The 119,491-nt window shown below is 43.0% G+C and overlaps 2 protein-coding genes and 2 long non-coding RNA genes across 10 annotated transcripts; 2 read left to right on the top strand and 2 right to left on the bottom strand.

Moving 5' to 3' along the window:
* The first annotated feature begins 2,129 nt into the window (after window positions 1–2,129).
* LOC118855130 lies at window positions 2,130–36,292 on the top strand. Of its 7 annotated transcripts, none has more exons than XR_005010730.1 (6): window positions 2,130–2,342; window positions 14,698–14,897; window positions 16,674–16,793; window positions 21,229–21,463; window positions 26,481–28,410; window positions 28,554–28,653. It is a non-coding gene; the product is annotated as an uncharacterized LOC118855130 (long non-coding RNA). The 7 variants fall into 7 exon arrangements; XR_005010729.1 differs by having other exon boundaries at window positions 26,481–28,449; XR_005010734.1 differs by lacking the exons at window positions 26,481–28,410; window positions 28,554–28,653 and adding an exon at window positions 36,151–36,292.
* Window positions 16,783–30,056, bottom strand: NMRK2 (nicotinamide riboside kinase 2). Its single transcript, XM_036765233.1, has 7 exons — window positions 29,842–30,056; window positions 26,517–26,607; window positions 24,440–24,488; window positions 24,111–24,282; window positions 20,229–20,300; window positions 18,513–18,619; window positions 16,783–17,211 (listed from the first exon to the last, which is right to left on the bottom strand). The coding sequence occupies exons 1-7, from the start codon at window positions 29,865–29,867 to the stop codon at window positions 17,126–17,128; spliced, it is 603 nt and encodes a 200-aa protein (XP_036621128.1). The 5' UTR covers window positions 29,868–30,056; the 3' UTR covers window positions 16,783–17,125.
* Window positions 36,293–47,974: 11,682 nt separating the features above from the next.
* Window positions 47,975–92,221, bottom strand: ATCAY (ATCAY kinesin light chain interacting caytaxin). Its single transcript, XM_036748541.1, has 12 exons — window positions 92,102–92,221; window positions 78,414–78,472; window positions 74,414–74,635; window positions 69,434–69,619; window positions 67,398–67,500; window positions 64,689–64,820; window positions 62,978–63,064; window positions 61,409–61,507; window positions 59,241–59,276; window positions 55,448–55,480; window positions 52,930–52,962; window positions 47,975–49,138 (listed from the first exon to the last, which is right to left on the bottom strand). Exons 1-12 carry the CDS (start codon window positions 92,176–92,178, stop codon window positions 49,129–49,131), a joined length of 1,077 nt encoding a protein of 358 aa, XP_036604436.1. The 5' UTR covers window positions 92,179–92,221; the 3' UTR covers window positions 47,975–49,128.
* LOC118841146 lies at window positions 90,722–111,271 on the top strand. Its single transcript, XR_005009840.1, has 3 exons — window positions 90,722–90,762; window positions 96,665–96,751; window positions 111,246–111,271. It is a non-coding gene; the product is annotated as an uncharacterized LOC118841146 (long non-coding RNA).
* Window positions 111,272–119,491: the final 8,220 nt, after the last annotated feature.

Genomic DNA, 119,491 nt, shown 5'->3' with positions numbered 1-119,491 from the left:
GCATAATAGAGTGGCCAGCCAGTATCGACCTACCTCTAGACAAATATTTACTGATGCTTACAGTGAGCAGCTATCTGGGAAAGATACATCAATGAATGACGTGGATGTTGTGCCTGCCCTCTGGAGCTCACACTCTTGTTGGGAAGATAAGCTACCAGTGCATGAAAAGAGTACTCGCCATACAAGGTTGTTTGTAGGCAGTGCCAAATGAGTAGTATTGACTCATTTTCTATGACAATTCATAGGAGACAGAGGAGAGACTGCTGGGCTGGGGTGGTCAAAGTAGGCTTCATAGAGGAGGGTAGGACGTTGGCTGGCCTTCGATATTAGATGGCATTTGTATTTGGTGGTGTTGGGCTAGGCAGTGTGATCAAAGACAGGGTCCTGGAGAATCCATAGATTTAGAGCTGGAAGGGACCAATGCTTTTATTCTATGGAAGAAGAAACATGCCCAGTAAGATTGTTGCTTGCCCAAGGTCACAAAAGCATTAAGTGATATATATGTTATGACATCCATGAAACAGGGAATCAAGGTGGCTGAGCTGGGGAGTTGTTAGTGATGATGCTGGGGGGATATCTTTGAGTGAGCTCACAGAAACTCTAACTTTTCAGATTGACTCACTCTGCCTCAAGTCCTGAAACTATGGGATTAGCTGGTGGGACCTCTCTTCCTCTCAGGTCCGTTTTCAAGCTGTTCAGTCTGAACACAACCATCAGGTGGCAGACTTGAGTTGCATACATTTGCTACTCCAGAGAATTTGCAGAATTGGAGGTGGGCATCTCTTTGGTATATTCCAGCTGAGAGGCCCTTTAAAGATCATCTGGTCCAATCCCTCCATTTTATAGAGGAGGAAACAGGCCCCAAAGTGTCAGGAGGCTCAGACATGAAAGCATTATACATATGTGAGTGGTTACAAATTCCAACCTCAAGGTCCTATAGAGAGTAATTTCTTAGGGGAAAAAGGGGGTGGTATGTTTTAGCATGTGCCTTCTTCCCCCTCCATACCCAGCCAGGGAGTACCCCATGATGAAATATGAAAGGGGGTAGGAATATCCACCTTTGGAATATCTCTGATTTTTGAATTGTGGGATCACAGATTTCGAGCTGGATCTCAGAGGTTATCTGGTTTAGCCCCCCTCTTTTTACCCTAAGGAATTGAGGCTCAGAGAATGACTTGCCTGACTGCACAGGTGGAGCTGAGATTCAGTCTCAGGTCTTATCATTCTGTCTTCCCACTGTAGCACACTGCCTCTCTGGAGCTCACTCTGAGACCCAAAGCCCTGGCTGTTCTAGCAGGGAATCGAGGGAGTCTAGCCCAGACCACCCATCTGGGGGGCAGCCTCACTGGGATCTCCACCTCCTTGGAGATGGACCAGGCTGCTGCAGTGGGACTGCGCTATTTCCCTTGCTGCAGTGAAGATAGCCTCTTCTACCCAGCTACTAGAAGGGGAGGACCACCCCCTCCAGCATCATCTTGAAAGCCCCAAATCACTGCTCAGTATTATGGTACCTCCTATAATGACTTTTCCTTTTTGCAGAGCCGGGTTTATCTTCCTACATCTTTCCCATTTGCCTTCCTTGAGCACAACCCAGCTGATAGTGGGAGGAGCTGGCCGGCATTTTTAAAACTGGATAGGGATTGGTCATGTACTGTAGGCCCACTGAATATTGATGTTTCTCTCCTTCACTTTCCATGCAAATCCAACAAGACAGGATTGCAGTGAATGTTGTATATTTGGGCAGTGGGAGGAAGATGTGACTTTTCACTGGGCTTCCTGCCGGGTTGCTTTTCAGGCATTTTCCAGAAAGTTTGTGCTGGCTATTTCTTTAGACCATCAGTCAATCAGGGAGGCAGTTCTGTAGTGGAAAGAACAGACCTGGGAGATCTGTGTTGTACCACAAATTCACTGTGTGACTTGGGTAAAGTACTTTTCCTCAGTGGTTTCATTTTCTTTCTCTGTAAAATTGTGGGGCTTGGATTAAGGCCCCTTTTCACCCATGAAAGCCTGAGACTCCAAGTCTTTATAGAGAGGGCTATACAGAGGTCCAAGTCCATGTTGTCTTCCCTTGTAGGGCAGAGGGCAGGGTAGTTGTCTCCTCTGGTATGCAATGCTGGGAGGGAAATAATTCGAGAAGGGACCTGTGGTAAACCGACAGCTGCTTCAGTTTTGCCCAAAGTTGGGCAGGAAGGCTTGTGTCACCAGGTGGTACTATTAATAACTCCGGGTAAGCCTGTCCCCAGGCTGGCTGGCAGCTTCCATAAAGCCTGAGCCGAGGACCCAGAAAGTCTTCTTCAGCCCCTGAGACCTTTAAATCCCATGTTGTGAGACAAAAAAGAAAAGTAAGTACAAGAACCAATCTTCCCCTGTCCCCCTCCCTCAAGGTGTAAAAAACAGTTGGAAGAAGAAAAGTGGAGAAACAAGATACACTATTAAAGGGCCTTTGGACACACAGATCCTTAATGGTATTAAAATGTCCTGGGGCAGCTCAGTGCAGGGGAGTGAGCCCCTGTGACCTCTCACCAGCGCCGTTTAAGATAAGGGGGTGAGAAAGGGGAAAGAGGGGAGGAAATTGGAAGAGGGATCAGGCTTTTTCCCCACGGTCTTGATCATCTGGAGCTGCTCAGATGATATTGTGCATGCCTGGTTTATGTGAGGACCCTTTTGCTGTTCCCCGGTGTTGGCCTGATCACTGGCTGTTCCCCTGGGGGAGGATTAGGATCATTGGTTTTCATGGTGGCAAATGGTGGGGGTTGAGGAGGTCAGGAACATGGTCCTGTCCCAGGTTCCTCAGTCCCTGAGCTTGTCAGCCCTTTTCCTTAGGGCACCATTTCTAGTTGGTCCCATCATGGAGATGGGTGGAAGCTGTTGTCAGTTAGTTCCTTTTGGGGGGGTGGGTCTGGCTATGTTATTTTATGGGGAGGTGGTAATCGAGGGGAAATTCTGTGGCAGATTTAAGGGCAGAACCAGGCAGTTCAGTTACTGGTGGGAGACTCCAAGTTTGATGACTTTGGGAGCCTGAGAAATTCCCCTATCTCCTTCTGCCTACTTATTGAATAATGGCCTTGTCACGAAGCTGGGTCTGTTTGGCTAGATGTTAGATGGATCTGCTTTGGGTTTCTGGGTATTGTGAGTATCCTGGTGTAGTGGAAAAAGCATTGTATTTGGAATCAGTGGACCTGGATTTACATCCAGACTCTGCTACTTGCTATACCTGTGACTTTGGGCAGGTCCCTTCCATTCTCTGAGTCTCGATTTCCTTGTCTCTGAAATGGGAGACTGACCGGCTTCAAGGTCCACTCCACCTCCAAATCCTGAGACATCTAGGTAGTATGGGAGCAGTAAGAAGTGGTTGAGAACCTTTTGGGGCATGGGTAGGATAAATCAAGAATAGCTCTATCCCATGAACAGGAAGGTAGATCCCTTAGGGAGGATGTGAGCTCTGTGGACACTTTGCTTTTCTCCTGGTATGAGTGAAGACATTCATTAATTTTCACGTGCTTAATAGCTATATTCTCCTCCCTGCCCCCCTCCTCTTTCCAGTTAAGAGCAGCCAGGTGGTGCCTGATGATTGGGCTGCCTTTCTGGGTGGGGGAAGGGAGGCCCCTGCAGCCCCTGGGTGGGGGCTGAGGGATTTGGGTGTCACCTTCTTCAGAGTAACTGCTGATCATGGGGAAATGGATTGAGTGGAGCTTGACATGTATAGCAGATGGTCTGCAGAGGGTGTGTTTGGAAATGAGAAAGTGGAAAGAGGTGGGATAAGATGAACATATGTGTGTTTATGTGGGTCTATATTGGAAAATTTTTCCTCTCTCTCCCTATACCCAGTAACTTTCCCAAGAGTTGGATTGGGTCTAGAAAAAGAGGACAAGATGGTATCTTGGATGGGGGTTCATGGAAAAGAGCCTGGTGGGTCTCTTTTGGTTTATTAAAAAAAATCCTTATATTTATATAGTCTCCCAAAGCACCTTCCCCATTTATTCTTCCATTTAGTCTTCATACCACTCCTGTGCGATTGTGGGGTGAGGTAATATTATTTCCATTTCAGAAACGGAGAGACTAGTCTGTAGAGGAAAAGTGCCTTTACCCAAGGGCAGAGAGGGAGTTAGTGACAAAGTCAGAATTAGGGCTTGGGTCTCTTGGATCTTCAATCTGCCAGACCAGTGCTCCTCTCCCTTAGTTTATATTTGATGGAACCTTGGGGCTTTCATGTGTTTTCCCAGACCTTGCTCCAGTTGGACCAATTCAAAAGTCAAAGGTGATAGGGGTCTTGGGACTGGGTTCCTCAAAAAGGAAAAGGGAATGACTGGGATCAAGATGATAAAAGTGAGAGCCTTTCTTCCCCCAAACTGTGTAAGGGAAACCCCATTAACTCCCTAACACACCAGAACTTTGGGCCCAGCTCAGAACCAGGGAGGGAAGCAGGGACCACTCTTGGGGCTTGAGAGCCCTGGGAAAGAGACGGTTAAGTGTTTTTTAGCCCCAGAGCCTAGCCTCTTTGCCTGCCAAGCGCCTGGAATTGGTGCTGACTTGGCACCGAAAAGTGTCAGCCACGGGATGTCACATTTTTTGGGACAAACCACCTGCCTCTTGGGGAGGAGGTCATGAGACATCCAGAAATCTCCTCTGGGTTCACCTTCCCATTCTCTGCCCTTCCCATCTTGTCCTTTTTGCAATGAGTTACTCAGCTAATAAACCACTCATAGGTACTGAGCCCCTCCTGTGTGCCAGGCACTCAGATAATATGACTAAGGCCTGTGGGGCAGCAATGAAATGGCACGAGGGGGAGTGGAGTCATGGCTTCTTCATTCTTCTCTTTACCTTTGACCTATCATGTTGCTCTGCACACATTAGGGGCTTAGTAAATTTTATCTGAATGAATGAATGAGTAAATGGTCCTCTCTCTAAGAACTGAAAGAATTCAGAATGAGGAATAATTGTGGGGCCAAAGGAGCCAGGAAAGAAGTAGCAGGATTTAGTATTACAAGCTTTTAGAGCTCTAGATCATAGTCAAAAGAATACCAGAGTTGTAAGGGATCTTAGAAAAAGTCTGGTACAACCCTTTGATTTTGTTTTTGGAGGCAATCAGGATTAAATGACTTACTCAGGGTCACACAGCTAGTAAGTGTCTGAGGTAAAATTTGAATTCAGGTGTTCCTGACTCCAGGGTCAGTTTTCTCTCCGCTGGGCCACCTACCTGCCCCCAGCTTTCATTTTGCAGAGGAAGAAACTGAAGCCAAGGTCACACAGGTAGTAAATAGCAGAACTGAGACTTGAACTCTTGAGTTTCAAGTTTGTGTGTTAAAATTTTTTTAAGTGATATCTTTTGTTCTTATATCACTCCGATTTCTCTCAGTATCCCTTCCAGTCCCTCCTCCCCAATCTCAATAGCCAGTCAGGTTCTCTTTGGACGCCCCCAACCCCTTGCCATAGGGCTTAAAGAATGTGAAGAGAGCTGAGACCTGGAGATATGAGTTGGGATGTGGAAAGATTGTGACGGGCAGAAATGAGAGGCTGGCACCAATAAAATGAAATCTACAACTTGGCTACATCAAAACCTCCCTGTATAAGGATGCGCTCAGCAGCTAGGTGGTGTACTGGAGAGAGTGCTGGACCTGGAGTCAGGAAGGCCCAAGTTCAAATCTTGTCCTTAAGATACTTAGCTTTGTGAGTCACTTTACCTCTGTCTGCCTTAGTTTCCTCTTCTGTAAAATGGGCATAAGAATAAGGGTTATTGTGAGGATCAAATGAGATAATATTTATAAAGTACTTTGTAAACCACAGTGCTATATATATATACATATATATAGTTATTATTATTAATTTTTTTATTACTGGGATTCAAACCCAAGCCTCTCCATTCTAAATCCAATACACCTTCCGATAGATGTGCCTTGCTGTAGTCCTGCTGTCCTATGTCCTGGCCAGACCACATCTGGAGTGTTATATCTACTTTTAGGGGCTACATTTTGAGAAGGACATTGACAATGAACAAAAGAGTGAAAAAGCATTTATTAGACATTTACTATGTACTAGACATTGTGCTAAGCACCGGGGAGACAAAGGTTAAAAAAGAAACCTTCCCTGACCTCACTCTAATAGGAGAAGACAATGAATACATGAAGGGGAATCGATCAAGTTGCATTTGGCACTTATTACGTGCCAGGCACATGCAGAACCCTGAGGATACAGAGAAAGGCAGAAATGCAGTCCTTGCCTGCATGGAACCCACACTCTAATGGGGGAGACAACATACAAACAATTATGTACATACAAAATCCGTCCATCTGTCCGCTCATCCATCTCCCTGTCCATCTGTCTGTCCATCCCCCTGCCCGCCCGTTCATCCATCTGTCTGCCCGTTTATGCATTTATGCCTGGGGTTAAGAAGACCTGAGTTCAAATACAGCCTCAGACATTTACTAGCTGTGTGACTCTGGGCAAGTCACTTATCCTCTGGTGACTCAGAGGGCATAATAACAGCATCCGCTTTACAGGATGAAATGAGATAAAAAGTGCTTGGTACAGTGTTAGTAGGTGCTTAATAAATGCTTCTTCACTCATTCAGTCACTCACATAATGTAAATGGGAAACAATTTCAGAGGGCAGCACGGCGGGGGGCGGGGTAGGGGCAGAAGGAGGCATGACACCTGGAAAGGTGGCCAGAGGGGGCAGTTTTGATCTGGGGAGGGGGAAGGGAGGGTGGTGATAGGAGTTGGGCACCAGGCATATAGTGACATGGCCTGCATGGATGGCTACGTGGCTGGAGAGGATGTGGAACTGGAGCATGGTCTGGGATTTAGGGCCAGTTAATAGATACAGTGGACTAATTAGATGGGTTTGTATATAGTCACCAATGAACTGAGTTGGGCTCTAGGGTGGGAGCTCCAAGGACGAGTGAGTTAACTTCCCCAGGGCCTGGGGCATGGCTTCAGCAAGATGTGGGCATGGAGATCCAGATCTTGAGTCTAGTGTAAGTTGCTGCCCTGGGCAGAGAGGAGCAGATGCCCAGAGGAGATGCCTAGGATCGTAGAGGGCCTTCAGATCATGCCATTATAAGGGCTTTCTGGAGGAACTGGGGATGTTTGACTTGGTGATAGAGAAGATGCATGGGCTGAGGCAATAAGGAAGACATGATTACATTCTCCAAGTATCTGAAGGGCTGGCTGCAGAAAGAGGGATTAAACTTGCTCCACTTGGCTTCTGGAGGATAAATTAGGAGCCATGGGCAGAGATTTCTGCTCTCTGTAAGCAGAAACTTCTTATCAAGCGGACCTACCTACAGTGTCACGCACTGCTTCTGAAGGTGGTGAGCTCCTCATCCCTAGAGGCTGGATGACCACTCACTTGTTGGAGGTGTTGTAGGAAAGATATGGGGAGGCTAGACTAGATCTTCTTTGAGGTTCCTTCAGGTTTAGAGCTGGGCTTGGAACCCATTGTGTGTGTGTAGGTCCCATTTCTTCCTTTTACAGACAGAGAAACCGAGGCCCCCAAAGAAGAAGTTCATACAGGTAGTAAGTGGTAGAATATGGATTGTGTCTCAGGTCCTCTAACTCCAAATTCAGTAATCTTAACATTTTACCCGGCTTCCTCTCATCCAAGATTTTACAGTTCCTCATTTTCCTTAAAGGTGAAGAGACTGGGGAAACATTAAGTATATTGAATCAGACAGTCATATATAAATCTCATGAAGAGGGATTTCATTCATCGTTTCATTCCATTCATGCTTGTCTATGGCTTTGGGATTCTGTAAGTGAGGTGCACACATATGGTTGACAATGAATTGGCACAGGGTTAGGGCTAAGGGGGTTAGGCTGCCTGAGAATAGAAAATTGGCTCATTGAAAAATGTGGGAGATTGCAAAGCTTTTAAGGCTTGGCCCTTTTTTACTCATTAATTGAATCATAGAGAAGATGATCAGAAACAAGTGGGCAGAGTTTGGGAGGGAGGAGGCTCCTGTAGGGGTTAAGAGGGATAATGGGCAGGGGATGAGATCATTTGGGGCCTTCAGATTAGGAAATGATCCTACCACAAATTACACCCCCCACCCCTGACCATCAGGCGGCATGACCTGGTGGAGATGGCAATGGATTCAGTCAGAAAACCTGCCTTCAAATGCTGGCTCCAGCTTTCATAAGCCTCTCTAAGCCTCAGTTTATTCAGCTGTAAAAAGGGGACAATGATACTTGCACTAACCACTTCACAGGGTTATTAGAGGATTAAGTGAGCTGGACTGGAGAAAGTACTGAGTCTGAAGTTTGAAGACTGGGTTTGCATCCTGGCTCTCCCACTCACTGTAAGCCATCTATCTTTAGGCAAATTGTTTAACCTCTCTGGGCCTCTCTTTCCTTGGCTATAAAATGGAAATAATTTTTGCCTTGCCAGACCTCCCTGGGCCCATATTCAAAGTGCTGTAAACCTTTAATTGCTATAGGAATGTGAATTACTGTAAAAGTATCACCACATTCCAATAACTCTTGGAGGGGCAGGATTGAATCCTGTTAAATTGGTAATAAAACCAAGGATAAGGGAGGGAAAATGATTTCTCCAGGGTCACTTGGACACAATGGTTGATCTCAGGCTACAACTGAGAACCCTCTGATTTCATTCATTTAAGAAGCATTTATTAAACTCTATTATGTGCAGAACATCTTGTAATCAGGTCCTTGTATCAGTGGCTTGCCCTAAACTTGGGGGCTTGAGCCTATCCGTTTTGAGAGTAAATGTGGGTGTAGCGAGGGATGGGAAGGGGGTCCTAACTTTTTCCTATTGGCTTTTTTGGCATTATTGGTATTGGCCCTGTCTTTGTCCCTGTCACTCTCTGGCCTCCCTGTCTCTGCTTTGTTCTATTCTTGGGTCTTGTGGTGGCTCAACTTTACATGTCTCCGTGCCTTGGGCAAAAGGACAGTCCCTGGAAAAGGCAGTGTCAGGAGAGGGGAGGTGGGCCTCCTTGGCCACATCTGACTAGTCCAGGCTGGGTCAGATGACTTCTCCCCAGCTGGCCAGGGAGATTTCTCTGGTGCTAGGTTGGTGGGCACAGCTGTTAAGGGCAGGAACTTCCCAGAATTTATGTTACTGGAGAGTGAAGCTAGGGACAAGGAGAAAGTAGAATTTAACTCTTCCCCTTCCCCCTACCAGTTCCAGGGGATTTGCATCTGAGTCCCCTGGGATTGGGGTCATTCGGGACCATCATTTAACATTTCTAGTCTGAGCTCATGTGAATTCCTTTCAAACAGTCCTATCTCTATTCTTTAACTCTATCTAGGCCCTTTCCCTATACATCTATACCTTTAAAAGCTCAAGCTCCGAATACTGCCCCCTCTGCCTCTGTCCACCTCTTGGCATCATTACTCATCTTTCTCTTTATTTATTTACTCATTCATTTCTATTTAATATTTTTAAATTCCAAGTTCTCTCTCTCCCTCTAGCCTCTTCCCCCATCCCCTGCAAGGGCAAGAATTATGATATCCATTATACATGTGAAGTCATACAAATCATTTCCATATTATGCTTATTGCAAAAAAAGTGAGAAAAATAAAGCAAGTGAAAAAAGTATGCTTCATTCTGCACTCAGATTTTATCGATTTTCTTCCTGGAGGTGGATAGCATTTTTCATCGTGGGTCCTTTTTACTTGTCTTGGATCATCGTATTGTATCAGGGTAGCTGATCATCATACAATATGGCTGTTACTGTGTACAATGGTCTCCTGGTTCTGCTCACTTCACTTTGCATTAGTTCTTATAAGTCTTCCCAGGTTTTTCTGAAACCACCCCCCATGTCATTTAGTATAGCACAATAATATTCCATCACACTCATATACCTCAACTTGTTCAGCCATTCTCCAATTCAAGGGCATCCCCTCGGTTTCCAATTCTTTGCCACCACAAAAGAGCTACTATAAATATTTTTGTATATATAGGTACCTTTCCTTTTTTAAAAAAAATTTCTTTGGGATATAGGCCCAGTGGTATTGTTGGGTCAAAAGGTATGTACAGTTTTATAATCCTTTGGGCAGAATTCCAAATTGTTCTCCTGAATGGTTGGACCAGTTCAGAACACTACTAACAGTGCATTAGTGTCCCTAATTTTCCACATCCCCTCTAGCATTTATCATTTTCCTTTTCTTTTGTGTTAGCTACTGGAAGTTATGTTGACTTATAGTGATCCGTTTTTCTCAGCCCTGTTTGTCAGTCAGTGTTGGGTGAGGCTCTATGGAGAAAGGTGACACCAAGTCTGCAGCTTTTTGTATTACCTGTTCTTTGTCACACTTCCCTACCCGTGACTATGTTGTTCCTCCTACCTGGATATTGTCACGTACTTTGCTACCTTGGGGAGCGACTAAGATGCAAGGGCCCAACCTTTTTTTTTTGCTGACATCTGAATTATCTTTATCTCATTAGGAAAGTTCCGAGTAAAAGCTGGCCCCACCATGAAACCATCTTCAGTGATCGGCTCTTTAACCTAGAATAAACTTTAATTCTGTTTGTCCGTCCTTAATTTTGCTTGTTCGTCAGGGTAAAAGCTCAAAGGAAGAATCTTCCTTTCAACATAGTCAATCAGAAAGGTGTGAGGTTGTTTTAATTTTCATTTCTTTAATCATTAATGATTCAGAGCATGTTTTCATATGATTATTGATAACTTTGATCGTTGCTCATCTTTCAAGGCCCAGGTTCAACGTTCCCTCTTTCAGGAAGTTCTCCTTCTCCCCGTCCCTTCCCCCTTCCCCTCCCCCCTCCATATTTATAGTGATAGCTCATTAGACTTTTTGGGCAAACATTAAAGTTCTCTGTAAATGTGAATTATTTCACAGCACTCTGTACTTCTCATATTCTAACTTGTATAAGATTTTTCAGTATTTCTATTTTATCTTTTCCTACTAGATTGTAAGCTCCTTGAGCTCAGGACTCTCTTACTCATTTTTGTATCTTCCTTAGCAGCAAAGATAGGGCCATGCACACAGTAAATGCTTAATAAATGCTTGGGGAAGGAAGGAATGATAATTTGCATATGTATAGCCTTATAAAGTTTATAAAGCACTTTTCTTTTTTTTGAAGACAGAACAGTGAGAGGAGGGCAATTCCAGGAAAAGGGAATAGTATGAGTAAAGGATTAGAATGGGAGGAAGGAAAGGGCAGGATGAGATTAAGAAATGACAGGCCTGTTGTTTAGTTGTGATGGACAATGGACTAGGTGAGTAATATAAGATACAGCTGAAAATACAGAGTGACACCAGACTGGGGATTCTTAAATGACGGTCGAGAAGTTTGTACTTAATTTGGTAGGCAATGGTGAGTTATTGAGGGCTTCTGGATAGTGTAAACCAACACTATTCCCAGGGCATCTCTTTTTATAGTGACTTCTTTTTAAAAAGAAAAAAGAAACCCAACAAACACTAAATAAAATGAGTATTTCAATATGCATAGTAGAAAAGAAAAAAAAAACCATGAAGCTGAATCTCTGTTATGTAGAGCTTGCTTCTCTTTTTAAGGGTAACACCTTGGCTCCAGTGCCTGAAGGTTAGATTTTACTCTCTTACCTGCTTTCCCCCCTTAAGGGGATTGGAGGTATCTATTCTCTCTGCCTTTGGCTTCAGCCCCCACTGATGGTGGTCCTGCAAGTGTACGGGGACACTAGCCACTTAGCCACTAACAGATTAGTTTTTACACAGAAATATTTTTCTTTTTAAAAAATTTTTAGCATATATTTATTTTTTCCACTTAATAGTATTTTATTTTTTCCACCAGTAACAGATTACCTTTTACACAGAAATATTTTTCTTTTAAAAAAATTTATCGTATATTTATTTTCCATTTAATAGTAATTCATTTTTTCCAATAACTTGTAAAGGTAGGTTTCAGAAATATTTATTTCAAAAGGCATAGTTGCAAAAATGCAAACTTACTCCCTCAACACATGGGAGGCATAATCCTCCCTTTGCATCCCCAGAGACTGCTCTGGGGAGGGAGAGGAATTAGGTTCATAATTTAGTTTGGTTCCCATAGAAGTCAGTACCAGTTTTAAGTCCAAAATCTCTCTCATGCCCAGGCACCCTGGGCTTCTCAGGAGTTTCATTCTGGGCTGTCTCCAAGGTCATTATGGCTCAAACTCCCCGGTCCTGTGGGAATCACCTGTGCACCTGAAACTGAGGAGGACAAATAACACAGAACGCAAACACACACCTCCCAATCCAGTTCTCAGAGTCCTAAGTGAGTAAAAGAGAGGGATCAGGAAAAGAAATGCCTTCCCCTCTCACTGGTTCAGTTCATGGCATCTTCACTGAGGGTGAACTGGGATCTTCACCCTCTGGATGCAGCCATTAAGAGAGCAGCAGGAAGACAGTGTGTTAGGAAAGAAAGCAGCTGAAAAAGATCCCTTGGCTTAGTCTTGCCTGTTTTAAAGCTGCAGGCAGCTGATCAAAAGATGCTACTCCCCACCCATATGGTAGGGGTTACAGGTCTCCGTTGCCCAAACTGGGTGTACCCAGACCAACCTGGGTTACGTAAGTATATAATAAATTCAGTATTGTAAGTTTCAGAGCTATCCTGCTTGTCTGTGATTCTTCCTGACCTTTCTTCTGTTCTCTACGGTGCATTTAAAAAATTGCTTCAATTGACTCTCTTTTCTTTCTTTTTGGCTAACCAATGGCTAATTCTCTTCTCTCCTTACACTAATTGGGATAAAAAAGATCAAACTCTTGTACCAAATATGCACAGTCAAGTCAAACAAATACCCGCTTTGTCATATCCAAAGATACATATACCATTCTGCACCTGAAGTTCTTCTCCCCTCCATCCTTCATAAATGGTTCTCTGGAAGTGTAGTTGGCAATCACATTGGTCAGAGTCCTCAGGTCCTGGCCTTCTCTTACTCCCTCCATCCTCCTTGGCCTTATCTGTAGCAGATCCTTCCTTCTCCATGCTCCACAGTCCCTTTAATTAAGTCCAATTGGCCTACTCACCTTCCGTCTTCCTCGTTTACAACATTCTCCTGTCCTTTGGTTCACATTGTTCACTAAGTCTGAAACACTTTCTCCTTATTCTCTACCTATTGGATTCTAATCAAGGGCTCCCATTGTTAATACTAATACTATTATTATTATTAATAATAATAGCTGACATATGGTGCTGGAAGTTTGCAAACCACTTTACATTATTTCAGCTAGGTTGCTCTGGGCCTGGAGTCAGGAAGACCTGAGTTCAAATCCCATCTCAGACACACACTAGCTGTGTGCCCCTGGGCAAATGGCAAACGACTCTAGTATCTTTGCCAAGAAAACCCCATTCGGGGCCACAACGAGTTGGACATGACTGAATGACTGAAGAACGCTAATAGCAATAGGTGACATCCTGTCTTCTCCCTTTGGGTCTCACACTGGCTCTCCACTGTAGTCTTTCCGCCCTCATCCTTCACTTCTTGGAACTCCCAGCTCCCATCAAGATTCTGCTGAGGCACCAGCTACTTCAAGAGACTTTTCCTGATTCCCCAATTGTTAATGCTCCCTATTTACTTTTGTATATATTATATATTATTGTTCATATACATAATATAGACCTATATAATAATATGTAATATTACATATTACTATTTACTTTGTATATAACCTGTATTTACTCATCTGTGCACTTCTAGGCAACTAGGAGGTGAAGTGGATAAAGTGCTCAATCAGAGTCCAAATCTAGCCTTAGATACTAGCTGGGTGATGCTGAGCAAGCCACTTGACATTTTTTGCCTCAGTTTTCTCATCTGTAAAATGGGATGAAGATAGCACTTACAGCCCAGGATTATTGTGAGGATAAAATATTTGCAAAGGACTTTGTAAATATTAAAATGCTATATAAATACTATTATTCTTAGTGTGTCTTATTATCCCTGCCAATCGCCCCCCCTCCCATCCCCAGGATAAGTTCTTTGAGAACAGAGACTATCTTTTCTATCTGTATCTTTAACACCTAGCACAGTGCTTGCTTGGCACATAATAGGTGCTTAATTAAATCTTGCTGATTGATTTGATATATGAAGAAGTGGAGTCTAAGAGAAGTTAAGGGGCAGCCAGGAAATGTGAAAGGCAGGATCTGAACTAGAGTTGTTCTAATTCCAGGTTCAGCATTTTATTCATTCCCTCCGCATAGCTAGCAGCAACTCCATGCTTTAGTAGATGGCTTTTGTAATTTGTTGTGGGACCAAAAATGTCATCACCTAGGAACCAGTGTGGTGATCCTTTACATTTGACCTTAGACAACTTCAGAGTGATCACTGGGTTACTACTTGGAGCTGGTGGCTGTTATGTGGTGGGAAGGGTGAAGGTCCAACCCCCTTGATTTACAGATGAAAGTCATAAGGGACAGAGCTAGGGTTTCACTCCAGGTCAAACCCAAGTTTTCTGATTCTGGGGTATTTTTTTTCCCTTACACAATGCTACACTGGATTGTAGGTCACAAGACTTGGGTTCAAATCCTGGATGAGCTTGCTATATGACTGGATAAGTTACTGCCCTTCTTCAGACCTCAGTTTTCTCATCTGTAAAAATGAAGAGGTTGTATTTAATCTCTAGGGACCTCTCTAACTTTAAATTTTGTTATCCTCCTTAACCCTCCAATCGGTAACGACATTTCTCTCCTGGGTCGTGGGATCATAGATCTCACATAAGATGCTTTTTGTTGTCGACACTTCAAAGTATTTATAATTTTGTTCTACAGTCATTTGTGTTCTACGCGATGACCTTTCTCCAATATTGTCCCTCGGTGTGGAGGTGACCCTTGGCTCTCGACGGCTGTGCCAGCATGTTCTGCCAAACTGACAAGGGTTGAGGACAGACTGCGTGACCCACTGCTGACAGATGAGAAGTGATGAAAGACGGAAAAGGGAGAGAATACATTAGCTTCTCTCTGGCCAGAAGGTTGGTTACCCAACAAGGCATTTCTTTGGCCTGGACACTTGAAGTGTCAAAGAAAGATACCCGCTATCTCTTTGTGTCTTATCCTTCTACTAGACTGTAAGTTGCATGAGATCAGGGGACCAGGGCTTATCCAATCTTTGTATCTCCCCAGCCTGCCATAATGAAGCATTGTTGTTGTTGGGTCATATCTGACTCTTTGTGAACCCATCTGGGGTTTTCTTGGCAAAGACATCGGAATGCTTTGCCATCTCCTTCTCCAGCTCATTTGACAGATTAGGCAACTGAGGTAAACAGGATTAAGTGACTTGCGCAGGGTCACACATCTGGTAAGTGTTTGAGGCTGGATTTGACCTCAGATCTTCCTTACTCCAGACCCAGCACTCTATCTACTGTGCCCCCTGGCTGCCCTAATGAAGCTTAATAGATGGTTAATAAATTGAAATGAGCTGATGATTACCCACTGTGTGTGAAATCATCGTAACACGTGGTCAGATCCTGGAATTGCAGTAATGTGATCTTATTATGTGGTTTTAGATGATTCCTTCAACAGAGATATCTACTACCCCATGCTTTAATCATTATATTCATAAATTGCTCTGCCAAAAACTTGAATCATGAGGTGGTTGGTCTTCTGGTGATCAAACTCTTCACCCATATTATGTAAGGCTAGTTCTCACACAACAGATAATGCCTTGGTAGGACCTAGTGGGACTGGAGCTCCTCTTGGATTAACCTTCAAGAGCCCATGATCTCCTCCATGCTCTGATGAGATAACAGAGGAGAACTGAAATGGAGAGACATTGTCTTTAATTCAGAATACTCCCTGGTGGCTTTTGGGGCTAGAGAGTATTGGGGAAGTATGGTTACATACTTATCTTCAAACTGCATGGTGTTTTAATAGATTGCAGGTTCAGTGAGTAGGTTACCACACTATGGGATGGTGGCCAAAAGCCATCTTGGGCTTCATTAAGAGAGGTACAGCTTCCTGGAATACGCAGATCAAAGTCCCTCTAGACTTAACCCCAGGTAGACCACATCTGGAGTGCTTTGTTCAGTTCTGGTTGTCATATATTTGGAAGAAAATTGATAAGATGGAAAGCATGGAGAGGAGTTTAACTGGGAAGGTGAAAGACCTAAAGATCATGCTATATGAGGACCGATTGAAGGAACCAATGTTCCTTGGGGTGTTTAATCTAGAAAAGAGAAAGCTGTGGTGTGGGGACAAGGCATGATCACTCTGGCCTCACATAGCTTACAGTCTTCAAGTATTGAATATAATTGAAAGATTTCTGGTGGAAGAGAGATTAGATCTGTTCTGTTTGGTCCCAAAGGGAAGAACTCTGAACACTTGAGGAGGTGGGGGAGTTGCAAAAGAAATAGATTTAGATTTGGTATAAAAAACCCACCTTCTTAACAATTAGAACTATGCTGGGGCAGATAGGTGGTACAGTGAGTAGAGTACCGGCCGTGGAGTCAGGAGGACCTGAGTTCAAATGTGACCTCAGACACTTGACACACTTACTAGCTGTGTGACCTTGGGCAAGTCACTTAACCCCAATTGCCCTGCTTTCCATCCTCCAAAAAGGACAAGGAAGAGCTTCCTAATGATCAGAGCCATCCCACAATGGACTGCATTGCCCAGGCAGGTGTACCTTAGGCTCTGAGGGCCTTTCCAGCTCTGATAGTGGGTGGTTACCTGCATTCTAGGGTGGGGAAGAGGGAAAATAGATTAATGCTATAGACAGAGGTTGAACTGGATGCCTTCTGACATTCCAGGATCATGTGACTCCAAATGCAGAGATGGTGGGTGGACATGGTCTTCCAGCACACAGGAGGCACTTGGTCAAGGTCTATTAAATGGAAATAACTGGCTGGCACCAAAAGATAGAAAAACAGGTATGTATATTTAATGCTTAAGTGGACTGTGGCCATCACAAAATATATCTTTAAACTCTTTGCATTTCCGAGACCCTGGAAAGCATTGCCCTTTCTCCAGCTGAGCCAAGGAAAGAAACGATTGCTTGTTTGCTCTGTCCATCCTTCTCCAGAGGGAGATTCCCAGGTAGTGTCAGATCAGGTTTGGCTCCCCAGGGGTTGAGGGGGCCTCTCTCCAGGGCCTGGACAGTCCTATGGACTTGGTTCCATGTGTTGTTCCTTTGGCATGATGAAGATCTGCCAAACCAGTGAGGGGGCAGGTCCAGCTTCCTTTCTCACCCTCTTCCCAGAAACTAGGAGCAGTTTAAGAGTGTATTCTGGATGTCTTCCAGGACTTGACGGCAAAGCTCATCTCTGGATTTCAACCCGTCCAGATGCACTAGAATCAGAAAGAAGTGCTTTAGAGCATGGAACCTCAGGGGAGCAGTATAATAGAAAGGACACTGGATTTGGAAGCAGAAAGTCCAAGTTTGAATTCAGACTCTGCCAATTATTAACTGTGTGACCTTGGGAAAAATCACTTAATCTCTCTGAATCTTATAAAGTCCAGACATAAAATGTGAGTGCTGGGTTCCATGATTTTTAAGATCTTTTCCACCTCTAAATTGTATTTTTTAAAATTATTTTTTTTCCCAATTATCAAACATTTGTTTATTTTTTCTCCCTTCTACATCTTCCTCCTCAACTTGGGGGAGGGGGGAAGAAAAACAAAACCTTTGGAACAATTAAGCGCAGTCAAGCAAAGCAAATTCCCATAATAGTCATGACTAAAAATGTGTTTCTCACTCTGCACCCTGAGTCTAGCCCTTCCCTGTCAGTGGGTGGGCAGCATTCTTTGTCACTGGTGCCCTAGAATCATGGCTAATCCTTGTGCTCATTTTAAACTTCGTCCCTTCCAGTGAAAGGCTCTCCAGATCTACTAGGTATGTTAAGGTAGCAAGCAGGCTTTAGTGGAATTGGTTGTGGATTTGGAGTCAAGAAGACCTGGGTTCAAATTCCACCTCAGATACTTTCTAGCCCCACGACTCTAGGCAGGTTACAACTCCTCAGTTCCCTTACCTATAAAATGATGTCTAAGGTCTCTTCTAGTCCTAAAACTATGATGAGGCAGGTTGCTGGATTGAGAGGCAACAAACTTGTGGCATGAGTTTGAGAGAACAGGTTAGTAGCTATTGCTGGAACAGGTGGGCTTTGATGTGATGTGGAAAGAAAGATGTTTCTGATGGAGGGTAGTGATGCATCAGCTTTACTCAGTGATAGTGGTGGAGCCTTTGTCCATGGAAGTCCTCAAATAGCCTTTTGGATGGTGGGGACAGGTTATCTGGAGGTTGTGGGGTGAGGCTTGAACCTCAAGGACTTTTTAACTTTCAAGTTTTAGAGAGACATGCTCAAGGGCTGGATTTGGTAAAGATATGCATCATTTATGTTTATCAAAGCCTCCCTGGCTTTATGTGACTTTAAAGTTAGATGAGTCTAAAGCTGATTTGGACCTTCAAGTTAAGAAACCTAGGCCAGCTTTGCCACTTAGTGCCTGTGTACCCTTGGGCAAATCCCAGCCCCAATCTAGTTCTTAGTTTCCTCATCTAAAGGGATTGGGCTAAATGAACTCTAAGGTTTCTTCCAGTTCTAAAGCCTTTGACAAAACAAAGAATGCCCCTGAGGTTTAGTGGTATAACTCACCTACGTCCACACCATTGTTGTCCATCTCCTTCCTGTATTTCTGGTACATGGGCCAAACGTGACCATCGAAGAGACCAGGAGGGTCAGGGACCTTATAGTTTCGGGTACTGTGGAGAGCAATGAGATGGAGAGTGAGGTTGTGGCACCCAGATTTCTCCTGCATGGGGTGATGGAACACTGAGAGGGACCCCAGAGGGGATCTCAGAATGGGCCCTGGCCTGGTTTCAGGAGGCTTGGTTTACAAAATGTTTTCCTGACAACAATGAGTGATGGTAGGGTATGTAAGTATTATCAAGGTAAGAAAGTGAGGTCTAGCGAGGTTAAGGGATGTGATACACCTAGTAAGTGACAGAGAGCTGTGTTCTGAACAGAAGGCTCTTAAGGCTGAATGATTCCTAGCGGGAAGGTATGGGTTGAATAAGATGATGGAAAGCATACTGGATTTGGCATCAGAGGACTCAAATTCAGATCCTGGTTTTGCTACTTACTATTGATGTGACTGGGCAATTCACCTAATCTATCTGGGCCTCATTTTCCTTATCTGTTACGTGAGGGGGGTTAGAGTAGATATCCTATAAGGTTCTTTCTATCTTTAAACCAGATCTTATGACTTCTGACCTTCCTTCCAATGCTGAGATCCTGTGATTCCGAAGCCAAGACTCTTTTATCTTTTTCACAGCGCAGCTGTCACTGTGGGCCTTGGACCCTCCTCCCCTACCCCCCAATCCTCACTCCCTTTCCACACATTCCCCAAAGTGTCAAGTGGGTGAGAATTTGCCCTTGCTTAGTGTTTCCTTCTCTTAGTCTCCAGGCAACACAGGTTAATCCTGGGTTGAGGTTCAAGAATTGTTCTGTAGTTGGGCATAGCATTTTGGCTCATAGACAGAGAAACTTCATCTCAACTAACAAGTCCTTGGCCATACTTTCTGTTTTAAATTTCTCTTTGGTTCTGACCCCAGAGAGCATGGGATAGGGAAGGTGCATCTCATGTCTTGGGGCAAGACAAGGAGAAGGCTGCCATATCTTCTGCCCTCAACTCCTTCTCTCTGGGCTCCTTTGCCCCTCCACCATGGAAAGTTGGTTATATGAGTTGGTGGTGTCTCACTTCACCTGTTAGATTGTGAACATCTTGGCTGCTCTGCACCCAACAGGCCTTGTCCACAGCACCTTCACATATGTTTGCTGTACACATGGTTGGCTTAAAAAGGATCAAAGAATCAACCTGTTCTTGAGTGGGAATCCTCCTTGTACAATATTCTTGACAGATGCCCATTCAACCACCACTTGAAGACCTCAAGAGATGGGGAACTCATTATCTTATCAGGAAGCCCATTTCACTTTTGGACAATTCTGATTCTAACTGAGGCAGTTTTCCCTTATATCAAGCCCAAATACACTTTTTGCTATTTTTCTAGTGCCTTTTTTTTTGGAGGGGGGAAGGCAGGGCAATTCGGGTTAAGTGACTTGCCCAAGATCACACAGCTAGTAAGCGTGTCAAGTGTCTGAGCCCAAATACACTTTGCAACTCTCTGCAACTTCTCTCCATCACTCATAGTTCTGTCTTTTGGGACCCGGCAGAACAAGTCTAATCTTCCCTAGTACTGTCTTTGAGATACTTGAAGACAGCTGTGAATTGATTGCATCACTCCCATCCCTTCTGACCCCAGGTGCCTAAGTCCCCCGGGTGACTGTGGGAGGCATCAGGTCTCAGTTTACCTTCTTCTCCTTTTGCATTCCTCATATGGGACAGCCAAAAAGTAACAGCGACTGTACAAGTCCAGCAAGGGCCTAGGCAGCAGGGAAGACAAAGAGATGGAGGGTTAGTGTTCTTAATGATGATTGTCCATCGCTGGCCCTCAGGCACTCTGGGGGGTTGGGATTTGGGCTGACAGTAGTAACTGGTCTTTATAAAACACTTTTAAGTTTATAAAGTGCTTTGCACGCATCATTTCAAGTAATCCTGGCAACAACTCTGAAACCGGTGCAACAGGGATGATCTCTATTTGACGGATGGAGAAAAGGAGGCTCTTAAAGGTTAAATGATCCATGTAGACTCAGACTTGTCCGAGTCAGGTTTTGACCCCAGACTTCAGATCCAAGATTCTTGTTTACTACGTTGCATTGCCTCTGAATCTCAGCATTTTGTTGCCCATTTAATATTTGGGGTGTTTAGGCGAGTATTTTCAGTGGCCACAGCTTGGTGCTAATGAAGCTGAGGACACCAGCGGGAGCTTCCTGTGGGAGTGCTCACTCTTTTCTGCACTCCTCACCTCTACTATGTGCCAGTGATTGTGATGGGATGTGGGTGAGAGAATGTGAATGGTTCAACCCTGCCCATCCCAGTGATGGGGATACAGCTTAGAACGTGAGTCCTACAGTTAGGGAGTGGATTTCCCTCGTTTTAGATGAAAATGTATAAGCTATGAATCACTTACCAAAAAGGACCATTTTTATTTAAGCCAAATCAACCAATAAAGAAGTTTTTAAAAAAATTAATTTTTTTTCTTTTGTTTTTTTTGGAGGGGGGAAAGCAGGGCAATTGGGGTTAAGTGACTTGCCCAAGGTCACACAGCTAGTACATGTGTCAAGTGTCTGAGGTCGGATTTGAACTCAGGTCTTCCTGACTCCAGGGCTGGTACTCTACTCACTGTGCCACCTAGCTGCCCCCCCCCCAAATTAATTTTTAATCTAAGGCACTTAAAATATTTTTTTTTAGTTACTGGATTATATCTAATAAAACATTAAAAAAAAGCCCAACCTAAAACCCACCAAAGGAAGGCTTCCATCAAATTGAATAAATTCTCTATGGAGGATTTGTGGGAATACATGGATTCACACAGGATGAGAAGATTTGGAAACAGGCTGGATCTGCCTTATGGAGGAGAGCAGACACCTTGATGAGATTACGGTATCCATTCAAGCATTGGAGCAACTTGGTTCTGACTTCCCAGGTGACTTTTGGTACATTGATTTATCTTCTTTGTGTCTCAGTTTCCCACCTTTACAATAGCTTTGGGCCTACCTTCTTCACAGATTTCAGTGACAGTGTCCAAAGCCCTTTAAAAAATTCAAATTCAAACTCAAGGCGTAGCCTTACAAAACTTGAATGAGAGTGTTTGGGGAATCAGATGTTCTTTGTAACTGAAATTTCTGGTTGATTGAGAGTTATTGGGAACCTTTTTTTTTGTTACAATTGCTTAGAAACATATCAATTTACTTCTCTCTTTTGCAAAGGATGGTACAGTGAATATGGCCAAGCTGTCTTTGAAGGTATTGAAGGGTGTCTTGTTCTGAACCTCAATAGTGGTTGTGAGGTTATAGGCATAGGACAGGGGTCGCCTGGAAGATAATTGGGATCTACCAGCAAGTCTTTTTTTTTTTTTTGAGGCAATGGAGGTGGGTAGGTTAAGTGACCTTCCAGGCTCATGCTGCTAGTAAGTGTCTGAGGCTGAATTTGAACTCCTGACTCCAGAGCCAGTGCTCTATGCACTGAGCCACCTAGCTGCCCTTCCTAGAAAGTCTTGAAGTGTTCCCTGAAAGAACTTCACGCAGGTGGCCACCACCAGTCCCCTTCTCTTTGATTGGCTAGGGATTCTCAGTGGGGAGGGAGCATAGCCTCTAGTGGGTCCCCTTCTTCAATTGACCCTGGGATTTTACTGATAGCATCACTTCATCCCCCTGAGGCATTCCTCTCTAGGTCTTGGAGAAATGGGAAATAAATTCATGGAATGTCAGAGATAGAAAGAGAGAAAGATAGATAGAGGCCCTCGGACATAATCAAGTCCAAACCCCTTGTTTTATAGATGAGGAAACTCAGGCCCAGAGTGGGAAGGGACTTGCTTGGCTCCTCTTCAATCGGAGTTTGGGACTATCCTCTAAAGAAAGGATTGGGGTCATATCCATATTATGTCAGGAATCTCCTGGAAATTGTTGAGATGAGGGATTTAGTTTTCAATAAATAAATTGAGTATTTTTTTGTTCTTTTAAAGCGGACATTGTGGTGCTTTTAAAGTTAGTCAAGGTTTTATGGGTTAGTACTTCATGGCATCCTCTGTGTGGGTGTGCCCTTTATGGACACACCCTCATCATCCCTGTCTCAACAGATAGTTCTCTGGGTTGATGAGTCTCTCCTCACTTAGCAAAGCTGGGCCTCAGACAGCAGCCCATCACCAGATCAGGATCCCAAACCTTTCTTGCTTGGTAGGTCCTGTAACAGGAAGCTAGGTGGCACAGTGTGTAGAGCACTGGGCCTGGAATCTGGAAGACCTGAGTTCAAATATGACCATAGACACTGCCTAGCTGTGCAACCTTGGGTAAGTCACCTAACCTTTATTGCCTCAGTTTCCTCATCTGTAAAATAATTTGGAGAAGGAAATGGCAAACCACTCCAAGAAAATCCCAGGTGAGGTCATGAAGAGTTGGGCATGACTGAACAACAACAAAAGGCCGTGCAGTATCTGGACCTCCACTGGCATAACTTCCACTGTCTAGGTGACCTCCATGCTAGGAAAAAGCATCAGAGGTGATCATGGGATGATAGGACCATAGATGTAGAGCGAGAAGGGACCAGAGAGGCCGTTTAGTACAAAATCCTCATTCTACAGAAGAAGGAACTAAGGGTCCAGGGATATTAAGGGACTTGCCCAAGGTCACACAAGTAGCAAGCCTTAGAGGTGATATTTGAGTCCAGCTCCTCTGACTTTACACTGTACTATGTTACCTCATTGAACAGAGAATCATTCAAGTTCTATTCTTAATATAATACTAACAAGAATGTTATATTGTCATCATCATCAGATCATATAGTCACAGTTAGAAGGGAGGTCATCAAGTCCAACCTCCTCATTTTACAAGTGAGGGACTGAGGCCCAGAGAGGATAGGTAACTTGCCCAAGGTCACACAGGCAGGGTGTGAAATTTGCACCCAGGTCCTCTCATTCCAGATCCAGAACTCTTTTCCCTGTACCACATGGCCTCCAGCTTCACTCATGTCCTCTTCATTGCAGACAGGGGTGTGCTAGAGCCAGGTTGAACTGTATCTCTGAGAGCTGATTGTTAATTTTCAGGATGAGCATTTGGACCTCAGAAACCAATAAATTCTACAAATCAGGGCTTGATTTGTTGTTTTGTTGATTGTCAAGACTTAAGAAAAGTGAAGGAGAAAATTAAACTAACAGTTATGTTGTGTGTGCATTTTTTTAAGAGCAGCAGTTGATAAACACTTATCAATATACCCCCGTGTGCAGCTAACTGGGGGTTCTCAAGGCTATGCCAATGAAGGTCTAGCAGGTCCCACCAAGCTGGAATGACTTTGAGTAGGGGCCAGTGGCAGCCTGGGTGCCTGTGTCTGAGTACCAGCCTAGCTGAGCCAAGGGTAGAGTACCCATCACCCAGCTGGAAGACTGGCCATCAGGTATTGGTTTTGGGGGGGTCACAGCACTTCGTGAGTATTATCTGCTAAGGCATTGATGGGTAGTGATCTGAGCTAGCATGCTGGAGGAAGTTCTAGATCCTTGAAGCATGGCTTGGGAAATGGATAGACCCTGGTCAAGAAGGATGGAAAGAGAATGCATTCTGGGAATGGCCCTTGTCTCTTACTTGTAACTGTAGAGCAGGAAGCCTTCCAGGATGAGGATGTGGGTGTCGTCAGAGCCAGACTCCCGGGGGTTGGGTTGTATGTTGACCCCATGTGTGCGGGCAAACTTCATGGGGTTACTTAGCCACGCGAGGACCGTGCTCAGCATGGCCTCCATGTCCAAAGACTCCAGCGCTGGGAGGAGAAAGGGAAGACAGAAGGGGAGGAGATAAGTGAAGGCTGTTGGAGGCATGGACACACAAAAATGTAGAATGTGCCGTTAGCTAGAAACATTTCTACACATTAAAAAAGACAAAAAAAATACACTTCCTAGAGTACACACTGTCCTTACCGTCCCATTGCTTAAAGCCGTCTTCCCCGACTTCTATTTGATCTTGTGGCTGAAATATAGTGAGCAATAAAACATTGCTGCAAGCTCAGAATTATCAGTCCCCTAAGAATCTCGGCATGACCACCATATCATAAGATTTAGAGCTGGAAGGGATTTTAAAGAGCACCTAGTCTAACCCCCTGGTATTTTTAAAATAACAAACATTTATTAAGCACCTGCTGTGTGCTGGGAATTTTGGGCCCTGGGCACACAAACTCAAAAATGAGATAACCCTGCCCCTCAAGGAGCTTACACTCTGTTGGGCAACCCCGGCATTTGACAGTGAAGAAGAAATGGTGACCAGAGAGGGGAAGGCATTTCTCTCTGGTCACACAGCTAGTAAGTAACACAGCTAGAATCTGAACCCAGGTCCTTCAACTCCAGGTCTGTTCTCTTTCCATCACTACATTGCTACTCTGACTGTCATCAAATGGTCCCTTGACAAAACTATTGAGGGCAATAGGACTTCAGGGAAGCTAAAGCACTGACCAGTAGCATTTTTTCCAGGCACCAGACATTATATAAGGGAGACTTTTTTGGTGGGGGGAAAGGGAGAAGAAGATAGATGCTCATGAGGATTACACCTATGGGCGTTTGCCTATTTTATCCACGAGTCTGGCCAGCCCACTTCCATCTCCCTAAAATAGAAGGAGAAAGAGTAGGGTTTGTGGAGAGCCAGACAGGTAGCAATTGAAGGGCAGAGAATACCGATGACGGTAAGTCATCAGACACCTGGTGTCTGGGGCAGGGCAGGGGTGATGGGTAGGACCAAAGGCTAGTGAAGGGCTGGGCAGGACATCGGGACTCTTGGGTTTAATACCTAGGCATCTAGCTTGGGGCCCAGGACACTCTGCCATTTGTTAGTGGAAGTGGCAGAGCTGGGAATCATGGGGAATTCTGGATGCTCTGAGGCCCTTTGGAGAAGCTGGTTAAGCCTGAGCACCGTCTCCTTTCACATCATAGGTATAACTAGGCCCTCAGGTGGAGTGTGTGTGTGTGTGTGTGTGTCTGTGTGTCTGTGTGTGTGTGTCTGTGTGTCTGTGTGTCTGTGTCCGTGTCCGTGTCTGTGTCTGTGTCTGTGTCTGTGTCTGTGTCTGTGTGTACAAGCAGTAAGAGAGGTCATTGCAGAGATAAGAATGGCTTGGTGTTTTGTTTGAAGGAGGGCAAGGTCGGTGTCAAGGGGTGTCTAGCCCTTTTGGGTAGAATGTTACCTTCAAGGGGAACTATGACTGAGAAGTAGTATTTTGTTCACAATTGCCACATATCCCTACTCTCCTCTCCAGCCCCGAAGAAAAAAAAAAGAGGTCTTCTGATGCTGAGTCCTCTGCAAAAAGCCATTTGCATGTGTGTATGTATGTGTGTGTGTGTGTGTGTGTGTGTGTTGGGGGATCAGGGGATAAGGTGGGGATAGGAAGAGGGAGGGAGCCAGACACCATTTTCAAGCTCTAACTCATATTAAAGTCCCAGACTGCTTGGAGTAGCTACAGATGGGAAGCTCTCATCAGATAGGCCTATCAGCTTGACTCCAACCTAGGCTATAATCTAATTCCGATACTTTGGTGTTAGAGAGGAGGTTCCTGTTCAGGTGTAGGGTTGCATTGGATGATGGGAACAGTGTTGGATCTGGAGTTAGAGCTTCTGGATTCTGGGCTGGAACACTGATATACCCAGTTCTAGACCAGCATATGAAGATTTGACATTATTTCTAAGACAGTGAACTATTATCAACTTTATTCTAAGCAGCAAATGAAATGATATAGGCAAAGTGCTCTAGAAACCTTAAAGGGCTGTATAATGCTTGCTATCATATTGCTACTACTACCGATGCTAATGATGTTCTAGGATGGAACGAGGCTGGAATATTAATGACGTTCTAGATTGGAATGCTGATAGTGTTTTAGGCTGGAATGCTCTAACATGACTGCAAATAGCTGAGGTCCCCTGCACTCCCTTTTCCTCCTCTCCTACTCTCCTGGGCTAAAGGATGTACTTTTTTTTTCAGTGAAACGGTGACCCTGTCTAGGCTTGGGATGATTACCTTGTAAAAGTCATCCTGGTGGATCACACAGCAGTTTGGTAATATTTTGATGAGTCTATTGGTCAGTGTGGTTTTTCCTCCATTGGTCATGCTAGGGAAAGAGGATTAAAATCAGGTAATCACGGCATATAGGGCACCCCAGATCTTAAGTTTTAATAGCTTAAGGTGGCTTCAAACTGCACCAAGACTTTCAGTACAGCTGGTATCATTTATCCTTGGATGATAATCATAGGCATCAGCTTCTTTCCAGGAAGTGACCATTCACTACAGCCCCTGATAATAATCTTTCATTCATCCATTCAAGGTCTATTAAGCTACTACCATATGCCAGGCCCTGAGCATAAACAGAAAGAAATGGAATGGTCCCATCCTCAAGGAGCTTATTTTTCTGTTTTCCTTTATTAAGGTTTTCTGGACATCTGGTACATTCAATTTCGGATTGTTCTCTTTCAAAATTATGTTGCATGGTGTTCAGCAGGAATTCAGCCTGGGACCTCAGGAAGGGGAGAGGACATATTGATGCAAGAATATGATGAGATTAAAAGAAAATAAATGAAGAGGGCTTATGGTGCAGTGGGTAGAGATGTGCTAGGTTTAAGTTCTATGTCTGACACATGCTGGCTAGGTGACCCTGAGCAAGTCATCTAACTTTTTAACATCCCCTCCCCCAAGCAACTATATAAGGCTATGAACTGCAGCTCATGAGCCAATCTGCATTGGTAAAAAAAAAATCTATGTTTGTCTTTTGGAACCTCCTTAGACCAATGAAGTCTAATAAGTGAAGTTTATATTAAGTTTAATAAAAAACAGAAAGGAAAATGAAAGGCTAGCTAACACAACAGAATTCCATCTTTTTAGAGCCAAGTGTTTAAGAAAAGCTAAAGGCTTTACATGTTCAGAACAACATTCCCACTTTAAAAAAGCAAACAGTTTCTAATTCTGTTATACAAACTAGATGGAAAAGATGGCCTTTCATATATAAACACCACTGAGTTTTCATTTACTTCTCTCATTTATTTTTTCAATGCAGGCCTTTTTCCAGAAAGGATTTCATGGGATCTAAGAGCTAGAGCAGGAACAGACCTTAGAGGTCATCTATTCCGTACTCCTCATTTTAGGTTATGAGGAAAATGAAGCCCGGGGAGTTGGAATGATTTGCTCACAGTCACCTGGGTAGCAAGTGGAACAGATGGTCCCATAATTCCAAGGCTGGATTTGAACTCAGGTCTTCCTGATGCTTCCCAATGCTATTCTGTGCCATCTAACTGACCCTATATAATAATCATCATCATCGTAATAATGATAATAATGCTAATTGGATGTTGTAGATGCATAGAGGTGATAGGATTCCAGAATTAGAAGCCATGCACCAGTTTACAAATGAGGCCCGGGGAAGTCGGGAGATTTGCCCAAGGTCACACAAGACACATCAGACCCAGGCAGATCTGACTCCAGAGCCAGGGCTCTTTCCACCGTCTTATAATTTTTCAAGTATGGACAAGAAGGAAAGGAGGAAACAAACATCTGTGAAGTGCCTACTATGTGCCAGGCACTGTATGGAATGTTTTACAGTATCATCTCACTTGACCCTCTCAATAATCCTGGGAGGTAAGTGCTACTATTATCTCTGCTTTACCAATGAAGACACTGAGAGTGGGGGAAGTTAAGTGACTTGCTCAAGGTCACACAGCTAGAGTATCTGAGGCAGGATTTGAATTCAGGTCTATTAACTTGAGCTACCTTGCTTGCCTCTGAGCCCCCTTCCCCCTCTTTTTCTGAGATTCTAGAATGCTGCAATAAACTTGAAGACCAGCTCATTTCCATGCCTAGTTCAAGCGCGCTGACTGGGGTGACAACAGTCTAGATGGCGATGTCCTGGACAAAAAGCCTGCAGGTTGTTCTAGGGAGCTCCACAGGGGATTGGGGGAGATAGGTTAGCATCTCTGTAGTCTATTTACCCGTGACAAACTCTTCCCTCCCTGCTCCCACCTCTAGGATCTCACCCTTCTCTGCCTCCCCCCCTTTTCTCTGCTTCAGGGTTTCAGAACACTCCATCTTGATTTCCTGGAGCCCAGATGGAACAAGCCTCAGTGAAGCAGAGAAGGCTGAGAAAGATCCCCATCCTGGGATGGGGGTTGGCAGGCAGGTGGTCCTTTCCTTTTCCCTTTAGGTTCCTTCCCACCCTCTCTGCCCATCTAGTGGCTTGTCTTCCTGCTAGGAAAACATCCCCTGCCCCTAAATCCCTACTCTGAATCCTGTCACCCACAAAGGACAAAGGGACACCTCCTGTAACCCTGTCCCAGGGAGTGGCTCCATCTGGTGACCTCATCAGTCCTTCCTTGTCCCCCAGCACCCTCCCTTCCCCACCTGTTATCTTTCATAGTCTTCCTAGAGCAGCCCCTCCAGAACCTGAGCAGGGCCCCCCACCTCCTGCCCTTTCTTCTCTCCCCCCAGTAGCTCCTCGGATCCCACAGGACCCTCACTCCTCTTCTTACAGACTCTCTCCAGAGTGTCTATCATAAATCCATGGTAGCCTCACTTGTGGGGGAACCCCCCCAATAACAACCCAGGCATACCCCCCATCATGGGATTCATAAATGACCGTGAAATCTCTTTGCAGGGTCCTGATGGACAGCTCTGGCCTCGGCTTGGCAGGTAACCTGAATGCCAGCTCCCAGTTCTACAGCATTGTAAGCTTCCCCAAACACATTCCTTCCTTCCTGTGTCGTTATGAGGTCGTAGTACAGATAATATCATCCTCTTAACGTGATGATGACATTGAGTCTCAGAGAAGTAAAGTGATCAGCCCAAAGACACACAGCTTTTAAGATCATTGGATTTCAGAGCTGGAAGGCACCTTAGATAGCTTCTGGTTAGAGGCAGTGGGGAGATGGGGGGGTGGTCAGTGGAAAGAATTTCAGATCTGAAATCAGAAGAATCTTGCCTTAGCCACTTCCTCTCTGTGTGACCTTGGGAAAGTCACTTTCCTTCTAGGGAAACCTTCTAACTGAAGGGGTTAGACTAGATTATTTCTGGGCTTCTCTTTAGGTCTATGATCTCGGTTCAACCCTTCCATTTTCCAGGCGAGAAAAATGAGACCCAGAGCGTGGAAGGGATTTGCCTGCACTTAGCAAAGGCAGAGCCAGAACTCAGCACCCAGGTGGACTGTGCTACCTCTAGCCGACCCAAACACCTTCCCAACAACGCTCTCTTCTTCTCTCCTTCCCCTCTACCCCCACCCCATGAATTTCACTAAGCCATTGTCATGGACAGCGTGAAGCAGGGCACACCTGAGGTGGCAAACCCAGGTTTTGGCCAAACTCACCCTCCAATGCCAATGATGTACTTCATCTTCTGTTCCCTCTGTGGATGAGGAGTGATGGCAGAGATGGGCTGGGGCGGTGCCAAGGATAGGGGAGTGGGAGGCAATCTGAACAAAAGAAAAGATTCTCAGGGTAAAACCACCACCCTGGTTCAGTTTTAGGCTCCCCTCTTGGCCTTCTCTCTTTCTCTTCGGCTGCTCTGTGGCCCCCCCTTACTACTTCATTGAGAAAACCCTGCTTGATTTTATAGCTCCAGGAATTTCAACTTGCCCCCCTGGGAGGAGGAGATAAGGGGGGGTTCCCCTTCACTCTTGACCAATCGGGAGGGCAGGGCCATTTCTGGGGGCTGGGGAGTGTCTTGTGGCAGCTGCACCTGTTCCTCAGCCACTTCTCTGGTTGGAAATAGCTTCCCTTTGCCTAAATTAGTCACAGGGCATGAGGGAAATGTCACCCTGGCTGACTCCTCAGGGAGAAGGGGTAGGGGAATTAGAGCAGGGGGCAGGGCACAACTCAGTCATCACTTACAGAGTCTCAGGGCTAGAAATAATATTGGCCTTTCTTGTCCCAGGAGCCTATCTGTGACACGATCACAGTTCCCTTTCTGTTGGTCGCTTTAAAGTGTTGACTCTCACACCTCCGAAAATAGAATGTTTGAGTTAGGGGGGAATCTTGGAACACAGAGCACAGACTCTCAGAGGTGGGCCATGGAATGCAGAATGCTAGAGCTAGGGGAATCTTAGAACACAGAACATTGAATATTAGAGCTGGACCTTAGACCAGAGAATATTAGATCTAGGGGAGAATCTTAAGACATAGAACATTGAATATTAGAGCTGGACCTTAGACCATAGAATACTAGATCTAGGGGAGAATCTTAGGACATAGAACATGGAATATTAGAGCTGGACCTTAGAGCACAGAGTGCTAGAGCTGGGGGGGGGAGGGGAAATCTTGGAAAATGAAATGCAGAATCTTAGAGCTGGAAGGGACATTCTAACATAGAGCTTAGAATTTGGGAGCTGACTGGAGGTTTGGAGATTGTTTTGGGGTGCCTCCTCCTCTCATGTCCCAATATTACAGGCAGGAAACGGGGCAGGGGAAAGTGGCTTTCACAAAGTTGGCAACAGGTCAGTGGTAGAAGCTTCTTAGCGGTTTTCCCATTGACCTGTGGCTGCTGCCTTTCATTTCATTTCCATCCTTCGTCTCCACCTTCTCCCCCACCATTTCTTTGAAGGAAGAAGGAGGGGAAGGAGTAGAGAGTGAAGGGAGCTCCTGAAGTGAGGGGTGAGGTGAAGTGTGTGTGTGTGTGGGGTATGGACAGTGAGGAAGAAAGGGGAAGCCAGTTGTCCCCCAAAACCAACTTGACCTCCTTCACCCTTTCTGCCTGACTCAGGCTGGCCATGTAACTGTCCACATCCTAAAGCTTCTTCATTCAGGATCTGTAATCCTGAGAGTGGACATTTATATCGCATTTGAGGAAGTCAATGGCGCAACGCATAGTGTGCTGGGCCAGGAAGACCTGAGTTCAAATCTAGCCGCAGATACTTCTTAGCTGTGTGATCCCAGGCAAGTCTCTTAACTGCTGTCTGCTTCAGTTTTGTCAACTGTCAAATGGGGATAATATTTGTAAAGCATTTAGCACAGAGCCTGGCACATAGCAGGTGCTTAATAAATGCTTGTTCCCTTCCCACTTTAAGGGTGACAAAGCATTAAAACACTGTACAGGGTGTTTCCTAAGTCTCAGGGCAGTTTTAAGTTGTTAGAGGTTAATTATGTCACTTGATCTTGACAACATCCTGCGGGGTAGGCGCTATAGAGAGCGTTATCCTTGACGAGAAAACTGAGGCTTAACCTCAGCTAACCTCTCTTAACCTCAGAGGGATTAGCTAGCTCGCCTATGTTCACTAATCACCTTCTCCCTATTTCCACACTTGGCATTGTAGATGTTGCTCGATTTTTAAAAGTCAGGACACCTGGTTTTGAATCATAGCTCTGACAGTTATTATGAACTATAGGGTTCTGGGCAAGGAACTTCATTTCTTTGTTCCTTAGAGAGATCAAGGGGCTTAATCTCTCTGGTCCTCAGTTTTCTCGTCTGTAAAATGAAGTTCCTCCCAATGCTAACATTCAGTGTTCTGTGTTCTAAAGTCCTTTCCCCGTCCAATTGTCTATAGTCTAAGGACCCTCCCAGCTCTGCCATCCCTGATGTTCCGTGTCCTAAGCTCCCTTGCAGCTTGGATGGCCTATGTTCTGTTTTTTTCAGAATTACTCTAGCTCTGATGTTCTGTGTGGTCTATGAGCCGATCCTTTACACTAAGAGAACGAGCTGGAGACTCCATTTCCTGGCTCTGACCTCTGACACAGTTATGAAGAAGAGAATGGGAAGTTGAGAGGAGTTTTCCCAGCGAGCTTCTTTTCAAGAGCACGGGGCTTGGGCCATGAGAGATTGCTAAAATTCATGGGCAAATGAAGTCACCAGGATTAGTCAGACTGTTGGAAGAGGCTGCCTCTGCCAAATCCACAGGCCTGAGGCCTTGGCTGCCCAGCAGATAGGATCGTCTGGTGAGATACGAATCTCTGTGAAGGCATGTAAAAAACCCCAGAAAGTCCTAAGTGAGTGAGATGGTTGTGGGAATGCCAGGTATCCTAAAGGACTAATTAGATATATGTGTAATATTTTACTGAATTACTATAATTATGTAATAGGTTTCATTCACTGTTATACGAGGACATTGAGTTGTAGTGAAGGAAAAGTAACAAAGGATATGTAATTATACATATTTAATTATGCTGAATTAAAAGTAATTTAATATCGGACAATTAGTTTTCATTTCAAATGTTTTTTTGGTATTTCAATATATCCCTTGAGATCCCTGGGGTGTTATAGAGTCAGGCTTGGGAGTCACTACTCAAAAACTTTCAAAGGAACCCCTTTTCTTTCTTTCTGGCAATTGGGGTTAAGTGACTTGCCCAGGGTCATGCAGCTAGTAAGTGTCTGAGTCTGGATTTGAATTCAGATTTTCCTGACTCCAGGGCTGGTGCTCTGTGCACTGTGCCACCTAACTGCCCCCAAAGGCAGTTTTCTTACAGGATGAAGTCTAAATGTCTTTACCTGGCATCTGAGGCCCTCTTCAATCTATCTGTTCCTCGCCTACTTCTCCAATCTTATTTCCCTCTACTCCTCTAGACAAACCCTCCACTGCATCCAGGCTGGGTGTATATAGGGTTTAATAGTCCCCACAGACATGTGTTGCTCTGTTCTTCGTCGTCATCATCATCATCAGCTCTGCCTATTTTGATTGCACTTCAAGGTTTACAAATAATAATAGCAAATTTTACATAGCACTTTTGTGCCAGGCACTGTGCCAAGCGGTATACAATTATTATCTCATATAATCCTCGCAACAACCCTGAGAGGTAGGTGCTATTATGATCTCCATTTTACAGATTTGGAAACTGAGGCAAAAAGCGGTTAAGTGACTTGACCAAGTGTCTGAGGTCATATTTGACTCAGGTCTTCCTGACCCCAGGCCCAGCACTCTATCCACTGTGCCACTTCACTGCTCTGAATCACCTCCTCACAGTATAAATGGGAACTAGGAAGAGCAAGGGGGTTGTTGTTCTTATTAACAGATGGGAAAACAGGCCCGGGTGGGTGAAAGTGTTTGATCAGGTCTGTGGGTCTGGTGAGCGTCAGAGCCAGGGCACCACCTCATGCTGGTCTTTGCTCAAGACCAGGTTCTCTCCTTGGTCTTGTCTTTTAGCCCTTTTTGTCGGTGACTTGGATGAAAGTGAGGATTGCAGGATCTTGGGGTCACAGACTGAGAGCTAGCTAGCTAGGGACTTTAGAGGTCATTGAATCCAATGTCTTCACTTGACAGGATGCTAAGGATATTGACGTTCGGACAGGCAATAACTGACAAGGCCTGGATTCCAACGCTGGTCCTTTGACTCCAGATCTAGTGCTTTTTCTACTGAGTCAAATGAAGGTGAGGGCAGCTAACATTCGAGGTGACAGAAGCAGGAATTGAGAAGATCTTAACAGGCCAGGATAGGGGTTCTGAGCTTTTTTTGTGTCATAGAACCCTTTAACAAACTGGTCAAGTCTATGGAGCCCTTCTTAAAGTAATGTTTATGAATATATAACATGAAATATTGGGATTGCAAAGAAAATTAATCACATGGAAAACAGTTATCAAAGTATTAGAAAAACAAATTCACAGGCATCCCCCCTCCCTAAAATCTATCCATGGATCCCTTGGAAGGAGAGCAGTCTGTGGGCCTCAAATGAAAAACCCTTGGGTTTAGGACAGGCCAAATCCAACAGATTTTAATTGTTATATATGTAAATTGAACTGAGACAAATGCAAAGTTTTTTTTTTCCTTGGGATCAAAAAAATCAACTGTACACATATTGGGTGAGGGTAGGCATGGCTAGGCAGCAGTTTGTGTGAAAGAAAGCTCTGGGGTTTATAAATAGACCAGGAGCTCAATGTCAATCAATGTGGTGATCTTGGTAGCTAAAAGAGTGATTAGTATTATTGGCTCCATTAGTAGAAGCCTAATACTCAGAAAGTTAAGAAGCCCTCTTCCTTCTTGAGACCACATTGGAAGTGTTGGGTTCCATTATGGGTACACGATATTTAGAAAGGGAATTTTGTATTGCTTTATGGTGTTTGCCTCCAACAGAATCCTCCTCTGATGCCTCCTGGTGGTGGGACCCAACCTGCTAAGACTTGGGAAGTTGACTTGGTGGATTTGATTTATGTGGTTGTTGGGGATAGGAGAGAAATCTCCAAATATATTCTGGAGCTGGCAGGGGTGAGGGGCATTTAATAAAGATAGTGACAGCCCCATTGTCCTCTTCTCTGAACACACTATATCTGGTTGTGTTCAGTTCTATAAATTACATAAATTCTATAAGTTCTATAAATTGGATAAAATTGTCATTTTTATTATATTGGCCGTGCCTACCCATGAACAATTACTATTTCTCCAATTATTTAAATCTGATTTTGTGTTAAATGTTTTTTAAAATAAATTTGTTCATATAGTTCCTGTTCGTTTTATTTTGTCTGCACCATGATCTTCCCTTTCTCATCTTTATTTTTGGTAATTTTAGGTTTTTTTTCTCCTTTTTTGCATTAAGTTTGTTAATCATTTAAGAATTTTTTTGGCATTAAACACTCCCTAAACTTGGTTGTATTTATCACTTTAATTGTTTCTTTTGTTTTCTATTTAAGGGCAAGGCCTAGAAAATAGACAACATGCTTACTTTTAGTGATTGCATCCCCCAGAAACCTATTATGTTAGCTGAACAAATTTTAGCATATCCAGAAATCTTGCTGGGGAGAGCAAATATTGGGTGCTGAGATCTCAGATCAGGCCAGGGTCAGGTGTGATTGACTGATGGCTAGGGGTTCTGCAACTTGAGATAGGACCAAGAGTGGAAGTAACCAGATTCTGGAGAGAAAGCCAGGTGTTCAGCTGGGGAACGGGTCAGGAAGCAGGGCCCGAAGCCATAGGGAATATGCCCAGCTTGCAAGTGAATAGCTAATACACTGCCCTCCTTCTGTGCAGAGGAGCTCAAGGGGTTCCTTGGGAATGAGACCAGCGCCTCTGTGTGGAGTGGTAGATAGAGTGCTGGGCCGGGACTAAGGAAGACCTGACACTTACTAGTTACGAGACACGGTCAAATCACTTAACCTCCCTGAGCCTGTCTCCTCATCTGTAAAATGAGAGGGTTGGACTAGACTAGATAGACTTTAAGGCCTCTTCTAGCTCTAGGAATGATGTAAGATCATAGGTAAGGATGGACAACAACTACTTAAGAATGAGTGGAGGGAGAGTTTAATATCTGATTCAATTTCATGTTATTGCCTGTTAATCTGTTTAAAGAGATGACTCATCCAATAGTGCCAGGGTCCTGAGCAGGTGAGTGATATAGCTGTCAAGGGGCCATGTGGTATAGAGGGTGGGGCCTAGAGCTATTTTTATTAATTTCTCCCCTAATAGTAAAAATTTCCCATCTTCTGCTTTCTTTTGGTTTATTAGTTTATGCCTTTTCTAGTTTCTTTAAATGTAGATTCACTTAATTTAATTTCTCTTTTAAAAAATTTGTTGATCGAGGCCTTTAGTGCTGTAACTTGGCCACTAAGTATTGGTTTGGTTATATGTGTCATGTTGCCATTTAAGTAATTTGTTATTATTTTTATAATTTGTTCATTAACTCATTCCTCGTTGGGCAAATTGTTTAGTAATTCCCGTATAAGCCAATGCCTTTTGTTCAAACTAATATTGTTTCTTTCTAGTGGAATCACAGACAATTGAAGAGGAACCACAACAGCGGGTGATCCAACAGCAATGGAGAGACTTTTCAGTCGTTTTTCAGTTGCGTCTCACTCTTCATGACCCCTTTGGGGGTTTTCTTGGCAAAGATACTGGAATGGTCCATTTCCTTCCCCAGCTCACTTTACAGATGAGGAAACTGAGGCAAACAGGGTTAAGTGACTTGCTCAGGGTCACACAGTTAGTAAGTGTCTGAGGACAGATTTAAACTCAGGAAGATGAGTCTTCCTGACTCCAGACCTGGTGCTCTATCCACTACAGTGCCACCTAACAGCTCTCTCTGGTATGTGAATGCAATAGGATATTGAATTATGAGAAATGGAAGAGTCTGAGGACATTCAGAGAGACTTGATTTGTACAAACTGACATGGAGCAGAGTAAACAGAACAAGGAGAGTGATTTACATTCTGACCACAAGAACGTAAAGAGAAACAACACAGGAAAAGTCCCAAGCTCTGCTCCATGGAAGGCCCAGTGGTGACCCTGGAAGATGGATGCTTCTGGGATCATGCCTCCTGCCTCTCTGGGCTCTACACGTGGAACGACGCTTACATGTTCAGACATGGCCTATTTGTTTTGATTGACTTAACAAAGAAGGATTCTATTAGGGTCAGAGGAGTCATTGGCAATAATTATGTAACAAAAGATACCAATAAAACATTTTTAAAAAGAAAACTGACAGGTGCAATCAGTTTGTGGTCTATTACTAATGATGACTTGTGAGGGAGAAGTGGTATCAGGGACTTGGTGATATCAAGGGCTTGGATGGGCAGAAAAGGAGCTGGGCTGCTTATATAGTGAGAGTGAAGGAAACAGATGAACAGCCTGAGTGCTGTACTGATGTCCACAAAATATTAAAAAAAAACCAACCCCCCAAAACCAGAGAGAATGCCCTGAGCTGGTTAGGTCCTCTATGGATGATTTAGGGGGGTGAATAAATTGAAAAGCATTTATTAAGCACATACTATATGCTTGTACCAGGTATAGGGAATACAAATATAAAAGTGAAAAAGTCCCTGTCCTCAAGGAGCTTATATTCTAATGCCAAGACACATAGAAGAGTGGTGGGCACGGAAGGGATCTTTGGTCTGAGAAGTCACAGAAACAGTTAGGGAGACCATCGGGCAGTTAATTGATATGCCCTTTCCAGAAGCAATTGTAATATTAATTTAATACTCTGCGCAGAGCAATGGGCCTAAGGGGTCCAGAGTAAGAGGTGAGAGGGTATGGCTGGATACAGAGTCTGAGACCAGTTAGATACAGTAGTCTAGGTGAGTTTGTACTCACTCATCAATCACAGCTGCCAAGCCCTAGGGCCAAGTTCCAAAGCTGAATGGATCAACTGGAGGAAGAAAGGGAAGGTATGGAATTTGGAAGTCAGATCCAGAGGGTAGCTGCTCCAGGTGGGGAGAAGGAGTACAGCAGCAGGGCAGATGGAAGACACATGGTGAAGGGGATGGATGAGGATTGCACAGAAAGAGAAAGTGCAGATGGGCGAGATCTGCTCTGGTAGAGGCACTAGCCACCCTAATGAGATCATGGATCCGATGAATGATTGAAGTATTTCTTCTTTGATTTCAGAAGTCCACAACATACCATGTAAGATTTCTTGCTTTCTAAATTAACCTAGGACTTTTTGTGTGCTGAAGAAAATGATTTTTGTGAGCCTTCCAGTGTATATTTGAGAAATGTATATTTCCCTTTTTTTCATTAAGTTCTCTCTCTCTCTCTCTCTCTCTCTCTCTCTCTCTCTCTCTCTCTTTCCTCTTTCCTCTCTCCTCTCTCCCCCCCTCTGTTTTTCAGTCTCTGTCTCTACCCCTCCCTCTCTCTCTATCTCTCTCTTCCTCCCTCTCTCTTTTTTCTCTCTCCTTCCCTCCCTCTCTCCTCTTCCTTCTCTCTTTCTCTCCCATTCTTCTTATCTCTCTTTTTCCTTATCTCTTTTTCCCCTCTCCTTCTTTCTCCCTCCCTCCCCCTTTCTCTTTCTCAAACCTAACTGGAGTTAACGATTTGTTCAGATTTGTAACATTTCTTATTTATCTTTTTGCTTGATTATATTCTTGAAGTTGGCTGCTGGAATCTTCTCAGATTGTCACCTTATCTATCAGTTTCAGCATGTGAAGATGGAAGTTTTTCCTTGACCCGATCCAACAAGCTGGTATGTAACTTGATGCATGTGTATCTATATACATGAGCATTGCATTCAGTTCAGATAGAGTGCTTCACTTGTGCCTCCCAAATATGAAAAGGGGATTGGCTTTATCCTGAACTCTGGAAAGAACATAACACCCCTAGACTGCAAATACCTGACCTGGAGCAGATAGATATAATTCTAAACTAATATGTCTCTTGGAAATAGGAGAGTAGAGGAGTGAGTGCCTAGCCCTCCTGCTCTGCCCAAAGGTGGAAATCAGTTTCCCTGGAGACAAGGTGGGCCAGGTCCCAGATCAGATCATATCTATCTAAATATATCCCTAAACATGGGCCACCCCAGGTCCCTGTGGCTCAGGTCAAACCTATTAAACTATAATTCTATATTATGATTTATGGATTTATGCACTAGTGAATGTCCACACCGATAAAATTCTAGATCTATTAGAATATCTTATTTCCTCAAAAATAGTGATAAGATTCTTGTATTTTTTGGGGTGTGTTCTGCGACACTAGTAATTCTGATGCCTCCCCTTCTGATCCCACCTTCCTGATACGTGACTTTTTTCTCCACTTTTGATTCTTTTCTCATTTTTGTTATTTTCTGAATTTCTTCTGTGCACTATGCTCTTAATGGGCAAGGGTTCACCATTTCTAGGTTGACCCAAATAAAACTTTGGCCATCTTCATGCCGTGAAACTTCAGTCTCATGGAAACTTCCAACCCCCACCCTGGAGACCTGTGCACCTGATGGGTGAGAGCTCACCACATTTAGCTGAAGCCAGATCTTTCATACTGTTTTCCCTCCATCTTCATATTTGCTCCAGATCACACATACTTATCCTTCCTTCCCTGGCTCCCCCTCTCCCCCATAGTTCCTGGCTTCCAGCACCTCTAGCTCTGGGAAGTTTTTAAATGAACACTTCCATTCTTGGAAATATCACATCGATCAATTGCCCTATGACTTCATTCATCATTTTTGTGATTTCCCAGAATACCTCTCCCTGGCCACTACTCACTTATATTTGTGTTGTTTTCTCCATTCAAATGTAAGCACCTTGAGGGCAGGGACTGTTTTGCTTTTTGTATTTGTATCCTCAGTGCTTAGTGCAGTATTTGGCATCTAGTAAGAAGTGCTCAATACATGCTTTTCCCGTTCATTCATTCATTCATTCATTCATTCATTCATCCATTCATTCACTTTCCATTTCAGTTGCATTGCCTATCCATATTTCTCTGCTGAATTATTATTTCAACTTTTTGAAGACAATTAAGTGAAATGTTTTGGTTACAGTACTGCTATACTCTAAGATCATAATATTTAGAAGAACTTTTTAGAAGATCATCACTCCTGTATTTTACAGACAAGGAAACTGAGGGCCAGAGGGAGGTTACTTGTCCAACTTCACCCATACAGTAGATGGCAGAGCAGTGATTTGAACCCAGGTCTTCTGACATCAAGTCCGGTGCTTTCCTCTCCCCGTTATCCCACACTCTCTCTTTATTGTACTGTGTTGTCCTTGGTGCTATTTTCCATTTCTGTCAGGCTTTTTTCATTCTCATTTGAGGTTTCTTAACTACATTTAGTTCTTCCCACCCAGGGGTTATGCTCAGCTGTCCTATCCCACTTGAATTCCAGTTCCTTGAGAGATCTAATGTTCCATTTCAAACAGACATCATTTCAGACCTGGAAACTGGGCTAAGATTGAGATGGGGTGGTGTGGGGAGGAGAAGGGACATCTACTATATCATATCAGACATCTACTATATGCCAGGCACCACAATAAGTATGCTTTACAAATATTATCTGATTTGGTCCTCACAAGAACCTTAGGAGGAAGATACTATTATTATGCCCATTTTACAGTTGAGGAAACTGAGGCAAACAGAGGTTAAGCGACTTGCCCAGGGTCACACAGCTACTAAATATCTGAGGTTGGATTTGATCTTAAGTCTTCCTGACTTTAAGGACCAGCACTCTCCACTTCACTACCAGCTGCCTCTGGAACTTAAAGACCTTGGGTCTCCTCTATCTAGAGGAGGATTGGGATATCCACGGTCTTTGGGGTAAGAGGCTAATTTTCTGCTAAGCACCAAAATGAAGTTTCTGCTTTTTATATATCCTGTTTACCTCCTGGGTTGGGGTGGTGGTGGCAGTCTGCTTTACCATTCCTGTTTGGATAGACCTTGGGATGAGGCTCATGGGGAAGATAGGAGGAGAGGAGAAATTTTGGAGCTGATCTCATGGGTTTGGGTTTGTGAGGCTGGTTCCTCAAGCTTTCTTTCAAGGCATTAGGCCTGTCATTGAAGTTTGCTCTTACCAGGTAGAGAGTTGTGCGAAGGCTGTGACTATGCTTGACAACCAGCTAGGCTTTCCATAGGCCTGATGAACTGTTTCTTCACTTTGTGTATGGTGAGGAAGGGTTCAGCCTAGTGGATACAAGAGCCGAGTCACGCTCTGCCCTATAGCCTTTAAGCTCAATGCTTAGAATGTTCAGCAAATATTTATTAAGACTTTCTTAACTTCTACAGAAAGAGGCATAAGGAGGGATGTACAACAAGAGGTCAGGGAAATGAAGAACTGGGTCAGGGAGATGGAAGCTGGGGGACGGGAATTGGTGGGAATAAATATATTTTACTCCTTTTTAAATGCCCTCATTCTCACTCAAAGTCCCCACACTTCCGTCTGGACAAGTTTTCTCATCTGTGAAATGAGGGAGGTTGGACTAAGTGACTTCTCAGTTTCTTTCTACTCTTTTGACCCTGTGATCCCAAGCCTATCACCTTGGCTGAGATGGGAGATGCACAAATTTAGAGAATCCACCCAAATGTTCACACGGACTATTTGTGCCCGACTTTCTGTGGTGGAGCCTTCCAAGCTCGTATTGGTCCGATCAGCCACAATTGGACACACTATAACTTGACTCTAACATAGTCCTCTTGGAGAACAATGGACAATGAACAACCAACCCATCACCCAAGGGTCACCTTTTAACCTAAAAAATATGATAGCCCCTACATACCTCAACAAATGGGCCACCAATCTGACCAAGTGTGGAACTTCTTAAGTACCCTTCCTAATCAGGTGGCCGTGGGCATCTTAGCCTCCATTTCCCCATTTGTAAAGCAGACAATTGTGAGGAAAGTGCTTTGCAGACCACAGAGCTAAAGAAATCTGAGCTAATATTATTTGTTCATTTTCATTTGTTGTTTGCTAAGGAGAAGTTTAAGGATGTTTAAGGTCCGCCCCATACTTGAGGTTACTGTCATGAAGGGCAGCTCTGATCTCTCCCACAACCTATCCCTCAAGACTCTGGTCAGATACAGAATCCTGGACTATCTTGGATAGATCATGGTTATACAAAAACCTGGAGGTCATTTTTTTTGAAGGTCATTTTTAAATGTCACTTACTTCTCTAGGCCTTTGTTTCCTTATTTGTCAAATGGGGAGGAGACTGGCACAATCCACCTCATATATTTTTTTTTTTGTGAATAAAATACTTTGTAAACCTTAAAGTACTCCAGCATTGTGAGTTATTGTGGAAAGAATCATGGGCTCATAGATTTAGGTCTGGAAGGGACCTTAGAGATCATCCAGCCCAACTTCCCTATTGTACAGATGCAGAAACTGAGGCCGGAGAAAGGAAGTGAATTGCCCGGGGTCACATAGAGGGTTGGTGGTAGAGCTCAGCTCTGTTTCATTAATTCTGATTTTGCTACATCTAGTGGAGAGCCAGAATTCACAAAACTTAGATTAGAAACCCAGCTAGACCACATACCATCTGTGAGTGCTTGGAAAAATTACTGTAAATCTGACCTTCACTAAATTAGGGCTAATGATCCTGGCAACCCTTACCTCATGGGGCTATGGAGGCAAAAAGTGCTTATAAACATTGAAGTGGTATAAAATGGATACTGTTATGTAAGACACATTTAAAAAAAATTATAGGCTTAGGCCTTCCCTTACACATTTAGACTTTCCAATATACAGTATATACATTATACAAGTGATACTAAAATTCCATGCAGTGACCTATCAACAGGAAAGGGCAGCACATTGGGATAGGATGATATAAATGGTTAACCCCCAATCTAAAGAGACACCTGAGGTCGGTGGCTTTGTGTACATGGGGAATAATTCTGAATGTCCATGGCACTGTGAAACCTTCCTCAAAAGTATTTCCCTTTAAAAAGAAGAAATATATACCCAGCTAAAAAATTCACCAAGTCTGATGAAATCATATTATGTTATGGAAACCCTTGTCTGTCAGAAACATGACAATAGCTCGTCAGAGCTGGGGGCCCCTTAGAACATAGAGTGTCAGAGCTGGGGGGGTGCCGTTAGAACATAGAGTGTCAGAACTGGGAGGGACCTTAGAATATGAAATGTTAGAACAGGGAATATCAGAGCTAACAGGGATCTTAGGACCTAGAATGTAGAATGTCATAGCTATAAAAGGATAGGGAAATGTTAGAGCTCAGAGAGGTATCTGAGAACAGAGAACATCAGGGCTGGGAGGGCCTTAGAGCAGAGAATGTCAGGGCTGAGAGGGATCTTAGAATATGAAACAGGGGATGTCAGAGCTTCAAGGGATCTTAGAACCTAGAATGTAGGATGTCATAGCTGTAAAAGGCTTTAGAACAGGGAATGTCAGAACTGGGAGAGATCTCAGAACAGAGCATGTCAGATCTGGGAGGGCCCTTAGAACACAATGTCAGAGCTGGGAAGGATCTTAGAATATGAAATGTTAGAACAGAGGATGTCAGAGCTTCAAGGGATCTCAGGACCTAGAATGTAGGATGTCATAGCTGTAAAAGGCCTTAGAATAGGGGATGTCAGAGCTGGGAGAGATCTCAGAACAGAGAATGTCAGATCTGGGAGGGCCCTTAGAACCCAGAGTGTCAGAGCTGGGAGGGCCCTTAGAATATGAAATGTCAGAGCTTGGGGGGCTGTTAAAACATAGAGTGTCAGAGCTGGGAGGGACCTTAGAATGTGAAATGTTAGAACAGGGAATATCAGAGCTAGCAGGGATCTTAGGACCTAGAATGTAGAATGTCATAGCTATAAAAGGATAGGGAATGTCAGAGCTCAGAGAGGTATCTGAGAACAGAGAATGCCAGATCTGGGAGGGCCCTTAGAACACAATGTCAGAGCTGGGAAGGATCTTAGAATATGAAATGTTAGAACAGAAGATGTCTGAGCTTCAAGAGATCTTAGGACCTAGAATGTAGGATGTCATAGGTATAAAAGGCCTTAAAATAGGGTAGGTCAGAGCTGGGAGAGACCTCAGAACAAACAGAATATTAGAGCTGAGAGGGCTCTTAGAATAGAATGTCAGAACTCAGAGAGACTTTAGAACAGATGGTGTCAAACCTGGGAGAGGCCTTAGAACAACAGAGAATGTTTGAGCTAAGTTTCCTTAGAATAAAGAATTCAGAATGTCACAAGAACAGAGCTAGTCTAGTTGATCCGGTCAAACAGTACCAGATAATTAGCACGAATTAGCCTGAATTACAGATACAGAGGCTCTAAACCCTATTCCTTCAGCCACTGAAGAGCAGCGTGGTTTAATGAAAAGAGCTCCAGATTTGGAGCGCTGGCACTTGTTTACCCGTGCAGGCAGCTCACTCAGCATCTCCGGGGATCAGTGTCCTCAACTGTATAGAGGGGGTTCGACTAGGGCCCCTTTCAGTCTGGATGTTCTGTGCCTATGCTCTAACCACATGTCCACTTCTAAGTCCCATGAGCCTATGAAATGCGGGCATCCCCCATAGTGTGGCAGGTTCTCTCCTTAGGCTCGAATACTACAGAGATCTGCGATTTCATTAGGGTGGGTGGCAAATTCAGCTCTTCTTTACCATAGCAGGCGGTCTTCAGTAGTTTCTGCGGCCAAACCCCTCAAACCATCCCCTGGTAGCCAGCATTTTGGTGGTGTCTCTGAGCCCAAGTTCAAAGGTTTCTGCTTTTCTGTAGGGGATCATGATTCCATAGCATGTTACAGTTTCCCAAACACTTTCTTCTTGACAAGTCTGTGAGGCTGAACAATTGCCATCCAGGCTGAGCCCTCAAAGCCTCTTCTGGTGTGACAGTACTCACCAGGGCCTGGGTTCTGGGGGCCCAGTCTCTCAGAGCCCAAGGTTACTGGCAGCTGTGGCAAGGTAAGTCATCCGAGGGGCGCTTGCTTTTGTTTCTGAAATGTTCCAGAATCCACCAGTTTCCATTTTCATGAAGTTGGTGAAAACAGTTAGATGTAGATGTTTCCATCTACACAGGCCTTGCAGAAGCCTCCTTGCTTTAATGACATTTTGCTTACAGACCATGGATCATAGGGTCATAGGGTTAGAGAAGGGGACCTTAAAAGCCATTGAGCCCAACCTGACTCATCTTACAGATGAGGAAACTGAGGCATAGAAAGGTCTAATGATATGTCTAGGATACACAGCTAGTAAGGGTTTGAGGTGGAATTTGAACTTGTTTTATGGACAAGTACAGAACCCTATCCCCTATCTACTAAACAATGCTCCCTCAATCTGAAATCATTTGCATCTCTTCTTAGCATGTGGTCACAAGGTTGGACAGAGTCATCTGGCCCTGCCATGTCTTCTTCTAGGCACATGATTGCAAGAACCTTAATGAATGTTGATGTCTATATCATTTCTGGAACCCATGAAGGAAACCTGCTTAGGGAAGATTTGGAAAAGTAACTGCTAACCTAGGTTTCATTCCAGTTTGGGTGGAGATAGCTGGAATAAAAAAGGGTCTTGGTTTGGACAAAACCTACATTTAGTCATTCTGGGATGTATTCCCTCAGAGAGTGTTGAGGTTTCTTGAGGACCGGATGGACTTAATGAAAGTGAGAGATAGGGCTGGTGAATGAGTATCAGAACTACTGAATGTCAGAGCTGGGGGGCCCTTAGAACACAGAATGTCAGAGCTGGGAGGGCCCTTAGAACAGATAATGTCAGAGCTGGGAGGGGCCCTTAGAACACAGACTGTCAGAGCTGAGAAGACCCTTAGAACAGATAATGTCAGAGCTGGTAGGGCCTTTAGAACATGAAATGTCAGAACTTAGGGACCCTTTGAACATAGAATGTCAGATCTCGAGGGCACTTAGAACAGATAATTTCAGAGCTGGGGGGCCCTTGGAACATTTAATGTTAGAGCTGGGAGGGCCCTTAGAAGATGAAATGTCAGAGTTGGGAGGGCCCTTAGAACAGATAATGTCAGAGCTGGGAGGGCCCTTAGAACACAGATTGTCAGAGCAGAAAGAAACCCTAGGATACAAAATATGGGATGTCAAGCCTGAAAGGGCCCTGTCAGAGCTGGGGGGGGGTGGGGTGGAGAAGGGGGCTTAACAATTACCTGCTCCAGTCTCTATTTTATAGAGGAGGAGACTGAGACCCAGAGAGGGAAAGTAACAAAGTCACACAACTTATTAGCGGTAGAACAGTTTAGACCTTGGTCTACTAGGTTCCAGTCCAAGGTTTTCCAACTACCCCATGCGGCTGCAATTCATAGTGTCAAAAACATGTCTTAAACTATAAGATTTACCTCAGCCCAGTACCTTCTCTTTCCAACCTACAAAATGTTCTTGGGGCCAAGGAATCTGGGCTTTGTAAGTGGAAGTCAATGTCTATGAGTATTTTTTTTCTGTCTTCTGAGAAGTGAATAGATCCCCAAACTCACATGAGCTCACAATCAAAGAATCCTTAGATCTGGAGAGGACATGAAAGCTGACCATTTCGTTTTACAGGGATGAAGTGACTTTCCCAAGCATACCCAACAAGTCAGCAGCAGAGATGGGACTACTACCCAGATCTTGTGCCTCTCAGTTCCTCTGTACAATACTAGTTTGCCAGGATGAACTTTCATGTTTTCCAAAGCTGCTGATTGCCTTGACACTGAGTGATGACTCTGGGGGTTTAAGACTCAGGGAAGAGTGTTTGAACAGGATGCAGAGGGAAAGACCATTTGCCCATCTTGAGATGGGTAGGAGTAGGGAAGTGGGCAAAAGGATCATGTCTTAATCACTTTGTTTTCATTTTTCCAAGGGCTGCCTTTGTCTAACAATTGGAGTCAGAGAATTTGTCGGATAGTCCTCCATCCCCTCCTTTTTTAAAAGGTGTGCTGTTCTTGGGGGTGGGGTAGATGAGGAGCTATTGGAGGAACTGGCAGCAGCACAGGGAAACAGCTCCTTGTGTGAAAGTACTAGGCTGATCTAGAGACCTTAGGTAAGATTCCTGGAGCTTGAAGAACAGCCGTGGTTAGAGGAAATCCTGGGTTTTGGCTCCAATCAATCCATGATGCTTTCAATAATCCCAAGGCCCTCCCAGGCTGCATGCTTCTTTTCCAATGAAGAGATGTGGTCAGCAAACCATCTAGGTCCTTCTGGGCCCCACATCCTTTCCAATGAGTACGGAGCAAGTGGGACTTAAGAAAAAGGTGAGATAAATATTCATATGTGCTTGGAGCTCATCAGTCTTATCTAGGCATGAAACCCCTGCAGGTCTCAGTCTTCCTTGTTCCTCAAGAGAACTCCCTAGCTGTAGTCAGTATAGAAAAACTTCCTCAGTTAGCATTGCTATCCTTTGTAGCAAAGGCTGATGGTCCAGGTTCAGTGGCCTTGTAGTAGAGCTGTTGGAACTAGAGCTTAGATCATGGGAGCTGCTCAAGAAAGGGTCCAAAGTACCACACACACCCATTGCTTTAAGCCTATTGCCTGATGATTGTCCACCTTTCCTGTCTCCCCTTGAGTTTTTCTAAGCTTCTTAGAACCACAGGTTTTTGAGAAAGACCACCGAGGGTTCCTCTTGTCTTACCTCCCCCCACTAGCCTTTGTTGATTTCCTTCAGTGACCTTGGAGGCAGACTGTGCCATCGTGGACAGCTTCTCGTTGTTCTCCTTCACCATTGAGTTGAGATTCACTTCCCCATGCCACTCTTTTGTCCTAGTTCTGCTCTTGAGTCAAACGGAACAAGTTGGCCCCTTCTTCCACATCATGGCCTTTCAGAGATCTTGTCCTTGGCTGGAAAAATGGAAGTTCTTCTGAACCGTAGGACAAGTACACACAAACATCCAATAGCGTGGTGTCATGCGCTATCGTGTCTGCAGTCCTGGGATGGTGGCCAAGGGACCTTCAGGATCACAGAACAGAGTGGGAAGGAACCTCATACAATTTCCTCATTTTACAGAGAAGGAAACTGAGGCCAAAAGGAGATGAAAGGACTTGTCTGAGGTTATACAGGGAGTTAATGGCAGAACAGAGGCTTGAACTCAGGGCTTCTGACTCTGAGTGTACTGTCTTCTCCTCTACACTCTGAAATCCCGTATTCCTAGATGCAAGGTGTTGGGGCTGGGTTCCAGGCAGCCACCACCCTAGAGGAGGCTCTTTGTGCAAGGGGAGAGCTGAGTTTCTCATTAAAGGGAACAGTAAAAGAGAGGCAGTTTATCCCTATGGTAAGAGGTATCCTTTTGTGATCGATTGTCCATCGGAGTGGCAGCCACAGAAAGGAGAGGTCTAAGTGGGATCCTGATCCCAAGTCTCTTCTTTGGAACCAGTTCAAGGCTTTTTTTTTAAAGTTCTTTCTTTTTTCCTTCCTTCCTTTCTTTTTCTTTCTCTTTCTTCTTTCTTTTCTCTTCCTTCTTTCTTTTCTTTTCTTCCTTCCTTCCTTCCTTCCTTCCTTCCTTCCTTCCTTCCTTCCTTCCTTCCTTCCTTCCTTCCTTCCTTTTTTCCTTCCTTCCTTTTTTCCTTCCTTCCTTCCTTCCTTCCTTCTTTCTTTTTCTCTTGGATGAGATTGTCTGGGGGCTGGAAGGGACTTTAGGTCATTTAGTGCCATGTTCTCATTTTGTAGATGAGGGAACCAGGGCCCAGAGAGTTGAAGCGTCTTGTTCAAGGTAACCCAGGCATTCAGGATTATGATGAGAGCAGAGCTCTATAGGAGCCAAACAGTAGCCTCTGCTCCCCTCAGGTAACTGTTCTTGGGGAGAGGCTTATAGAATAGGTTACCAGGGTCAGGTTACATATAGCCTGGGTGGGTCTGGTTCAGCATGGATCCGTTGCCTGGGAGCACTGAGAAATTAAGTGCCTTGACCATGGTCATACAGCTAGTACGTCTCAGAGGCAGGATTCAGCCTAGGTCTTCCTGACTCCAAGACTATGCTGAGCTGAATCTGTCTGATTATGTTCATTTGGGAGGAGAGATCTATGAAACTCAAGGTGATCTTGTGAGTGGAGTTTGTCAGGGCATAGCCACATTTTGGGGGAAGTGTCCACGTTAGCGACTGGTGGGCACTTGGCCAAGTACTGAGAGGAAAGCCAGGGTGTCACTTGGTGCCCAGGGCACTGGCTACATGGTGCTTAAAAAGAAATGGTCATGGACCAAACTATGAGAGGATTTGATGTGCTGATCTGCCCTTTCACATATTAATTTGGGGCTGTAATCAGAATGAGTACAGAGTGAAGGCCATGGGAGATGAAGACAGATCCCTTCTCTCTCTCCACTTCTTTCTTCTCTTCTCACATCCCTTTGAGGGCTGTGGAGTTGGAAAGGAGGGGAGATGGGAGAGTGACCCTGTTTGAGAAAGTGCCAATGCTGGGCTGTTAAAAAAATAAAACATTTTAAAGCAGCTGTAGAGGATGTGAGATGTCTGAGACAGATGGGAGGTGGTGCCCTTGGTAGAATGATTCTCAGAATGAGGTGGTGATGAGCTCTGGTGGGCACCAGGAAGGGTGTGTACAGGAAGTGACTGGTAACTGGATTTCTTCTTTGCTTCCATGTCTGGGAGCTTGGATTCATGACATGCTAGAGGAAGAAACATAGGTTTGGTTAATTTTAGAAAGAAAAAAGAAAGCCAGTGATGGATATAAAAGAAGGCATCTTCACTCATCCTTGCCCTTCTCTCCTCTACTCACTGGTCATGTCTGGGGAGCTGCAATACTTCTTGCTCTTCATGCTACTTCCAGACTCTTCCTCTACCTAAGCAACTTCTTCTTTGAGATTCACGTTATTCAGATTTATCATCCAACCATATTCTGGTGGCTATTCTCTACTAACCCCCAGGACCTGTGATGTACTGGTAAATATTTAACGATCAGCTCTCCAGAAAAAAAATGTCTGTACCACACACTTTTAAGTTTAACCTGCATCATTAACATTTCTGTTATCACTTTCTTACATGTAGAAATCAACAAAGCAATAAATCAATCCCTGATTTGTAGCATTTGCTAATTTCCAATGTGTAAATTAAAATTTATAAAATTTAAATGAAATTTTTGAAAATTTAGCAATTGGCTCTCAAGTGCTGGTATGAGCTGGCTCCAGCACACCCCTGCCCAGGACACTTTTCTCTTTTCCCTAATAAGTTAATTGCCTGGCTTACAATCTTTCTCTTACTCCTGCTTTCATACTAGGGGACTTCAACATACATATTAATACTCCCTCACCCAACCTAACTTCCCAGTTCCTTAATCTACTTAGTTCTCATGACCCACCCCTCAGTCATACATTTGATCTTGCCATCACCCACCAGCTGTTTTTTTTCCATGTTTAGGAACTTCAAAATTGCTTTCTCTGATCATGATATTTTATCATTTTGTCTTTTCCTTTGCCATAAGACCCCTGAGCCTGTCCTTCATTCTCATTGGAATTGCCAATCTCTCTTGCCTCACTCCTTTCCCAGGCCATCACCTCTGGACTGGCTATATACTCTCCTCCCTTCCCCATCTCGATTTCTTGGAGATTCAGTTCAAATCTACATTATCTTCCACACTTGAATCCCTTGCCCCTTTGTCCTATCACCAATTGTACCTTGCAAATCCCAATTTTGGATTGCTCTTACCATCCACTGCCTTATTTCCTATTCATGTGCTGCTGAATGGAATGGGGGGAAAATCATGAAATGATGCTGACTGAGTTCACTACCAATTTATGTTACATAATCTCAGCTGGTCTCTTACTGCAAGGCAATTTTTTTTTACATCTCTCTACTCACCATACTGTCCCATTCACCACAGCAGCTATTCCAAACCTTTTCATCTTTCCTTAAGCCCTCCTGCACACTTCTTCCACTCTTCCCTAACCCTTCATTTAAGGACCTAGATTCATATTTCACTGAAAATTTTAGGACCTTGGCTAAGAGTTTTCTCTTCTCCCCTCCCCATATCACATCACTCAGCTCTCTTCCTCCACTATCTTCTCTTTCACCCCCTTCTGGTGAAGAAGTGATGTGTCTCCTTGCCAAGGCCAGTGCCTCTACATGTACCCTTGATCCCATCCCCTACTGCCCTTCTCTCCTCCCTTGCAGATCGCCCCTCCCCGCTATCATCCCCTTTCTCTCTCAAAAAATTTCCTATCTACCAGCTCTTGTATATATACACTTGCATCTCTCCTTCAAAAAAACTTGCTTCATTTGACTATTCCCACTAACTAGGATTCAAACTCTCTCTGGTTTTCTGCTGAACTCCTCTACAAAGTCATTTATGCCAGTTGCCTCCACTTCTTTTCCTCTCGCTTGCTAGTAAACCCTCTGAAGTCTGGCTTCCAACCTTATCGTTGAGCTGAAACTGTTCTCTCCAAAGTTATTAATGGTTTTTAAATGGCCATCTAATGGCCTTTTCTCAATCCTCACCCTTTTTCTCTCTGCATCCTTCAACACTGCTGATCACCATCTCCTCCTGGGTAGTTTTCCCTCTCTAAAATTGTTCTTTCTTGGTTCTCTTCTTCCCTGCCTGACCTCTCCTCAGTCTCATTTGCTGGATCTTCATTCAGGGGGCACTAATTGTGGCTGTCTCCCAAGGTTCTGCCCTGGGCCAACTTCTCTTCTCCCTCCACACTATCTCGCCTCTATCTCCAATGAGCATCTCTATGCATGATTCCTAGATCTAAATATCCAGCCCCGGTCTCCTTCTTGAACTTGTTAGTTCCATCACTCAGTATTTTTTTTGTGCATCTTGAACTGGATTTCGGCTCAAATTAACATGTCCACAGTAGAGCTCCTTATCTTTTTCCCAAACCCTCCCATGTTCCCAGGCTCACCCAGGCTCATAACCTTGACATCATTCTTGACTCTGCCCTTACACTCATTGCACATATCCAACCAATTGTCAGGCCTTGTCATTTCTACCCTCACATCTCTCATATACATTCCCTTCTCTCCACTCCCACCACCATGTCCTTTGTACAGGCCCTTATCATCTTATGCTGGGACTAGTGCCTTATAATTGGTCCCCCTGATTCAAGTCCCTGCTCGTTCCAATAAACCTTTAACTCAGCTGCCAAACTAATTTTCCTAATGCACAGGTATGAACATGTCACTCCCCACTCCTCAATAAGCCCCAGGGGTTCGCTATTATCTCCAGGATCAAGTATAAAGTCCCCTGGCTTTGAAAGCCTGTCACAACCTGGCCCCATCTTACTTTTCCAGAACACTTTCCTCCTCTTTACTCAATCTACAATCCAGCTACGCCGGGCCTACTCAGTCTTCCTAGCACAAACACCACTTCCCAGCTCCCTTTTCAGGGTTTGTTCTGCATGCCTGAATACTATCCCTCTTTACCTTTTCTTAACGTCCTTTGAAGACAGAGCTCAAATCCCACCTTCTGCAGGAGACTTTCCCCAATTCCTCCCCCATCCCCATTCCCAGGTGCACTTACTGCCTTTCTTGTGAGATTATTTTCCATCTAGTCTGAATCTATCCTGCATGGACATAATTATTTACGTGATGTCTCCCTGACTAGAATCTGAGCTCCTTGAGAGCAGGGACTGTTTTTGCCTTTGTATTGCATAGCACTTAGCGTGGTGCCTGGCACACAGCAAGTGCTTAGTGCATGCTCGTTGACTGATCGATTTACCGCATCCCCAACGAGAGATCGCCCAGCCTCCGCTTGAAGACCTCGGTGATGGGGAACTCACTACAACTTGAGGCATCCCATTCCACTTTGGGACAGCTCCCATTGTTAGGAAGTTTTTCATCATTTCTACCTTAGACCTGCCCTTCTAAAACATCTCCCAATTCTTCCTGGTTCCGTTGTCTGGGGCCAAGCAAGGTTCAGTCCTTCGGATACGTGAAGAGCAGCCACATCCCCTCTGCGTCTTCTTTTCTCCAGGCTAGATGTCCTCGATTCCATCCTTAGTTTGGGGTCATGTGCCATATAAATGCTAATTATTATTATTATTATCACTGTTATTATTATTGCTATCTGTGTGTCCCCAAGTGTTCACTTAACCTCTAGCAGTCACGCTCTCCTTAATTCTAAAAATGAGAGGTTGGACCAGAATAGCATTTAAATATAACTCTCTCATTTGATTCTCACAACAACCTTGGGAGAAAGGTGCCATCATTTTGCCCATTTTACATTTGAGGAAATCAAGGCAAACAGAGGTTAAGTAACTTGCCGAGGTCTCATACAGCTAGTAAGTGTCTGAGGCTGGATTTGAACTCAGGTCTTTCTGACTTCAGGTCCAGAGCCACCTAGCTCGAAGGTCCTTTCTAGCTCTACATCTATGATCCTCTGATATCTCTAAGGTCCCTTCTAGCTCCGACATTCTACGAATCTCTGAAATAAAGAACTCAACCCCAAGTTTTGTCTACAAACCTTGTTTCCTGATCTTCTGTGACCACTGAAGACCTGTTGAGGAGGCAAAGGAAATGACAGTGAGGTGATCGCTCTGTGTATTGCCACTTCTTCAGTACAATAAAGGTCTGAGATCTCCAGGTGGGCTCTCCCCTCTGGCTCTCCACCAACCAAGGTGCCATCCCTCTATGCCTATGTAGACAATTCTCCTTTACTTGTGGTTGATAAAGTCTATAGCTAATGACCATCCCTATGGCCAGGAATGTCCCCACACCTAGTGAGGAGGGAGGGTCTTTCTGGAGGCAGGCACATTATCTCTGGTTGGGCAACGCAAAGTAGCAAGACCAGAATGTGTGCCCTATTGGCATAGCCCGGTAGTACCCAGGGTCCCCTCCACACCCTGATACATGAGGAGAAAGATGGTCAGGGTGTGAGATGCCTAATAAACCGTGGATTTCAGCTCCACAAAAGGTTGCTCAGCACCTACTCTGCGTATAACCCCTGCTAAGATCACTATACGTGTGAGGTGCTGCTAATACAAAAGACAAAAATGAAGCAGCTTTTGCCCTCGAGGAACTTACGTTTAACTGGTGGAGAAGGGGATTCACCAAGTAAATATAAGATCATTTGAGGAAAAGAAAGCACTAAGGGTGGGATAATCAAGGTAGTCTTCCTATCAGAAGAGGGGTCTGAGATGAGCCCTGAAGGAAGAGAAGAATTCTGAGAGGCAACAAGTTTCATTTCAGACATGGGAAAGGCTGATTGTGCAAATGTTTGGAGGTGGGAGCTAGAATGGCCAGTTTGGATGGAATGGAATGTGCACGAAGGGAAGCAATAGAAAATAAGGCTAAAAAGGTAGGTGGAAGTATAGAAGGCCATAGATGCTAGGCTGAGGAGATTGCATTTTGTTCTAGAGGCAATCGGGAGCCATTGAAGGTTTTTGAGCAGAGTAGCAATATGCTCAAATCCATGCCCTAGGAAGAGTCCTTTGGTAAATGTGTGGAGGGAGGATTGAAAGACTGGTGGAAGGGAGAGTAATGATTGATGAAATAATAAAGGGTTTTTGGAGTCACTGAAGGAATACAAGCTCACGTGTATCCTGTCATTCTCAAAAGGCTTTAGGTACAAGTTTGCCACAGAATCCCTCCTAGCTAAGCTGAGCAGGACTGAGGATTTTTCTTCAGCTGTGCCATCTGGTCCCACTACTGATGAGCACAGGAGTTTTGACTTGCTCTGTTACCAACCTAGGCCAATTTGTCCTCCTTTGGCAGCCTAGTGGTCCCCTACTCTGGGGTGGGGCTCACAAAATTGGTGTGGGACTTGGTGTAGATACCAATTGGCTTAGCCCTGTGACACACAGAACTCCTGAGCACAAGTGATCCATTAGCCTCTGCCTCCCTTGTAGCAAGCCTCATAAGCATTCGCCACCATACTTGGTCACCTGGGAATTTTCTTGAGAGTTGTCAAGGAAGGAGGAAGTTTTGCAAACATTTAGTGGAGGTGTGACTTTTCTGGACTAAGCTCATTATATTTTATTTTAGAAAACCATAGAATCTCAGAGTGGCAAAGGACCTCAGAGCCCATTGGATCCAACCCATGCCTAGATAAGTGTTCCCTTTACAACTTAGTTTTCCTTTTTTAAAAGTTAATTTTATTGACATTTTTGGTATTTACATCACCTCCATTTCTGAATAGATCCCTCTCTTCTCTCCTGCCCCTCCCCTTAACCTTATAACAAAGAATAAAAAAGAAAGAGCAAAAAAGCAGAAAAATCAACCGACACACCTCCTGAATTTGGAAGTATATGCAATGTTCCACACTCATAGTTTCCTAGCTCTGCAATCAAGGGAGGGAGGTAGGTGTGTTTTCTCATTACTGGGGTCAAGTTTGGTCATGCTAAGCATACAGCATTCAGTTTCATTTTGGGGGGAAGTACAAGATTAATTTTTAATGATCTATTACTTGTAGTTATGGGGTGGCTGCCATGCCCTACTGTTCCTCTCCATCCCTTCGCTTGAGGGATCTTACTCTGTGCTGACCTTCTAGATTGTAAAGGCATTCACCATCAAGGTGTGATGGAAAGAAACTAGGACTGAGGAAGACAGGATTTAGGACATCCATGTACATCCTTAGACATCCTATAGTTCAGTTGACTTATTTTAGAGCTGAGGAAACTGAGGCCTAGAGAAGGGAAGTGACTTATCTAAGGTCATATAGTGGATGAATTATGGAGCTAGCATCTGAATGAATGTCTTCTGACTCTAAATTCATGGTGCTGTTCATTATGCCATGTTGTTTCTGGTGACTTTGAGTCACAGGACCTAGCTTTGCCACTTGTAAGCTGTGTATTCTTGGGCATTCAGGGTTATGATTGAATTATCACAAGCCTCAGTGTCCCCATCTATAAAATGAGGAGAATCATCCTTGCCTCTTTTACTTCACAGGGCACGTTGGGAAGAAAGTGATTTTTAAATTTCAAAGTGCCATAGAAAAGAACTATTTACTGTTATCAGATATTGCACCACAATCAATTATTTACCTTTCCTCCATCGTTTCTGGCTTTTCTTCTGACCTGTAAGGAACCAAGCACATTTGTGATCCCAGGGACTCAGAGACTCAGGGGGTTAAAATGGCCTCAGAGGGCATCTAGACTGTAAGCTGAACAGGAACCCCTCTCCTCTAATAGATATACATCTCCAACATGTGGTTATCCATCCTTCTCCTGAAGGTCTCCTCTTGTCACGTCCCCCAGTGCCATAGGTCAGTCACCCAAGCCCACCCCAATCCTCCCAAGGGTACTTTCCTCTGACAACAGAAACCAAGAAGAGTTCCTATTCCCATAATCACTATACTAGCCAAAATTAGATCTTACAACTTTTCATCATGGCTCACTCCATACCTGTAGATGGTGTGTTTGGGATACCATCGACCAGGTCACAGGCTAACCCCAGGCACAGTCTCTCTGGCCTCTGTTCCTCTTAGGGTATTGCTCCAAAGTACCATGGCTTCTCAAGTTCTCACAAGCATGCATACTTACTCTTAGGTCACACCCTATGTTCCCCTCCGAAGTCTCAAATGTACATTCATGGATCCCAAGGTCCTTTTGCATACTTGCTCGCTCTGATTTTCTCATTATCTAAACCCACATGCACACCCATAACACTCTTTTCATGCTGTGGCTTTCATAGTTCCTTGACAAATCTTCCAAATTAATCTATATCTATTTCAATATCAATCAATCAATAAGCATCTATTAATCATCTACTATGTGCCAAGCACTGTGCTAAGTACCAGGGATAGAAAAGGAGGCAAAAGACAGTCCCTGCCCTCAAGGAGCTTACAATCCAACGGGGAAGACAAAATGCAAACAACTATATACAAAGCAAGCTATAGACAGGATAAACATGAAATAATTAAAGGGTGGAAAGCACTGGAATTGAGAGGGGTTAGGGAAGGCTTCCTGTAGAAGATGGGGTTTTAGTTGGGACTGAGAGGAAGCCAAGGAGGTCAGCAGTCAGAATAGAGGAGGGAGAGCATTCCAAGCATGGGAGGCAGCTGAGAAAATGCCGAGAGATGCAGTATCTTGTTCATGGCACAATCAGGAGGCCAGTGCCACTGCACGGAAGACTTGAAGAGTAAAGTGTAAGAATATCGGAAAGGTAGGACGGGGCTAGGTTACAAAGGGCTTTGAATGTTAAACAGAGGATTTTGTCTTTGATCCTGGAGGCAATAGCGAGCCACCCAAGTTTATTGAGTAGGGGTGTGTGTGCGTGTGCGTGTGCGTGTGTGTGTGTGTGTGTGTGTGTGTGTGTGTGTGTGAGTGTGACATGATCAGACCTGTACTTGAGGAAAATCACATTAGTGGCTGAACAGAGGATGGATTAGAGTAGGGAGAGACTCACTAGCAGGCTATTGCAGTGATCAAGGCATAAGGTAATGAGGGCCTGTACCAGAATGGTGGCAGTGTCAGAGGAGAGAAGGGGTGTATATCTATCTATAGGTCTGTCTATCTATCTATCTATCTATCTATCTATCTATCTATCTATCTATCTATCTATTTATCTATCTATCTGTCTATCTATCCATCTATCTTTCTTTCAGACTATCTACGTATCTAATCTAGTGTCCCAAAAATCTTAATGCGACTTAAACCTTTTAACAATAGAAAACTACACTACGATTTTTAGGACATCTTGTATATATGTTATACATACATATATACATGTATACAAATATATGTATGTAGTATACATGTGTATTTGTGTGTGTATGTGCATGTACACTCAAAGTCATTGATAAAAATGTTACTAGCACGGGACCAAGAACAGATTCCTGGGTCCCTCAGTTAGATCTCCCTCCAATCTGACATCAGCGTATTCTTGCTAGCTCTTGGACTCTGGTCAAATAAGTGGCTCTGAATCCATATGAACGTACATGCTAAGCTATCCAGATCTGTCCATCTTTTTCACAAGAAAATTTTCCCTGAGATACTCTGTCAAACTGTTGACTAAGCTAAGCCTCCGGCATTTCCTAATTCTGTCAAAAATGGCGGGGAGGTTAGTCTGTCATTAGTCAGTCTTTGCTGGTTCAGTCATCGTTGTTTCCATTTGTAAATCCTCACATCAGGATTCCAAGGTGAGTCCAGTGGGGAAGACTTTGCTCTTGGCTCTTTCCTAGAAACTCAAGATATTTTCCTGTCCATAGTCCTGTGGCATCATTGCCTGTGTCTCAGCTGTCACTTTCACCACTTTCAGTTTCCTAGGATGTAACTTGTCCAGTCCTGGTGACTTGAACTCATTGAGGGCAACATGGGCAGGCATAGAGCCTGGATGGTACATGCTAGTAAATGTATGCCTTTGGAGGGCAGCCGGATACTCTCTCCTCATTCATCTTGGGTTTCAATTCTCTATTAACAATTTTTGTTTCATCATTCTCTGTCTTAAATCATCGTCTCTGGCAGAGAAAACAGAAGTTAAAAAACAAATCAAATTATATTTGTAAAGTACTTAGCACAGTGCCTGGTACATTGTAGGAGCTTAATAAATGCTTGTTCCCTAAATAAACATTGAATGGTTCTCCCTTCTTTCTCGCTGATTCTTCTATTCCACGCTTGATTCTATCCTTTCTTTGATCTTCTTCTTAGCCCCAACAAAACGAAAAACATTAAGAATAAAAAACCACCAAACTGAACACCGCCTTTTTTTTTGTCCTTAGAGGAGTTTCATTATCGCTAGCAATATCCTCAAGGTTTCTTTTGACAGTGTCTTTTTTGTCCCCATGTAAATCATTAGAAGCAATTAGTAGTAATCTGGTTTAACAAGTCTTGGGAGGCCCTTCTATCACATGCAAGATACATGCTGACCTTTTAAATTATTCATGTAAGGTCACCAAACATAAGCCTCAGTACCTATTGGTAAAAAGTTATCATCTACCTCAATTCATCTTTTCTTCCTCTGCCTCTCTCTCCTGGTACCACCTGTAGATCCACAGCAGGATTCCTTAGCATCTAAGTAGATGCTTTCTCTTTAGAGAATCTAGCTTTTCCATCTACAGCAGGGGTATCATGAAATCTTTTATCAGTCTGGTGAAACCTATGGATCCTTTCTCAGAATAACATTTTTAAGTGCATGAAATAAAATGCAAAGGAAACCAATTTTATTGACATATGGTTATCGATATATACATATTTATGTGTGTGTGAATATGTATGTGTGTGTATGTGTATGGGCCACTAGGTGGTTTGGAGTCAGGAAGATTCATCTTCCTGAATTCAAATCTGGCCTCAGATACTTACTAGCTATATTACTTTGGGGAAGTCACTTAACTCTGTTTGCCTCAGTTTCCTCACCTGTAAAATGAGCTGGAGAAGGAAATGGCAAAACACTCCAGTATCTTTACCCAGAAAACCCCAAATGGGGTCATGAAGGGTCAGATACAACTGAAAAGACTGAACAACGATATATATGTATATGTATGATATATACATATGCCCATGTGTGTATACATCTCTACATCTATCTTTCTCTCTATCCCAATTTCATGTGCTTAAGTTAAGAACCTCTGATTTACAGGAGGGGCCTCATCTTGATTACTCAGGTCCAAGTGTTGAGTAGTCCTTCCTTTCTTCTCTGTGTCATATTCATCCATTGGTCAACCAAATTTTTCACATGGGTCATTTTTCCTGATAACATTGTAGATTCCAGGATTTTATAAATCTGCTTTATGCTCATTCCATTGGTAGTGGAGCTATAGTATGTTGGTTACTAGACTCCAATATGGCCACCAATTCCTCCCAAACCCTTCCTGCCCACATACACAAAAGTGTTACATACCTTTCTCTCCTGGCCTTGATTCTTTCTTCTTCGTATCTGAAAGAAAGAAAAAGCATAAGACATAACTCATAGCTGTATGCAGCAACATGAGGAGAAGTCCTACATCCTTCTGTCCTGGGACACATAAAATGCCCTTAGGTAGAGAGTACAGAAACAATTTTATCTTTATATCCTAGTAAGATTAAAATATACAGTAAACTTTTAATCCAGCACTGCTCATGTTAGTATAGTCAGAGAGACAGGGCAGCTACCAGTTGTACTAACTAATGAAGATGAGTTCTCAGTCCAGCGCTGCATGGCTAGCATAGACAGAGATAGGGAGAAAGAGAAATTCTGGGCTGGTTTCCCCAAACTGGTCCTTACACTGTGGTTATAGAGCTGATTGCCTTGACAAGAGGGTGAGAAAGACACCCAGGTGAGGCCTCCCTGTACAGCTGTTGGGGATCTGATTACATAGACAACCCGTTTTCTCTGTATGGTGTGTGAACCATGGAAGCACCATGAAGTTGTAGGCACAAAGGACATTACAGGTGATGATGACTCTGTCAAGGATGCGATGATGGTGGCCTTGATAGCTCTTCTGAGCCCTTCTTCATTCACTCAGGAACAGGACCCTGGCTGTCAGATGTTGAGGGACACTAGGAGTTGAAAGTGCTGCACATAATTAAATCAAGGGGGCCTGGGGACTCCTCTTGGTCTAATAGCTTTACTCCCTTCCATGAACTCTGCGATCCCACCATGCCAGCCTTCTTGGTATTCCTTGCACACAACGCTCCATCTTCCAGTTCTGTGCATTTTTACTGGTTGGTCTCCATGCCTGGAATGTTCTCCCTCCTCATAGCAGACTCCTGGCTTCCTTCCAGATTCAGCTCAAATCCCACCTTCTGCACAAGGCCTTTCCTAGCCTACCCACTGCTGGCGCCTTTCCTCTGAGATTACCTCCTATTTACACTGAATGGATCTCATCTGCAAATAGTCATGTTTATGTTGTCTTCCCCAATGGCATGTGAACTCCTTAAGCATAGGGACTCCCCCCCTTTCTCTTTCTTTGTATTTCCAGTGCTTGGCACAGTGCCTGACGCTTATTAAGTGTTTTGCAAATGCTTGTTGACTAACAGCAGTCTACCCTGAATAGCTTCAGGATTCGGAGGGCAGAATCATCAAGTCTTGCTGTTAGAAGGGATTGGGGCCATCAAGTAGATGAGGCAGAAACAGGACAAAGGGTGACAGATCCAGAGTCAAATTTTGACTCGATATAAGGATAAATATTATTGCAATCAGGGCTGTCTAAAAGTGGAGTGGGATGTTTCAGGAGAGCTAAATTTCCCATTATTGTGATTTTTCAGGTGGAGGCCAGATGGCCATATTGCCGAATGTCAAGGCCTTCTGAGGTTTCTTCTAACCCTGAGATCCCATGGTCCCAGAGCTACAGAGCTACAAAACCCACTTATTCCTTCTGTATGATGGCCCTTTAAATATAGAGACAGGGATCATGTGTACTCTGTCCTCTCTCTTCAACTAAATCTTCTCTTCTCCAATTAAAGTACCTTTAGTGCCTTCAACCATTCATCATAAGACATGGTTTCCAGATGCCTCTTCATCTTAGTTCTTTCCTTTGAATGCTCACTAGTTCCAAAGAACTTGCTTGTATAGACCTCAAAGGATCTGTTATTTCATTGGTATGGGAAAGGCCACCACTAACCCAGTTTGCAGCCCTCTCCATCCCTTATCAGATAGTTTCATGAGTTTCTACACACACACACACACACACACACACACACACACACACACAATTTATCACCTGGTAGCCAGCATTCTGGTGATGAAAGTCACTAGCCCTTCTGACAAGAGATACATCAGTCTATCATGAGGCCCCCTATGTGAAGTCATTCTCAGTTGGTGGGACCTATCCCAGCTTGAGTTCCCACTGGCACAGCTTTTGAAAGGCTAGAATCCCCCTCCAGGCCTCAAGGAGGAATGGGAGAGAATCCTGAGTGGAGAATTTTGCATTTGAAGTGTGGTTCTCAGGAGGGAACACAATGCTTCTGATGTGCTCTGAGTATACAAGAGTCCTGAAAGGTCTTGAAGGGATCTGGCAAGATAGGTCATGGAGAGGGTGCTCTAGAGGAGGCGAGCATTCCAGGCTCTGGGGCAAAACTGCCACTTACTGTTGGATGCAGTCGGGAATCTGTACGTGTTCCATGGGGATGAGTTGTTCCAATTCTTCTAGGCTGTGCACATATTGGATCTTACTGATGAACTTCACACTAGGAAGAAAATACGATGGAGTTGCAGGTGAAATTGTTCACAGTCGGTGGGAGGTGAGTGATAAAAAGTGATTAAATATTTTAGAGTCTTAAAGACAATCTAGGGATCATTTAGTTCAAGAGTTCCTAACGGGGGGGGTCCCTGAACTTTTTTTTGAAGTTTGGATAATTGTATTTCAATATAATTGGCTTCCTTTGTAATTCTATGTATTTTATATTATGCATTTAAGAACATGATTCTAAGAGGGGTCCATAAGTTCCATCATATTGCCAAAGGGACAATTGCCAGGACACGTTAAAAGGTAACAAATGCCTGATCTAGTGCTAACCCCCTTGCTTTATCAATGAGGAAATTTTGGGCTAGAGAAATGACTTGCCCCTGGTCATGTAGCTAGTGAGGGACAGATAGAGAATGAATAATGGATCTCAGAGCTGGAAGGGACCTTAGAGGTCACCTATAGCATGCAGGTATTTCTTCTACAGCATACCTGACAGCTATCCAGCTGTCATCCAGCTGGATGGCAGTCATCCAGCTATCACTTCTCTTTTTTTTGGAGGGGGGAAGGCAGGGCAATTGGGGTTAAGTGACTTGCCCAAGGTCACACGGCTAGTGATTGTGTCAAGTGTTTGAGGCCGGATTTAAACTCAGGTCCTCCTGACTCCAGGGCCAGTGCTCTACTCACTGCGTCACCTATCTGTTCCCCAGCTATCATTTCTAATCATCCCCATCATCTCCAGGGATGATGATGATGAAGATGATGATGATAATTCTCTCTCTCTTTCTCTCCTCTTGCCCTTCTCTCCCTCTCCTCTCTCTCTCCCCCTTCTCTCTCTCTCTCTCTCTCTCTCTCTTCCTCTCCCTCCCTCCTTCCCTCCCTCCCTCCTTTCTTCCCTCCCTCCCTCCTTCACCCTCTTTGTCTACATTACCTTACAACAGAGACTGGTGGCAACGGAGGCCCTCACTAATGTCCAAGGGGGCTAATTTACTGAATCAAATCTGAAGGAAGATCAGAAACCATCTAGCCCACAATTCTTTCCTTTTACATATGGGGAAAGTGAGGCTTAGCCAGGAGACAGAAAGATTATGTTACAGTGGCAAGAGCCCTATATTTGGAGTTGGGGACCTGTGTTCAGTTTCAGATCTGTCACTTCTCACCTGTGTGACCTTGTCTCTGTGGGCCTCCATTTCCTTAACTATAAAATAAAAGAGTTGGACTTGATGGTCTTTAGAGTCCTGTACATCTTTAAATCTATGATTCTAAGAAACTTGCCCAAGGTCACACAACCAGTAAGTGGCAGAGCAGCGACTTGATTCTAAGGCCAGTGATCTTTACACTTTGCCTCACTTCCATTGCTGTTCAATTCAGCTGCTTTTTGGTCCTGCATATTGGAGATCAGAGAATCCTAGCTGGAGAAACTCCTCTTTACTTCACCCCCTGACTCACACTGGTCAGAAGGTTCCTTGCTTACCTGATGAAGGGCCTGGAGATGGCCAACACTGTTCTAATAAACCAAGAGGGGTGGACAATGATTAGAGATTTCAGATTTTTCCGAAGCCTGTTGGAAAAGGCAAAAAGGAAAAAAAAAGAAGATTCAGTCAATCCACAAACATATTTTTACCTTCTCCTCCCTTCCTTCCTTCCTTCCTTCCTTCCTTCCTTCCTTCCTTCCTTCCTTCCTTCCTTCCTCCCTTCCTTCCTTCCTTTCTTCCCTTTTTTTCTTTCCTCTATCCCTTCTTCCTTTCTTTCTCCCTCCTTTCTTTCCTTCCTTCCTTCTTTTTTCTCTTCCCTCCTTCTCTTCTTTCTTTTCTTTCCCTTCCTTCCTTCCTTCTTTCCTTTGTCCCTTCCTTCCTTCCTTTCTTTCTTTCTCTCTCTCTTTCTTTCTTTCTTTCTCTTTTCTCCCTCATTCCCTCTTTCCTTCCTTCCTTCCCTCCCTCCTTCCCTCCCTCCCTTCCTTCCTTCTTTCCTTCCTTCCTCTTTCCCTCCCTCCTCCCTTCCTTCCCCCCCTCCTTCCTTCTACTCTTTTTAGACAGGAACTCATAATTTTGTCCAGGCTGGAAGTGCAGCCCTCATTAGCTGCCCCAGTCCTACTGATGATCAGCTTTGAAATACTCTGTTTCTCCTATGGGCCAATTTTCCTCTCCTTAGGCAGATTGATGGCCCCTTGCTCCTTGGGGTTCGATACACTGGTGTCAGATTTGGAGCAGACATCCAATCAGCTCAGCCCACTGCAGCTCAGAACTCTCAAGCTCAAGCTATCCACTGACCTCAGCCTCCTAGGTGGCGGGAATCATAGGTGTTTGCCAGCAAGCTCAGCCATGGACACCTATTTCTTTAGTACCGACCTTGTAGAAGTGCTATGCACTGAGGCAGCTAGGTGGTACAGTGGGTAGAGTGCTGGACCTGTAGTCTGGAGTTTAGACACTCTGCCTGCCTCAGATTACTGATCTGTGAAATGGGGTAATAACAGCACCTACCTCTCAGGTTATTACGAGGATGAAATGAGAGGACATTTTCAAAGTGCTTTGCAGACCTTCAAATGCTTTATAAATGCTAGCTAATATTATAATACAATGCTCTGGGTGATATAAAAGTGGTTAAACATTCGAATCCTGCCCTTGAATAGGGGCACATCGCCTAACCTCTCTGTCTCTCAGGAACTCTCTTAGACTTTTGGTTATAGACAGGTAGTGATCTGAGTTGGCAGAGGGAGTTTCCATACCAGTGAAATCGCACACCCCAGGTGTATTGACACAATTAACATCTAATACTAATGGACATGGAATGGCAGATGTAGAAGGGCCCTTAGGTCGTAAGTGAGAGAATTTTAGAGTTAGGGTGGATTTTGGCAATCATCTAACCCAGGGGTTATTAACCTTTTCTATGTCATGGACCCTTTTGGCAGTTTGGTGAAGCTTTATCTCAGAATAATGCTTTTAAATGCATAAAGGATCAAGAAAACTAAGAGTTAGTGAAAATAAAGATATTTTTTTCCTGATCCAAGTTTAAGGACCTCTCTCATTTAGATCGAGCCTAACCCTCTTATTTTACAAATTGGGAAACTGAGTCACTGAGTGGGTCACATAATGCCTCAGTTGAGTAAGCTGGGACTTGAACCCCTTCCTTGTTGACTCCAAATCCAGTGTTTTTCCCACAACAACATTACTTCATTTGGTGCTCACCTTCTGTCAATCATCTGATAACATTTCTTCAGCCAGCCAATCCCTGGCATCCTCCGTCGTGGGGTGGCACCATTCAGGTACACAATCATATAATCTTCAGCCACAAGGAGCTCCAAACTGCTAATGACATACCTGGGAACCAAAGTCAGGAGTCTGTGAGTATGGAGCCCCTGCCTCTGATGCTGGTGCAGCAGCCCCTCACCCTCACCACCATTCTCCACTTGTGGCGGCCATTGGTGTCCAGTACTGCTGATGGGGATGGCCACTCGCCCTTTGCCTACCCTCGTTCTTGATGCTAACTCAGGATGCAACTAGCCATTTCCTCTCTTGTGCACACATGATGATGGCGGGTGGCTCCATAGCATGCACTAATTTTTGTAAGTAGACACAGAGAGGCAACATTTTGTGGTGGAAAGGAAGTTTAGGAAACCTAGATTCTTATTTTTGCTTTAGCAGGAATTTGCCAAACATCCTTTGGCACATATTTTTGCCTTCTTCGCTTCAGTTTCCTCAAGAGTGAGGGAGGGAATAAACATTCATATAGCACCTAATATGTGCCAGGCACTGTGCTAAATGCTTTACAAATATTATCTCATTTGGTCTTCACAACAACTTCATATGGTAGGTGCTGTTATTAACCCTACTTTTACAGTTGAGGAAACTGAGGCAAACAGAGGTTAAGGGACTTATCCAGGGTCACACAGCTGGTACATGTCTGAGGCTGGATTTGAACTCGGGGCTTCCTCTTTTGAGGCTATCCACCGCACCGCCTAGCTGCCTTTCATCAGTGAAAATGCAGGGGTCAGATGAGATGTTCCTAAGGTTCCCCCCCAGCTCTAACATTCTAAGAGTACTATTCCCCCAGATATTGTCTCCACTTTGGTCGCCTGTTTTTGCCACTAGGAGGACCTGTCATCCTGGGTAGTGCTCACTACTAAAGACAGACTGATATTAATGAGGACCTATGCCCTGCTGGCATTTGGGATGATTTTGGTGGATGTGGGAGCTACAGCTACACTTTATGGTCAGCGATAGGTCTGCACATTGGCTAAGCATGCAGCTGCGTGTGGATCCTCAGGTGAAGGGCCACTTTATTCTCACATATAGAACTACAGAATTGTTTTGTAAAGTAAGATTCAATTAGATGTAGCAACCATCTATTAAATATCTATTATGTGCAAGGCCTTGGGTTTGGTTCTAGGGATAAAGAGATGAAAAAGTATGCTGCTGTTCCTGACCTGAGAGAGCTTATAGTCTAACGGGGAGGTGGGAAGGAATGTGACGTATATGCAAATAAGGTAGATATGTAGATATACTAGGTGATGCAGTGAATAGAGTACAGGCCTTGGAGTCAGGAAGGACTGAGTTGAAATCCTGTTTCAGGCTTTTTACTAGCTGGGTGACCCTGGGCAAGTCACTTAACATTGTCAGCCTCAGTTTCCCCACCTATAAAATGGGGGTAATAACACCTACCACACAGGGGTGTCATGACGACTACAGGAATAAAAGTTTGTAAAGTGCTTTGCCAATCTTAAAGTGCTATATAAATCTTAGCTATTATTATTGGTTTTATCATTATCATTACTATCAGGAGAGTCAACTAAATACAATGAAGAATTTGAGAAGGAAGACATCACTTTCACCTAGGGAGAGGTTAGAGAAGGCTCTGTGCCATCTTAGTTGGGCTTTGGGGTGAGGGCAGGGACTTCAGACAGAGTTTCTTAGGATTGGTGACAAATCTCCCAAATGCATCCTGCCCTCTATCTCCTCCATGCTTTTGTTTACAAAGAGTTGGTCCTTTCCACCTCTAAAATACCCATGTGATCTTGGGGAAGTCACTTCTCACTTTTCACAGCTTTAACAATGAAGGGCTTGTCCTAGATGACCTCTGGTCATCTTCCAGCTCTAAAGCTATGACTGTATGAAAGTCAGAGGCCCAAGTGTTCCCAATCTTTCACTGGTCCCCTCTTATCCACAGGGGAGAAAGTTCAGACTCTTTTGTTTGACAATCTGGCCCTTATCTCATATGACTTCTTTCCATACACTCTATGATTCAGCCCCCTGGACAGCTCTCTGCCCCCTGAGCTCAGCCTAGGCTTTCCTACTTTAGTGCCTTTGCTCATGCTCTTGTCATGTCTGGAATGCCCTCCTCTCCCTTCTTTGCCTGTTGATTTCCTAATCATCCTTTAAAGCCCAACTCAAGTAATAATTCATGATGATGTGTCATTTTACAGATCCTCTCACCAACCCTGTGACATAATTCTTTTATTATGCATTTTATACACATTTAACAAATGAGGAAATTCAAGCTCAAGGAGATTAACTTACTTGCCTGTGGTTACCCAGAGAATGTCAGAGGTAGACTTTGAACTCAGGTCCCTCCTTACTCCAAATTCAGCCTCTTTATGACTACATCATGCTGCCTCCCTTACTTAAATGCTACCTGCCATTGGGGGCTCCTCCTTAGGTCTCTGAGAGCACTTTGGCACCTCTCTATAACAGATGTATAATATTATAAAATGCAGTTATCTATATTTGTCTTATTTCACTAGTCATACCATGAGTGTAGGGACCATCCAAATTTTTTATCTCCTTCTGCACCCAGATGAGTGATCAGCATAAAAGGCACCTCATTCCCAGACAAGTCTGTACCCCCATGCCAGAAGGCGTCTGTGAGGCAGAAAGCCTCTTCTGCTTGACCCAACTTACAGGAAGAGATTTTCCATTATGTAATGGTAATCTGGAGAATTACTGTCTGGGAGATAGCAGGCTGCAAAGACGATGATAGCATTCAGACCTTCACCATAGTACCCTGGGAGAAAAACAAACAGCATATTACAGAGTGAACACCATAGGCAGATTCAGTGCCTTTTGTGGTCCTTCCAATGTTTTGATTTTTGTTAGCGTGTGAATTTGAAGCAGGCCAGCACTTCCCTTCCTACTTTCCCAACTCCTCTACCTGAACATTTCTCACATGTTTCATGAGTTCATTCCTTCCCTCTGGAGTCCCTAATATCCCCTCTACTACCAGCATTTCAAAGGCCCATGAATCATGCTGATTAATGCTCCTCTATCCTAGAGCTGAAATACTTCACATTTCTGTGATTTCCTGGATGCAAATACTATTTCCATGGACACAAGTTTTATTTCACCCCATGCCTCGGTACACAGTTGTCATGAGTCACTGTATCAAAAAATGTCATGACCTTACAGCCCCTTTGAACTTAGTCTGGTCCTTGGATAACAATGATACTGTCTGTATCAGGCTCATAATAAAAAATAAAATGGAATAACAATCATTTCACTAGCTGAAGGCAGAGAACTAGGCCTGGAGTCAGGAAGACCTGAGTTCAAATTTGACCTCAGATACTCACTAGCCATGTGACCTTGGGCAAGTCATTTAGCCTCTGTTTGCCTTAATCCACTGGAGAAGGAAATGGAAAGTGACTCTAGTATCTGTGCCAAGAAAACCCTGTACGGTGTCATAAAGAGTTGGATGTGACCGAATAACAACAAAATTATTTTTTCCAAATGTTGAGCTTCAATCTGCCTCTGCAACTTTTACCCACTAGTCTATTTTCTCATTATAGTCTTGAGAAAGCGGCGATTTTTATCTCTATTTGATTGATGAGAAAACTGTGGCTCTGAGAAATAAAATGTGACCAGGCTCACATAGCTGGTACGTGGCAGAATTGGGATTTGTTCTAAATTTCCTGACTCCCATATTTGAAATATCCCAAGAACAGTAAAAGAAAGAAAGAAATATGGTGAATCAGATTCTGGGACATCTCTGCACATTAAAGGCTGCCAGAGGTGGGGTCCTGTGGTAGAGGACATTATAAAAAGCTGTGATTTATGGCTATCAGGACTACTTGGAGTTGAGGCCACTGACATGGCCTGAAGGCAGAATTCGCACAGCATGAAGGGGAAAAAATCCACCATGAACAACTTTGTCCGGAGCTTCTGAAATCTGTGGAACAGCTTCAAAGAATCCAGCTTAATGATCTGCTAGGATCAGACTGGATGATTTGGCAAGAACTTCTGCTCTTTTGCTATCCTTTGTCCTTGAGGAATATTGCCAGCATCCACCATTCCCCCCTTCTCATATGAGCCCCGTGGGAGCCAATGGGGAATCTCTAACACAGAAGAATGGATGGGGGAAAGAATGAGCGGGGCTCAGATGCCTATCTCAGCTAAAGGAGCTTGTAACCACCCGATGAGGAGGAGAGTTTTTTCCAACTTGTGCATTAATTTTTCACAAATTAAACTGCAGGATGTTATCTACCTTTATTCATTGGGATTAGTGGGAAGAGGGAAATTCAGAGAGAGAATGATTCTAAGGGATGGGGGCTGAGCCAAGATAATTGAACCAGCGACTATTTTTAAGATTAAAGTATGCATCAACCCTTTGATATGAACTTGGGCAATAGCATGGGGAGAGGGGAAAGCAGAATTTGACTACTGAAAGCCAAAGGCAAAATAGCTCCTTTCCTTTAAAAGGAACAGTTCAGGCTTTGAGTGTCCTCTAGTGTCCATAGGAGATAACACACTAGAAGTTGATAGTTTTGTGCATTAAGCAGGATGGAGAGAGAACAGCTCAAGCAGAGCATCACCTTGTGGCTGTCTTAGATATTACACTCTAAATCATTCCAAATCTTTCTGCCCAGTTGTATGTAACCTAACATGTTTAAGCCAAAGCGTTACAGATGAAAATAAAGGAACCCAAAGGCTTCCTCAGTACTCACCTCCATGGGTCACCACCTTCATATAGGGTTTGATCATCTGGAGGTCAATTCGGTGCTCCTGCTCACCAATGATAACCGTTCTCCACAGGCGCCCATTAGCGGCACCACCTTCTTCAGCTGCCCCATCCCCAAAGAGGTCTGCACTGTCACCAGGCATGTTCTTAGCAGTGGCCACGGGGGTGTCATCTGAAAGCAGGACATGAAAAGTCATTATTTTTATCTTCCAAGGCAGCAGAGAATGAAAGAATTCTCATTGATTTCAAGTCCATCAGTTCAGTGAAAATCCATTCATTCAACAAATGTATTTGTTAAACTCTATGTGCAGAGCACTGTTTGGTGAATGGAAAGTTTGTATAGACATAATTTCTGTCCTCATGGAACTTAAATTTATTGGATGCCTATTGTGTGCCTGGCACTGTAGGGATAGAAAGATGATTCCTGCCCTTGAAGAACTCCCCATCATCTGGGAAAGAAAAGACAACAACCACAATAATAGCTCCCATTTCTATAGTGCTTTGAGTATTACAAAATGCATTTTCTACCACAACCCTATGAGGTCACTAGGGCAGGTTTTTAGAAAAAGCTCTATATCACAAATGAAGGAGCTAAGGGTTCCAGCAGTCAAGTGGTTTGCCCAAGATCACAGTTACTAGATAGCAGAGCAGGGACTTAAACCCAGGTCTTCTGACTCTGCCTACTAGGATCAGACTGGGTAAACTGGAAGAGTCTTTGCTCTTCTGCCTTCCTTTTTGTTTGGGTAATGGTGCCAGAATCCTTATGAGCCGTAGGAGGGCATGGGGAATTCCCAGCATGGAAGATCAAACGTGGGAAGCAAAGACAGAGGGGGAAATGATCATCTCATGTAGAGATTAGAGCTATCCCAAAGTACAATGGGCTCCTTTGAGAGGAAGTGGGACCCCCTCCTCCTTGGAGGTCACCAAGTGGAGTTTGCCTGATCTTTTGTCAGGTATGTTATAGGGGGGATTCCTTTCTTAGACAGGTTGGACTAGATGGCTATTGAGGTGCTTTCTAACTCTCAGATTCTGTGACATGGTGACTCTGTGGCTCTAAGACAAGTGCTCTTTTTACTACATAGCACTGTCGCCTTTATAAGACCAACTTAAATACCACCTCTTCCAAGAAGTCTTGACTCAACCTTCTTTCTCTCTGCCTTTCTCCTTGGTAATGAAGACCTTTTACCCCTTTGACCTCATACAGCATTTCATTTGTGCTTCTCTGATGCAATTATCATGAATTATTACATTTGAGGATCTGTGTATATTACTTATATGTTATAGTTAATCTCTGTTTATCTTTCCTCTTTGCTATACTGTAAGTTGCATGGGGGCAGGGACACTGCCTTTTCTACTTTTTCTCTCTCTCCCAACACCCAGCACCCAGGGCTGTGGGCAGAGAAGCTACTTACTGAATACTTACTGAATGGAATGAATTGAAAGAATTCTTTTGTCAGAGCAAAAACTACAGTCCTTCCCTGCCTCAACAGACAATTCATGAGATTCTGTGTTCAAAGCACTGGCGGCCTATCTTTGGTGATGAGCGTCTTTTGGTCAAATCACTTTATCTCTCTGAGCCTCTGGTTCCTTCTCTGTGAAATGGAGAGGCAATGTGGTGGGATAGAAAGGATGCTGTCTTTGGAGTCAAGAGACTGACTTAGGTTTTGAATCCTGGCTTAACTACTTAGAACTTGTTAGTCCCTGCCCTCCCAAGCCTCTGTTTCCTTTTCTGTAGAACGAGGAGGCTGGACTGGGCTGTCTCTGAGATGATCTCATAAGGATATAGAACTAGATGGTCTGAAAGTCTAGGATCTTTAGAGGTGCCACCTCCTAGACTCATGAGGAAAGGGTTTTGGAAACTTTGGAAATGGGAATGATTATTTCTCTAGCCTGCCCTGACGACCCTTCTCCAGACTCTCGCTCCTTGGCTCTGAATTGTACAGCTTAGAACTCAATTATACGCTGCCTTGAGTCGTTCAGTGTTGTTGTGGGTGTTAGACTCACCTCCCAAACTAGACTGTGATCTTTGTGTGGCCGGGACAATGTCTCACATCATTGGCTAAGCACGTTCAATAAATGCTTGCTGGCTGTATGTTCCTTAGGCCAACCAAAGGTCTATTATAATCAGAGGTCAGTCACTTTCTTATATATAAACTCAGTCATGTTTATTCTCTGCTCAAAACCTTTCAGTGAGTCCCTATTGCCTTCCAGGCAAAGTTCCTCTAGTTGTCATTCAAGGCCTGTGAACCCTCCTACCCTGTGGTTTAGCCAGACTTGTCTGTCTCCTGAAACTCTACTGACTATTCCTAAATAGATCTGGAAAGGAATTCAGAGATCATCTAATCTAGCACCCTCATTTTACAGTGAGAAAACGGAGGCCTAGAGAAGGAAGTAATTTGCCCAAGGTCGCACAAGTCTTCTGACTCCAGGCAGCTGGGTGGTGCGATGGATAGAGTGCCAGAGTCGAGAAGACTCATCTCCCCAAGTTCAAATCTGGCCTCAGATACTAACTAGCTGTAGGGCCCTGGGCAAGTCACTTAAGCCTGTTTGCTTCAGTTTCCTCATCTATAAAATGAGCCGGAGAAGGAATCACTCCAGTATCTCTGCCAAGAAGACCCCAGTGTGGTCACAAAGGGCTGGACATGACTGAAAAACATCTGAACAACCAGTGCTGACTCCAAATCCCTTTCTCCTTCTACTTCATAATGCTGCTTCCCTATATTTGGGATGTTCTCCATCCTCCTTTTCACCTGTTGAATCCCTACCCATCATTAAAGTCCAACCCAAATACTGTCTCCAGGAAGCCTTCCTAGATTTCCCCTCCCCCACCCCCATGGGTAACTACCTTTGTCCCCTAGACTTCACATAGCATTTTGTTTTGTGCCATTGTAATGCAAGTATAATATAATACTGTGTATTATTATCTGAATTTCTGTCTTATACTCCTACCAGGCTCTAAGTCACAAGAGGAGGGAAGGGACCAGGACTCATCCAAACTTTACATCTTCCCCAGCACTGAGCATAGGACTCTGTACACCACAGGTGCTTAATAAATGTTTGCCCAACAAATTCAAATGGAATGAAGGGTTGAATGTGCTTTGTCGCTATTTAACCCTCCATGGGTGACCACCTCTTTAGAACTGTCCTTAAGGTGGCTTTGTAAATAGCCACTTGTCAAAGGCTAAGATTAGCCTGACTACTGACTGCTTCGGACACTGGGAACTGATATTTTTAGCTCCAAGGAGCCTGGGGGGTTGGAGTGGGGCAGGAGCTAAGTCAAGAGGGGCCTGGGAAATCTTTGTCTTTGGGACAGGATAAAGTAGAATGATGGGTCATGAAAGAGGGGGAATTTGAGGATAGGCTGAAACTGAATTCTGCTTTTAAAATGGGCGTCGTGGAAATCTCTGGGTCCTAGTCCTAGCTCCGCCACTTACTAGCTTTGTGAACTCGGTAATGGCTTGTTTAACCTCGGCTTCCTCATCTGTAAAATGGGGATATAATTCTCCCTGCCCCATAAAGCCATTAGGAGAAAGGGTTGTAAAAAAACAAACCTAGAGGAATGAAATTATTATAATAATTATTAAAGTCAACAGATCCTGATGAACTGGTCAGAGAGACAAACAAAAGGTCAGAGCTAGAAGGGGCCTCGCTTAGAACATGATGGTTAGAGCCTTGAAAGCAGAGTAGTGTAGTGGGAAGAGCTCCAGATTTGGAGTCTGCAGATCTGGGTTTGAATCTGGACTCTGCTACTTGCTAAATCTGAGCAAATCATGATCTTTTTGAGTGTCAGTTTTTTCAAATGTAAAATCAGAGGGGAGGGCAGGGACTAAGTGATCCCTAAGGTCTCTTCTGCCAGAAAAACCTATGGATGTACAACATTGAGCTGAATAGGACCTTAGAAGTCATCTAGTCTAATCTCTTAATTTTACAGATGGGGAAACCGAGGCCCAGAAAGGTGAAACAATTTGTCTGTGCTCCCATGGCTAACTTGTAGCAGAGCCCAAACTCAAACACTGGTTTCTTGACTCCATTGCACCATGCTGGCTCCCAATCTTTATCGAACACTTACTCATCGCCTATAAAATTTCCCATTTTTATCTTAGTCTGGCCCAAGTTAGAGACCCAAGTGGAGGTACTGCCAATGAGTTAGAACTGATGCTAGCCATGGCATAGTAGAAGGAACATGAGCTGAAATCAGAAGATCTGAATCTTTTACTTACTCCTTGTGTGAATTTGTTCAAATCCTTTCACTTCTTTGGGTCTCAGTTTCCTCATCTGTAAAATGGAGGCACCAGACTGGATGATATTTAATGTTCCTCTCGGCTCTGAAATTCCACGTTCTAAGATTTCTCTCAGCTCTGATATTGTGTTCTGTATTCCAGGAGCCCTCCCCAATCTAGCATTTTGTGTTCTAAGTTCCTTACAGCTCAGGCGTTTTGTGTTTTTGTGTTTCTTGCTGACAGAGGTGAGCTTCTCAAGTTTGTTCAATACACATATGGAGAACTTGAGGAAGGCCTCACATCTCACTCAGCCCCCAAAAGAATACAACTTGGTGGGATGATACACCAAAGAAACCTTTAGAAGCCAAAGTAAGAACTGAGCCAGGTTCCAGTACTGGTTTTTCATAGTGCAGCCAGCAATAAGGAAACGAGTAGCTGTTTTGAATCTTCAGAGGCCTGGCTTATAGTCATTGGTAAAAAAAGGACATTTATGTGGGATGGTACTTTAAAGTTTGCCAAGCACTTTATACTCATGATCTCTTTTGACTCTCACAAGAACTTTATGAGATGAGCATCGGAATTATTATTCTCATCATACAGACAAGGGAACTGAGGTTTAGATAGACTGATTTTTCCAAGGTCAAGCAGCTAGTATATTTCAGAAGCCCATAAGAACTTAGATCTCTCCTAATTCTAACGTCAACATTCTTGGAATTAAAGCCAAAACAACACTCCCAGGCCGTTACCTTCCCACTCTAGCTCATTGCCATTTCCTAGGAATTCCAGGGAATCCGTCTCATCTGGGGTTTCGATGTCATCCACGTTGATGTCCAGGTCATCGGGGGTGTCCAGGAAATCATCGGACAAGACTGAGCCCTCACTTTGGTCCAGTGAAATGTTGATTTCAGGAGCAATGAGTGTCTTTCGTTTACGATGAGCTCCGTTGAAGTTTAAAGTGTTTGGAGGAGCTGAAGGTAAATTTAAAAATTCAACAAACAATTATGAAGGCTTTATTATGTGCAAGACATTGTATTTAGTGCTATGAATTAAAAAAATGGAAACAACATAGTGCCTGCCCTCATGAAGTTTACATTCTGAGGGGGTAGACTGGGATGGGTATGCAAATAATTCTGATACCATGAGAAAAGAGTGTGCAAAGTACAAAGAGAGGCATGAGAAGTTGGAGGAGAGATCACTTCTGACAAGGGGGTTCAGGAAAGGCCTTGGGAGAAAGGTGGCACCTGAGCTGACAACTGAAGGAAGGAAAGCTGTTTCACAGGTGGAGATGAGGAGGGAGAGGACTATCTGCACAGATTCACAGAGGCCAGAAGGGAGGGGCAGGGCAACATCAGGGAAAAGTTAGTAGTAGTTTGACTAGAATGTCATGTGTGTCTAATGAGTTATCAGTGAAGCTGTGAATGAGTTCATCCATTCTGGAAAGCAATTTGGAATTATGAAAATGAAGTGGCTAAAGTGTGTATTACCTCTAACCTAGAGATTCCACTGTTAGGCCTATACTGGGGAAGTTTCTGACAAAAAATAAAGGTTTCATGTATGCCAAAATATTTATAGCAGCACTTTTTGTGGCAGCAAAGAGCAAGTAAGATACCCACTGATTGGGAAATGGCTAAATGAATTGGGGTGCGTTGTTGCGATGGAAGAAATGCTGTGAGAAATGATTATTATAATGAATACAGACAGACATGGGAAGAAAATTGATGCAAAGTGAAGCGGGCAGAACCAAGAAAACAATATAGATGCTGACTACAGCAATGTAAATAGAGAGAACCACATCTACCAAAGAATCTAAAGGGAAGGCTTTGGCCAAAGCCACGACAGCCTGTGAAACAAAGGAAAACACAGAATGGCCCTTCTCCACCAAGGGCCCCCCTGGTCCTTCAATAACAGGAGGGCAGAGGTGGTGACTCCCTAGAGAGAGCTTTTGTAGCAGGAGAAGGACAAGGACCACACAGGCTGAGGGGGAAAGCCTGGGCTTTTGATGAATGTAGATTCAATGAAATATTGAAGTGTAGATAGCGAGAAGCCACTGAATAAATGGCTGGTCAGGGGGTGACACAGGCTTGTGTGAGGAGGGTTATTTTGTCAGTGATGTGAAGGATGGATTATGGGGGCGAGGGCACACTGCAGGGAGGGGGCTAGTTAGGAAACTATTGCTATAGTTTTGGGGAAAGATGGTGGGAGTCTGAACTGAAAAACTCCCTAACAACTGATACTTACCACAGTGCTGGCACAGGCACATAGTAGGTGCTTAATAGATGCTTGTTGACTTGTAACAACTAGAACTCTCCAAAAGTGGAATGGCCTGCCTTGGGAGATAGTGGGCTCCCCGTTCATAGGTCTTCAAACACAGGCTGAATGACCACTTGTTGGGGATAGTGTATGTTCTTTGTGAGTGGAGATAAAGGGACAGATGTGAGATGTAGAGGTAAAATGGACAGGATATAGGGACTGATAGATTGTGGATCAGAAAGAGACAGACAGAGATAGATACAGAGACAGAGGGAGAGGGGGAGGGGAGAGGAGAGAGACAGAGACAGAGAGAGAGGGAAAGAGACAGAGAGACAGAGACAGACAGAAACAGAGACAGAGACTTCACTCAGCTTCACTCAGCATCAGTTCAAAGAAGTCTTTCCATGCTCTTTAGAAATCATCTACTCGGACATTTCTTATAGCACAATAGTATTCCATTATATTCATAAACCACAACTCACTTAGCCCTCCTTCAATTGATGGGCATCCTTTTTCATTTCAGGCTTTTGTACCCCAGAAAGAATAGCTATGACTATTTTGGTACATATAGGATCCTTCTCCACTTTTTAAAGTATTTTTGATTATAGCCTTCTCAGTAGTATAGCTGGGCCAAAGGATATGCACTGGTTAGAAGTTGTGGGGGGGGGTATAAAATTTTATTAATTATTAAATTAACTAAAAATTAACTGTTAAATTTTATGTCATTAATGTCAGATGAACATACATTCAAGCCTGTCAGGATCTGTTTATGTCCCAAATCTGTCATCTAACATGTGAACTATTCATTAATATTAGCCAGTCCCTCTCCTCTCCAAGCCCCTGCTTTTTTTTAAACAAGTCATTTGTCAAATTTACCCCAAAGTGTTCTCAACTCAAAGTTCAGCCCACCTGTTATGTCATGTTGTTGCTAGGCCAGAGCTAGTTGCCTTACCAGTTCTTTTCTTGTATGTGGCTGTTATGTGTCAGGAAAGACTTTGGCTCATACTGTATCTGAACCTGTGTAGTAGATTATGTTCAAACAGGCTCCTGATGCACTTCACAAATACTTATGGAGCCACTTGACAAATGGGAGAGGGGACAAGATTCCTGGGTCATGCAGGTCCTTGGAGTTGATCAGTGATGGAGACAAATTTAGAATTGGGATAGGACTACAATTTGGTGGTAGCAACTGCTAAGGTTGCTGACTCAGAAATAGTATAGTTCATCCACTGTGTTGGCCCTTGTTCCCTCCTCCAGCCATGCCCTCAGATACTTTAAGCATGATTAGCCAAGAGAATGTGAGGATGACCCCTTGGAGGTTGGATGACACTCCTATGGCGGTTTTATAGGAAGATATGGACAAGAAGAGCTCCATCGGGTGGGCAGGCATGAATGGATTGTAATATGGAATGCCCACTTTAGTGACTGAATGAAAAATCATTTGTTAAGTGCTTACTAGATGCCAAGCCCTGTGCCAAGTGCTGGGGATACAAATAGAAAAAGCAAAATAGTCGCTGTTCTTAAGGAGCTCACACACTAATTGGGGGAGACAGCACATAAAAGAAAGTTCAGCCACAGGGCATAGAGAAAGACCTTGAGGATGCTGTGGCAGCATAGATAGCGGGTCACAAATTTGTTGCAGCATACTGGACAGAATTCCTCAAGGAAATTCATGGACCTAATTATCTACACTTACGGTTCAATGGTAGGAATGTTCTGTTAGGCCTGGGGTAGCAGCCCTGTGAGGAAGACCACTTGCTGGGGTATAGTGGGAAGAGCACTGGTCCTGGAGTCTGAGGACCTGGGTTTGGATCCTACCTCTGATTCTACCCTCAGGAGGGGAAGGGATTTGTCTGAGGTCAGACCCAAGTGTCCTGACATTCAGTCTCCTAGGATTACAAATTGACCAAAATTCAATTCCATCATTAATAAAACTCATAAACCAGTGCCCCTGGCCAAACCCAGTGTAATGTGAATGGGGGGCGGGTGGTGTAAGATCTTCCCTGCCCATTAATAGGGCTCATGTGGAGCCCATTAAGGGAAGCTTGCTTATAGGAAGGCTTGCACACCTTTTGTTAATAAGCTAATTGGGCAATGAGTCAGGTTGTGATGCCCTCTGGCTCTGAGCCTATTAGCTGAAAGAGTATATATATTCCGAGAGGTGAGCTTTTGCTTTGGGGGCTTCCTTATGAGAAAGATGTGATTCCCTGGTCAAGACTCTGAGGGGCTATATGTTCAGAGCTTCCCTACTCCTCAGAGGTAAAGGCTCTGTCAATTCAGTGGTGGATGTAAAGCTTTGATTCAGGCAGTAGAGCCCTGTCTGTTGGTCTTTATTTCTCTTTGTATTTTTTTCTATTTAATTAAAGAAGATCATTGACCCCTTTTAAGTTGCTTTCCTTAGTAAAGCAGACCTAAGAACCTGTACTAGCAGCCATCCTGGGTATGCCAGTGTGGTTACCGTGACACCCAGATGGACAAACTCAGGTAGATACTTACAGGATGTGTCTTCAACGGGACTTCCAAGGGTGTCCATCCCTGTCTCTTCTGGGAGAGGTCTGGCAAACCAGTCCAGGGGCATCAATCATGGTCATAAGTCAAAGCAAAGGGCAGAGCCAGAAGGATAGGTTGAGCAAAACGGGTTCAGAAAGATGCATTCAGGAAAGGAAAGAAATAATATTTTCTATCATCAGTCAGTGTTCAGCCAAAGTTCGTCCAATTCTTAATTGGCTTGAAATGTCATAGAAGAAATAGACCCAGCTGAGAAGGATCTTCCAACTTTAGCTCATTAGCCAAGCCCCACTATTTTAAAGAGTAAGTGTCTCAGTGTTTGAAGGGTTATCAGGGAGGGTTGAGTCTCACCCATACCCATACCTAAGCAGGAATTCCCTCTCCAATATTCCAAGGGTCATCCAGCTTTTGCTTGGAGACTTCTAGTCAGAGAAAACTTGGTACCTCCTCTGGGAGGAAGTCATCTTCCCTGTAACTCCACACAGACTTTCAGCATTACAAGGAAACTCTGAGGGCAGCTAGTCTATCCCATACCTGGACAAAAATCCCCACTGCAACATCCCCAGAAAGTAGTCATCTACTGGAATACCTCTAGTGATAATAACTTTCCCATTCCAGTGTGGGATAGCTATAATTATCAGGAAGTTCTTTTTAATGTCAACCCCAAGTCTGCCCTCATAATTTCTACCCCTTGCTCCTAGCTCTATTCTCTTGGGTTGAGCAGAGAACAGTCTCATCCCTCTTCCATGTGATGGCCTTCAAATATTTGAATACAACTAACATGCCTCCCCAGATGGAAGACAGAGGGTGTCTGCTCCCTCTTCCATATGTCTGTATTATGTAAACAAGTGTTTGTTTTCATATCCGATCCCCCTGTTCTCTAATTGCTTTTTAGGTGTGAATCTTACCTCTCCAATTGGATTGTCACCTTCTCTAGGGCACAGATTCAGTGTCACCTGTTTATCTTGCATCCCACTGAGCCTAGCACAGGGTTGGGCATAAAGCTTGTTATTTAGGAAAGACTTACTGACAGATATTGTGGTATCATGTTCCAGGGTTTTGAAGCTTTGTCCGAGCTCTTAAAAGTTCAAGGGGTATATGGAGGACAAGCCTAGCATTGATGGGGAAAGTTACAGAAAGAGTAGGTGCTAAAGAATCGGGCCACAAGGTACCCTTAACTCCTGTGGTTGTGCTACAGAGAATCGAACATGGACTCTAGAGTGAGAGGAGGTGGGTTCAAAACTTACCTCTGGGTCACAGTACTTGTGGGAACCTGAGCAAGCTGTTTAACACCCCCTCCCCCCCCCCCCCGCTTGGCCTCAGTTTCCCTGACTGTAAAATAAAGGAGTTGGATTTAGCTGGTTCCTGAGCTCCCTTCTGGCTCTCGATCTGTGATCCTCCCGACAGTCTTGTGAGGGAGGCAGGGGAAGGATTCTCAAACCCCTTTTACAGAAAAGGGCTCAGTTAAGGGGAAGCATTTAGAAAGGATTATGCTATATTCCCTCCCCACCTCTGTTCGGAAGGGGAAATTGATGCCCAGAAGGATCAATGGCTTGTCCCAGGCCACAAACTCCAAATGCATTTAAGTAGAGGCTATGCTACACAGTGCTACGCAGTGCAACACACATACGCAGAGGTGTAGGTTTGCGAAGCACTTTACATATTTTATTTCATTTGGTCTTCTCAACAACCCTACAAGGTGGGTTTTGTTACTGTTTCCATTTTTACAAATGAGCAGACAGAGGCCGAGAGAGGTCAAATGATTGGCCTAGGGCTATGCAGTCACTATAGATCAGAAGGAGACATTGAAGCTGGGTCTTCCTGATCCCAGGCCCACAACTCTGCCCATTGTGCCATACCACATGGCCTTAGTTTGGAAGGTCTTGTGTGTGTGTGTGTAGGTCTGAGGGACGCTCTTGTGGAGGAGATAAGGCCACAGGCATCCCTCACATTGACTGGAAGTAACTTAGACACCTGAAGCTGGGAGTGTCAAGGAGCTGTGGACCCTCCTGCTAAAGCCTAAAGAAATCTGTCAACCCCTCTGGCTCTGTCCTCCCCTTGTTTCCCTTTCTTCCCCTTGGTATTCCCACCCCTGGCAACCTCTGGGGCTTCCATGATGCTTTCCTTCATGGGCATGTGCTTGTTAACAAAGGCCGTTGCTTTCGACATTAACTGGCCGATCTTGCTTTTTCTTTGCAAATGCCTCTAAGACCCCCACGTAGACTGGGATCCGTGCCGGTGGAAACAGGGGACACGGGCACTAATTCCTTCAGACTGAGCTAGTCTTGACTTGATCATGAGGGGAATGCGCCCAAGGCAGATTGGGTTGGAAGGTCTCCATTATCAACCTTTGGGCAATTGAAATGGTCAAAATTTACCGGGGGTAAAGCCCCTGCCCAAGCAGAGACACCGGGTTCAGGAATTCTGTGCTTAGCCATCCTCCTACTCCCACTGGAATTTGGGCTCTGTCCCCATGTCCTGGGCTGTGACAGGAGAGCTTCCACCTCATTTTGTAAAGAACCAGGCAGTCGTGCTCCTTCTAGACAGCTACCTTTCCAGCTCTAACTACCCTTTATGTGATATTTAACTCTGTTGGAATGGAGGCTCTTCGAAGTCAAGGGCCATCTTGCTTTCTTATATTTGTCTCTGTTTCAATAATATTAATGACTTAACATTTCTATGGTGCATCAAGATTTTCAAAATATTTCTCCACAGCAAGTTATGTGAGGTAGATGGTGCAAGTGTTATCCCTCTCTGAATTTAAAAAGCTGAGGCCTGTAAGAGGGAAATGACTTCCCCAGGCTCCCACAAGGTGTAATAACAATAATAATAATGACTTACATTTCTCTAATGCTTTAAAATTTACAAAGTGCCGTCTTCATTGCAAATTTTAAAGTTTAGCTTTGCTACTTAAGATCTATAGGACGCTGGACAATTCACTCACTGTTTGTGGGCCTCGGTGTCAAGCCTGTTACACTGATCCCATGTGTGGCCTGAACCAGATTAAAATGTAATTGGGAAACATTTAACAAAATAAAAATAGAATAAAACATAACATAACATTTAAAAACCAAGCCAATATATGGCCCATCAAAATCCTTATGTAAAGTTTAGTGCCTCCCATTTCCATTTGAGTTTGACACCACCAGCCCAGATGATCTTTATCATCCTTTTCAGCTCTAAATCTATGATTCTACGCTTCCCCGGAGATACCTTGTGCAGCTACAGCCATGGAATAATCCTATCATGGAAACTAGAGTTGAAAGGGGGTCCGAGACAATTGTAATAATTTTGTTGTTCGGTCATTTTTCAGTGGTCCTGACTCTTTGTGACCCCATTTTGGGTTTTCTTGGCAAAGATACTGGAGGGGTTTGTGGTTTCCTTCTCCAGCTCATTTTACAGATGAGGAAACTGAGGCAAACAGGATGAAGTGACTTGCCCAGGGTCACTCAGCTAGTGAGTATCTGAGGCCAGATTTCAACTTAGGTCCAGTGATCTATCCACTGGGCCCCCCGGTTGCCTTAGTGATTGTCTAGTCCCTGTTTTACCGATGAGGAAACAGAGGCTCAGAGAGCTGGAATGATTTGGCCAGGGTGGCACAGCAAACGATGACAATGACTTGCTCTTCTGTAGGGCTTTAAAATTTATAAAGCATGCTCCTCACAATTCAATGTGATATCAACAACGGTACCAGCGCTGTCAACTCCATTTTACAGGTGAGAAAACCCACGTGTGTGGAATGTGTGACTTGCTTCAGGTAACACAGAACACCACACTTCAGAATCTAGTATCCTCCACCAGTCAGTCAACAATCATTTATGAAGCATTTACTGTATATGAAGGTGTTGGGGATGACACAAAGGAAGGCAAACACAGGTCCTGCCCACAGGGAGCTTATGTTCTGATGCTACAAGCCAAAGAATTAGTCTTTAGGGGCCTGGGCTGTTGTTGGCATGAACGGAGCAGATTTTCTCACTCCAAAGTCAAAAGACACAGGTTCGCATCCTGACTCTGCTACCGATTACCCACATGACCTTGGGAAAATAATTTAATCTCTCTGGGTCTCAGTTTCCTAATCTGTAGGGTGAAAGGAATTAGATTAGATGATCTCCAAGGATCCTTTCAGCTCCAGATCTCTGATCCTCTGATGCTATGAGGGGATGCTGATTACCCCAGGGCAGAGCACCTCCAAATACCCCAAGGATTTCCCCAGTGCACTTGGAGGCTGACAATGTATGTCAGAGGGTTTTCTGAACACAGACTCTATCAGGAAGTAAGAAAAAAATGTCTTCCTTACCTTTTAAGAGGATGCTCAGGCAATCCTCCCTTTGGGATTTGGCTCCTCTTGTTTGAGTCTTACCTGGGTCTTGAGCCTCTCTCCCTTTCTGAATTTCCTGAATCAGGGGAGCTTGTTTAAGGCCCCAGCCCCACCATTTTGGTCTGTACTGGTCAGATGATGCTGAGCTTTATCCTATAAGACACTGGCTCTCTGGCAGTGAATGAGTTCTGACTAGGAAGATGCTGGGGATCCAGTGAGCATGCTCCAGCATCTTACTCCTCCCTCGGGCATCACTACAGCATCAATGCAGAACAGCAGACGCACCAGCAGACCAAGCCTTTAGCAGGAGGACACGCCTCCAGGGAGGAAGATGCTTATCCCTCCCTTTCTACTCAGCTCATTCTCTCCTTAGGTTACACCAGTCCACTGCATCTCTCTCTCTGGACCTTACTCCTTGCATCCAGCTGCCTGTGCCACCCTCTGGCTGCACCCCCTCCCATATCCCCTTCTGGAGGTCAAACCAGTTACGTGCTCAGTTTGACCTCCATGTGCCCTGCCTGTAGCTCTGGACTAGGACCGACCATGCCAGTGGATAAGGGACGATGTGCTGTGGTGGGGGTTGGGTGGGGGAAGAGCATTGGATTCAGAGTCAGGAAATCTGGGTTCCAGTTTTAGCTATAATTCTCATTAGTCATGTGCCTATGGGGTATGCAGCATATTGCAAAGGAAAGGGGACTAGAAATGGAGTCAGAAGGCTTGGATTAAAGTCCCAGCTCTGACACCTACTACCTGTGTGATGTCAAACAAGTCACCTAGCCTCTGTGTCTCAGTTTTCTCATATACAAAATGAGGGAGTGAGATTACAGACTCTTTAAGGGCCTTTTCAGCTCTAACTCTATGATTCCTGGTAGCCACATGGCTAGTAGCCAGGTCAAATGGGCTCAAAGAGCTAATCATTAAATTTTCATTGTGAGCATTTAGACCTCAGACATTGGCTCAATGCATTGTTTTGTTGCTTGTCTAGACTTAAGAAAGTGATGAGAGAACGCCAATAATGCAGATTAAATTTAAGTCTGTTGTGTGCATTTTTTTCCCAGAGAGCCAGTAGTTAAACATTTACCACTGATCCTATGTTCAGTTTCCTTAGCTGTAAAATGGAGATAACATGTTCCCTGCCTCACAGGGCTGGCTGTTACGAGGGAGGCCTTTTGTCTACTTTGAATTACTATAGAAATACAGACTATTATTATTATTCATATCAGTGACTCTCATTGTCTTCTGTCCTCCCAGGGGAATGGACTAGAAGTCTGTTTCTTGGCATGCCAGTCCCCCACTCGGTGATCTGCTGTCTAGCATCTTCTAAATTGGGACCTACGTGGGGGTTATGTGGTCTGGAGGCACAGGCAGTGGGGGACCCTTTGTTCTGACTCTGAAATGACATGTGTCTGTATGAAGGTCTGACTTCATCACTCCTCTCTTTGCCCCAAAGCCTTAGCTGGTTTTCTATTTCCTTTAATAACAATAATAATAATAATAATAGCAAATTTGTTGGCCTGGCGTAGAAGACCCTCCAATGACAACCTGTCTTGTTAGCCTTGGTCCACATCACTCCCCTCCATAGTAACTATACGGAAGATGATGATAGCTAGCAGTTATGCAGAGCCAGCTATGTGCCAGGCACTGTGCTAAGTAGATCTCATTCGATCTTCATAATAACTCTGGGAGGTAGGTGCTATTACTACCTCCATTTCACAGGTGAGGAAACGGAGGTTAAGTTTCTTGCTCAGGGTCACACAGCCAGTAAATATCTGAGGCTGGATTTGAACTCAGGCCTTCCTGATTCAGGTTCAGAGCTCTGTGTTTCATGGCACTCTCTAGTTGTCCCTTATACTTTACCCTTACATCCTTCATACTTCCCAACCACAGGATCATAGGTTTAGATCTGGAAGGGATCTTGGAGGCTATCATTTTACAGATGAAGAAACTGAGGCTGGGAGAGATTATGTTACTTGCCTAGGGTCATTCAGCTAGTAAATGGCAGGATTTGAACTCAGCTCTTCCTGACTCCAAGTCTACAACTCAATTCACTGTGTCGCCCACCAAACTTGTCCTGTTTTTTTCCAAAACTCTGTGCATTTGTGGAGGTCCTCCCTTAGGCCAGGATTATACTACCTCCTCATTTCAGTCTGGTGAAATCCTTGTCTTATTCAAGGCCCAGCTCAAGTACTACCTTGTTTTATAAAATTTTCCCTGATTTCCTTAACTGAAATCAATCATTCCCTGCTCAGATTTCTGGAGAACACTTTGCCTGAATTTCTCCTTTGCTTCTATCATAGAATACCATATCTCACATGCTTTTTAAAATTTTTTTGGACCTGTCATATCCTCCTATTAGAGGAGAAGCTCCTTGAGGGCAGGGACCACATGATTTTTTTTTCCCCTCCTTCTATTCTGAATGCTGAGCATCAGGTTTTGACACAGTAGGTGTTTAATAAATATTTGCTGGATGACTGCTGAGATAAGCAGACCCTAGAAGTCAATTCAGTTCAATTAATAAAATTTGAGTGTTGGAAGGGACATAGGTCTATTCCAGACCTGCACAACCTGGCAGTAGGTAAGGGCCAAAATTAAAACAGGCTAAACTTCTTTGGTCCACAGATAGGTTTTTAGTGGCTCACTTTTCAAGTAAAGGTATAATTAATGATTATTGCAAATAAACCATATCTTTTAAAAGGGAAATTTCAATTAATATCAATTAATTACACTTATTACTTAAGATTTTTATTTATCATGAAATCTCTCATCTAGAGACAGATGGTTGGTTGCTGTGGGTCACGTGACAAACAGGAGAGTATGAGCGGTGGCAACCCACCCACCAAATTACATGACCGGCACAATAGTTACTAGTAGAAGGTGGGTTTGGTGGCGCACAGACAGAGCACTGCTTACATCTTTATTTTCCTTTACCTCCTCTACATTTTTTGTGGGCCGCCAGAAATCCTTTGGTGGGCTGCAAGAGGCCCCCAGGCCATACGTTGTGCAGCCCTGGTCTATTCTAACCCATACATCTATTCCAACCATCAGTTCTATATAAACCATTTATTCCCACTCATACATGAAAAGAATTCCCACAGTAGCATAGCTGATAAATGGTCATTTGGCCTTAGCCTGAAGACCTCTAAAGAGGGGGAATCCACTATAGCTCCAGGCAGTCCATTCCACTTTTGGACAATTAATTTTTTTAAATGTCATTTTATTTTTTTCAACCAACATAAACTTGTTTTCTCTCTCTCCCACTGCCCACCCCTTGCCATCAAACAATTAAAAAAGAAAAAACCCTTATAACAAATATTCAGAGTCATACCAAACAAATTCCCACATTGGCCATGTCCAAAAATATATCTCATTCTGATTTTTAATGGATAATTTAATTCAACAAAGAGTATATTATATGCAAAGTCCATATATGCTAGGCACTTAGGATCAATAGATATGACAGAGTATAAGCTCTCAAAGACCAGAAATAGTCTAGTGGGTAGGTCAAATACACTAATAACTGTGATATGGGAGACCAGAGTAAGTGTAAAGGAGAGACCTAGGCAAATGGCTATGAGAAATCTGAGGGGAGAGAGAGACCAGGAATGTGCTGCAGCAAGCTCAAACTGGTTTGTGAAAGCCGATTATTAAATTTTCAGTGTGAGCCTTTACATATCAGAAATCAGCAGACACTACAAATCAAGGCTTGATTTATTGTTTTGTTGTTTGTCTAGACTTAAGAAGGTGATGGAAAAATGTTAATAATGCAGATTAAATTGAAAAGTATGTACTTTTTTTTTGACAGCTTGTTAAACATTTATTAGCATGCCCTCGGCGGTGACCACTTTCACCTAATGGGTTCTAAGAAGGCTCTATGGAGGAACTAGCCTTTGAAGGTAGTTAGGGACTTCAACAGACAGAGATGGGAAGGGAGGTAGGGAGTTCCTTCCAGCAGACAGCATGAACAAAGAAACAGAGGCAGGAGAGGAAAGTGGTATGGGAATAGGAGACAGTACAGATTCGGTGGAATATGCAATATGTGAAAGGTAATGGAATGAGGTAAAGTTGGACTGGTAGGCAGCAAGCAGGTGATGGAAGGCCTTGAATGCCAATGTGAAGAATTTATACTTTATTCAAGAGGCAATGGAGAGCCACAGAAGCTTACTGAGTAGTTTGATTGACATGAACATAGGTAGCACATTAGGAACATTATTCAGGCAGTGCATGAAGAATGGTTTGGAGAAGGGATAGACTGGAGACAGGATGACTAGCCCTCAGGAAACAAATAGAAGCAAGACATCCCTGCCCTCAAGGAGCTTACTAATGGAGGGAAGACAATACATATTGGGGTGTTGAAAAGGTGCAATTGGAGACAAGGGTGGTAGAGGGAGAGGAAGGGGTCAATGAGACAGGTGAGAAAGAGGAAGATAAAAAGATTTCTAAGAGTCAAGGCAGTATGCTGTACCATGGAAAGGATACCATACTTAAAAGTCAGGAAGACCCTGGTTCAAATCCCACCTCAGACATGTACTAGCTATGTGACTTAACTTTTTGATGGCTCAGTTTCTTTGTCTGTAAAATGAAGGGATTGGATGGCCTCTGAGACCCCTCTGATCCTAACTGGATAGTCCTATCATCTGAGGGCTACAAGCTCAACTTGAGTCAACGTAAGTCAAAAAAGCTAATGTGAGTTCAGGCTTCATTTAAAGAGAGTTGGGATCCAGAAGATGACCACATCTAGAATACGGAGATCAGATTGAGATGGTTCAGGTTAGAATAGACACTGGTAAACAGAAACACGTCCAGAGTAAAACAACCAGGATGAGGAGGAAATGGGAGACCAGCCCATACGAACATCTGGTGAAAAAAAGTAGGGATCTTTAGCCTAAGAGAATAGAAGACTTAGGGGGTTCATGTTAACCATCATTAAGTATTTGGAGAGCTGTCCTGTAGAAGACAGATTAGATTTGTTCGGCTTGGCCCCAGAGGGTGGAACTAGCAATAGTAGGTAGCTATTGCTGAGAGGTAGAGTTGGGCTTGATAAAATGAAGTACTTACTAATTCTTAGAAATTTTCAGAAGTGAAGTGGGCACAGAATAGAAATAGAATAGAATAGAATAGAAAGTTGAATGACTATCGGGGATAGTACAGGGTGTTCCTGAAGTCTGGGCACATAAGAAAAAAAGCATATTTTCAAGAAATGAAATGAATGAAATTTTCAACAACATTTTAAAAAATTGGAATATTAACAAATAACATCTTCAATATGACTTCCATCATTTGTGATGCAAAGGTTGATGGGCTTTGCAAGATTCACGCGAACTTGATGCAATAACTCCACATTACCGTCAACTTTAGCACATTCACTCTTTTTGCTTTCAATCAAGTGTGTTGCATCTGTGATTTTCATTGAGTATACCTTCTCCTTTAACATACCCCAGAAAAAGAAGTCAAGGGGTCTAAGGTCTGTTAATATTCCAAATATTTCAAAATATGCATTTCCTATGTGTCCAGACTTTGGGGACACCCTGTATAGAGGGGATTCCCAACACTTGAGCTTTGTTAAACACCTGATAAGCTGTTTTATTCAGCTGCTACATCAAACCATTATACATATGTCATTGTGATGTTTCAGGCTCAGAAGAGATTGGTGATGGCATCTTACCTCATCTTGATTCACTTCAAGTCATTTTTCTACGCTTCTAAAATGTGCAAACATGTAATCACCCACAAGACCTCCATTCAAGTTTGAATCCTAGCTCAGCTATTGTAAAATGAGGGGGTTGGAGTAGATAGATGATCTTTCAGGCCTTCCACCTTTAAAATGCCCTTTGAGCATCCCCAAGAAGGACCAGTGAGATGGATCCAATAGAATTCCCAATCCTGTGGAGGCAGACAGTGATAGCAACATCAAGCCTGCAGCTGGAACCTTCCTACTCGAGTGAAGCTCATTTTGGAGAATGGTGAAACAAAAGCTCTTCTTAATTTAAGACTGAGTTGGCAAAAAGATTGCACTTAGAGACTAAAACTTCACAAGAAGCCCACTGTCCTCTGAACACTGAGTTACTGACACCCGAGGGGCAATCGCTGCAGCTGCCACTAGGAAAATCTACTTGGGCACTGTCTCCCCTTCCACCCCCAAGTGTCTTTGCACAATATCAGACTTTCTGAACTGGTTCTCAGTGTGCATTTACAGATGATCTTGTTCTATCCAGTTACTGCAGAATTAAGGCAAAGCGTTGCCTGAAAACCTGCTTTTGGCATTACCTAACTGAATCTGGGCAAGTTAGTTCTGTTTCCTCTTCTGTAAAAATGGAGCTGATAATACTGGCCTCACCCTACTTCTCAGGGCAGTTGTGTAGAACTCGTAGAATCTTAGATCTAGACCTCAGCAAGTGTCCAATCCACTCTCCTCATTGTATATTTGAGGAAACTGAGACCCAGAGGGGTTGTGACTGCTTGTGGTTATGCAGGAAATAAGTGGCAGAGGCAGGATTTGAACCAAGGTCCCCTGACTACAAATCATGATTCTTTATTGCACTATGCTGCATTTCACTTTTTAAACCTTAAAACCCTCCATAAGCGTAAGTCATTCCTATCAATAATAATAAAATCAGAGAACCATAGAACTGTAGCATTTCAGAGCTGAAAAGCAGCTTGAAGCTCATCAGATCAAGCTGACTCCCAAAGAGGAGAGAGGCTTGCCCATGGTCACACAGTTAAGTAGGGTCAGAACAAGAGCCACGTGTAGTGTTTTTAATACAATATTTGTAAAATAGAAATTTAATAATAATAATAATAACAACAACAGTATGACAGGTAGAACAAATTATGTTAATCAACAAGTATTTAAGTGATAATTATGTGCCAGACACTGTACGAGGCACAAGAGTTACAAAGAAAAAAGCAAAATGGTCCTTGCCTTCAAGGAATTTACGCTCTAGTTAGTCTAGTGAGGGATCGTAAGGTCATAGATTGAGAACTAAGTCCCTTAGAGGCCTCAGAGTGACCCCACTGCCCCATTTTTTAGATGAGGAAGCTGAAACACTGAGAGAGCGGTTAACTGTCTTGCCATGGGTCATGTAGCTAGTGAGTATCTGAGGAGGGATTTGAAAAGAGGTCTTACTGATTCCAGTATTTCCTGACTCTATATCCAATTCCCTATGCTATACTGCCACTGTATACTGTTGTATACAAAAGAGATATAAAAGGATTTGGGGAGGAAGAGGAAACAAGGGATTCTAAGAGTAGAGGTGAGGGAGGAAAGCATTCTAATCTGATACACAAGTATGGATGGGGACGGGAGCTGGATTGCTTTGTGGGACAATCTTCTCTCTGCTCCAGGCATTTTCTCTGGCTCTAGCTCAGAACTCTCTTTCCTCATCCATACCTCCTGGCTTCCTTCAAGTCCCATCTAAGACCCCACCTTCTATAGGAAGCCTTTCCCAATCCCTCTAAATTCTAGTGCCTCTCTTCTCTTAATTATTTCCTGTTTCTCCTACATATGGATTGTTTTATGCACATTTTTTCCCTTGTCACCTCTCCTGTTAGATTGTGAGCTCCTTGAGGGCAGGCACAAAAACGCTTATTGAAAAGTAGGATGGGGCTGGGTTGTGAAGGCCAAACAGGGGAGTTTATATCTGATCCCTTAGGTAAATGATGCACTTAGCAGTGTGTTCCCATCTTATCACATGGATATTCATGTGTGTATGAAGGATTAAACTCAATGGTACCAAGAGAAGGGGAAATGAACGATATGGCCTTTTGGCATTCAAGCCCAGCCCTAGAAATCAATGATTGGTATGAAAAAATTAAAGAACAGGAATTCAGAAGCACTCAACAGGAGATCAAAGAAGGGTCTGTGGTTTTCTAGCCACACATTGACCTTTGTTTCCAGCTTTTTCTTAGGACTTTCAACTTGAACATCTCAGCCCAAAGGAATCCTGCCCATTGTTGGTTTAACTTCTATTTTGATGGCATGTTAAGGTCTATGAGGCTCTTCTCCTGCAACAGTCCTTTGAGGTAAGTATTGGTGAGGGACATTCTCCCTGTTTTACAGATGGAGGTAACTGAGTTGTGGAGAGAGGAAGTGACTTGTCTATGGATGTAAAACAAGCTAGTAAAAGAACAAGGAATAGAACCCAGACTGCTCTACCTTTTCCCTGTATGCCATGAATACTGTACTAAAGGGGGCTAAGCACTAGTTTTCAAAGACTTCTGACTTTGCTTAGTGAATCTGCTCAGTTTTCTGGTACAGGTCTTTTCCTTCATCTTCAAGGATCAGCTCAGATTCCACTTCTTCAAGGAACTCCTAACTTGCTAGGTGAAAGTGGCCTCTCTCTCCCCAAACTCCCAAAGTGCTTTACTTAGACCCCCTTCTTGCCATCATAATGATTTGTGTATCTATTCTTCCCCACGTTAGATTGTAAGTCCTTTGAAATTAAGGTCTTTCATGGAGTCAGAGGACCTGGATTCAAATCCTCTGCCAACCTTCTAACTGTCTGATCTTGGGCATAATAAATAATAATAATAATTGATAACAATTAACACTTATATGGACCTTATTATGTGGCATGTCATTTAATCTCTCTGAGCCATAGTTTCTCATCTATAAAATGAAGGCGTGGGACCAGATGACCTCTAAGGTCTCTTCTAGCTCTTAATCTGTGATCCTATGATTATAGTATCTTATATAGATATATACAGTATCTTATATAGTACAGTATCTTATATATATATATATGTATGTAAAATGTTTGTTGGATTGAATTGAATTTTCTGACTTTTACTTGTACCATGGAAAGAAGGATTAATGGTACAGCTAAAGGCTTCGGAAGAGAAAAAGATCAACCTAAAAGACAGGAGTCCAAAATAAACTTCTTTAGGAGAGGTAGCTTGTGTGTGATCACATTCAAAAAATACTAGTAAATGAATAGAATAAATGAGTAGTATTGCCAACCAGGGCTAGATAGGATTTTGGAGCAGGGAGAGCTCGGGTGGGAGCTTTCCTGGGTGCAGTTCCTGTTAGATCTAATAAGTTCTAGCTCAGAGACTAGGGTTTGGGAAGCCTGACTTACAAGACAGGTAATATACAGTAGGAGAATGAACTAATGTCAGGAGACCGGGGTTTGTATTCTGCCTCCATTGATTACTAGCTGTGTTGCCATGGCCAAGTCACTATAATTCCCTGAGTCTCAGAGAATTTCATAAACCTGAAAATGCTTGAGATTCATGAGCCTCTAAGCTATTGTTATTATGCTGTACTTCTCTGGAGAAGTAGTCCACATGGTAGAAATGTTACATTGCCCCTATCCCCATCCCCCTTCCCCCCATTCTCAATAGCAGAGGTCGGAAGACACACCTGGGGAAGTCTTCATCCTGCCATTCCTCCTTCACCTCCACATTTCCCATGCGTAGAGTGGCTTCTGTGGTCCCCATGGTGATGGCTCAGGGATGGAGAAAGCTTGAAACAGGGAGGGGTCTGAAATGGAGGATGGAAACGGGGAGAAAGGAATTATTATAAACTTCATTTGGTGTCATATTGTCAGTGTTATGGCATCAGAGAGTGTTAGAGCTGGAAGGATCCTTGAAGAAGGATTGAACCCCTTACTCTTTGGAGAATGAAACAGATCCAGAATGGTTGAGTGTCATGCCTGAGACAACACAATTGTTAAGTAATATTTGCCACTCCCCTCTCTCCCTTATTTTTCATTTTCAGTAGGTCCTGTCATAATGTTACTTACACCCATCTCCTCTTCTCCAGTCCCACTGTCATTACTCTAACACCAGCCCTTGCTTCTGCCTGATGCACCTATTGCAGTAGTTTACCCAAACTTCAATGCCCGGCTCAAAATGCTTCCTCCTTTAGGAAGCTTTCTCTGATTCCTCCCAGTTGGTAATTACCTTCCCCCTCAGACTCCGGGTAACACTTTGTTTGTGCCTTTCTAATGTATGTATCATGTAATATTGTACATTGTAGTTATTTTTATTGGTGTCTTATCCCACTACTAGACTGTGCGTACCATGAAGGCAGGAAAAGAATCTTATCTAAGCTTCGAATTTCCCTCACCATCTAGCACAGTAGCACACTCCTAACTCTGCCCACAGTAGGTGCTTAATACTTTGCATAGCCCTCCCTGTGCAAATTCAATTCACTTGCATGTCACAGCATCACCTTCCCTATAGCATGGTCTTCTTTGAGAGCAAAGGACAAATAGCTTAATACATGTTTGTTGAATGAGTGAATAAAAATTGGGATTTAGAGTTGGAAGGGATTTCAATTAAATTAAACAAGCATTTATTAAGTGCCTCTTATGCATAAGGCACCTTACCTACCACCCTTATTTTATAGACGAGGAAACCGAGACTTAGAGGAAAAGACTTTGTCCAAGGTAGAAAGTAGCAGAGGCAGGCTCTGAATCCAGATCTTTTGATTTCCAAACTGTGCTCTTTCCCCTATACTGCTTCTGCGAAGGCATTTTATAGAAATCACTTAGAGTGAACTAGACACTGGCAATCTATGGCTACCTTTTGAATGATTCTCAGTAGTATTGTTTGATGAAGACCTACAGACAAAGCTGGAAAGTGGACAAGTTTATTTTAAGCTCTGCATCTCACACCCTTTTCCTTTGTCTCATAGCACCTCTCCCAAAAACATCTCATGGTACCTTCTTCTTCTTCTTCTTCTTCTTCTTCTTCTTCTTCTTCTTCTTCTTCTTCTTCTTCTTCTTCTCCTTCTCCTTCTCCTTCTCCTCCTCCTTCTTCTCCTTCTCCTCCTTCTCCTTCTCCTCCTCCTTCTTCTCCTTCTCCTTCTTCTTCTTCTCCTTCTCCTTCTTCTCCTTCCCCTTGTTCTCCTTCTTCTTCTTTCTTTCTCAAAGAGGATCACGATTGGTTCAGAGTAAACGTAAATAACAACAGCACCTTACTGTTATGAAAAGTAGTGCTTCAGGAACTCATCCCTCGCCACACCTCAGGCTTTCCAGAAGGCGGCTAGACGTCCTCAACAGAACCCTAAATTTTTAGCCAAAGAATCTGGGATCAACTCTCACCTATTATTTTGTTGCTCAGTGGTTTTTCAGTCATGTCTGACTCTTTGTTGACCCCATTTGGGGTTTTCTTGGCAAAGATACTGGAAAGGTTTGCCATTTTCTTCTTCAGCTCATTTTACAGATGAGGAAACTGAGTAACAGGGTTACGTGACTTGACTAGGGTCACACAGCTGGTAAGAATCTAAGTCCAGTTTTGAACTCAAGAAGAGGAATCTTCCTGACTCCAAGCCTTACACTGTGCCACCAGCTGCTATCACCTCTTGTAGCTGCTTATTATACTTGTGCCCAGTCTGTGGTAGTGCCTTCAGAACTCATACTGGACCCATCAGTCACAGTCAAACACACCCTACTCTGACTCCAACACTGTGATGTCATTCATCTTCTTCAAAAATGAAGGACGAACAACAACAATACTGGTGATCTTGGGCATATCTCTCTCTGGTCCTCAGTTTCTTTTTCTGTAAAATGAGTAGGTTGGTCTCTAAGAAGGTTGTCCTTTCTTATTTATATTTGTGTGAGAACCTCCAAGGAAAAATCAATCAGCTTCAAATAGACTCTGGTTTGAGAAGAGACCCAGACTAATAGCTTGACTTTCCCTTTAGAGAACCTGATCATTGTTTGTGGAGGAAGTCACTTGCAATCTGACCACTGCTGGGAGGTGTAAGGGGGAGTGAGGAGTGAGGAGGGAGAAAGCATCAAAATAAAAATTAATCATATTCTCCTCTCTCTCCTGCAGCTGTTTGTAGAGGAAGGTTTAAATAAATGAAAAATTCATTTTAAGCCATGGGGCAGTAGCCTCCATTTCAGTTTCCCTGTAGCAGACACTGTGTTTCTGTCTCTGTTTCTATTCGATATAGTGTCACAGGAAGAAAGTGCTAAAGCCTTCCACAAAGAAAGCCTTTCAGTCTCCACATCTGAAGTTGTCTTCACTCCACAGAGACCTGTGTCATCCCAAAGCACACTGTCAATATAGAGCACAGCCAGCTACAAGATACATCATGGGTGCATTCAGACCCAGATTTCAGGATGCAGTAGGACAGTGTGGGTGTCATCTAAGAAAGGAGCATATGGCATTGAATAATTAATATATTTTAATCTCCTCCATGGACGGAGGCAGGTGTAAGGGAAGGCACACCAAATTTGGAATGGAAGGACCTGAGTTTGAATCTCAGCTCCATTAGTTATGCCTTGTATGATTTTGGGGCAGTTCCCAAACCCTCTCTACCTCAGTTTTCTTTGTAAAATGAAGGGGTCCAACTGGATGCTTTGTAAGGTCTCTTTGAACTCTGATAATAGTAATAGAGACAACTCACATTTACATGGTGCTCGAAAGTTTTCCCAGTACTTTACATATGTCTCATTTGAGCTAACATCCTAACATTTGTAAGACAATATGGAGTAGTGAATAGAGGGCTGGTTTTGGGATTGGGAAGACCTAGGTTCAGATACTGTCTCAGACATTTAACCAATGTGTAACCCTGAGCAAATCACTCAATCTGCCTGAGCTTAATCTTCATCTGTAAAAATGAGTCAACATATGTAAAGTGTTTTGCCAACCTTAAAGTACTATAGAACACTAGCTATTATTATCTACTTCAAGGATTGTTCTGGGGCTCAAACGAAATTTCGCATGTAACATGCCATGGAACTAGGGAAATATCAGCTGTTATTCTAAAGTCCCCTTCCATTTTCTGACATTCTAGGTTCTCAGGTTTCTTTTAGGTCTGGCATTGGGTTTTCTGTTCTCAGATCCCTCCCAGTGCTAGTATTCTATGTTCTAAGGTTCCTTTCAGCTTTGACATCCCATGATGCATCAGTTAAGGCTAGTCTGGGTCCCTTCCCTTAAGAACGCCCCTTATACAATGTTGATATATACCTGAGTGTAGGCTTTTGTGAATGTCCAGTCATTTCATCCTCTGTTGCCCTCTCAATGCAATGGCATCAGGGGAAACCACCTTAATCTTTAAGCTTCTTGGAGAACAACGTCCTTTCATTTCTTTTTGTTTTCTCTTTCTGGCTTAATGCACCTCCCCCCACCCCACTCCCATCTCCACCCCCACGAATACCCTTTCCAGTAAAGGGCTTGCAAACAGTAGGTACTTAATACATATCGACTAATTTAATTTAAAAAGCAAATAATAATTATCTCTTTGTGTTTCTATCGAGGAATCTAGTTCTTTAAACGCCTTCTCTCTTCTCCTCAACCTTCCCCCTCCCGGAAAAAAAAATTATCCCCTTAAAATCCGCTTATGATGGCTTTTAAAAAGACTTCACTTGTTCCAAATAGGAAGTGGATGGAGACCGAAGCATCCTGTAGGCCTCCCTTTCTGGGAGAGGATTCAGGTATTAACCGAACCCGTAAATCCATCCCCCAAATGCGGCAGATCTCTCATCTTTCCCGTCTCTGATGTTTAGCAGGGAATTAATTTGGACTAATGGCTGTTTAGGAATGCTTTTTCCTTGGTTCTGATAGCTGGCTGATGCCTGCCTTTCGAGATGCAGAGGATGCGATCCATCTTTGCCAGAGGATGCGATCCATCTTTGCCAGGGTTCCCCGGCCACCCGGGAAGAGGCAGTGGTGGAAAAATAAAAGGGCGGTAGCCAATAAACATCTCCAGATAGCTCTTTCCTTCCGCACACCCGAAAGGCTGGAAGGTGTACTCACCGCCAGGCGATCTCCTCTCCTTAGCAGCGAACAAAGGCAAGCCCTCCGACGAACCAGCTGCGCATCCCTCCCTTTCTGCCTCGGGATGGCAGCTCCCTCAGCGAGAATGGGGATGGATGGGAGACATTCCTTCTTCTGTGGAAGGTTGCCTGGGCTCTGCGTTGTCCAGGAAAACCTGACAACTGACGGTCTGCCGTTTTTGTCTGCAAAGCCGGGGACCCTCAGTCATGTTCTCCTAAAGCCACTGCTCCTGCCGCTGCTGCTTCCATAGCCTCCGCTGCGGGGCCCTGCCTTCAAGGTATTTGATTATTCCCAGCTCACAGCTGGCTGAGGCTTAGGGCTCTTAAGACAGTTAATTATGCTGCTACTGTGTGTGTGTGTGTGTGTGTGTGTGTGTGTGTGTGTGTGTGTGTGTGTGTGTGGTGTCTGATACAACAGTACATCCCCCTTCTAGTATTCATTCCTTTCTATTGGTTAGAAGAGGAGTAAATATTGCTGAAGCCTCTTCATAGGCAGAGACAGAAGAAATGATCCTTGGATGGTGCACTGGGAGCTAGAACAGTAGTGGCCTTATTCTTAGAGACTGTTTGGGCTGGAAATGACCTTAGGATAGAACATTGACTGGCAGAGCAGAAAGAGACCTCAGACATAGAACACAGAATGTTAGGGTTGGAATGGATCTTGGAACACATTCACAATATCAGGACTGGCAGGGAATTTAGACCATAGAAATTCTATGGAATGTCAGAACTGGAAGGGACCATAGAACGTGGGATGTCTGAGCTGAAAGGCAATTTAGAGCATAGAATTAAAATGTCAAAGCTGAGATGAACCGTAGAGCATAGAACACAGAATGGCAGACCTGAAATGGACCTCAGAATGTAGTACAGAGAGTGTCAGATCTAGAGGAAGTCTCTGAGCAGAGAACATAGAATATCAGAGCAGGAATGGATCTTGGAATACAGAGATTTTGGAGGATATATTGAGATATCCTGACAGAGCAGGACTTTAGAACATAGCACACAGAATGTCAGACCTGGAAGGAACCTTAGAGCAGAGAACATAGAATGTCAGAGCTCAGAAAACATCTAAAGCAACCTCTTCAGTTTTCAAAGGAGGGATTTGGGGCCCAAAGAGAGGTAGTGATTCTGTAAAGGTCACACAAATTCAATTTATCAAACATTTATAAAGTATCTACTATGATCAAAGGCACTAGAAAAATCAAACCAAACCAAAATCAGACAAAAAAGTCTTTTAAGAAACTCATGTTCCACTGGGGATGGGGATGGGGAAGGATATTGCACGTTCACAAATAAATATTATACAAAGTAAATTGAGGAAGTCAGCACTATCTGGAGGAAGTGAGAGAGGAAATCAAGATAGGCTTCTCAGAGGAGGTGACATTTGAATTGAAACTTGAAGGAAGTCAAGGATGCTGAGAAGCAGAGAAGATAAAGGGTGTGCAGGAATGAGGGTTGGCATACATAAATGAATGGAGGTGGGAGTGGGATTTGGGAGATGAAGTGTTGAGGTCAAGAAATAGCTAGTAGTGAAATGGGTTAAGAGAGTTTGCGGTACAACCTAAACTAGAACACAGGACTCTTTGTTTTGCCTTGTACCATGATGCCTCCCGATGAGGGAGAAAATGATCCCACAGGTAGGTCCTCTAATAGAGACAACTAGCTTCTCTTCCACCTTAACTAAAGAATCCATGCTACAAGTTTCTCTGAGAGAAAAATATTGAGTAATTCAGTAAACATTTTTAAGTGTTGATTGTGTGCATAGCCTTTTGCTGAGTGTGTGTGGGGTGGTGGGGTGGGAATGAAGGGGAGATACAAAGTTTAGACAAGACCTGATTTCTGCCCCTATGGAATCCAAAGTCTAAAAAGGAGACATCACACACACACAATTATAATATGAAATGATACAAATGCACATCAGAGAGGTATAAGCAGTCCTGTGTTAGTTCCAAGTATGAAAAGGTCATTGCCAATGAGAGAGATCAGGGAAGGCTTCCTAAAGGAAGTGACATTTGGGATGTGCTAGAAAGAGGATGATTAGACAGTCAACAAGTAGGGGGGAAAAGTAGAGGGCAAAGGCCTAGACATAGGAAAGAGACAGCTGGTGGTGCAATGGATAGAGTTGTAGACTTGAAGTCAGGAAGACTTAGCTCAAATCCAGCCTTAGACATATATTAGTTGTGTGACCCTGGGCAATTCACTTAACCTCTGTTTGCCTCAACTGTAAAATGGGGATAATAATAGGACCTACCTCCTGAGGTTGTTGTGAGGATGAAAATTAGAAATTTGTCAAGTGCTTAGCACAGTGCCCAATAGTATGTATAAATGCTTATTCCTCTCCTCCCCACATGAACTCTGAATTTAGAGCCAGAGGACTTGGATTTGAATCCCCGGTCATTTACTATGTGACCTTGAACAAGTTGAAACCTCCGCTGGGTTTGTTTCTTCCTCTGTAAAAGGAGGGAGTTGGTTGGACCAGATGGTCTCTTCTAAATCTAGATTTAGAATTCTAAAATGGCTTGGGTTTAAATCCCAGATCTTTGGTTTACTCTATCTGTATGACCTTAGGCAAATCCTTTCCCCTTCCTGGGTTTCAGTTTCTCCATTTTTGCAAAATGAAGGGATTGGCTTACGTAGTTCATCCTTTAAAGGTACTCCTTTTTTTTTTTTTTTTTTTTAGAATTAAAGAGTTTATTTTAAGTATATCAAGGTAGAAACACATTGCTGGAAGATCAGCAGCATTGTAGATGAGCTATTTAAAGGTACTCTACCAATCCTCACTCACACTGGTGAGTTAAGTTGTAAGGATTCTGGTTACTACTTCCCCTTAGAGATCTATGGTTAGCCTTGGTGGGGGGAGAAGTTGGGGTTTGTTTTTTTTTTCTAGAGCTGTATCTCATTAGCCCCCACTGGTATGCTTTTTCTCATGATAATCACTTAGCCAATCTTAATTAGCTTTTAGAAAAGGGTGTTTGGTTGGTATCTTAAGAACAGTTGATACAAATAATTTCCTCCAAAAGTATGTGTTACATATATGTACATATACACATATATAGAATGTATGTACACATATGCACATATGTATATATGTAGAAGTATGGGGGGGAGGGGAAAGAGGGAGTTCAAGGGAAAGTGGTCTCAAACCTAGAGGTTTTAGCAAAAGGGAACTCACAGGTCCTGGAATTCCTTTTGCTAGGGTCCTCAAGGACCTTAAGTAGAGTACATCTTTTTTCCTGCTAGACTATTTGTAGAGCCCAGAATTTTTATCCAATCTATCCTTGGCTCCTGATGCAGACACTGACCCCAGCTGCATTGACCCAGTGTTTGCGGACACTGCTAAGATGCTAACAGGAAGATAGAGAATCCCAAATCCTCTGGACACTTCAAAGCTTTCAGATTCCTACCTAATTCCAATTCCAATTTCCTGATTTTGTAAAGGACCAAGAAATGTGACCAGAAGCCTCAGCCTCTCTTAATAGGTTCCGAGGCCTCCTTCCTGTACGGTGAACAATGGATAACGGATTTCACTGATAAATGCCTTAGGGCCATGTAGGGCGATGCAGGTGATTTCAGAACCACCCTTACACCTAGATGATCTCCAAGGTCCCTTTCTGCTCTAAATCCCACTATCCTTTTGGGATGAGATAAGTACACATATATACATACAAGTTACATTGAGAAAAAGAGAGGTCAAACAGAAGGAGAGTGAATGCTGTGCTCTGAGGGAATCAGGAAGCACCTTAAGGAGGAGGTGATGGTTGAGTTGGACATTTGAAACAGGGGTGGTGGGGGTCCACATACTCCTTGTTTCAGTCAAAGTAGCTGTCTCTGTGTGTTCCACACAGTGTCTTCTTTGATTATAATGGGCTCTTCTCCACCCCTTATCTTCGCCTCTTGAATCCTGTATTGTTCATCAAGGCTCAGCCCCAATTCTACCTCTTCATTGAGGCTTTCATGGATCTTCAAACACTTTGTCATAAAAGTGATTTCCTTAATTTTTCAAGGATCTGTGATTTTATCAATGTGGGTGGTGCCTCCAATGATACAGATTACATCTACAGCTTTAGATAGTCTTTGAGAATTCTAGTTACTGAAAATATATCCCTTTGCAAGTCAAGCTTGGTAATGAGTTACTCCAAACTTAGCTGGTCTGATCCTCAGACAACAGGCATATATTTCACCCCTAGGCCAGACAAGAAGCCTTTCTAGCTTTGGTGGTCATCTGATAGGTAACTGTTAAACTCTGTCTGTTCCCTAGCTTATAGTGCCCAGGACCTGGCTACCCATGGGCTGAGTGGAGAGTATAGGAGGAGGTGGCAAGGGGGCAGTGATTACTTTTAATATATTCTATGCTATTTGTCACTTGATACTTTTGTGGTAAAATGATGCCTTCTATTTTAAGTAAGTTGTGCTTACTATGATGGGAGATCAGGTGATAAATCTTGACTGGATCAAATTGGGTATATTCAGTAAGTGGGTGCATATAATAGGGCCAGCTAATTTGTGATTGCTGTTATATATTCTGTAACACCTAGTTTGTGGTTAACATATTCCTTTTCACAACATAGGTAAGGATATATTTGTGGGTTTTTGTACCTGGCATCTTCATCTTTCTTTGGTGAATGTGAATGTGTTGATATGACTTGTTAGAGAATGTCTCTTTCCATGCACACATTTATTTGCATTTCTATTGACAAGGTGAGGTCTTTTCTTCCTAAAATTAGATCCCTCTCTTAGGATCTATGCTAGTATCCACATATACAATCTCAAGAGGAAGATCTCACTCCTTTAAGTGGAGGCTCTACTGTCTTTTCATTGAAAGTATGTGTTTCAGGATCCTGGAAAGATGTTTCCTAGGGGGGGAAGAAGAAGAAGAAGAAGAAGAAGAAGAAGAAGAAGAAGAAGAAGAAGAAGGAGGAGGAGGAGGAGGAGGAGGAGGAGGACAAGAAGAACAAGAACAAGAAGAAATAATAATTCTCCAGCAATGGAAGATAGGACAATCAAAAGGACAGCAAAGGGTAGAATTGGAAATCACAATTTGGGACACAGAGTGATTTTTTTTTACCATGGAACATTGTTTCTATCCACATTACTTTCACATAACTTCATGCCTATAAGTAAAGGCACATCAGAAAAAAAGGGGATGATGAAGCAAAAGCTATAAAGGCAATAAATTATAAATTGATTGGAAGAGAGATTTTAAACTTTAACTTTCTGAGGAATTATCATATTAGAGATTATGAAGGAATATATAAGGATATAGACTACAAATCAGAGAATAAAATTTCAGAATATATAGGAAGAGAACTAATGAGGAGAATAAAACAAAGAAATTTTTAGAAAAAGAGGCTGAAAAACTCTGACGAACTAAAGAAACTGGAGGGGAGGAGAAGAGGATGAATTTTGGATTTACCACTTAACTGAGAGGGGAAAAGGAAAGGAAAAGAAGGGGGACAGAATAGACAATTAAATAAATCAATAATTTAAGTAATACCCTAAGTCTAGGGAAAGAGTTGGCAAATGGGATTGTGAATAAAGGTGGTTGAGGGAAGAGAGCCTATGGGAATAAGACTACATCAAAGTGGTTTAAGTAAAAGAGAGTAGCAGAATGGATAAGAAAAACAAACTCCATAATCTGTTTCTTCTAAGAAACACATCTAAAAAGCAGAGACATACATAGAATCAAACTGAGCAAAACAAAGCAAAATTAGCTGTGTATCAGGTGAATCCAAAAAAGCAGGAGTTTCAATTATGTTCTCAGACAAAGCAAAAATAAAAAAATTAGTAACCTCAATAGAAGCAAATGAGAAAGTAGCATTATGCTTAAAGGAACCATAAGCAGCAAACCAATATGAGTATCAAATACATATGTACCAAATGGCATAGATCTAAATTCATAAAGGAAAAATGAACTGAATTACAAAAAAGACATATATCGTAACTCAGTAAGAGTAGAAGACTTTAATATTTGTTTCTCAAAGCTGAACAAATCCAACAGAAAGATAAACAAAAGGGAAAGTATAGAACTGAACAAACTTTGGAGAAATTTAGAGCTAAAAAAAAATGATGCTTTCTGAATGGGACAACAAAAGAATATGTATATTTATTAATACCACATGTCACTCTCACAAAAATTATACCATGTATTTGGGGACAGGAAAATTACAAATAAATGTAAAAAGAAATGCTAAACATAGCCATTATCGGTTAGGTATTGAACCTGTAATTTAATTGACATGGTAAACTCCCAGATGAGAATGCTCCCTCTACCAATGCAGGTCATCACTTTCTTTGAAACTTATTGTCTTAGAGATTTGACTAGAATCAAACATCTAGTACATGGAAGATCCAGGACTTGAACCCAGTCTAGCTGTCTAGCTGCTTGGCCATTCTTCCTCTTAAAGACTATGATACAATAAAAATTGTAGGATCAGGTGCTATTTGACAACTCTATTGCCCATTACCCAGTTCCAGGTCACTGTTCTAGGGTGGAGAGAAGTGATTGCAGCTGTAAAGGATCAAGGGCTCTACCAGGATATGAGTCACAACTCCAGGGAGGAGGGGAGTTGTGGTTGTGAGAGAGCAGGGCCCTACCTGAATAGGGACCTGAGCACAGACCAGAAGTGCACTGACCATATCTTTTCACAGATCATGCCAATTTGGAACCACCAAAAACTTAAAGATCCCGTAGAACTAGCTGTGAAAATATCAAGATGAAAAAGCCTGAAGCTTGGAACAGTGATGACCTCCATCTTTCTGAGGTAAGCAGAGCCCAACTCCAAAGTCCAAAGTCAAGAAATAGGATGGAAAAATGAGAAAACAACAACAGCAAAGATCCTAACCATAAAAACTACTATGGTGACTGAGAAGCTCAAGATACAAACTCAGAAGAAGACGACAATGTAAAAACATCTATAACCTAAGTCTCAAAGCAAAATGCAGATTGGACACAAGCACAACAAGGATTAATAGAATTGCTGAAGAAAGAGCTAAAAAAGAGCAAAAAAAAATTAAAAATCAAGAGCAGTAGAGGAAATATTGGGGAAAGAAATGAGAGCAATACAAGAAAATTATGAAAAGAGAATTAATATCTTGGTAAAAGAGGCACAAAAACACCAAAGAAAGTAACTCCTTTAAAAATGGAATTGAGTAAATTGTAGAAGAGGTACAAAATCTCACTGAAGAAAAGAACTTGAAAAGCAGTATTGGCCAAATGGAAAAAGAAGTACAAAACCTCACTGAAGAAAATAATTCCTTAAAAATTAGTATTGGGTCATGTGGAAGCTAATGATTCCACGAGACATCAAGAAACAATAAAACAGAAAAAAAGAATGAAATAGAGAAAAAAATGTGAAATATCTCATTGGAAAAATATCTGATCTGGAAAATAGATCAAAGAGATATAATTTAAGAATCATTGGACTACCTGAAAGCCATGATTTAAAAAAAAGTCTAGACATCATATTTCAAGAAAATATAAAGGAATACTGCTCAGATATCTTAGAACCAAAGGGCAAAATAAAAATGAAAAAAATTCACCAATCACCTCCTGAAAGAGGTATATTATAGCCAAATTCCAGAGTTCCTAGGTCAAGAAGAAAACACTGAAGATATCTAGAAAGAAACAATTCAAATACCATGGATCCACAGTCAGGATCACACAAGATTTAGCAGCTACCATGTTAAAAGAGCAGAGGGCTTAGGATATCATATTCCAGAAGGCAAAGGAGCTAGTATTACAAACAAGAATAACCCTATCTAGAAAAAACAAGTATAATCACATAGGGGAAAAAAGAGTCATTTAGAGGACTTTCAGACATTCTTGATGGAAAGACGAGAGCTTAATAGAAAATTTGACATTTAAAAACAAGACTTGAAAGAAGCATAAAAAGGTAAATATAAGTGAGAAATCATGGGGAATTTAATAAGGTTAAACTGTTTATATTTCCAAATGCAAATATGATACATGTAACTTCCAAGGACTTTCTCATTGTTAGGACAGTTAGAAGGAGTGTCCTTACACAGAGGGCATGGCTGTAAGTCTATTACTTGGAATAATATCAATAAGAAAAATGAAAGGCTGAGAAAGAGATGTATACCAGGAGAAGGGGGAATGGGAAGGAAGAATGGGGAAAATCTCACATAAAAGAGGTATGCAAGGAAGAGTTTTTACAGTGAAGGGGAAATATTAACACTTTCTTAAGTCTAGACAATCAATAAAACAATAAATTGACTCCTAATTTGTAGTAATTGCTTATTTCTGAGTTGTCAGTGCTCACACTGAGAATTAATAGCTCTTGGAAAGCCAGAGAGCTGGCTCTAGCACACTTTTGGTTGTGTGAGATATAGCAAGAACGTGAGGAATTAAAGAAAGTTAGGAGCAGTTTTTTTGAATTGTTGCTGAATGAAATAAGCAAAGAACAATATACATAATGACTACAACAATGTAAATAAAAAGTTTACTAAAAGAAAGTCAAACTGAGTAAGCGAAAAATCAATGAAGGCCCCAGAGAAAAGATAATGGAAGTACACCCCTTCTCTCCCATCAGAGCTATGGGGGGATACGATGGCAGACTATCACATATATTATCAGATACAATCACGTATTGGATGTTTTTGCTTTATTGCAAGTGAGTGTTCAATCTGGGGATGTATATGAAATGACTGATGTAAAAACAAAAGACATCATTAAAACATTAAGAAAACTAACTGTGCCTTGAGACCATTCCCTCTTGGCAGTGGTCAGAGCTATCTGGAGATAAAGAAAACTCATTAGAATACTCTCTTAGATTTGAGTAATGTTCTATATTCTTAATTAAAAAAATAATGAAGTTGATAAATATTTCTCCATCTTTAAAAAAAACTCCCTTACTTTTAACTAATTAACTTATTGTCATGCAATTTACTGCTGAATTTCCCTTCATTTTTTCCCCCAGTACCCCAAGGGCCTTCAGTAAAATTTACATTCCTTTTCCCTGATGTAAATTATAGGCTGATTAAATTCAATTATATAAAACATTTTAAAAAGAATACCTTGTTAAGAGTTCAATTTCTCCTAACAGTTTAATATCCTGCTTACCTGTGCAATTTGTTGTTGGTCATTATTAAACTTCTGAGAAGATCGTTTTTAAAAATTAGTATAACACTTAACATACCCAAATGAAATCCTTTTTTTTGGTACTATCTTAGTTCCTATAGATAATGGTCTCCAAAACAGGATGCATACACTCTAGGAGGTACACAAAAAGGTTCACTGCAGTATTGGGAGAAAATGTCAGCACTTCTACTTATTTTTTGTCTGAAAAAATCAGAAAAAAAATTAAGCTTTACATATATATGTATATGTATACATACACATACATATACACATATAATTATACACACACATATATTAACCTGCATTTGACATTTGGCCTGTATCTGTCTATATGTCATATAGTCGCATGTGATATATGGTGTTGGAGGGATTCTGAGGAAAGAGTGAGTTTCACAACAAGGAATGGTGGACCCTGGGGTCCCTACTCACTGGACCACTTTCAGTGTATTATGATGCACTGCAGTTTATGGATGTGTAATTAAGTGAATTCATGCAGCATATTACCTAGTTAGTTTTAATTAGGCTAGCTCACAAAATCAATAATTAATTAAAAAAGATTATTGCAAAGAACCTATGGATCAAAAATAATACTGATGGTGTGAGCATCAAACAAGCAGAGAAAGTGGCTGAGCTGATGTTGCTGTTTCTCGTATGACCTCTTCATCAACCATCATAAGAAGTGAAAACAACAAATGATTTCATGAGATCTGATAAGGAGTTGAATGAAAAAATGTGAGATTATCAAGAAGATTATTTGAAATGTAGATTTGTAGTTACTGTTCTTCATTTACAACAAACCTTGCCCAAAGTGCACATTATTCTTTAGGATTGTTATCTAATGATTTTATGAAGCCACAGTGATCCCAGAGACATTTAAAAACTAAGCCTTTGTTACTGAAAAGGATGTGAAACAATGACTTATAAAAACTCTTCTATTTCCATACTTTAAAACATTGGAAACAAAATTTTCCAATCTGTTTAAAAAAATCTTCCAAGCCAAGAATTTTAACAGGTTTGAACCTATTTGGCAGCTAGATTAAAGTCCAGCCTGTCTTGAGGGTTTGCAAGTTCAACTGAATGATGTCAAGGAAGATAGAAATTTACTATCTAAACTTCAACAAAAACCTTTGCACGATTTGTGTATTAGACTGAAAAAGCGAATCATGATTTAAGCTCAGTCAGAGATGCATTTCTTCCATTTGGATCTTCTCATACCTTTTTTCAGCTCTGACAGCTGTGATTTCAAACAGAGCTATGATCTTGTCGATTTGGGAGTCCCTTGCTCCTGCCATGTAACCAGCTCATTTTCTCTTCCTGTAATATAATTATTTGATGACATATTTTATTCTTGTCCTTCAGAGTTCTTTGTTGACCATATGTTAAAACCTGTTTGCACCAACTGCTTCCCTTTCCACTGTCCTCTGTGTGAAACTTATATTTAGTTCTTTAGGTGGGGTGGAGTTCCATGTCTCAGTCAGTCGCTCAATTAGTAAACATTTATTACGTACCTACTATGTGCTAGGCACTGTGCTAAGCATTAGTAAAATGTTAGCCATCAAAACCAAGGATTAAAATAAATTGAACTGAGAACCAGACCTTGTAGTGCAAAATGTAAAACTGAGATTTCAAAAAAAAATTATGAAACATATTAAGTTACATTGCTTCCATTCAGTCACTCAAGCAATCAACTATTTATTAAGACCCTTCTACATGCTGGGCATTGTTGATATGATTACAAAGAATAAAATAATCATTACTCACAATGAGTTTATATTTTATTGGCAGCGATAATAAGGAACTGTAAAAATGTAACAAATATAAAGCTAATAAACACATCTATATGTGCACACACACAAAATAGTTAAATATAAGGTAGCTTGGGAGGCACTAACAGTTGGGAGGATAAGAAAAGGCTTCACACTGAAGATGGTGTTTTAGCTGTATTTTAAAGGAAGGGAAGGACTCTATTAGGCAGAGGTAAGGAAGGAGTGAATTCCAGGCCTGGAGGTGGTAGATGGAGTACTGTTGGTAAGAAGCAGAGAGAAGACCAGTTTGGTTACATTAAAGTGTTCAAGTCAAAGAATAATGTCCAGTGAGGTTGGAAAGGTAGGTTGTGTCGAGGCTGTGTAGGACTTTAAAAAATAAGAAGGAGAATTTATATTCTATGCCAGAAGTGATGGGAGGCCACTGGGTTTGGTTGATCAGTGGGTCACATGGGCAAATCTGTTCTTAAGAAATTACTTTGGCAGCCCTGTGTAAAACGGACTGGGATTGTGAGATATTTGAGGCAGAGAGAACAATTCAGAGACTGTTGCAATAATCTAGTTGAGAGGTGAGAATTGAAGTGGTGGCTGTGTGAGTAGAGAGAAAGGGTCAGAGGCAAGAAGTGTTATCAAGGCAGAAATGGTGAGATTTCATTAATAATAATTTTTTTAGTAAGAACGAAAAGGTTTTTTATACCATTAAATAAAATTATTTTGATGCTTATTTCATTTTTTATCTTTTTAAATTTTGTGTATAATTCATAAAGTATATAATATACCAGTACAGTACTATATATAATTTATAAGTAAATATACATATATTATGGATGTACACTCACAAATATTTTACTGATGGGGTAAGCCATCAAAAAAGTTTGAAGACCACTGTTATAAGTGACAGATTTCTATGTCCTGAGCAAAGCAAGATACGAAAGATAATCATTCTTGTCTGATGTGTGCCACCCTATCTTAGAATCTCTCTGAACTAGAAAACAGAACTATCACTATCCTATATTAAGGATGGAACCTTTTGTACATTTAAAAAAAGTTGGTGAACTATCTTAGGTACTTTCTACTTATCTGCAATGCTCTGACCTTTATAAGTGGTCTGGGAGCTGTTACTCCACACAAGTTGATGGGGGACCGTGGGGCTTTGTGCGGCCTAAACAGCTGGTGAAGACACATCTCAAGACACAGGGGAACTGCAGCGCTACCATCTTATCTTCAACCCTTCCAGAGACCTCTATTAGATACAAAGAGTACTTTTCATTAAACTTCATTAAGATGCATTAGTTCTGTGCATGGTCCGTGTTTTTTTACTCCCTGTGAATGGCAATCAATTTATCACAAAATCCCTCATTTAGAGGCCAATTGCTGTTAAATCTAGGAAATAATATGGACAAGAGAATCTAATCAATTCTCTTTTTCAATTATTTTCTATACTTTCCCTTCCGTGACCCCAGATAATATCAATTTAATTGTTATTAGGAATGGGCCACAAAATTAAGTTCTGACCATTCAGTCAAAAGACTAACATTGATTAAGCACATGCTATGTGCCATATACTGTGAGAGGTGCTAGAAATACAAGTACAAGAAATGAGACAATCTTTATTCTTGAGTAACTTATTTCTAATGAATCATTACTGTGAGTAGTTTTGAGCCAAAGACCTGTAAGATTGCTAGGGTAGCAGCTTGGAACACTATTAAAATTTTACATTTCTTTGGAGCAAGGTCTGTGGTGTGCCCATATTTACATTCACCAAGCATCTATCCATTAGGTGCTTGACAAGAGTGCATTTAATTGATTTATGTTTAAGAGGTTTGGTACAGTCTGTGGGTAGCATGACAAGGAATCATTGACTCAGAAAATTTTTGAATTGGAAGGAACTAAGAGGTCATATAGTCCTGTTCCCTTGTTTTTCAGAGGCCCACAGTGATTAAGTGACTTGCCCTTTGTCATGAAGCTAGTAAGTGACAGAGCTCCTAAGGATGATCCATAGTAGGATAGATAGGAAGCTGTGAGAGGTCAGTTGAGGTCTGATTATAAATCTAGTTAACAGTCTAGCTAGTTAGTATGCGTTTATTAAGCTCCTACTATCTTTCAGGCACGCACTGGAGACACTAAGAAAGGCAACAGACACTTATTGCTCTCAGTCCAATGAGGGAGACAACATATAAATCACTACGTACAAACAAGATAGAGATAGGATAAATAGGAGATAATCAACAGAGGGAAGGTTCTAGTGTTAGTGGGATCAGAAAAGGCTCTGATTCAGTACAGTAGTCTGTAGTGTCTGTGTAATATTTTATATTACGCAGAAGAAGATATGTCACCAAATGCACACCATTTGGAAGATGATAGCCAAATATTGTAGCTGCTGCCCTCAGGGCAGAACCCATTATCTAATTAATAGTACAAGCACAGCTTTAGGTAGGCAGTATGCCATTACCCATTTGTACTTCAGCCAGGACGTAGCAGGATATCTATACTGCCAGACCTGCCAGATGACAACCACAAGTGGTCAGAACAATTGCACTGGAAGGGTGCCATCTACTAAGTCACTAACATGACTTCATTCAGCACCTATGGTTTCACATGATTTATAGTACAAGTATTAAGCAGATCTGTTCTTGCCTAATTAGGGGGAGGAGAGGAGGAAGAAGAAAGCCAAATCACGGTGGCACTCAGCATAAAACTCATGGAATTGTTCCTTTGATGAATGAGATAGGTAGTCACAGGGAAGGAGGGACAATGCTTTCAACATAGCAGAAAGAGCTCTGGATTTGGAGTTGAAAGATTTAGGTTCAAATTCTTCTGACCATTAATGTCAGTATGGTCCTGGACAAAGTCAATTCCCCTCTTTGGACCTCTTTTTCCTCATTTGGATAATCCAGAGGCTGGGCTAAAAGATCTTTCAAAGTCCAGAGATTTATAGTGTCTCAAGAGTTGGAAAGGACCCCAGAGGTCATTTTGTTTAACTTGTAGTTAGAGTTTTCTGATGATGTAGGAGTTTTAAAGGGCAGCTAGGTAGCACAGTGGATAGAATGCTGGGCCTGAAGTCACAAGTTCAAATCTGGCCTCAGACACTTAATAGCTGTGTGACCCTGGACAAATCACTTCACCCTGTTTGCCTCAGTTTCCTCATCTGTAAAATGAGCTGAAGAAAGACTTGGCAAACTACTCCAGTATCTTCGCCAAGAAAACCCCAAATGGGGTCATGAAGAATGAGACACTACTGAACAATAAAATAATTTTAAAAATCTCTTTTAAGAAGGACAAGGGAGAAGAGTTGGCAAGAAAAGTGTAGTGGCAGTGACAGGTGGATTCTCCCCAGGGGATTGACTAATTAATGTTGCTAGAGCCTTTTCCTTTCCCTGGCTCAAAACTAGGATTATTAAGAGAATCCTGAAGAATGTGATAATTGTAGTGAAAATGCTGAAATAATGGTGAATCAACTCCATTCTCTGTTTCTCTGTTTAGTTTTGCTGTCTCTTCCCCCCCGCCCCACCCAGTTCATTACTGAAGATCTTAATATATATATATATATATATATATATATATATATATTTAAAAGTTTTGCTTTTAATTATTTTTGTTTTTTAATTTTAAACAATTGTTTGCTAGATAAAAATAAGATAACTTTCCTGCCTTCTGAGTTTGTTTTTTCCTTTAGAGAATGTAAGTGAAAGGAAAACTGTAGATAACAGTTTGTGATTAATTGAACTGGCAGGGAGATTCCATCTTGGTAATCAATGGAATGTCTAGGGGCTCAGGTCATTTCATGATTTTTAAAGCTCTCTCTCTCTCTCTCTCTCTCTCTCTCTCTCTCTCTCTCTCTCTCTCTCTCTCTCCCCCCTCTCTCCCCCACCTCTCCCCCTACCCCTCTCTCTCCCTCTTTCTGCTTTACAGAGAAAGGAAGCTGTAAGAGAACTGTGACTATTGCTTTAGACCAGAGGTGGGCAAACTATGGAGAGACCAAAGTGGGTCTAAGACCTGTTTTTCTGTAGTCCCTGAGTTAAGAATGTTTCTTACGTTTTTAAAGTTTTATTGTATTAAGAAATGTAAAAACCCTTCTTAGCTCAATGGTGACACAAAAAACTAAACTTATTATCTTCAAGCAGATAGATAGTTTTACTTAGAGGACTCTAGAGAATCAACAAAAACCTAGTTGAAAAAATCAACAACTTCAGAAAAGTTGCAGGATATAAAATAAGCCCACACACATTATCAGCATTTCTATATACTACCAACAAAACCCAGCAGCAAGAGAAATTCCATTTAAAGTAACTACAGAAAATACTAAGTACTTGCCAAGACAAACCCAGGGATTATAAAATACAACTACAGAACAATTTTCACAGAAATAAAAACAAATTTAAACAATTGGAGAAATACTAATTGCTCATGGGTAGGCCAAGCCAATACAATAAAAGTGACAATTCTACCTAATTTACTTATTCAATGACATACAACTCAAACTGCCAAAGAATTATTTTATAGAGTTGGAAAAAAATAATAATAAAATTCATCTGGAAGAAACAAGGGTCAAGAATATCAAGGAAATCAATGAAAAAAATGTGAAGGAAGGTGGCTTACTCCATCAGTAAAATATTTTTGAGTAATATACATACATTTATTTATAAATTTTAGATCTATATAATACTATACTGGTATATGATATACTTTATAAATTATACAAAAAATTTAAAAAGATAAAAATGAGATAAGCATTAAAATAATTTTATTTAATGATGCAAAAAATCTTTTTGCTCTTACTAAAACAATTATTATTAATGAAATCTTACCATTTCTGCCTTGACAACACTTCTTGCCTCTGACCCTTTCTCTCTACTCACACAGCTACCACTTCAATTCTCACCTCTCAACTAGATTATTGCAACAGTCTCTGAATTGCTCTCCCTGTCTCAAATCTCTCACAATCCCAGCCCATTTTACACAGAGCTGCCAAAGTAATTTTCTTAAGAACAGATTTGCCCATGTGACCCACTGATCAGCCAAACCCAATTGCTTCTGGCCTCCCATTGCTTCTGGCATAGAATATAAATTCTCCTTTTTAGTTTTTAAAGTCCTACACAGCCTCACCTCAACCTACCTTTCCAAACTCACTGGACATTATTCTTTGACTTGCACACTTTAATGCAGCCAAACTGGTCTTCTCTCTGCTCCTTAACCAATGGTACGACATCTATGCTGGGTAGGCTGCTTGAGTGTGCTCTTCTTTAATTCAGCTTCCAACTTCCAAGGAAAATTTTCCTTTGAATCAACAGTTGGCAACACTTTTTGCTGCTATGATCATGGTCCTCTCATCTCAAAAAGGCAGCAAGGTGGCGCATGGATTGAGCACTTGGCCTAGAGTCAGGAAAAAAAAAATCAATTCAAATCCAGCCTCAGATACTTAGCAGTTGTGTGACTCTGGGCAAGTCACTTAACTGCTGTTTGCCTTAGTTTCCTCATCTGTACAATGAGCATAAGAGTTGTTTTGAGGATCAAATGAAATAATATTTGTAAAATGCTTAGCACAAGTAGTGCCTAGCACACACTAGATAGAATAGTTTGAAGTTTAGTACTGTTAGGCCATTTTCTTTCACTTTTTTTTAATTGATCCCTCGATATTTTTAACCTTCTGTCCTTCCAGATGAATTTTGTTATTATTTTTTCTAGCTGTATAAAAAATTGATAGTTTGATCGGCATGGCACTGAATATGTAAATTAATTTAGGAAGAGTTGTAATTTTTATTATATTGGTTCAGCTTACCCATGAGCAAAGAATGTTTCTCCAGTTGTTAAATATGTATTTATTTGTGTCAAAAGTGTTTTGTAATTGTGTTCATATTTTCCGTATGTGTGTCTTGGCATAATTTTCTTATTACCTATGTTGCAAAAAAAAAGCAAGAAAAATTAAAAAAGTGAAAACAATAGGCTTCAGTCTTCACTCAGAGTTCATCAGTTCTCCCTCTGGAGGTGGATGGTATTTTTCACCATAAGTCCTTTGTAATTGTATTGGATCATTGTATTAGTAGAGTAGCTAAGTGTTTATTGTTGATCATTGTTACAATATTGCTGTTACTGTGTACAAAGTTCTCTGGGCTCTGCTCACCTTACTTTGCATCAGTTCATATGTGTTCCCAGGTTTTTCTAAAACCATTCCCCTCATCATTTCTTATAGCACAATAGTATTCCATCACAGTTATATGCTACAACTCATTCAGCCATTCCCCAGTTGATGAGTATCCCCTCAATTTCCAATTCTTTGCCACCACAAAAAAAGAGATGCTATGAATATTTTTGTACATACAGGTCTTTTTCCTTTTTCTTTGATTTCTTTGGGATACAGATCTAGTAATGATATTGCTGGGTCAAAGGGTATGCACAGTTTTATAGGCTTGTGGACATAGTTCCAAACTATCCTCAGGAATGATTAGACCGGTTCACAATTCCACCGACAGTGCATTAGTGTACATATCTTCACACATCCTCTACAGCATTTGCCATTGTCTTTTTCTGTCCTATTAGTCAATTTAATAGGTATGAGGCAGTACCTGAGAATTGTTTTAATTTAATCAATATCGATTTTCAGGATTTTTACATATGAGTCTCGATAGCTTTGATTTCTTCTTCAGAAAACTGCCTGTTCAAATAAAGAACAGTAACAGCAGCAGCAGAGGTAGGCCTGAGAAATTATGGTGGTAAACCAATGTGTTTTTGTGGGACTACATTACAAAATGGGAGAGTATAAGAAGAGGGCAGAGGAGACCAGGGTGATAGATAGGAGTGTGGATGTGTCCAGATCAATGTAATGTAATCCCACAAAAGCACATTGATTTACTACCATAATTCCTCAGGCCTGCCTCTCCACTATTACCTCTACCCAACTTCTGCCTTCACTCCTGTTGCCTTCTATACACTTAGAAAGAAGTCTCTTACTGGGGTCTCTGCTGCTGCTGTTCAGTTGATGCCTGAGTACATGTCCTGTCCTATTCCCTTTGTTTCTTGGTTCTCTAGCCTGGCAGTTCAGATCATAGCCACCGTGGTGCCACTGCTGTCAGAGGTGATTTATGTCATTTGGAGTTTGGGTCTCTGAGATTCTGCGATCAGGTGAAATATGGGGTTGAGCTCTTTTTCAAGACCAGACATCTATCTTGCCCCTTCTGTTCCTCCTCTTTCCTGAAGAGATGTTTTGTAGTACAGAGTGCTGCTGCTGCCATTGGCCACCAAGGCCCTAGCAAATTTCCAAAGCCTGGAGCCCACATCTCCAGGGCACTGGAAAAGTGGGGTGATGGTGGTATGGGACTGGATTTGGTGAACCTACTTTTTGCCTTATGCTCCTGACTTTAGAGAGTAAGCCCACAAACATTAACCACACCACACCATATAATATGTCACCATCACCATGTATTACTTCAAGAAATAGATTTACTGACCTCACAGGCTCCACTGATGGGTGCTCTGCTCAGCTGAATTAACTCAAGGGGTTCTCAATGCCAATTCTTGTTGTGTATCCTTTGCTACAGCTAAGTCAAACTCCTTTGCTAACTGTTGAATGATTTATAAGTATCTCATTTGTTTCTAAATAAAACCTAAATTACCAGGGGACTTGTCTGTATCAGACCCAATGCAGAATAATTCTTTATTTGTATTTGTCGAGTGTATAACCTAAAAGAATTTGTCTTATCTTTTTGTCTCTGTAGAGATCTTCTGGGCTGAAGGAAATGATTCAAAGGAGGCTGATGGAGGAAATCCTGTTATTCTGGTCTTGGAAAAGGAATACTTTTCCCTCTCTGGAGGTCACAATGATGCTTTTGGAAACTGGCATAGGAGCAGTACATTAATCTAAAAGCACACTGTCTGCACTTTGGATTGTTTCTCTTCCACACTTCACTTATTTTCCTATTTGAACATCTTGAGATGAAATGACCATGCCAGGGGTGAAATAGAGTATCAGGCTACAAGAACATGAACAGAAATCATGACTGAAGGGCAAAGCAGACAGGTACACACCTAGGAAGTTACTAGCACACTCCATGCCACTGTAAGCACTGTCCAAAATAAACTAATGACCCCCAAATACTATAAATCTTGTAGCTGATGAGCTGGAGGGAGCTTTATTTCTCCACTTAATTTTAATCTATGAGCTTGAGATAGGAGATCATGCATGCAGAGAACATTCCCAACCCTTCCAGGTTGTCATGCTTTCTTTTCCTGGAGCTTCATTAGCAACTCTTCTCAAAGCCAGCCTGAGAGTTCCTGGGAGGAGGCTCCAGGTAAGCTTTGGCCCTGACAAAGGGCACTCACTATAGGGAATTCTAAGCAAGGCTTCCAGAGAGGCCACCAAAGGGAAGAGGAGGAAGGCTGGCATGCAGTGGGTGTATGGAGGGTGGAGGAAGCACTAAGGCCAGCCTGGTCCTGAGAAGGGGGCATCACAGAATTGACAAAGAATTGTCTTTGAGGGAGAGTGCTGAAGAAGGGCTGGCATTCTGGGAAGGGGGGCCTGAGGAAGATCTGGCTTTGAGCGCAGAAGCTGGAGGGGTCCAGGGATGGGTTGGCATGACGGCGGGGCTTGAAGATCTGGCTTTGAGAAGGGGTCATTAAAGGGGGTCAGGGACGGGTTGCCATTAGGTTGGTGTTAAGGAAGGCCTGATTTTGAGCGGGGTCCCCAGGGATGCAGTGATATTGGAAGGGGGTGTTTGCTAGGGTGGGGCTAGCCTCATGTTGGGGCTGTTTTGGGAAGGGTGTTTGAGGGGGTATCTGAGGTCGGTCAGACAGTCCTCGAGCGAGCAGTCGGCGCGTGCCGGGGGCGCGAAGCGCATGCGCGCGGGAAGGGGCGCGAGGGTCACGTGCCAAGCGCCCCTTTCTCCCTCTCTCCTCCACCTCCCGGGCCGGCGGGGTTCTGTGAAGACGCCAAGATGGCGGCGAGCAACTATTACGGTTTCGCGCCCGGTGCCGGCCCGCAGTACAGGTACCTCCCCGCCCCGCCGCCCCTTCTCCCCGCGCCCCTCCAGGAGCGCCGGCCTTCTCCAGATCCGGCTTCCTCTGTCTTCAGGTCCCGGCGCCTCAGAATGGAGCCGGAGCGGGACTGTGGCGTGTGGCGGGGGGGAGCTGGAGGCGGCGCTGCGGGCCCGGGGAGGCTGAGGCGCTGCCCGGCCCGGCCTGGCTTGGCTCAGTCCGGCGCGGCCCCCGCCGCTCGGTCCTCCTCCTCTCGGGGTCCTTGGGCCGGCTACGGCCGCAGCAAAGATGGCGGCGGAGCGGGGGAGTGTAGATAGTGGGGGGTGAGGGGTGCGGGGTGGGGGGCGGTGTATAGATAGAGGACGTGACGGGGGAGCGGGCATAGCCCAGGATGCGCTTGTATGGATAGGGGTGGGGGTGGGGCAGAGCGGAAGGTAGAGGGGCTGTGATATGGGCCACAGAAAGAGGAAGTGCAGAAGAGCCAGGGATGGGGGGCGGGGTGGAGATAGAGGAGGATCTGGGGGCAGGATAGCTAGAGGGGATGTAGAGAGTGGGCAGAGCCCAGGTAGGGGTGGGGGACAGGGAGAAGAACACATGGGGGTGGGGCACAGAGTCCTGGACGAGAAGGGTAGATAGAAGAGGTTCCGAGGGCCAGATAGATAGAGGGGGTGGGAGGTATATCTCAGAATGGGGGAAGGATATATATAGAGAAAAGGGCTTGCAGAGCCCAATGGGGAAGATAGAGGGGTGCAGGAGGCGGAGCCTGGGATGGGGGAGGGGGAAGATAAAGGATGAGGGGTAGTGCAGGACCTGGGGAAAGGATATTTAGACTGGGGTGGGGGGAAGCAGACTCTGGATTGAGGGGAGGATAGCGGGCTTTTGGAGGCATCGTGGGACCTGGGGGAATGGGAAGGAGGAGAGTGTGTGGGCGGCAGTTCCAGGGATGGCTGGGAGACTAGGGAGAGGAGGGGTTGCAGGAGCAGCTCGGGATGGGAGGATGCTGGAAGCAGCTCTGGGGATATGGGAGCATCTGAGGGCACGGGGAAGGATTGGGGGTGGGGCAGCGGCGCTGGTGGGGAGGGATAGGCGCTGCAGGTGTATGGGATGCTCTGGGGTTTGGGGAAGTCTCCGGAGGCCTGTGGGCAGAGGTGTGTGGGAGCAGAACTAAGATGGACGGGTGGAGCTGGGGCTGTGGGGGAGGGATGAGCGACCAAGTGTGTGTGTGTGGGAGCTCAGCCAGGAATAGGATAGGTAAGTGAGATTGTGTGGGAAGCAGAGCTGGGGATTGGAGGGTGCAGTTGAAGGATGGGAAAGGGGTGAGAGGGGGTGAGCTGCACATGGGGCATTGGGGGTAATTGTGGGTAAGGGGGGCAGTAGGGAAAAAGGTAGTAGGAACTGAGGGAGTAGTGTTATGAATTTAGAACCCTGGGGAATGAAGGAATCTGGGACTAAAGAGGTGGGGGCAAGGATCTATGGGATAATTTGGAGGGGATGGGGATGGGGAAATCAGGGATAAAGAAGGGATCCAGAACCTTCAGGTAGGGGAACTGGTAGAAGGGTATTCAGGACTTGAGGACTCCCCCCAATAGCCTTGGGAGAATGGGGGAACTAGGAATTTAGGGTGCAGCCAAAGAGATGAAAGATCAGGGACTGACAGAGGAGTGTGAAGAAGGAGCTCACCTGGGGGTGGAGTGGGGAAGGGTAAAGGTGACTAGGGATTTGGCCAGGTGGACAGTGATTATGAACAGTCGAGTTGATGGAGGGAAGGGAAATTGAAAACCTGGGCAAGAATAGGAAGTGGAGACAGAGAACTCTGTAGAGAGCAAGTAATTTGGAAAGCTTAAAAGGCAGGGGAGGCCCTTCCTAAGGATTAGACAATTTCTGGAGTATTTCTGCACACTCAAATTTCCCAACCTTTCCTTAGGAATGGTTGTCATTCTTCTCTCATTTTCATTACCTGCCTTGGAAAAGAGGGAAGGTTTTCTTTTTCCCAACCCCTCCATCACCCCATTTTTGGTTTCCACTCTTTTTCACCAGTAAACCCTGCCATTTACCAGTCCCCTCGCTCCTCCCTTCCATTTCAGATGCTTCACATCTCTGCATTTTTTTAGCCTACTTATCAGTGGCCCATTCCCAGATCATAGAAATGACTGCTTTTGATTACCAAATACTTTAGGTTCTTCCTCTTTTCATTTTGATCAATGCAGTATTTGCATGTCTCCACCCACTGTATTTCAGTGATTGGGATCAGGTAGCGGATTAGCCCCATCCTTTAGTTTATAACAATCTTTTACAAAGCCATTTCTCCAGCCTTGGCCTTTTTTTGTTTGTATGTTAAGCAAACATAAGCTAAATAAACCTGGATTTGGGGACAATAATTTAGGTGAATGTCAACATACTTATTTAATGTATATAGCACTTGAGGAATTATATTTTGCAGCAGCTGCTGGTAACAGATTTTATGAGGAAAGTCCTCCTGCCCTTCTGTTTTCCTTGAAACACATTATTTCATTTTTGATGTTTTACTCAGTTTTATTGTTATCACAGGATTATGCTCATTGTTAATGTTTTTTTAAAGGAAGTCCACTTGCCTAGTTATGTACCTTGTTAAACAGCAGAGAACTGCACCTGTGTGCTCCAGTCAGCTGGTGGGAGGAGGGAGGATATGCTTGAATGTCGAGCATTCTATCACAATTGCCTGTTTGGGAAAAATTGAGTTTGACATGTTTTAAGCTGTTTAAAGTGAATGCTGAGCTTTAGTAAATCTCTTTGAACTAAGGATTTGTAAAATGTTATTTATTGCAGCTGCATTTTTATGTTCTGATATAGTTGATGAAATGTATCCCTAGCTGTGTATGTGAGAGTACTGTGAATGAAGGGGGTGCTATGAACAGCAGGATTTTGGGTGTCTTTAAAAGCATCTGTAAGGTATAGCAACTTGTCATTTGAGAAAGGAATGAATTTTATCCAGAGCAAAATATGAAGGGAAAATTATAATACACAGAACTTTGACCTAGGAGAATTAATATATTTTAGATTCGAAAGATAATAAGTAGAATATTATCTTTTAAGGTGTTGCTTAAGTTTCTTTAAAATGTGGATCTTCCATATTGTATACTTAGTTCAGAGAAAAATACGGATCATGAAAAAGAGAATTAGGTGGCAAATATTCTTAAGGTGTCTCCTTTATT

The sequence above is a fragment of the Trichosurus vulpecula genome, chromosome 1 (assembly GCF_011100635.1).
Source record: "Trichosurus vulpecula isolate mTriVul1 chromosome 1, mTriVul1.pri, whole genome shotgun sequence".
NCBI classification, from domain to species: Eukaryota; Metazoa; Chordata; class Mammalia; order Diprotodontia; family Phalangeridae; genus Trichosurus; species Trichosurus vulpecula.
The sequence above is the reverse complement of the archived record's forward strand: the minus strand, read 5'-3'. Positions and strand labels throughout refer to the sequence as shown.

Excerpts from the sequence above, each read along its gene's own strand:
- NMRK2 (XM_036765233.1), bottom strand. The coding sequence starts at position 29,867 with ATGAAGTACATCATTGGCATTGGAGG. Across the intron at positions 24,283-24,439 it reads CGGCTTTAAGCAATGGGACG|CGCTGGAGTCTTTGGACATG; the intron begins GTAAGGACAGTG and ends TTCTCCTCCCAG. Across the intron at positions 17,212-18,512 it reads CAACAATGGTGTGGACGTAG|TGCATCTGGACGGGTTGAAA; the intron begins GTGAGTTATACC and ends TTCTGATTCTAG.
- ATCAY (XM_036748541.1), bottom strand. The coding sequence starts at position 92,178 with ATGGGGACCACAGAAGCCACTCTACGCATGGGAAATGTGGAGGTGAAG. Across the intron at positions 63,065-64,688 it reads TATCAGATGATTGACAGAAG|GCTTCGGAAAAATCTGAAAT; the intron begins GTGAGCACCAAA and ends CTTTTCCAACAG. Across the intron at positions 59,277-61,408 it reads ATTCCCGACTGCATCCAACA|ATACGAAGAAGAAAGAATCA; the intron begins GTAAGTGGCAGT and ends TCTTTCTTTCAG.